Genomic DNA, 144179 nt, shown 5'->3' on the forward strand with positions numbered 1-144179 from the left:
TTTTTCATTGAAATATGGTTTTTGTCAGTTGCTCTTTTAATGCATACTATATACATTATGTATGAAAAATAGAAAGGGGGGGGAGGGAGAACATCAGTTATATATATTATATATATCAGTTATATATAACACTATGTTAAGCACAAAACAATGCAAAAATAAACATCTGTGGCGAGCACGATGCACGTCACAGCCTGAGAAAAAAAAGGAGGCGGGGGAAAGAACAACACACACAGGAATGCAAATATGGGTACTAGCAACCACAGATAAATCTTTTTCTGGCTCTCCTCACAATGTACAGGGTGTTCTATTAATGGACAGACAAACTCATAGGGTTGTTAGTAGACATCAAGAGGAACAAAAATTGCGATGGAACATCGTGTCGCAAATCACGTTGAGAGGGTGAAAATCCCGACAAACGCATGCAGATTCGACGTCACGCGTGAACGATAAAAAAAAAACAAACAATAACACCTACAAAAAAATTTATTTGATTAATTATTACAAGTGGCGGCCGCTGACGTCATTGAACAATCTACAACGACGTAAAAACGGTTCCCGGACGCGCTCGAAGATACGAGGTATGGTTTTGATGTCTTCCGCAGCACGTGATCCTACCCCGACAGACCAGTCACGACCCAGGCTCTGTCCCTCCAGGGATATAAGCCTTTTACCCTTGCGGGTTGGGTCGCGCTGGGGAGTGTGATCCTACCCCAGCGCAAGCATTTCGCGACGCTGCTTACGTCATATATATGGTGAGCGAACCCACGAACGCATTCAGCGATCAACTGATATCCACCTTCCGTCTCCTCTGGACTCGGAGTCTGGGTGCGTTTTCTTGATTTTCACACTCTCCACGTGGTTTACGACACCATGTTCCATTGCAATTTTTGTTCCTGTTGAGATGCCTACTAACAACCCTCTGAGTTTGTCGGTCCATTAATTACTATAGAACGCACACTCATTTTCAATATTTCCCAGAAGGCACATTTTTACTGATAAATTCCCCCCCCCCCTATTGGTAGGTTATGAACAAAAGTAACAAAGTAATGTACCATTTTTTTTCATGGTCCATTTTTCGCAAAGTGAAAATATTCAATCACTTTAAGACTCGTCTAAGAGTCTAAGAATCTTAAAGTGATTGAAAATGCTTCCCTGTATGCAGAGTTTTTTTGCTGAGCAGAGAAAAATTCTCTATATTATATATAACCCCCCCCCCCTCCCCACAACCTAAAAAGCCTAGAGCCAAGCCAGGCTCCCTGGACCACCACATGATTCACAATGATTAGCATCATGATCATTTCTGTTGAAGAATATGTCAGAATTCTTGTACGGGAGGTTTTCTTCTGCGTGGCGATAGTTATAATCAATCCTCTTTTGATTCGTTTTTGTTTTTTTTTTCGGAGATTTTTTTAATCACTAGAGCACGGGTTTCCAACTGAGGTTCCGTGATAGTTTTTTTTTTTGAGGGGTTCCGCATGATCAAACACCACGGAACCCTCACAAATCCCGGATCCCAGAGAGCTTTCTTGCTGATATTCACAAAGCTCTTTCTTTCGTAAAGATCTTTGTTTTGAATATTAACGAGATAGTATAGCGTTTAAAAAGTCCAGACCACTTGGATGACTAACCTAGAGAATGTGCAAGCGTGTGAGGGACCAAAAGAATGATCTGATGAGCGAGGGACGAAAACAGTGGCAGAGCACAGAGTTCTTCAACCTTTTTCTAGTCGCGAGCACTGCCTGTTCCTATCATAAAAACATGAGCACTCCCTGGAAAGAGGATGATTTCAATCCTTGAATGTAATTTGTACAAGGGGTTTAATTCGAAAATTGATCAAGTGCTTGCGAGCACGAAATCGGAAACGATCATCGAGCACTCTGGTTGTTTCAAGGAGCACCGTGGTGCTTGCGAGCAACGAGTTGAATATGCCTGACCTATAGGATGTGAAAGCATGTGAGCAACCGAAAGATAGTCACACAGACATATTTACGGTATGAGAGAGAGGGGGCGGGGCTAGTCCGGGGCGGTTAATTTATGGAGTGAAAAGTCAAGAAAATTCGACTAGAACGGATGAATGAATTGCGGCAAAGTTTGTATAGCCGCCCACAGGCCAAAAAACGATAAATCCGCATCCGGGGGTGTACAAAGCTCTCATCGGAGGGCCTAAAATTACGTGGTCCGTGTCAATTGCTCAAATTTAGTGGAAAAATGAAGCTGAAATTAGGGGGAAAATGCTGCTATAAGCTGAATAAAATTCATTTCGGTGAAACCAAGGATCCTTTTTATTTTCCAGAAAGCGGGCACAAATATTATACACTATTTTTCAAATAGATCCATTGTTAACCACGTCCCGCACAAGTGTTTGGCAAGAAATTTGAATTATCTCTATTTGACGAATCGGCGATAAATCTGGTAACCTTTTCCTAATCTAACCGCACGTAAGAAAAAGGAAGATGGGGGAATATTGAAGGAAAAAGTATGATAGATATATGGTGAGTAAGAGTTTCTTTTTCCTTTAGAGTCTTCTCCCCCCCCCCCCCCCGCTCTTGTATGTATAGAAAGATACATTATATATGTAGGACAAAAATCGATTAACAGGAGTATAGAAATAAAGGAAAAAGCAATTTCCGTGGATAGGGTTACTATAACATAATTTATTTGTCCCCAGTCAATTTCAATAATACTATACAAATTAGAATTTACAATCAAATTACATATTTTACAATATTTGAAAGAAAATGCAAAGATAAAGAAAAAATTATACTTAAATGGACACGGTAGAAAACAGTTAATTCATAACGTGATGAAGAAAGCTGGGACAGGTAAGAGAGCAGTAGCTAAAAGCTAGTAAAATGCTCTCGACCCTATGACGACATCACTGTTCTTGTGATAAACACATAAATCTTATTTCTTTTGACCTGAAAGAAAGCTAAAGAGAACGCAGTATACCCCGGCCTAATAGGTGTAAATATATTTATTAATTAGATTAAAAAGTGAATTATGGCAACCCAAAAGCCGATACAATAGAATTTCATACGACGGATTTTTTTGTTTCACGTTAATTCAATGATAAGTTTTTAATAATACAGAAGGAAGAGAGAGAAAACTAGACAAAAATAAAATTAACACAAATCGAATCTAATAATGTATCTGCATAACCAAATCGAGTTATTGTTTGCATTCAAATTTACCTGTCGATTTGTTCATTATTTGATACAGAAATTCGATATCACATTAAATTAATTTGTTATTGTGACATTGAAAAGCTTCACGATGGTGAAGAGAGAGAAAAGAAACCACAGAGAACTTCCTTGAATTTTTATTCCACTGATGTTTAGACGTAATATTACGTCCGTGAGCGTAAAGAGGTTAAACTGCTCTGGGGAGTTGCGTATAATGGTTGATTAGAGTGGGGGGGGGGGGTGCGCCGCGGGTGGGAAAAGTTTGAAAACCCCTGCTATGAATCGCAATATAATCTACACCATACCCCCCACAAGGGTGGGGCTGACAGAACCCCAGCCCGGGAACCTGAGCCCGAGTGGCAAGATGCTCGTCTTCCACTATGAAGGTCACAATCAAGGTTTATGGGTTCGAATCCAGGCATAGAACGTCGGAAGCAAGTTTCTTTACCTACCGAGCCTGGGGCGACCACCGATGGATGGAGTCTTCATTCCCCACCCAACTCCACTGGTTGGAAATTGCCGTATGGCGATATATATATGACTGGAGTTGGTGTGCGGTAAAGTAGCAAGGTTAATAACAGCATAACCAAGAATGGTTCTTGCCTTTTTTTTTTCACAGTATAAATTCACTAATGAAAGTCCCATGAAAAGTCTGTCTTAGGGGCTCGTCAAAGATCCTAGCCTATGGGGGCCCCACTGCAATAGTATGTGGAGCCCATGAGCTACACACAGTCGTCAAGAAAAAGGCAACATAACTGCATATTACACGCCACACACAAAAAATAACTAAATGAAAAATGGATACAAATTAGTATACAAATAATTTAATTATTTTTATTTCGTCTAATAATAATAAATAATCACGAAAGAATAATCAATAATTGAATTTCAGTCCGTAAAAAGGCACGTGATATTTGTTCCGATACTAATCTCTCATCATCAATAAATAATCTCATGTAATACAAAGTCTGTAATTTCAAAACATAAACATGCGAGAGGGATAACATTAATTATCAACAAATGATAATATGAATCAACCAATGGTAAACGTCGAAACATTATGCGAAAATTATGAAATAATCAACTAAATACATGTTCGAGATTCAATGTGAGAAACTTGTCTTTGACCTTTTACAACAAGTTTTTAGAAAATACGACCATAAGCCGATGATGATGATAACAATAATTGTATCAGTATCAAATGTATAATAAAATAAATATTCTAACTATAATTAATTAAACCATATCCAGTCCATTGGAAGAAGGAATGTCTCTTGCAAAGGAAATCGTCTCGCTATTGGTCATCTTCCTCTCATTGGTGGCCGACATTGTACATGCTGCAAATAGAAAATAATAAGCGGTTATATACGTAATTATAATTGAAACATATCATATGCATATCGTGAAAAAATTTAGTGAAAAAAAATACCGTTTTCCTACTGTCACGGCACCTAATTGGACCACGTGTGCAAAATAACCTGGTCTAACGATAGCCACTACCAGAACTTGCGAACGTTCGACTTAGACATTTCGATTTACAAATCAAAAAGATTTGGCACCCCTGGGGAAATTTTTGGTGAGGAATTGGCGAGATTTCGCACACCTAGGGAATTTTAGATCAGCTAGCCTTGGCGATATTTTGGCACTTTTGGGAATTTTGAATTAGAGTTGGCTAGATTCAGCATTCTTGGGGTTTAGATTAGAGTTGGTTCAATTTGGCACTCTTGGCGAATTTTCAATTACAGTTGGCGAGATTTGGCAATTTTATTTTTTAATGAATTTTTAGTTTGGCCTTGATAAGATTTGGCTCTCTTGTGGAATTTTAGATCAGGCCTTGAGATATTTGACTTTTTTTTTCACCTGACCTGTCTCGCTCCTTTCTGTTTCTGATCCCGAATCGTCGATTTGGATCCGAATTGACGAGATTTCGACTTACGGACAACATTCGAAATAGTTATTAAGTCGGGCCAGAGAGACCTCCTATTTTAGCAACACCGCCCTCTGGATCAGAGTTCTCTAAACATTTCACCCCATTTCCCCAAATGTTTTTTTTCCCCCATCGCCGTCCAACTCAAGCCAACACATAGGATCCTATATTATGCCCCCTTCACCCCCAGCGGGCGACATTTCCCACTTTGGGGAAAAACTAGTCTGGATGGATAAATATTCTGTACACCGAGCTTTTCACAGTCGAATGCCACTCCCAAAGCAAGTTTATGACAGCGGTGAAGTGGATTTCCGCCCCCCCCCCTACAGGAAATCTTACGAAGTATTGATATGTGACGATTATATGCCTAAATACTTTCAATTATGCTGTGATATTTACTTATTATCACAATTTGTCACAGTGTTGGATTTTGCAAACGGCAAACACTAATAAGATGAAGCAGTACATTTTCTGAATAAAATTTCTGGGCCCTTGGGCACCGCACAACAGCATCATATGCACGCAGGCAGTGATTTTTCTGGACCTCCCCCCGCCCCCATATCAATTTACATATTGTCCAAGTTCTGTAAATAAATCAGGCGATTATGAGGCCCATAATAGCTAAAAAAAAAGTACACTGGGCAGTGACACAGGTCCGGACCATCACTTACATAACCAGCCCACACGAAAGCATCTGAAATAACAGATGACCACCCGGGACGCTGAGAGTAAAAAATTGGCTGATCTCACAGCCCAAGGCTTTTTTTAAAGAGGTACATAGGCTAGGGCGATACAACAGGCAGGGCCTCTCTATAATGAATTTATAGCGTGAAAAAACAAAAATAACGATTATCGTCCCGGGTTGGAGCCCTGTCAGCTCCACCCCTGTGAATAGCCACAACAATAGGGACTCTTGTCTGCAGTGAATTCTTACTAGTAGGCACATTTATATTATCGTCACTCTTTCATTTGATAAACATTGTGTTACGTGTCAACCATCATCCCCCCCCCCATAGGGCTGAGGCTGAAATGAAAAGGCTTCAGCACGGGGTCCTGAGACGATTCTAATCAATTTTTTTCCACACTATGAATTTAGGGGGTCATTCAAGTATTACGTCAGCATCGAGGGGGGGAGGGGGTTTGAAGGTTACTTACGTCATCAACCACCCCTTTTTAAAGATATGAAATATTCTAAGCTGCTGAGGAAATTTTGCTGACAGGGAAAGGGGTCAGTGTTCAGTGTTTTGCCGACTTCTGCTGACAAGGGGGGGGGGAAGGGGGTCAAAAATGGCTGAAAATCTGCTGACGTAATACTTGAATGGCCCCTTAATGTGGGGGGGGCGGCGCTACAGGATGTTTTGACCAGTGTCAACCAAGTGTGTGCAACCTTTTGGGGAGTGCGGACAATTTCATTGGTTTGGAAACGTGTTGCTGGCCACTTGAGTTATCTGGAAATACGCCGCGACTCACTCACGTGTCTGAGAGTGTGTCGCAAGCTACTTTGAGTCGCCTGGAAATATACTGCGAGCCACTCGGGTTATCTGAAAGCGTGCCGTGGGCAGAGCTTGAGTGATCTGGAAATGTGTAGAAGGCAATTTAAGTGATTTGTAAAATGTGCCAAGAGCCACTTAAATTATCTATAAAAAAATGCAGCAGGTCGGTGAAGTAAACTGTAAGTGTGTCGTTGGTCACTGGGGTGATCTGGAAATATGCCAGCTAGCTACTTAAGTAATCCGATGATGCGCCACTCACCACTTAAGTGAAATGGAAATGTGCCTTTCACTCAAGTGATTTGGAAATGTGCTTGGGGTCGCTTAAGTGACCCGGAAACGCACTGCGAGCCGCTGAAGTAGTCTGGAAATGCACCACTGGCAACTTAATAAATCTGATAACCTTTCGTGGGCCACTTAAGTGATTTGGTTATTTATCGCGGGCCACATCAGATAAGTACGAGGGCTCACATTTGGCCAGCGGACAATGGGTTGAGCATGTATAGAGCAAAGGTTATCACAGATTGGTTACCGCTGGATGAAAAGCTCTATATCAAGGGGGCTCCTAATCAGGGGTCCACGGGACTGTTGAACAATGAGAAGGACCGAAATTTAGAGATAAGGCGATCTCTAATTGGTTGGCGCAGGAAAAAGAAAAAGATTCCATACGAGGGATTTTTTTAACCAGGAATCCATGGACCCCTTGAGAGGTCCGTGAGCTTGGATAAGAAAATAATTAACATTGTTTTTACATCATTATAGATGCTGATACTTTCGCGGCTCCTAGGGGGTGTCGACATTAATGATTCAATGCTTTGAAGTTAGGGAGACAAAATAGAGATTCACTGGCGCAGGGATTCTGTGACTATTATCTTATTGTCACAAATGGTTTAAGGGTTAAGAACCCCGTATCGATTCAATAACCAACGGCATATGTGCTGCAGGTACCAAAACGGCATTGATGTTGAAGGATCGAACACAAGCCGCTTCACATCCCAAGGAGATAACGAAGCGTTCCCGGAAGATGGGTGTATCCGGAATTTTATTAGATGAGTAGATATTCATATTAATTTGTATAACAGAGTACCAAGAAGCGTGGCTATAGGCGTATAAATATACAGAATAATTGTGATGGATCGTGGTCTAAGAACTGAATTTATATTGTAGCCAGTCCTTAGCTCGTCAGGACTCGGTAAATGAATTTCCGTTGGCAGCGGTCTGTCCGCGTACGTTGGATGTCACAAGTTGGAGTCGTGTAGGCCGTACAGCGAAGAATCGACGCCACGTCTGCGTTACATGCGAGTCCTTGTCCAAGTCACTCAATGCTCGGTCATCCAGGTGTTTTAGCTCGATCTAGATAAGGCATCTTCAACTTGTTGCTCGCGAGAACCAGGGTGCTCCCCGAAGCATCAAGAGTGCTCGATGCTCGTGTCAGATTTCGAATTCACGAGCACTTGAGATCTCACGTCCCAATCAAATAACTTGTACAAAAATTGCATTTAAGGATTAAAATCATCCTGACTTCATGGATACGTACGTCAATCTTGCCGCAGAGGGTTGCTCTTCTTTTGATGATGGGTACAGACAGTGCTCGCGACCGTGGAAAGCTTGAAGACCTCCGATCTAGACGCACGTTGCTGTTCTGTGACCACAACTGCATCTTTATTCTCCTGGGCAAATAGGAGAATTTCATCACAACCGAAGCTACATCTCTGCGCGGCTATACTTGACGATAGGTGACATTGATCCACCACGTTCACATGGTTGTTGCTGTGCCCATTGGAGTTCACCATACTGTTTTTGTGGATTTCCGATTCTTCCAACGTGAACGCAAGTTGTAGAGACTCGTTGGTATCAGCTTTACTGGTCCGGAAGGCTGAAATTCATCCATCAATTACAGAGGACGATGGTGTTATATGTCAATGGAAGTTGACGGATGACACCTCAGCTCCCGATGCGCGACTTTAAAAGAGTCCAGCGACACCTCGGCAAGGCAAGAACATAAGGGAGGGAAAACGACGAAGCGAATTATCAAAAACGACAGCATCATTAATATCTAATAACAATTAAACAGCAAAAAAGATGTCGTTATCCCTTTATAAAAAAAAAAATTCCACGTATAGCCTCGAACCTATGAAATTCCGCGGACACAAAAGTGTTTTTTCTTGAAGAAACGAGAACTTGCCAGCCACAGCACGTTCGGTATCATGGAATATGCAGAGTTTTAAGCAGATTTAAAAAAACGAACCGATCTTCGTATGGGAAGCACGTAAAAGGTGCAAGGATTTATTCCCAAGAAAACTGGGGATTTTCCCTCTTTTCGTGTAAGTGCAAAAGTGTTTCCTTAAATAAATCTCGTGGGGGGGGGGGGGTTCTGGTAACGATCACCTGAACAATCAGATCCGCCTGCGTTTGCTTTAAAACAAAAAAGTTTAGCAGAAAGCGGGGGCGTTGCGAGAGATATCCGATAACGTCGTCCTCTGTAAGGGGGGGGAAAATGTCTGCAACGACTGCTGAAAAACTGCACTGGCTCGTTCAATAATTTTACGTAAAACACTGGGCACATCGGAGATTGGGGGGGGGGGGGGTTGCGCCAACTGTCTTTAGTAAGATTAGGATTCCTGGAAATGGTCCCGATTTTCGGAGGAGAAAACATTCGTGTATTTTGTTTTTGTGTGTGTGTGTGGATATTCTTCGGAACTTCCAAGAATTTAACAAGCTGGAGCGAGCGGCAGGGTGATGCCTTAAGAAGGGCCGGAGCTAGAGAGGGAGCAGGGGGAAGCAACTGCCCAGAGCGGCAGTTTTAGGTGGGAACAAAGAACACCGTTACGAAATTATCGAATTTTAAGGGGGGGGGGGGCAAAATTCCTAGTTACGGCCCTGCCTTAAGTCCCATCGCTGCAAATTACTGACGAACAGTTGATATACTAGAGGCATACTTCCAATTGCATTGATTTCATAATGATGTGTTTCTCCAACATGAAAAGGGGTTACTGAGTCTCAGGGGAAAGTTGAAAAAAACATTAATCGGGACTGCTTTTCTTTGTGGGGTGGGGGACTTACTCTTCGCTCCACAGAAATTTTTCTTCCGTCTAGTAAGCCCCCTGGTCTTTACATAAGAGTAGATGAGAGGGCTCAGATGAGACCAGGAAGCCCAAAATTAATGTATAGTCATGTTTTTACTTCTCACGCTGTACATACAGGGTGTTCTTTCAGACAGAGGTCTTTCCCTCAAGTCCGTTCGCTGCAAATCACTTTTGAACAGGTGATCCTAGAGGCATGCTTCCAATTAGAAAAAAGTATCCAAACAACGTGTAGAACTCAGATACGTCATTCATACTGAAAGGGGTTGTGCAGTTATTGAAATAAAATAAAAATAAACTTTTTATAAGGACACCCTGTACTCAAAGACAAATAAAAAGCTGTTGCCCTGTCTCTCCTGAGCACAAAAAAGAAATAAATAAAATACAAAAATTCCACATTTCCATCCACAAGTGCAATATTCACTGATATAGTATTTGAATTCGAAAAGTTGAGAAAGAAGCGCTGCCCGTTAGTTTATGCTGTTCTTTCCCAATTTTTCCTCCATTCTTTTGAAACCGAATATCTCGGCGAATATTGCACTCAGAAACGTGGAACTTCTGTTGGCGTCAGGAGAAAAAGGGCAACAACTTTCAATTTTGTCTTTGAGGACAGTGACCAAATATGAAACGTTATTTCAATAACTGCATACAACCCCCCTTGCAATGTGAATGACATCCGAGTTCTACACGTTATTTGGATATTTTTTTCGAATTGGAAGTATGTCTCTAGGATCACCGGTTCGAAATAAATTCATAAAACCGTTGCGAATTTCTCATTTTGAATCCTGGAAATCGGTGGCAACATCTGTTGAGCACATATAGCATGTGAGCTTAGTGTTTCATGTTTCACCGACAAAGTATTCCGACACAAACTTCACAAAAGGTAATTGTCACGATGGCAATAGATCTCGCAGGTTGTGGACAGTCGGAGAAAAGATCCAAAAACGCTGTAGCAATGCCTTCTCTCGTGCCAACATTTTTTTTTTTTCGCCGCTTTCTTCAGTCCAGGGACCTCCGGAACTGTCTTGAGAACCACACAAGACCTCCTTGCACGAGGTCGAGTAAAATAGGTCAACTTTATTAACGGATGTTGGAGCTATGGATACCATATCCAACAGCAATGCCTTTAGCTAAATTTCTCACTAACCTCTCCATAGTGAATTTACATTGATAAAATAAAAAATGGTAAGGATCCATTCCGTGCTGGAGCCCTGTCAGCTCCACTCTTATGGGGACCATGGTTAGAGGAATTCCATTAACAGTTGATAAGTACCCAGCCTTTCCCAACTTGAAAGTGCCTACTCACACATACTTGCTCTCGAAAATTATAGCACAAAATCTGATTATCACAACTATGCCCTTGTGGCCCCTGGGTAGAGCGCCCCCCCCCCCCAAGTCTGACACAATTTATGTTAATTTCTGTGCAAAATAAGAGCCATCACAGATCGTGCATTAATGAGCCAAGAGTCACATGGGGGGGGGGGGCTAAAAAAGGAAGAATTATACTTGGTCAAAATCAGTTCGACCCGCCTTCCCTGGGCAAACATGAATTCGTAAAGCCTCTTTTAACGTCCACGAGAAATTGTAAAAGAGTATTGTGACATGCTAATTATGTATGAATTTTTACGACAATTATCCAGAGCATGTCCAAGAGTCTAGGCTGTTCTCAAAAAAGGCAGCAGGGCCTGTCTTAAAAAAACATGCGCCTCGGACAAAGTGGTTTTCTGAAGCCTTTACCTGGCTATAAATGCTTGCATACCAATTTAAGCGCTCACTATCGAAAATTTCAACCAGGTTTTATTTTCTTGAGGTTTCCGGGTCATGCGTCAAGACAGCATTATAAGTAACTACCAACTTGTAGTCCTTATTGCCTATATTAAATTGCTTAACAACGACTGAACGGAGTTGCAATCAGAAGTCTCTATTGCACATTTTCACTCGATTATATAATGAGTTGAATGTCAATCCATTTGCGTAAATGAGTTATGCCAGAGATCAGCCATCCCGCTTCACACGATTCAAGTCCCCAGCAGTCTCGCAAGGGTGCCCGGGATAGTTCAGGGAAACAACGATCGACATCGGATCAATTTACAACGGTGTACTAAAATTATCTGTCGAAAGAATAGAGGACAGACATTCACATAAAAGGGCAATATATCGCATTCAATTAGTTTCGGATGCGATTGCAAATGATACGGCTCGTTACTCCCTCTTCTCCATAAGCCGCAAGGTATCGCATTTAATGGTTCTCCGAGTACATAATTCAATTAGAAACGAGATCCTTCCGCAATAACACGCTTAATTGGTCAGGATATCATCTGAAGTTTCCGATGAATCCTCGAGGGTGAGATAAAGCCATTATAATTAGCGGATTGTTAGTTAGCTGAAGATTATTGAGAACGACATCTTTTTGCACCATACCCAGCAGTGTTTCCTAAAGTGAGCGATGGAATGGTTCGGGGGCGATAGAAGCTACAAGTATAGCATAGGATTCTATGGGTTTGCTTAAGGCCGAAGTTTTGTGAAAGCTCTTTGATAAAACTTAAAAAATACAACCACAATTAAGATCATCGGTTACTATTTGAGCAAATGCAACCGATAAGTTTATTGGTAGCATTTGTCAAGTCTTATAAAATAATTTTATAAAACTTTTATAGTGTAATACCGGCCTTGGTTGGTGGAGGGACGATTCAAAAAAATTCTGGAGGCGGCGGCGATGGAACAAAAAATTTGGGAAACTATGATATACAGGGTGCATAGGCAAGTCCTTTCATCCTGTAGTAACTCGCAAACCGTTGATTCTGAAAGCATGTTTCCCAATTCGTAAAAGTATTCAAATAACGTGTAGACCACAACAAATATATGTCATTCATATTGGAAAATGTTGGGAAGTCATAAAAACAAAACCTATTTAATCGGTTTTTGCCATCCTGTGCTAAAAAAAACCCAATTACAGAGAATGTTATTGCCCTGTCTTTCCAGAGTCCAACAAACGAAAATTCCATATTTTCAAACACAATATTAGCTGAGATATTTGATTTCAAAAATCGGTGAAAATGAGAGTAAGTTCATAAACTAACGGACAAGCTCATTATTCTGTTCCACCACCCCCATGCTTTTCAGAGATTTTTTTTTTTAAATTCAAATATCTCAGCGAAATTCACTTGGAAACATGAAATTTTCTTTGCTGGCCTCAGTAGAGGCAGTGAAACCAGGATGACCACATTATAAAGGTGTTTTTTTAATTTTAATGACTATACAAGCCCTTGGAATATGAATGTCGTTATCTCCGAGGTCTACACGTCATTTTGATACTTTCTCCAACTGGAAGTATGGTTCTAGGATCAACGATTCGCGAGTCATTCCAAGATAAAAGGGACTTTTCTATGTGCACCTCCCCCCCGTACATCGTCATCGTATCATTTTCTTCATCTTTTTTTCCTAACGTTACGATTAATTTGAGTAACTTTTCAATTCAAAAAAGTTAAATCAATTGTAAAAAGGAAATTTAAAATTATTTTAACGTGTTAAATTAGAAATGTTAATGGCGAGAACAAAAAAGCAATCAAACATCTCGCTCCATACTGCTTCCCGGGAATTATTTCAGCAGGAAACTGGTTTTGTTCGGTTATTACCAATAATTATTTTTTACCGTTCCGTACTTGTAATTTGCGAAACTGGGGAGGGCCCCCCCCCACCTTTAATTTTGAGGGGTCCCTAAACTTACTCGTTTTATATTTCAAACGCTTATGTTCCATGGATAAAAAGGGAAATCTTGGCGCTCCCCAGCAATGTAACCCACCGGCCTACGACTTCTGTATTTTTCAAAACGTGGTATCCCACCACGAACCAATGAAGTTAGGGAGGCATGTTTTGGTGCACGTACGTCGGCAGTTCCTAGTGCGAAATTATTTTTTTTTTCCTGCCGGCACAACGCCGATGAGTGAGGAAATGCAAGTGAGCCCCGTTGCATTTTCGTTTTTGACAAAATGACAGGAAAAACTTGAACGTAACTGCATTAACTGTGATGGTGCTGCCGATTGCGACGCAGAACCTCTTGGTGATGGTTGTGCCGTGCGGTGAGTACTGGTGATGAACCACGCCACTGGAGAGAGAGAGAAGACTACCAGCATGACTTTGCATCTCCCGAAGACCAGATCGCGAGTCAAATTGGAAAAAATGAACGGGTCCACACACACACACACACACACACACAATGCTTTCTTTCAAACCGAGCACAACTCAGGTCTATCGCCATGTACAATTTACTACCTAGTGAGTTGTGCCGAAAGTGTAAGTGTGTGTACCCAACAGCCTGAGTGCGATCTAGTGTTGTGTCTGATTTTTCAGTGCTGCCAGAAGTGAAGGAAAAGATGATTGAGTATTGTACCATTTGTAGGCCTGCTGCTCTGTGGCGAGACTTTTGTAACAAGAGAAATCGGCTCGCATTCGCGCCTCGAAGTTGGGAACCACAGAAAACTAACTTCAGCCGACCACCACTATGGGGGCCGAGTCCAACGCTAATGCTCCCCTCGTCTGCAAGTTCTGTGATCATGATTCGATGACCCTGCATCACCAGAGTCCTCACTTACTCAATTACGATCTGCTTTCTTGATTTTGATGGCCTACCAGATCATGTATCACTCTCCATTGATGTGCAGGCAACTTTGAAGCAGTTGTGCCACTCCTTCATCGGTGCAGTACCCATTTCTTCATCTCCGAAAGTCCATAGTGTGTGGATCCTTTTGAACAGACCACGTTGAGGCCAGATTTCTGAACTTTCATACTCACGGCACCTACATCAAAATGCCGCCTTATATTGAATGGGAATCAGTCTTTTTACTAAGTTCCACATAATTTTATCACGAAAAAATATATATCTCGCGGCAGACCGTTTAATAGAGCCGTCTTAAGAGGGATCATGGGGATCCTAGACAAGCGATATTCAGGTGATTCCTATCTGGCTAGCCGGTTTACACCCCCCGGGGCGGGATCTATAAATTAAGACGGGAGTGACTGCTTTAGGTTGAACCCTTAAATCAGGATTTTCGAAATTTGTTCATGGCACTCTTGCTTGAAGGATTTCAAACATCTTGTTACGTTTTAGTGGTAAGAAATCACTGCCATACAAAGATTCGTAAAGTGGGGATCTCTCTCTGTCTTAATTACCCACTTGAAATTAAGGAAAGACTTTATATGGCTGTTACGCTGAGGTGAACTCGAAAAATAAAGTCTACTGGCCTCCACCGGGAACCGAACCCAACTCCTCTTGCAAACCGGGCAAGCGCACTATGTGTATACGCCATAGGAGACACAGCCATTCCTTCCTTATTGTGCGTTACGCCACATTGCGTAAATAACGAAGGATTGGTCGCTTCTCTTGTGGTGTATATGGATAGCACGCTTGCCCGGATTGCGAGAGGATTGGGTTCGATTCCCGACGGAGACTAGTAGACTTTTCTTTCCGAGTTTGCCTCAGCGTAATATCTAGAAAATAGTCTTTCTTTCATACATTGGGCTGAGAAATACCAATTGAAATACATATACTCATTGCATAAAAAAGGGGGGAAAAATTCAGGACTGTTTCTACTGCATTGGGTGGTCATAGACGATCATCTACGCGCGCCAGGTCAGTGTGGAGCACTTACTCCTAAAAAATTGAATGGGACATCCTGGAACTGTCACAAAACTGAGAAAATCGTCATGACTTTCTTTGTGGGCAAAGAAATTAGTAAGATTAGAGAAGCAGGAACGTTCTGAAAAGGACATTATTTTGCCACTCGGTCATTTTATGCACAAGAGGGCAAATAAGAGCAGAACCGACAGTTAAAAGCAGACTCGGAACAACGGCTTCTCACTTGAATTCGAACCCAGGTTTACAGAAATCGGTTCAAATGGCTTTTTCCCTCCACAAAAAAAGCCACGATCAAGAAAGAGGAGTGTTAAAAAACCACCGTGTAAATAGACCAATAATTTTGTTCCATCTTCGTCGACAGATGGCGCCTGTAGACGAAAACGGAGAAGCATAAGTTATTGCGTGAATTTTTAGTTTGAGGGAGAAAATAGGCTAATTATGGAGGTGAAATGAAATAAAAAAAATCATATGAATATGATTGCTATTAACTACTCAATGAGATTTTCAGCCAATCGTTCAGGAGCGAAATCCCTTTTCACAAATTAGCTCACTGCTTTTCAAAAAGTTAAGCAAACGATGCAAATAACGAAGGTGCTCGTCATTTTTATTGGATGAAAACGTGATGGCAACATGCAAATATTAAATGACGCGACTTATTACGAATCACTGCGAAAAAATTGTTAGTCAAGTCAGGCCATTATGTAAAAACATTTCATAATCTTGTGAACTATGCTGTTTGCAATAGATACATATGAAAATTTTTCCATGTTGCTATCTTGCCGGGATGTTATATCCATCGTCCCTAAAACCTGCTATAAGGCCCATAGGCTGGCCTCTCAGGAGAGAATTTCTAGCGTGAAAAATCAAAAACACCGAGAATCGTCTCGCCCCCCCCCCCTCGGGCTGGAGCATTATCAGCTCCATTCTTGTGAGGGAACATGATCTTGACAACACAAACAACGTCAAAACACTTTCATGTCCTAATACCACAAGTTTGTCTCCCTTTGAGCATTAAAGCCAGATGAGTACATTTAAAGTGATATCCATAGTATGTGATTTGGAGAAAAGTGTTGAATATCCACTTCAAAAAAAAATGGTTCATTATTTACTCTGAATTAAGACAACTAAAGTTTTAGGGTCTTCTATAGAAAAAGAACACTGCCAGTGGTTCTTAAACAGAGACTCGTGGACCGAATCCCTGTAGAAGTTTTAAGGGGTCTGTCAGCTTGGAGGGGAAAAACGATAAAACATTATTTTTGCATTGTTACATGCTGAATATTTGAGTATTATCATTGAACATTGAAGGACCAGACACACTGCTTCTCATCGCAAAGCATTCCCAAATCCCAAAAGATGGGTGTGTCTCTGGAATTTTATTAAATAAGTATATGTATTTTTTGCATGTACATTTGTACAACAGAGTAACAAAAACCCGCCTATAGGATCATAAATCAACAAAATAATTATGATGAATCGTAATGTAAGAATCAAAGTCTGAATTAATATTACAGCATACTTAGCTCGTCTGAACTTGCAATCAAAAGTTTCAAAGGTGGCAATCTATCCCAGCCATCCAATGAGTTGAGTAATATCAATTTATGTTCTCTGCTGGTGAATTTATACTCTGTACTAGTGATTCTCAACTGGGGGAGGGGGCATACAACTCGATTGCTGCCCCGGAATATTCTAAGGGTGGGAATCAAGTAAAATGGGAGCCGCTGCAGGTGATTTAAAGAGGTTGCAGAGAAATTTTGAACAAAAAAACCATTCAGGTGAAATATGACTGAGAAAAAGTGTGACTAGTTTTAGAATCCTGTGGTTCCCAACTTCAAGGCGCAAATGCGAGCCGATCTCCCCGTTAAAAAGTCTCGCCACAGAGAGCAACAGTCCTACAAACAGTACAAATATTCAGTCACTACACATCACTCACCTCACTTCTGAGATATAGATGGCAGCACTGAAAAATCATACACAACACTAGATACGCACTCAGACTGATAGGTACACGCACTTACACTTCCGGCACAACTCACTAGGTAGTAAATTGCCTATGGCGATAGACCTGAGTTGTGCTCAGTTTGAAAAAAAAAAAAAAAAGTTTTAGAATCCAATAGAACTACCTACTACCCAAAAGAATGAGGCTGATGGATATCTAGCTACGGGGTCTGAAGATCCAAACATATCTATAAACCTTCTCGTGTACTACAAATTCAATCGGATATCAATTTATCAAGTTGAAAGGGCCTCAATCCTGAATGTGACAGCAAAAGTGGGATGAAAGAAAGGTTCACAAATACTCCTCTGTACTGCATGAAATGAAAGTTTTTGCCATAAGCAATAACTAAATTAATAAACAAATCAGCCCTATGAAATCATACAGTATATACCTTTACTCTCTCACCTTAAAAAGTGTTTTTATGGAGAGTTAGAATTTTGAAGCACAGAAAAATCTAATATTTGGTTCGTGAAATAGTCTCATAGTCTCCACGCTGTTTGCACGCACTTGTCTCGAAAACAGTGTCTAACCTATTTTGATTACATGACAAAATAAATTATTTTAAAAATAATTATTGATATGTTATTGATTGGTGTGCTACTTTAGAAAACTTTATCATTGGTGGGGGGTGAAATAAGATATTTCGGGGATAAATAACAGTACAAAAAGTATGTGGGATAAGGAGAAATAAGCATAGCAAACACGTGATAGAAATGTTTGAGGATGAGACAAGGATGATGTTTTTTTATCCATTGAATCAAGATTTTTTTTGTTTTCACCATTACTAAACAAAACTTAAATATGCAAAAAATGTAGGTGTTTAAACAGAGTGTACTAAAAAAAACTTCATCTTGGTACAAGGACTTTGATAACCAAATTATTTACCATTAGAACATTCACTTTTCATGCATACTACCATCAGAATCAATGTTGTGAGCCCGATTTCTATGTAGCAAAAAAAGTAAGAGAACCCACTGAAAATTTACATTTTTAATACCTGTCGTTCGACAAAAAACATAACATTATGAATTCCAAGAGGTTTTCTTTCGCATCTGCAGATACCATGTCAAACATTAAATAATTCTGGTTTATATCACACATACTCTGGAATATTTTAAAGCGAAGAGTGGAGGAGGAAATTTTAAAAAAAAAGCACAAAAGTATCAGTCAATCCCTCCACATATAGGTATCTTGCATTTCAAAACACTTTTGTTCAGAATACGAATGATGGTGATCATGGTGATCGACATATTTCCTGAAAACGTTAGAAGCATGAAAAACATACATATTAGTTGTGCCATCAGCAAAATAATAATAAAAGAGAAAAAGTAGCGCCTATCGAATGACATGAGCTGCATGAATGCACCTTATGTCCAATAAAAATGTACATAATTTCATCTTCAGATTCAAAGTATTCATATTAACCCTTCAATGACTCAGCATTTGAGAAAATCCTCATTTTCGTACAAATTCATAGCTGGAGTCATTCCGATAAATTCACAAGAAACATAAATTTCATCTATGACTCTTGCAGATAACATTGATGGTTACTCCTAATCAGATTTGTGAAGATGTGTATAGCAACCATAAACAAACTACAGGCTCATTTCTCAAATTTCAACAACAGCCGAATAGCACAGAAATATCTTAGACTTTCTGGGATTTTCAAAGCTGAAAACATGAAGATTAAGCAAAACATCAGTTTGGAGAACAGAATTTAAATTCAAGGCATGTCGGCTGCTGATGCTTAACATGTTGGTGATACAATGATAAATAAAAATTTCCCAAAAAATAATTTTAAAGACAATTATGACTCTTCAAACTTAAAATGCAATATATAATGAATTTAGTTATATCTGCCAAAGAGAGGAGAAAAAAATTAAAAATATATAAAAACTATTGGCTACCAAATATAAAATAATATTAGCACTGCTGCACAGATTGAAAAAAAAAAAAACCCTGATGATAAATAAGAATTATATAAAAATGCATAATAAAAATTTTTGAAGCTCCAATCGAGCCTATTTTTCACGACACATGAACACTTTTTTTTTCATTATATCAGGCATACGTTTCAAATGCAAGAATCTGGAAGCAATGCAAATAAAGGCTGAAGCTCTAAAACTTAAAACCTATCTGCTGTGACAGCCAATAATACGAAAAATATATAACATCTTTGAACCCATAAAAATGCACATAATTATATGGTTAAATAACCAAAAAAATTCAAATAGCAGATCGAATATGCATACCATTTATGTATAAATCAGTTATAATTCCAAGAATTTCTGAAACCAAATTTTTGATAGTACAAGCAAACTGAAGATTTTGGGCTCTCGATATATTATGATAAAAATTGTCTACAATTCACCACATCACAAGTTTCAATTTCAAATTCATACTTTGAATTCACTTTTACCACAAAAATTTACAGTTGTGAATACAAAGAATTACACACCATTCACATTTCATGCATTTATAGGACAAACATATTTATTTGAATTAAACCAAAAAAGTAAACATGTCAACCCCTACGTTTTTCTTCAGCATTTGTAATCAAGCAAACATAAGCCTACCTCTATTCGACAACACAATACTACAGTGATGCTCATTTTTCAAACTCAGACTTGAGCAAGTTCGGGACCAGGACTGGTGTAAAAACATGTTGGTTCATAAAATCGATTGGCAACTATAGACGGATGAGCATTGCCTGATGATTAATTGAAGGGAAGGGAGGGAAACCATTAATGATGACAGTGGAAAAGAGATGAACATATGAACAGTAGCTTATGATATCAAAGATGAGATAGGTCAATATGAAGGTTTCCATAGATAGCTACTATTCCAAGTGCTATGAACTAAAACTATTTTAAATCTAATTCACACAATAAATCAAATTATGATCTTCCACATTCAATAAGGATTGTCCTTACAGAAGCTCACAAACCATTCAAATATATTTATACTTCAAAACAATATATACATATAAACACTAATAAACAACTGAATAATAAACATCTCATCTTCAATCAGTAAATCCTGTTAAAGTATCACGGAGGTGAATGCATATAATATCCTACTAACACACATGATAATCAGAGAAAAAAACTTGGCTATTTTGAACAATACAGTCACCATGCAATTTTAAAGAATTTGATGTGACCGCTGTTTTAAGTTGGATTATAATTCTTATGGCACCCTTTGAAATGACTTCACGATTGATATATTTTTATTAAATGAAAGTTTTGACAACCTCATACTTGTATTTTTTAGCATAGATAATTCTTGCATTATATTTGAAAAACTCAAAATACAGAGAATATCATATAGATGATAGAAGAGAAGATTATGAAGAAATGAATGATTGAGAATCACCAAATGCATTTGACTAAAATTTTAAAAATTTATTTTAAAACAGAACTACGTCCACATTTGAAAATGAATAAAATATACACTATCTACCAATAAGTATTTGGACACCTATGCAAATGACGATATCTGCGGTCCTGAGATACGTCACGCCCTCCGCCGGTATATATCGAGTAGGAAACAACATCAGCATTAGTCGCAAGCAAGATGCCGCGCAGTTCGGAGCTCTCTGATTTCGAGAAAGGTATAATTATCGGGTATCACAAAAATGACCGATCCTTAAGGGACATATCTAGCGAGCTGAAGTACCCAAAATTGACAGTGGCCTATGTGATTAAGAAGTGGAAGGTGAGCTGTGATTGTCGGAATTTGCCCCGAGTCGGCAGACCAATGAAACTGGGAGATAGAGACCGACGGGTGCTGTCCAGAGAAATTCGGAAGAACCGCACCCAACCGATGGCCCTCATCCGTGAGGAGTTTCAACGGGCATCCGGGAGTATTGTTTCAATGAATACCATCCGTAAGGAAGCACATCTGATTGGTTTTCATGGTAGTGCTGCTGCCCATAGCCTTTGATCACAAAGTCCAACCGCGTTGCTCGGTTAATGTGGTGCAAAGCACATCGAAATTGGACTGTAGATCAGTGGAAACGGGTTCTTTGGAGCGACGAATCAAGGTTCACCTTCTACCGTTCGGATGGCAGGGTCTGGCGTCTGCCTGGAGAACGTCTCCTGCCAGAATGCATTGTGCCAACAGTCAAGTTCGGCAGAGGTGGAATTATGGTCTGGGGGTGTTTCTCCTGGTATGGACTGGGACCCTTGGTCCCCATTCATGGTAAGCTGAACGCCGATGCCTACTGCACTATTTTGGATGACAATGTGCTTCCTACGTTGTAGCAGTTTTACGGGGTGGACCCCTGTTACTTCCAGGACGAAAATGCCAGCTGTCATATGGTGCCAATGGGGTTCATCGAATGGACTGGCCTGCCCAGAGCCCAGACCTGAACCCTATCGAGAACCTCTGGAACGAGTTGGATCGCCGAATTAAGGGGTGCCCTACCCGTCCAAAATCGGTGAAGGAACTGACATGTCTTCTCCAAGCCGAGTGGAAGAAAATACCACTAGCCGTCACACAAGGACTTGTGGAAAGTATGCCCCGGAGGGTTCACGCTGTAATTGCCTCTCGTGGAGGCTCTACCAACTATTGATTTTGAATAAAGTTAGTTTTTCTTTTCTATCACAAGTGTCCAAATACTTATTGGTAGATAGTGTATGCTTATCGCAGTTTAAAAAAATTAGGCATAAACACATGATTTCCTCAATTGTGATGAGCACACACCCTGGTGCATTTTCAAGTATGAACATAGTTATGAGCTTATGACCGTTGCAAGACTCATGATACAACACATATGCAAGGACTGATTCAAAAAACCTGAAAGTTTGAGGACCAACCTCACTATTCAGAACAAGTCAATAGAAGGTTCAGTGTGAGTTTGTTCAAGAAATAATCACACTTTCACATTCTACACACCATTTTCAGCGATACACTATTTTCTCAAATTCATGTTGCCGGTTATTTTTGAGAGACTGCGTGGACATGGCAGCTTTTGAGGTACCAAAAACTCAAAGTTAATTATGACAAGTCACCGAGTATGTTGGACTGCCTTTTTTATTTGGATCACAATATCTTCTAATGCAAGATTTTCCTGCAGCAATGAATCTTTTGCAGAAAATTCTGGATCTTTTTCTATTAACTGGAGAAATGCCTGGCAACATTGATTCAATCCATCATTGGTTACATTGACATACACTGCATTTCAACTTTTACAGCATGTAAAAACATCAACTGCACATTGAATTTATTTATATAAACAAAGAAAATACCTGCTATATTTTTATTGGCAAAAATTGCTTCTCTATTCCACAAAATTTCGGGATGGCCTACATCAGGGGTGCACAAACCTCCAGCCTGCACAAAGGTATCAGTCCACACAATATGACAAAATCACCAGTGTGTGACCCCTGAATGAGCAGTATCCAACTCGCATATCTGGCTTGCAGGATGAAAACGCTGTGCACCCCGGGACTGCACATCATTGTAATTAGAACATACAACCGGGTTTGATAAAACACACACACACAAAAAAAAGCTACGCACCAGAACAGTTTTTTTAAGAGCCAAAAAAACTGTTACCTGAGAATAGATTCCGAATAATGTTCCTTTTGACTTTTCTAGGGAACAGTGACCCTCTTCCACATTGGCAAATATGCTAATATAAATTGCAAACATTTTGTGCCATTCTCTGACTGCAATTTAGTAACTACACAAAGAAAATTTTAGGTGTCTATACCAATTTTTTACTCACTGTGGCTCCTGGGATTTATCAATCTCTGACATACAATATGTATGTACTCCATCCTGAAGTATGACAGGAAGCGCCTACAGGCTTCTGTAATATTGCCAGTGATATCAAAAAATGCATGTAAAAGAAAAGATTATTCATATCTCTAAATCAAATCTAACCATATTCAGCTAGATTGTTGATAACTTAATAGTGGTGATTATGAGTCTTTTATCCAGTTGATAAAATTGTCATAACTCGAAAGCATTACAACTGTATTTCAATCTGTTTCACCAATATGTTTGAGGCTATACAAACATCAATAACATCATTCCACTTGCATAGCAGGGATTGACACAAATCTCGGTGCATCATGGAAACTAAGGAATTTTATTGCCACCTCAAACCTCCTGTGTGTGTGGTTACTAAATTATAGTCTGAGGACAACGCAAAAAAGATTTTCCAAATTTAATTCATGTCTACCAGCATGAAAAGCTGCCTCTAAGCCCTATAAAATTCTGGGGGGGGGGGGGGGAAGAATATAATTTTTCACCATCCTCACAAAAAAATTAAAAAAAAAAAAATTTGGCACCCATATAAAACTATTTTAATTCCTGGTGTACAGCATATAGAGGTTTGAGGGAAACTTGAGGATTGAAGCCAGTGTTCTTCAAACCTTTTTTACACCAGCAGACCAGCGGTAAAAACAGTTGAATAATTTTATGAACCAGCAGAAATGGGATAAATAATACCCACAGCTTCTAATGGCTAAGGCAAATAAAAACCAATATAGAGAAGGTATTTTATGTATTAAATCAGAAAATATGAAGTGACTACATGAATTGAGCGAAATCTTCGTGGAATGAACAGGAAATCAAGAAGTGCAGTTGAAGATCACTGATATAAAAGAGGCTGTAGGCCTGTTCGTTAACATTTTGATTTTGTGATCACCTCAAATTTCTAATTTAAAATTTTATGATGGTGAGTAAAAAATATAATGCATATCAAATAATAATTATATATATGTATATAAACTGTTTATTATGTATATCTCCGAGATTGGTACTATGAAACCTAAGGCAAACACTCTACGAGAAGGAAATCGGTCTTGAACAGAATCAAAAGGTAGTCCTGTCTATAATTAGTGTTTTGATGTGCACTGTATAAAATAGGAAGTTATTCTGGTCCACTGACGTTCCGCTTCATATAGGTTATACTGTATGTCAAATGCAATACCAATACAAGAAAGAAACTTATAATAACTCTGATCATTTTCCCAATACACAGGAAAGAAATAGAAACAAGCGATAGTGAGTTATTTCTAAATCCATACTTAAAAAAATATGGATGGAAAAAAATTAATAAAAAATTTTTTAAAAATGAGACAAAGGAGTCTTCATTCAGTTCTAACAAGCATTACATACTAAAATTTCAAATACAGTAGAACCTCTCTCTGATCCCACCCTCTATTACATGGATCTTTCTATAATCTAAAAGATAAGAAAGGTTCTACTGTATTTACTAAGATATTTCAGTATTTTACATTACATAAATGACAAATAAAGCTATACTGAAAACTAGATAATTATTGCATATAAACTCGCACATTCTCATGAAGAAAAACAAAAAAAAAACTAAAAAAAGACTTCATGTATACCTTCCAGTAATTCTGACAGGTGGTATGCCAGTCGGTGCTTCCATGTGAGGTGGTGGAGGGCGAGGACCTCTATCATGTGGTCTATTATATGGCATATTATATGGCTGCATATTAGAGTTACCACTTCCATCGTACGAGTGTCCTCCATACCCCTGATCGTATTCTTCTTGGTAATCGGAATAAGGCTCATCATCGTATTCATGGTATTCTGCCTCTCGCTGGTTTCTGAATGGAGGCATCGGCCTGCCCATAGGTGGACCTCTCGGCGGACCTTCCCGATAATAACCACCTCTTCCAGCAGGCATGCCAGCTCTAGGTCCGGATGAATGGTCCATCCCGCCTTGTCCTTCCTGGTGGTAAGGTTCTGGTTCTGCCCTCGGAGGCATGTAGTGTCTTGGTCCAGGCATTCTGGGCGGTGGGCCCATATGATGCGGGTGATTCATGCCAGCGGGTACAGCTGGTGGTCCTCGAGGCATTTCCATTCTGGGATTGGGAGGCATTGTCATCATATTGGGGACAACTGGCATGGGAGGTAGAGGAGGGTGCTGTGAAGCAGGAGGAGGAGGAAGAGGTGGCATACCCATATTTGGCATCACCATGCCAGACGGCTGCTGTGGTGGATACTGAGGGGCAACAGCAGGAGCAGGGGGAGGCGGAGGCACAGAATGCATTTGTGGTGGTGGAGGAGGATTAACATATGTTGGTTGATGACCAACTGGGGGTGGTGGTGGTGCAGAACTTTGGGAATATATATCAGAGTATTGAGAAGGCATAGGTTGAGTTTGCTGAGGCTGACTCATCTGGGACTGAACAGGTGCAGGCATAGCAGCAGGTGGTGGTGGTGGCTGGCTAGTCATAAAGCTAGCACTTTGCATATACTGAGGTGCAGATGACATGAAACTGCTTCCGTCATTGGGAAAATAAGTTGCGCCAGGATCTGGTAGAGTAAATCCTTGTTGTGTGGTGCCATAAGCCATGTACTGGCTGGGGGCCGATACTGGAGCAACTGAACTACTTAGATGGCTTGATGCCGATGTTTGAGATAAAGCTGTACTCACTGTCTCTATAGATGGCAGAGCCGATGTTTTGTATTGACCAACAGTTTCAATTGGCCTGCCAGATTGAATAGGTTTCGGAGAATCTAATGTAGAATTTCTCCCTTCAGAACTGGCTCCAGATCTGCTAGGACTGGGGGACAGAGACCGAGCGCCGCTTTTTGCTTGAGACATAGATGTTCTGCTGCCAGCTTTGGCTTCAGCCGACTCTTTCTTTGAAGATACCTTCCTTTTTAGTTCTCCTGGTTCAAGGCGGGGAATTGGTTGTCCAACTGTTGTGGTTATTGGTGCTGTTTCTTTGGGTTTCGCTGGAGAAGCTGTTGTAGTGACTGCAGCTGGTGGCGGAGGAGGTGGTGCAACAGATGGCTGTAATAAGCATAATAATTAAAGTAATATATAAATAAAGTAATGTTACTATTTAAATACATGAATATGTATAAATCCCCTCTCAATAATGATGGTGTAAAAATGCTATTATTACACTGACTACAGATTATGTTTCATACACATAAATCAAAAGTAATATACCCGAATAAACTTAATAAACTTTCTTTCAGACCAAAACAAGTGATCACAAAAATAAAACTCACTGGCTGAGTTTGTTGTGGTATTCTACGAATATTTGATTTGGTTGGAGGAGTAGCTGGCGGCGAATCTTGTGGAGTATCAGCTGGTGTTGAATAAAGGTCCAGAACTTGATGGCATATGTCTGAAACATTATTTATAACATTAGAAACTCAATAAGTGTGTATATATAAGCACATACAGTATTTTGGGTGATTTCTTTAGACCAAATCAGAGACAGTAATTAGCTGTGTATATTTTGAATCTACGATTATTCCATCATGATATATAAGGAACACAAGCAAGTATTATTAGATAAATATTGCCTTTAAAACTTCTGTGCTATACCCAAGCAAACACATATACCACAAGTCACATACTAATATGGATGAATACAATTATTGTTACTCACTAAAATAAGTAGATACTGACTCTGTATAAATCCCTTACTTTCATTGCAAACTACTTTATGAGGAAAAAGTCCAAAATTAAATCCCCATAGACAATTTGATTATCAGAACTATTACATACATATAATCTGAAAGCACTACATTATCTATGTTAACTTGCTGGTTTGCCATAATAGACCATTGTGAAACATTAAAATTTCTCCAGCTTGCTGTATCAGTGATGGATGTTGACAAGTGTCCCAATTACTTTTTTACGTCATTTTTGGATGACCACTTTTGAACTACCCGAACCACGCGAACTTCCACCACCAACCATACATACTTCTTCATATTAAAGCACTGTATACCAATATTGTGTTATAAGTTTAATAATAAGTTTCAGCTCTTTGAACACTTTACAACCACAAAAAATCCATCTGTTGCTCTTTGTTCCTCTTTAGTACTGCAGCGATCACACTTTACACTGAAGCAGCAGCAAGAAAAATTATGCTATCAAGATCACACTTCAATAATGCAGCCACAAATAGTATCGACTCCAAACATGAATACACAGAAGGTAATTTGACAAACAAAAATAAGCGTGGCAAAAATACTTCTATAGTTTCTTATTTTCCTCTATAAATAACACAGAAAGATGTTCTGAAACAAACTTTCCATACAAATACATGTATAAATATGCTTTGGAATTCAAATAATTTTTCATTACCTGAAACCAGAATATAACTTTCACCAACCACACTAATCAAAAATTCCTATTAAGAACAATTTCACCAATATTGGTTTCCATTACATCTATATCAAAACAGGTAGAGAAGATGAATAGATATAGAAAGATCATGTATAAAAAAAATCAGGTTTTTTTAAAATTTAAATCAGATTTTATTTTTAAAATAAATTTTTTTCGTTTAAATAAACTGACTGTTTATTAATTAAAACAAATCTTGTTAATCATTAATAATGCATATTTTCATATCATCCACCCATTTTTTTCACTTTCTCTCAAATTTAATTAAGCAATTAATGAATAAACTGCAAACGAACTGCTAGCAAGAAAATATTAACACACACACACACCAAGAATCTGTGTTTATGCAATATAAAAGGTCGTTCAGCTTAAATTAACTTCATGGATTAACATTTTTCTTGTGGAAAAAAAAGTGTTTTTATTCACGAGGAACCCCCCCCCCCCCCTTCAACCAATCTTCAAAGTGAGTGCCTGATGGCAACACTGTATCGCAGATGGTGCAGGTTTCAAGCTTTACTCATATACAACCAAAGAGTCATTCAGCATTCAACTAAATGAAAAACATATATTGACAAGATTGTTTCTTGCACAATTGATGGCTGTATTTATTGTGTCTCTGACTTGCATGATGTTGCTTAATATTTTTACGAACTTTCGACGATAGATGGCGCGATTTGTTCGATAGAAATATCGATTCAGAAATATTGATGATACTGGTTTCGGTCTAAGCGCAGACACATGCGATTGGCGGAGAACTGGCAGGGCGTGTAGAGAAAAATCTAGAAAGTCCCGCCCCCTCCATACGGTAGCGCCGCCGACTAGGAAACTGTGAAAAAGAACATTAGGTTGCAAAACAAGAAGCAGTTCGACGGACAAACACAGATTTATTTACAGAACAACAATTTACACGTATTTACAGGCTAATCAGAGAGCTAACAACTTTCTCGCAAAGTTTAAACACAACTGACTGAATCTCCTTGTGCCTGTCTAGCCTCTCTTAGTCTGCCATCTTGTGAGCACCACGGTATTTATAACCCGGATAGAAACTTCGAGAAAAAGAACATTCCACAAAATTCCATTTCACAGTTTCCTAGTCGGCGGCGCTACCGTATGGAGGGGTGGGACTTTCTAGATTTTTCTCTACACGCCCTGCCAGTTCTCCGCCAATCGCATGTGTCTGCGCTTAGACCGAAACCAGTATCATCGATATTTCTATCGAACAAATCGTGCCATCTATCGTCGAAAGTTCGTAACAATATAATTTACACATTTGTATTATCATTTCTCAGATTTGATGCGTTTTGGTAAAAAAACAAGCAAACTTTTTTTTTACTTTTAATATTAAAATTTCAAGTCCAGTGATACTTATGTTGTGTAACATCTATAACTAATGAAAATCAGCAAATTAGATCATAGAATTCAAGAATTTATACAAAAACTCTTTTCCCCATCAGGGAACCCCCTATGCTCCATTGTAATGCATTGAAAATACTCAGAATGCAGATATATCTAACAAGGAAAGGATCCCAAGTTTTCGTCTTCAAAAACTATGAAAATATTTAAGTACACTCATTTCACACAGAAACACATTTAAAAAAATTAGCAGTGGAAGGCAATTATTAAAGCCAAAATATAAAGCCTCACCTCTCCTGCTTCTTAGTGACATCTGTTCAAAATTTTCTTTCCACTTTCTTCACACACTCTAGTGCTTCATTTTCTTCCCTTTTGTATGCTGAACTTGATCATGTGTTGTTTGAATGTCACTCTAGTTACAGGATTTTAAAATTCATTCTTGCTTCTACTGCCGTTCAAAATATTAACATTTACAATTCTTTTTTTGAGTGACCCAAGAGATTTTTTTGATATTTCTGCACATATGTAAATGAGTAGAATCAGTGGTAATTTTTTCAAAACTTTTTGAAGACGTCACCTTGGGACCCTTTCCTTGTAAGTTTAGCTCCCTATATTTTTCTGCAATTTTTCCCATCAACAAAATCTATAGAAAGAACAGCTATTTTTCTGCACTGTATCTACGTTTTGGATTCAAGTCTATAATTGTCAGAACTCTTCTATACTTCTTTCAATCACAAACTTTACCACATATCAATAACATGCATACCATACTAGGTTACTTTTATTTCAATATCATTGAAGTTATATAAAGGTAAAATAAAATTTTAAATTTTGTGATTTAAATTGGTGTAAGTTTATCAGAATAATTAAGTTGTCACCTTCAAGAAGCTCAGTGGTCATGCCTTCCACATACATGTCCCACCAATAACCATGCTTGCTTGTTCGTCCAACCCAATCTATGACTTCAAACCTGCTCAGTTTGCCAGCAAGGTACATCAAAGCAATAGCGATAATCTCAGGTTCCCATTGAAGACACAAGGTAGTGCACAAGCTGAAAAGTCAGAACATAATAAATATTTAAAAATAAATCTACATGCTTTTTTTTTCAATAAATATTTTTTCAAACAGAATTTAATTTCCTCAGGCACTGTTGCTGCAAACTTACTAGCTTTTGATTCATATATAGCATTTGCATCATATATATCATTGATTCCCAACGTGGGTGTTAATGCCCCCTGGGGGGACGATGGAATGTTCCAGAGGGGCGATAGAAGCTACGGGTATAACAGGATCCTATGGGTTAAATTGTGTTGGGAAGGATGGGAGGAAAAAATTTCTGAAGAAGGGGCGATGGGACAAAAAGGTTGGGGAAACGCTGATATATATCATAACATGCATGCACGAAAATATATCCTACCTGTCATTAATGAATGTCCAAGCCATTTGCACCATATTCTGAAGCTTTGTTTTATCACCTGAAAATATAGTTCAAGAAAGTGATATATCATTTGTAGAATGGTAAAGTAAACAAATAAAATGGGAGAGGCATATCAGTTTGCTAGTATCCAGTAACCCCCAAGGTAAAAAAAAAAAAACAAAAAAAAAAACACACACACACCTTTTGGAATAAATTGAAAAAATTTAATGAATTTGGTGAGACAATAATTTTCATCTTATTTGATATATTAATGGAAACCTGCTGGTGCCTATCTTAGGTAGCCCATCAGTGTGAGAATTTCTATCTCTGTAGAGGAGACCCGCTGGTGCCTGGCGATAGGAGGCCCACTAGCGTGAGAACTTCTTTTGTTGCTCCTGGATGATACCCGCTGTTGCCTGGCGCTTGGTGGCCCATCAGCGTGAGAATTTCTATATCTTTCTGGGCGATACCCGCTGGTGCCTGGCACTAGGTAGCCCACCAGCGTGAGAATTTCTATATCCTTCTAGAGGAAACCCGCTGGTGCCTGGCGCTAGGAAGGCCCACCAGCGTGAGAATTTCTATATTTTTCTTGAGGATACCCGTTGGTGCCTGGCACTAGGAGGCCCACCAGCGTGAGAATTTCTTTGGCTCTCAGGGAATACCCGCTGGTGCCTGGCACTAGGAGGCCCACCAGTGTGAGAATTTCTTTGGCTCTCAAGGAATACCCGCTGGTGCCTGGCGCTAAGGCCCACCAGCGTGAGAATTAAAGCTTTCCAAATTCTCTGTTGTACATTTTTGATTTTGAATATTTGCCATGCTACTGTTAAGACCATGTTCCACCAAGGACTGTTGTCGCGAGACATTGATCTAAAGCATGGATAAGTTAATATATGTATTTTTTTTTTGGATATGGGGATCGGGTTGCGCTATGGCGGCTGCAGCGTTGTTGGTGCGAGAGGCGGGAGCGTTGTGGGAGATTGGGAGGGACGTCTGGCTCTCGGAAAGGCTGTGATGTTGAGGCTCATTTTTCCGCTATAGCTCACCCAATTGGGTAAACGGCAGAAAATCACTTCATTGTGGTAGGCCTGAGCTATAGTCGGTTTCAGATAAAGATAAAGTATCCAGTAACCCGAAAAGATATCTTTTTGAAATTTCAAAAATAATTCAATCAAGTTTCTTATACATATTTTTTGAAATCTTTTAATTCCAAAATAAAAAATATATATATTAATAAATGTATTATGTATAACTGTGAATCAAGAAATAAAAGTCAACAATATAATGAACAAACATGATACCAAAATGAAAAGCACAGTAAAGCGCATCATTTCTGGATAAGTTTCTCTGGCATGAAAGACATGCAAAAAATGAATTTCTGTTGAATGCATGAACACCAGAACTGTCTCATCAAACTTATCTTAATTCCAAGATCTCTGTTGGATGCAACAACTCCCACAGAAAAAAATTCTTAAAATAATCTTTACCTGAAAATATATGCACTGCAAATAATTTCCATATAACTTACCTTCTGGTGGAATTAATTTGATTTTTAATCAAATTAATTCCATTTTTACTCTATCCCAGTGGTACTGACAAGTCTTTACTCAAACAGCCTCATACTTCACTGCTTTGTTTAAAGCACCCATTATAAGCATTATACTAAGAATATGTCCCCTCCAATAATATCTGTGCCATCCTTAATACATCACTAGAGATACGGAATCTTCGCAAATAAAAAAATGAAATTTCATACAAAAAAGGTTTGAAATTGGAAATTTTGCTTTTTTTCTCAAAAATAATAACTTCAAATGAAAAATTTTGCATGGCCTCACTAAAAATAAGACATACTTTTTATTATTAAAGACATAAATATACTTTTTTCAAGTATAATTACGTTTACCACTAGATTTTGTTACCACAAAAATTTGTTGGTTTACCACTAGAAGTAGCTGTCTGTAAACATGGTTGCCCCCCCCCCCCATACCATGTCAAGTTTTTAAAAAATATTTTTTGGAAAGGGCTTCCAGCTTTAAATTTGAGTACAAATATAATGTAGGGTATACATGCTTCCTCATGCTTAACTTAAGATTTTAAAAATTGCACTTAAACCCTTTGTCCACACTCTAGACCCCTCATATATAATTACAGATCTCTCAATAAACAATACAACAAACACACGTGTGCCTGATTCTATTAGGTAATTTTTACAAACAATTTGTCCAACAGTGTCAAAATCGATGTCGCTCATCAACCAATGCGTTCTACTACCAAAGATTGATATCTTACCTTTCAAACACTTGGCATATTTCAATAAATAACCATATGGGTGGTCAACTTGCAAATCAAACTTGATTGTTTGCAACAAAATCCTTTCCAAAGTCATAACTTCTTCCTATGGTACAATAAAAAATGTTTGGTAAGACAATTGAGATATGCACATTTGTATCAACAATATGTCAAACAGCTAATAAATTAATCTCATACATGCAATGGATACGTAACCTAAATATAAAAGAAAGATACAGAACTCTCACTTAAAAAATTAGAAAAAGTATGACAGGCTGTACCCCATCCCCAAAAAAAACAAAACAAAAAAACAATCATAGCATTATGAAAACTAATTTTTTTTTTAATTTTAAAATTAAATTTTTTTATAGCACTATTTCAGTATCCTATAAGATTGACTCAAGCCAAAGCAAAATGACATAAATGACTTGGTAAAAACACAATTCTGGACCAAAACAGTGTACTAGCAACTACGGATAATTATTTTTTGTCTCTTCTTACACAATGTATATTACATTATATTTAGGAGTCTTACAAAGTACCGAGAGTCTGTCAACACTTTTCAACACAGCAAATTATAACGAAATTTAAGTATTTAAGAATGCCACACCTTCAAGATGACTTTGAAAAACACAGTATAAAATTTGTAAATTGCAAGGTCCAATGTAAATAAGTAAAGGTAAACAAGATGGTTTTACTACGCTATCCATCCCTTTTAAAGAGATTTGTTTTTATTTTACTATTCAATGCCAGCGTCATCATTTTGATAAATGAAGCACTTTCATTTCTAGCTCTTTGCAAAACTTTGTAAACATTCTTTATGCCTCTGCGTGTCCTAAAAATACAGAAGACAGATATTGGGTAGCATCAGAATCACGAAACCTAGAATAGGCCTATGTATCCAACTGCTTTGTTAAACTGTTGCTTCACCTATGCACACCTATTTGCACGATGGTTTATTCGTAGCCATCGTGTAAATTAAAATTGAAATTTTTGAAAATGTTTGTCCTCGTGCGAACGAAACGTCGAAAGACAAAAACTGTACTTCATGTCGGCCAAAAAACCCAATAACTTTTAAATTTAATTCTAATTTGGAATCAACAGTTAGACCATTTCTAAACTTCCATTAACAATTTTCACATTGACTTATTTACTGGAAGATAATAATCATTTGATCATTTTTGTCACTCCAGCCATTTTGTGCACATGAAGGCCAATTAGACTGAAACCTACAGTTTATTGCTTATTCTGAACAGCAGTGTCCAACTTGATATTTTTCCTTTCATATGTGTCTGACAGAAAGCTTGATGTGCTAACCACTCATTGGGGGGGAGGGGGTCCCACAGTAGCAATGAATTGTCATCTTATCACTGTTTATGTTGAACCTCCATGACTGAAAAAATTCTGACAAGTAAAAATCATTTATCACACTTATGACACTTCTCAACATCCTTTCGTGCAGTAGGCAAATATCTTATCCACCTGGGTTACTGTGGACATCTGTCTGATGACAATCTACTAAAAGGTCAAGGTGATTTTACAAAGCTATTAAAAATGATAACAGCTAGCTATGTCCTTGTGCAAGACTGTCAGTCAATTGTAAATTGTCAAGCTGATTGTAAATTCTCCAGAGGAATGTTTAGGAGGTGCATGTAGGGTTAAGAAGAAATTAATTAAGAAAACTACGCAGCAGCCAAAAAATTAGGTTTAACCCAGTTGCTTCTTGAATTCAAGTAAATACAGTATGTTCATGACTAATAATGGATCATAGGGGAAAAAGGCTATAAACCAGAGTTCTTTAACAGACGGTCTATGAACCATGTTTTCTGCCAATTCATGTAGCCGCTACATAATTGTATATCAGAAAAATAAATAAGAAATCTATATTGATTTCTATTTGCCTTTAGCTGTCAGCAAGAGTCTACAAATTATTCATCCCTTTTCTGCTTGTCTATGATATCGTTCAACTATTTCACTCATTCACAGGGGTGTAACTCTGCTATACACAACTTTCAGGAAAATTACAGTAGAGTTCAATAAAGTAAAATTTTCTCTAATCAATAAAATATTCATGAACATGAAAGTTTTGATAATTGAAAGACCTCTGACCTTTGGGTCATCTCCAAACTGGGCAAATTGGGAATCAGTCAAGTAACTTTTGACAACTTTGATGAGATCCTTGCATTTCTTTGGGGTCTCCTCGACTTTTCCAGAGAGGAAAAGACAACAACAGGCTGTAAGCTTCATTGAAAATAAATGAAACCGTAATTATACATAATTGTATGATAAAAATTGAGAATCATGAAATATAATGGAAAACAAATTAATATTACAAGATACTCACAAATCTTGGGAATTGTTTAAAGGAATGGAACATGTAGAACCTGTGGAAATACACGACTGCAGTAGCCATGGTATCATATCGTCTTTTGGTAATATCAAGGGAAAAACTAGCAATAATTAATACAAAAACTTCATGTTTTAAATTTAGGGATTTTCCCCAAACATAAATTATGTATATAATAGGATCCAGGTGAGGAGATTGTGGCCATTGAAAATGCTTGCCAAATCAGTTTTTAAATAATGAACAATTTCAGGAATTGCGATGCTTAACAAGTATGAAAATTGTTTTTCGGGTTCAAAGACCGTCGTCTGTTTCAGTTAGTTCTCAACGTTTCCCCAACACTAGTGGTTGGCATCATCAGAAGAATTGATAACTGGATCAAAGTCTTGATCCAGTTTATTAAAACCCAAAAAACAATTTTCATCAAATGATGGCCGCGAAGTTTATAACAAAGTCAAAGGAAAAACTGCAAAAGTATTTGTTATAGGCTACACAAACTTTGTTATATCCATACATCCTATATAAGCATAGATAAACAATATGAAATTCACAGTAAATGGTAAAACCTCATTATAAGTTATGTAAAAATTTGAAATCTGTGTTTGTTATAGCGAGTCTGACTGTACAAATATTTGATGTGCTTAATGATTGTTAACTGACGCAACATGCAGCTATTCAAGATTTCCTGCAAAATGTTAACATGAATGTAAAATGAACAAGAAAAAAAAAGTAATCAAATATTTAGGAGATTGATTATTCAATCCCTCATAGCTTTTTTATGCTCATTTCTCCACTCTTGCGAAAACTAATGTGCTAGTTACAAGTGGGTCCTAATGTATCACATCAGTAATGTAGCTGCACATGTGGTTAGGGAGCGGCAGTCTGGTGGTTAAGGAGCTAGCCTCTGACTGCAGGTCTGGGTTGGAATCCCTGTTTGGGCATGGATGTCTACTATCACTAACAAATTCCCTGAACAGATCTTACAAATCTCTTGGGAATACATAGGAATCATATTAAAAAATAAATTAAAATTATATATATATATACACACACACAAACATATATACACACATTATTTTGAGATGAGAGTAAATACATTTATGGAAAATATACAAGGCACATGCAAGTTCAGGAACAAAAACATATTAACAGAGAATGTAGAAAAGGATACAGTCCCATTTTGGTACCAATGCTGATGATGCAGCGAGCACCTTCTCTTCTATATCTGCTCTCACGTTCGATGTCAATGCCATCTAAAATAGAAGGTGACCTCCTGAGTTCTGCTTTATCATAGAACCAGATAGGAGCCATCTGAACAACCATAGCAGAAATCTGCACGCTCTACGAAACAGAAATATTGTCAATGAAATCCGAGATCATTTTGAAAATTAAAAATTAATCACCAAGTCATATGGATAAAAATACAGAAGAGAACCTAAATTATCAAAACCTCCTTTATATGAAACTCTCCGAACATGATAACAAAATTACCATCCAAAGTTTCAGCTCTTTTCTCACTGATGAAAATGAAGATGTTAATTACGATCAAGAAATTTTGTAAGTGCAAATAAGTATCATTGCTTTTTGAAGTGTTTCTTCAAAAAGAATTATTTAGGCCAAGGAGTGAAAATTTGAAAAAAAAAGGAAGACAAATAGGAATATCATTGACAAAAAATAGGAGGGGAAAAAAATGGAATTCCCAAATTACCGTGGCATTTAAAAATGTTGTGCCATTGAGAGATTCACACCTGATATATTTTAATTACAGCATTATATATCTACATTTCAAGAAACTCAAATTATAACAAATTTAAAAATCTTTCATTTCCATGGAATGTGGGATCGAAAACAATGTAAATAGCAAAACTAAAAAGAAATTAATGAAATTTCTATTGTTACTTGATCTCATGATCCATTTTCCACCAGTGCTTTTTCGAAGAAAAAAAAATCTGTCTAGGTGCCATAGAAATGTAGCACATCCATGCTTAACCCATTGCCCGTGGGGAAAATGTGGCCCTAGAGTCATCTGTTGTGGCCCAAATTTTCAAACCTAATTTTGTAAAAATGAACTAAGCGACACTTCCAGATCTTTCAAGAGACCACATGGCACAGTTTCAGGTCATTCAAGTGGCTCGCGTCGCATTTACAGATTACCCAAGTCACCTGAGCTGCTGCTACACTACACTTAAGTGGGCTGTGACACATACCTAGATCACTTGAGTGACCTGCGCAACACTGTCCACCAACACTTAAGTGATTCACGGTAGAGTTCCAGACCACTCAAGTGACCTGTGGCACATTCACTGATCAGTAAATGTATCTCCATCAGTAAATTTATCTCCACATATTTACAGGTCACTGCAGCACAGTTTCAGAGCACTCAATCGACCCATGAAACATTTAAAGATCACTCATGTAACCTGCGCCACAGTTCCACATTCTTTAAGTGTGCTGCACATTCCCAGATCATTCAGCTGACCCGCGGAAAATTTACAGATCACCGCGGCACAGTTCCAGAGTATTCAATTGACACAGACATATTTACAGGTTAGCTTAAGTGACCCGCGACACATTTAAAAATCAATGAAATAGCCCACACTCTACTAAATGTTGTTGAACACCCTTGATGTAACACCTCCTGGAGTTGCATTACACCCGAACAATACAACGATTAGAATGGCTTGCATATGTTCATGTCTCCTTTTTTTCAAAGACAATGGCAGTCGTCAATAGCATAACCACGAATCAGATCCTTAAAACACACATGCTAACCAATGATCCTCAGAGTTATCTCTGTGGTCAGGAAAAACAAAACCACAGAAGTGGCCCACAAATGATCATTTCAAGATCATTTGAGCTGCCAACAGCATATATCCAGATCCAAAAAGCCTCATTGAAGAAAACCTGGGCAGCGCCGGGTATTATAGCTAGTAAAATAATAAAGAGCATTAAGAAAATCTGATATCCTTTCAACACATAATCTGCTAATTATATGCGGAGGGGGGGGGGAAATGCTATAATTTTTCTATTTTCAGCAATATTTTTGTCAGTGATGTTTTGACGGGATATCAAATTTTTGATATTTGACACATTATGTAGAGAGAAACGATGTCACTCTCTGCTGTTCATACGAAGTACGAAAGCCTGGATAACCAAGCGGAGATCGAGATGTAGTTCGGAAAGAAATGAGACATCATGACTAGGGATATGTAAATTTCGCAAATAAAAAAAATCAAAATTCAGCAAAAAAAATTGATTATAAGCAATGTACCCATCATTCTCTGGCCCACGGAACCAGTGACCTTTATTTTTATATGCTAATGCTGACGTATTACACGGCATGATAAATCCCCAGCTCCAGGTTGCTATAGTGACTAAAAAATTGTATTGGCGCTTAAACTTTTCTATGTGTGATGTCTGACTTGCTGTCTAAGGACAACGCAAAATTTTAGTTTTCGGAACTTATGTTAGCATTTCCATCAACATGGAAAAAGTCACCAAAGCCCAGAAAAGAATAGGCCCTGAAAATATTATTTTGGCAGTTTTTTTGCTTAAAAAATGTTTTCTTCGCTCCTGGGTAATTTTGCTGGAGCGTGTGAATTTGTTTATATATTTTTTTTCGATTTGTCAAAAATCCTGACTTATTGATCTAATTTGATGATCATCAACCGAACACAAGATATAAACGCACATTTCTCTGTAAGTTCAGAGATTGAAAAACTGTGCTGTTGCTTTTGCATTGCAATATCCTGTTTTGCAGTGTGATTCATTAATTTTTCATGATTATCACAGTTTCACATATACAAGGATCAAAGGATACAAAAATACTTTTTGCGCTCTACTATTTATATTTATTTATTCATTCAATATTGCTTGGTCGAGACCTATACAAGGGAATGCGGTGAAGTTTGACAGAGACGATTGAAGTTACAAAGGAAATCAGAAACTGTTGTACAATCAATAACGTTTGATGGGAGGTTGTTCCAGTCAGTTATTGTTCGAGGAAAGAAACTAAATTTGAAACAATCTGTGGATGCAAAGATAGGTTTCAATTTTTTTGAATGGTTAATTCTTTTTGAAAAATATGAAGCTGGAATTAGAAAATTCGAGGTGTCAATATGAAAATGGCTGTGGAGAATTTTAAAAAGGAAAGATAGTCGAGAGATATATCTACGGGTAAAAAGCAGTTGCATATTGAGTTGGCACTTGAGTTCAGTGACGGAGGCAGAGGATGACCAACAGTTAAGAATGAAGCTGTTGGATTTATTTTGAATAAATTCTAATTTGCCTATGTTTGAGAGAGTATGGGGGGGGGGGGGTCCTAGATTTCAGGCATATGAAAGTACAGGAAGGATTTAGGTTTGGAAGCAGATGTCTGAGGTGACGGGTGCAGTTTTAAAATTATGTAAATTCCACCAAGGCATGAATGTATACAAGGTGTTTGTACGGTTAAGTAGTAGTGGTTTACATAATTCAGCTAATTTACGCAAAAAAATATGTATAAATATCCAAAAGTCTTAATAAATCAAGGTCTGCAGTAGCTATAAAGCTACATAAAGCTCAAACTATCTCAACACAGAGAAAGGTGTTATTTTTCCTGTCTACAGTGCATAAAATGTATATCAAAGAAAGAAATAAATTATAGTTATATTAGAAAATTAAGTCAAAATAATAAATTATTTAGTTTATAATTTATTTAGTTAAATTTTTTAACTATAGAATGTATAAAATTATTTAATATATTTCCAACTTGACAGCAAGATTTACATTTGATTATAGTTAATAGGATATTTTAAATCCTTTTTCACATTTTTTCAGATTTTGCAAATATCAAATTTTTGCAAACATCCTATCCAGGGTTGTTTGGTTTAAACCAAGTGGTTTTTCTTAAAAAATCAAATGAAAAAAGTGGCCTAAATATAATTTTTTTCCATGAAAAATATCATACTAGTTTATTATTAGCCAAAATTTTTCATTTTTACCACATTTTATATTCTCGGGCTACATTCTGATGGTATATCTTTAAATGACATAAGATGGTATAAGTGGTTTTTTTTTTTCAAAAAGTCTCATAAAAGTGGCCTGAATATATGTATTTTTTTCATATGAAATATCTTAGTTATTTAAAGTTATATACAGAAGCCAAAATTTCTCCTTCTTACCGCATTTTCTAACCTTTGGATTCTGATGCTCTATATATCTTAAGCAAATTCATGAATAAGGATTGCATCGCACATCTAAATGTAGAGGTATTATCTCACAGGATTTCTTTTTCCCTTCACAAAGAAGCAGCAACAGTAGATACCATTATGCTAGGGGCAAGTGGTCCTATAATCGACACCAGCTGTCCTTAAAAAACAGACTAGTGTACTAGTAATTACATTACCTCAGACATTTTAATTTTATTTCCTATAAGAAGTAGCACATTTCCTACTGTATAGCTCCCAGTCTTAATATTCAATAGTTGTTTTTTTATAGTTTCACCGTTAAGCCCAGTTAATCAATGTTCAACTGTAACAAATTTATGAAAAATAATCAGTTATATACAAAGTGACTGTAATTAAAGTTTTGATTCCAAAACTATACAATATATACAACTACTGGTCAGAATGACTTGAAAATTTGCATTGATACTCCTGAAGCAATGAAAATTTGGCAAAAAAAAAAGTGCAAGTAGTTCAAAATGTGCAAGTAGATGTGATGCTGTACTTGGCCAGTAGTATAATCTATTTTGTGCAACCACATCATTTCAGCACTTCCACAGCATCAGTGTGTGAATAGAACAACTTCTATCAAGATACACATTGCAATACCAGCAAAGCAGCTGCTGAAGACCCATTTTGACAATAACAGGATGCATCTTAACCCTTGCAACTTCTGGCTGTTGAAGGGGGAGGGCACCTCAAAATGTTGTGATGCGATTGGTGAATTGCAGTCTCCAGCGCATCCCCTATATGTTAGAAGTTCCTCAGGAATATTAACGTGCGGGCACGTTTGGTTTAATAAAGATGAACAGCAAGCACATCCACATCATAACCACGGCATACTCTAATCTGTTGTTGAACAAGAATTTTTGAGCTTTCACCTCATAGCCTGAACATGGTGGACAACATATTTAACATTTCTTGAGTAAGTCATAGTTATTTGTTCAATTACTTCGTTTTTTGTGATGTTTCCATGAATTATGAATCATGCAATGTTATGATTAAGTTATCATTTTGCCATGGCTATCATTTCCATTGTGCAAGTAAATTTCCCACGTGTTAGATGATTGTCATTAATTTTACATTTTTAAGTACTTTTACCATTCTTGACTACAAATATCAGCCATTTACAACTGAAAATATAAAAAAATTTTCAAATGAAAATATCAACCCATTTAGGACGGAAAATATCAGGCTAATTTTGACTGAAAATATCAGCCCATATACAACTGAAAGTCATTCTGACAAAGAGAGAAAATATCAGCCCATTCTTGATTGAAAATATCAAACCATCTTCAACTGAAATTATTGGCCCAATTTTGACTGAAAATCAGGGTTGGTAAAAGAAAACGGTTTATTGGTTTAAACCAGGTTTTTTTTTTTTGGTTTAACCCGGTTTTTTGGTTTAAATAGCATTAAAAACAATAAAATTTCTGAAAAATCATTTAAACTCCCAATAATTAAAATAAAATATTTATTAATGCAATTAACACTATTCCCATATTTAATTAATAAATATTGAATAATTTTAATTAGAAATATTTCTTACATTCTAATAAAAACCAACCAACCAGGCTCCCACTCAAAAAATTGTAAAAAGTAAGAGAAAACAGGAATAAAAAGTAGGACGGGGAGAGCACCCCCTTTAGCCAACACAATCATAGCACATAATTAAATCCCTAGATTTTTTTTTTTTAATTTTGAAATTAATATTTTTTTCATATCACTACTTCAGTATCCTGTAAGACTGACCCGAGCCAAAGCAAAATAATACAAATGACTTGGTTACAAGAAAATTTTTTGTCCAAAACAGGGTACTTGAACTTGAAATACCAAACAGATACCCACATTAATATTCCATCAATCTATCCACCCCACCTGACCAAACATGAGAACACTTTTTCGAAGTATATGGGGGGTAAAAAAAAAAATATATATATATATATAATCACAAAATACTGTAAAAATTAAACATCTGTGGTAAGGGGCTGTTGTCCCGTGGTACAATTCCAGAGCATTTAAGCGGCTCGTGGCACATTTTCAGATCACTTAAATGACCCGGGACACGGTTCCAACACTTAAGCCGTGACAATTTAGAGATCCCTTGAGTGACGTGACATAGTTTGAAAGCACTTAAGTGGTCCCCGGTGCGGTTCTACATCACTCAAGTTACCCGCGGCACATTCTCAGACTATTTAAGTGATCCGCGGCATATAATTACGGATCACTTGAGTGATGCGTGGCACAGTTCCAGAGCACTTGAAGGATCCGCGAAACATTTAGAGATCACTAAAGTGGCTCTGTAGGGCACTTATCAATGGGGGAGGGAATGTTACTTCAAGTGCTCATAAACTATCGAAAGTTTTTCTCGTTTTTGGCGCACCGAGTAAGATGCCATTAAAAATATTTCATATTTTCATTAAGGGCGGTTGATGACGTAAGCATTATACAAATCCCCCTTCCCCCCCCCCCCCCTCGTCATCAAAAGTCAGCAAATCGGAAACCCCTTCCCCCTATCGATGTTGACGTAATACTTGAATGGCCCCTAAGCACAATGCACAAAAAAGGGGGGAACAAATATGGAGCACTAAAAATTCTAATAGGGGTATTAGAAACCACAGATAAATCTTTTTTGGCTCTCCTCACAATATACAGGGTGTTCTGTTAATGGACCGACAAACTCAGAGGGGTTGTTAGTAGGCATCAAGAGGAAGAAAAATTGCAATGGAACATGGTGTCGCAAACCACGTTGAGTGGGTGAAAATCGCGAAAAACGCATGCAGGCTCTGAGTCCAGAAAAGACGAAAAGTGGATATCAGTTGTTCGCTGAATGTGTTCGTGGGTTCGCTCACCATATCTGGCGTAAGCTGCATCGCGAAACACATGCGCTGGGGAAGGATCACGCGCTGCGGACGACGTAAATAAGCGCTATTGCAGTAGTAAGCACGTGTAACAGTTAGTTGTCTGTTTCAATGAGTATCCTCTACGTTCGGCGGATCTCAATCTGCGTGACTTTTTCCTATGGGATCATCTTAAATCAAACGTTTAAGCGACGCTTGGGACACACCGGAGGATCTCACAGCGCGGACTGTCGTCGCTGAGGCAGTCATCAAAAGCATACCTGGTATCTTCGAGCTCGCGTCCCGGAATCGTTTTTTACGTCGTTGTAGACTGTGCAATGACGTCAGCGGCCACCACTTCCACAACAACTGTTGTAATAATTAATCAAATAAATCTTTGTGTAGTTATTATTGCACTTTTTTGTCGTTCCAGCGTGACGTCGAAACCTGCATGCGTTTTTCGAAATTTTCACCCTCTCAACGTGGTTTGCGACACCATGTTCTATTGCAATTTTTGTTTTTCTTGGTGTCTACTAACAACACTGAGTTTGTCGGTCCAATTTCAGAACACCTGCATAAAGTCGCGCTCCCGCGAGAGCACGCCGACGCCGATTTACATATCGTGTAGGGCCGACCGGTTCCACGCGAACAGAGAAAACATTCCAACATGGGGTTTCTGGCGCCACTTGAACCGAACTGGAACATTTTGCGTCGACAGAAACGTGTTACATAATCAAGCTACGCGTTTGTGTTTTCCTACCGTGGCGCATCAGCTCACGGCGGCTATATAGCATACGGTCAGAGCAGCATCAGCTACTCTGTCGTCTGCATGTTCCGGTTGAAAGGGAAGTGAAAGAAAACAACAAAAATTAAGAGAAGATCGGTGAAACGCGTGGCGCACGCACGACGCATTTGAATCCTCCATTAGCAGTCGGCCAATCACACCCGACGTAAAACGCTGGCGTGAGGCTTGTGTTGCGCTCTGTAGGAAAACAGTCGAACCTGTTTTCTTATTGGTGAATGGGCGCCGTATCGCGCTGGGAGATTCACTTTGCACGCGGCAGAGAAACATCTTAGGAAAACCCGGCTTAAAAATAATTGGGGGGGGGGGGGGGGGTAGGGGGGGGGGAGCATGCTTTCAATCATCCAGGGTTATTGGCTAAAGCTTTTTCCCTGTGCTTTGCACTTTTTTTAAGGACGTCACTTACGGAGTAAAAAAAAACCAAGGTGGCGAAAACATGTATTTTTTTTTTCAAGGACTCCAATTTTAAGGACTTTTTTTCAAGGACCGTACGAACGATTGGTTAATATCACGATATGATGCATGGTTATTTATGATGGTTTCAAGCTTAATAAATTCATCAAAAGCACCATCACATTCAGAATCATTTATGCAAAATATATATTTCTGTAGATATAGCTTGAGTTGGGAATAATTAATAATATTGTTCTTAAAAACACTGAATTTACAAAATAAATATTAGAATATAATTTACATAGAATTGGGTAATGACAAAGCCTCCTAGAAGTAGTATCTAGGAGGGTTTGGTAATGATCACTCAAATCCGTTTTCCAGACTACAGATTTAAAGAACAAAAGCCATGAAGAGAATATCTTATAAAAATTTAATCAATGCATGATTTAGAGCAGAGGTCTTCAACTTTTTTCTAGTCGCGAGCACTGCGTGTACCCATCATTAAAAGAAGAGCACCCTTATGGCAAATTTGACATACCGTATTTTCCCGTGTATAATCCGCGGTGGTGCATAAACCGCATGCGAAATTTGAAGAAAGGAAAAAAAAAACACCCACGTATAATCCCCAGCGGCGCACAGTGGTCGTCAATATAGCGAATTTAGGAGGAAAAAAATGTTTTCTCGAAAACTAATGAATATTTTTGAAAAATTCTTTTTGCTTCACATCAAAAATAGGCATCCACACAGGCCGAGAAGTATAATTTAATAATAATAACGTTTGGTAATTTTAAAACTACTTTGGCATGATTACTACGTTTTCTACATTTTTGCAATTCTTTCCATTTCAATGAAATAATTACTTATTTCTAATTAATCTTTCCATCTTTTACTGATGTTTCCTACTTTTCTGATTGACTGCCTCCAAAATAATAATGCATCACTCATATTTATTACGAATAATATTTAAAAAATAATAGTAATACCACAGCACATTCTAAACAAAATATTGCCGTGAAAACTGGGGGGAACACTTAATTGAAGTTTAATATGTAAAAAATCAAGATTTTCACTCAAAAAATAATAAATTATTCTTTTATAACACAAAACATTAAAAATAAACAGTGCAAATAAACAAAATCTATGATTTGGGGGCTTGATCGCCGATTGAACATTTTAAATCGGAATGAAATTTTTCATAAAAAACAACCAAACTCCGCTGATTATTAAATACTTACAAATTTATACTCGCAATTCTACAAACACTTAAAAATATGCATTATTTCATTCTCGGAATTAATTTACGTTTATGTACAGTAATTTTGCATATAAGTTAAAAATTTACCTAAAACGCACCCACCTTATGCCTAGTGTCAATCACTAAGACTCTGAGGATCTGCTTTTTTCTCCCTTTTCTGTCTCGCTAAATTTCAGCAAAGTCAAAACCTCTTTTGGCAATGCTCCCTTTTTTGGGGCAGTTTTTTGTGGGCAGTTCTCTTATAGACGATACTAGATGATCTGATGATGTAAGAAGATAGTTCATCATATCTTCAGTAGTTGTTTGACGTGAAATTTTTCTTGATCTATATTCTCTGGCTTGCTTATAGTCTTTATGTCTGGCTTCTTGTGCTTCCTCCGTCAACTGACCAACGGGAAGTAGCAAATGTTGTCTGCACCAAGAACCAAAACTTTGTGAACAGTAACTGGCACGTAAAACCAACTGTAAAGTTGCACAAAAATCTTTGCAGTAGTGTTTGCAAACTCTCTAAATTTTTCGACATCTATTTCATGTTAGAGGCCGTACGTTGGCCGGATGATGTAAGACTGGCTTGTGCTGCATAGCACAACTCGCTGGTTCTATGTTCTTCCAAGAGATTTTTTATTTTTACCTTCTTGGTCCTCGGGCCACTATCTTCGAAATTCTTTTGAGGTCTGCTCCGATCTTTCTGGACTATTTTGGATGGAATAGCTATTTTCCCTTGTAATCATGCTGAATTTTTGTCGAGGAAACTTGTTACGTGTGACGTAACACGATGAAACGTGTCAAGGTCTTGTTACTAGATCTCCACTTTTTTGATAAGAAACTGATGAAACATTTGATTTTCAAACGAAACTTACTACCCTTGACTTCCAGGCTATGTTCAAATTTAGACTTTTCATCAATATATTGGATTAACAGGTCTGCAGACTTTTTAAAAGGCAAGCTCAACCCACCATTAGCGCAAAAACAACTCTAGACGAGTCACGCATAAGGCCATTTCAAAAATTTCTTACGTAAAAAGGGGCGGCTGGGGGCGGTTACGCATAATGCAAAACGTTCACGAACCTGTAGAACATCAGAAAAAACATTTCACGATTGAACAGAGTTAAACTTTTTTTATAACTCACTTTTTGTGCTCAAAACTACTCAAAAATAAGCCAAACTTCAAGGACGAATTACGAAAATTATTTCCTCTACTCGGACCTTGGAAAATATCGAACCGAAAAGGACAAAACTAAAAATGAATAGCAAAAAGAATTTCATAGTTCCACTCAAATGCAACCGAGGGAAGTTAAGCTTTTCATCACATTTCGGCGAAAGCCCCATCTGAGTCAGTCATTACCCTTCTTTGACCCCCCGGAACCCCGCCGATGTAAACAAATATCACCTCAAGATGCACCAGACATTTCTCTACACACCCATATGGTTTTTTTCCCCGACGCAAAAACTTCATTTTTTATTTTTTTCCAGCTAATTTTCCGATTTGGACCACTGTGGGGCGTATTATAGATTAAAAAATTTATTTAAAAATTAAATGAAAACTTCCCTTGTGTTTCAATAATAAATCCATTGGTACTCTAATTAATGAAATTTATTAACGAAACCATAGCATTATTTACACACAAAACAAAATTTACAGTTCAATCAAAAACCTTCAAATTCAGACTCATCAGAATACTCATCAGGCTGATAACATAATTTTCTGCGGTTTGTCAGCAAAGGTAGATAATCCACTTTTTTTAACAGTTAATCTGAGGATTATACGCAGGAAAATACGGTACTAGTGCATAGAATGAGGATGATTTGAATCCTTCAATAAAATTTGTACAAGATGTTTACTTGAGGTGTTGATCAAGTGCTCGCAAGCACGAAATCGGACACGAGCATCGAGCACTATCGGTACTTCAGGGAGCACTGTGTTTCTCGCGAGCAACGGATTGAGGATGCCTGACAGAGGAAGATCTAGTGATTTGAAATATGATAGGTAGAGAAACCATTGCTTGACAGAGGATCGAGATATTCATAATGGTTAGTATTAATTTGATCCAGTTCATTTATGTTAGCTTCACGTCCTTTGTGAATTTCCTAACAATCTCATCGATACTCCGATCAAGTTTATCGATAAAAAGTAGAAAAAGTATGGGCCCAAGGACACTTCCTTGAGGGACTCTACTTTTGACACCTGTTCAATCACAAAATTCTCCATTCACCATAAACCAGAATGACCTATCTCTACACCCCAATTCTATAAATTCAGCAAGTCAATCTCAATCTCATGTAAAAAAAATGCTTCAAGGGTTTACCATATTAGACCCGATTGAATATTGAATACCTTCTGGAAATCAAGATAAAAATCAACATTTTTACCATTACCCTAAGCCTTAGTCATATGGTCATAGAAGCAAAGGAGGTTAGTTACACATAGCTTTCCTGTCCTAAGCCCATTATGTTATTCTCGTCTATCCACTTCACCAATTGCTTTTTGATAATAATTTCCAGAATTCTTGAGAGGGAGCTCGTCAAACTCACTGAACCTTAATTTGACACAGTTCCTTTATTACCCTTTTTAAATATCGGAATCACATTGGCAAGCTTCCAATCCCCTGGGACAATACCCTCAGCAACACTAATTCTGTAAATCTAAATCTATGCAACTAGCCCCAACACTTCATTCGCACATTCCCTAAGGGTTCTATGATAAATAACACCTGGTCCTGGTGATTTGCTTGCACATACATTGTTTAGAAGTTTTAATAAATCCATATTTTCGACCAGAATATTTTTGAGGGTTTCATCACCCCATGATACATCCCTTTACTTTGGATAACACCTTCTTTATTAAAAACTGTTGCGAAAAAGAAAAAGTAATTGAAAGCACTACACATGCCTACATTGCTCTCTACCCTAGATCCTTCTATTTGGGGGGGGGGGGAGCAGGACATCTGTCCTCTCTTCTTATATCCATAGTTGACATAATTGAAAAATGATTTTAGGTCAGCGCGAATATTATCTTCCAGCCTATATATTCAACTTTCTTTTCACTTTCCCTATATAATCTCCCTCTTTAACCCTTCTATTTTCAGTAAATGTTAATACTAAGTCACTTGTTCCAAATTTGTACTCTATAAATGCCTTTTTCTTTTCAAGATAAAGATTAAGCTTTTATCAGTGAACCAGGGGTGTAGGACAAACAAATACACTTTTTACAAACAAAGGGCATGATGTCATGCAAGATAGAGGTTAGTTGCCTAATTAAATTCTTTCCATTTTCGTACCACACCAACAGATTCCAAGTGGTCTTCAGAAACTTCTCCTAACCCCTCTCTCAAAGATTAAAGTTTGGTGGTTCTTCGAAAACAAGGAACCATTCTTCTGTTATCAACTTGACTCAAAGAAAAGTCACACAGAAAAATAATGGCATGATGATCACTAGAAGAAAACTTCCTCCATTAAACCATGTTCAACAAGATCCTAGGAGCTAGTGAGAATTAAATCCAAATAGAAATGCCCCTAGTGGCTTCTGATACAAAAAATTACAAAGCACCAACTAGAGATGGGACGAATACTCGGCTGCTATTCAGTATTCAGCCTATTCTGCCCTTTTGCCGAATGTTCGGCTCGGCCGAATAATGGCTAGGTATTCGGCCAAATATCTGTTGATCTAAAGCCCAACAAACTATTTTAATAAAATCATATTAATTGGAATTTTTCACATAAATGAACAATTTACTGATTATATTTTATTGTGTGGTGCATACCTATCCTTTCTGTTAAAGAGGTTATGTCAGGGAGAACTTCTAGGCAGGGTTGAGTTTTTGACATGACAAGTGTCAAAAACTGGTTTAAACTGTCAAAAAATGGTTTAAACCGTCAAAAACTGTCAAAAACTGTCAAAAACTTAAATGAATGCCTTTTGATAATGTTTTGAACATAATAGGTGTACAACATGATGAAAAACTTACTTTTTGGCATATTACAATGTTTTATTTTTAAACATTAATTTATTACAATAATTAAAACAAAATATTAATTATAATTTGCACTTTTGAATTTTTCAACATATCTAGTCTAGAGCATATAAAATATAATTTTATGGTTTATTTATCTAAGCTACTCATTACCTGTGTTCAATTTGTTAAGTGGATTAGAGCTGCTTATTCAAAATATGTATGATAGGGCATCAGGGTTAGGTTTTTGACCCCAGAAACTAACTCGGTATTAAAACGATCAAAATCTTACTGTCAATGATGTCAAATAGTTTTTGTTAACTTGATAGATATGTTAAATAACAAAATACTTACTTTTATTTAGATTAAAGGGTTTTATATTCAGAATTATAATTACTGAGGAAAAATATATATTTTGATATTTTAAATTTCCTGATCTGCCCAAAATTTTATTCCATATAAAATTTCTGATGCAGCATCTGTTAATGCACTAACTAAACTCATTTATTTTCGCCTGAAAATTTCTTAGATCAGTGTGTATAAATTCACACAGCTTTAAAGAGTATTCTCAACCAAAGCAGAGCTGACAAGACTTGATACCCAAAGCATTTGTTTTGCACGTTTGAATACAGCTTCAATTGGAAAACCATTGCATTATAAATACTAGTAAATGTACCATATCATAGTGCAAAAGTAAGAATAAACCAAGTTTGACATATACAAGCTAGCATTGCCAAATTAAATGACATTTTAGTCCTACAATTTAATATTTTGATCGCTAGATATATTTCAATGTTATGTGCAATAAGAGTATTGTTTTAAGTATCAGTGGTTATCTAGATAATTTAATAATAACAGAAATCAACATTACATACATGATGTAATAAACTTTTTTAAACACTTATCTGTTGTAAAAAGAGTACAGCAGATAGTTTATATCAATGCATATATATAAGCAGTTGAAGAAATTTTGGAAGGTCAAGAATCATCTTGAATCAAAGAATGTCAAATCGTTCCACAGTTTTTCATTCAATGTTCATGTTATGCTTTATTCAAATTTTATAAGAAAAAAAAAACATATATTGTCCAAAATGATTCTGTCGGGAGTAGAAAATTATTTTAGAATCTTATTAAATATTTATTCTTTGTATAACATAGTCACTTTAAACATTACATGCAATTAACGTGTGCATTTTCAATGGGAATTTTTATATCGAAAAGCAATATTTGAGGTTTTTGATAGTTTTTGACAAAGGTTTTTGACGGAGGGTTTTTGACGTGACAGTTTAAACTGCGGTTTAAACCGTCAAAAACTGCCATGTGTCAAAAACCTGCCAACCCTGCTTCTAGGATAAGTAAAACATGAAACTGAAAATAGAATCCTACTGCAATAATGTGGAAGTGAGCATGAATTACACAAATTCACTAACTGAAGGCTGTACCTAGACAAGAAACGTGTTGAAGTACTGTAAGTAGCAAAGAACATCTAGAGAGGAAAAATAAGTCGTAAATTTTGTGATGTATTAATACTTGAGAAAATAATGGTTGACATTTTCTTAATTAGATGTAAAATTGTAACAAGTGTTTAGAAAAAAAAAGTTGATTCTGTAAGTACAGTTATACCTAACAAACGCCACAGCTTACGAATTTTTCAAATAAGATTTTTTTCTTACAAATACAGATTCAGCTAATGAACATTTTCTATGATATGAATGCATACACTATCATAAAATAGCCGCATCGTGTGCGTGAGCTGAATTTTTACACCAATCATCAGAATTACTGTCACTATAGCCCGATTAACTCATGTCCACCTTAAAATCCTTTTTCAAATGTGCCTACACTTCTTTTTCTGAAATTCTTTGAACCATTTCATATAAAATGAAAGATAAAGCCAAAATAGAAAAACGCATTGAAAAAAAAGCTAGCCTATGTTTACAGAGTATGCATTCTTTCAGTGCAAGACTCTTAGCATTAAACTGAACAGTCTAGACATTCTAGGAGCTTAGCAGCTTTTCCATCTGCATGTATCAGACACAGAAATGAGCTGGCTAAATCACAAATAAATTAGGACACTCATGAACTCGACTGGGTTGTATACTCACATTGATCTCTAGCAGATAGGTTCTCCCAATCGATACCCAGGTAATTGAAATCTCCTAATATGACAACCGTCTTATGCAGGCCTGTCATTTGGGGGAGGATTAGCTGGGTGATTACCCCCAGCCTTAAAAAATGCAATAGAAATGAACAGACAAGGTGAAATATTAAAAAAAAAAACGTCAACGAATAAGGCGAATACCAGGAAATGGTAATTTTCTGTTATTTGCCTTATTCATTGATTTTTTTTAGTATTATCAGGCAAAGTCATTTACTCTTCCGTAAGGTGAAATATATATATACATATACTGAGTATATATTCCTTGCCAGAAAAAAAAAAAGAGGGGGAGAAAAATTAAGAAGCAATCCTGCCTGGGGAGAAAAGAAAGAGTTGAAGTAAAGGTGCCCAGGAGATAACCTTTTGGCATATGGCTTAATTACATATTTAACCAAAGGGTCTTCAATAGATGAAATCAAAGAAAACTTGAACGTGGCATATTTAATCAGAGGGTCCTCCTTGGATGAAATTGAACAAAATGTGAAAGAGCTAGCAGATGACTTGGGCATCGAGTTACTGCCAGAAATTGGAATCTTCCAGATTGCGAGAAGGATGGAGGAGAAAATAGAGGAAAATGGGTACAATGAAGAAATATGTCGAGAAATGATGAACCGAATTGCCAACTCAAGGAGAGCGAAAAAAGAACAGGATTAATGGGAGTGGCGCAGAAGTGCTGAAATGTAACACGAGGTGAAACTAATAAGGATCAGAGCTGGAGTGAGAAGAGAAAAACAGATTATGCCAGGTTTATAAAAACCGAGCATAACAAAGAAGTGGAAGAAGAAAACTATTGCCAGAGAGAAATCAAGAGTTACAGAAGACCATATAAGTTTTGTAGAGCAAGAAATAGAGCCAAAGGTAAATGAGCAGCACTCAGACTGATTTTGCTCAAATTAAAGAAGGAAACACAACGGATGGTACCTTCAGTGCTGACAACACATGTTGTGGCGTCTGCAGCAACAGCAGATATAAGTGCCAGTGTGCTTAGAATGGTTAACGGGAATCATGCACAGAAGGTTAAGAAAGCAGTGATCAACTCGGGAAGGCAGATTCCAATGTTGAAATTGAACTCGGTCAACATCAACAAGGAGGAGAATGGAAGGAAAGTCGAGCTCAAGCCATCAGTTGGTGAAAGTGAAAAGGCACCCCTAAAAGTTGGCGAGTTTAGGATTGACAATGGTAGGCACAGAGATGTCTTGATCAAATGCATGGTATCAATGAAATTGGCGACACATGAAGACCTTTCAGAGAATGCTCAAGCTTCGGGTTCAATCCCTGAACCAATTCAAGATGACAAGGCAGAGGACATCGACAGTCCAATGAAACCTCTTGGGATCTCCAGTGAGTCAGATTCGCCAAGCGTCAGACAAAATAGATTTGGTTGAAGAAAGAAGACGAAACATCAGAAGAAGTGAGCAGACTAATGAAGACACCTCGAGAGATCAAAATCAGTGGCATAATTATGACACTGGAAGGGGAATTTTGGAGCGAAGAACCAAAACAAGGCAAGAAAACCTCCTACGAGTGTGAAATAAAACTGAAGCTACAACACTGTGTACCAATACAAAGATTGATGGGACGAACAGCGATTTGGCTGAATACCAAATATTCGGCTGATGTTTTGGCTGAATACTGACTATTCACCAGCCGAATATCATTTTTCTTAGAATTCATTGAAATTATAAATAAAATTGGTGTTTTTAATTGAAAATAAAATTATTGGTAATTTTAAATGATATTGCATTTCAATTATGCAATTTATTATTTAAATAAACATTAAAAACTGTGGTAATTGAAAGATTTTTATCGTTATGATACTGGCAATAAAATGTAACAATGATATATAGTCGAACTTGGTTAATTGGTCACTTGAAAAAGCTCAATTCATCCAAAATTTGAATTATCCAATTAATACATCTTTGACCTGTAAAAAAGCTACAAATTTCAACTTAATCAACATTCACAAGGGGGGATAATAGTTATCAGTTATTAAAATTTTATCATCAGTTACGAAACTGCTTCCCAAATTTTAATTATTTATAATTATAATAATTGATCTTAGCTACTGTTCTGAAATCAACATCACTGAAGAATTTCTTGACCATGCTTAAAGCCTTATTTAACGTAAACAATTCATGATCATCGGTTACGAAACTGTTTTCTAAATTTCACTTGTTATTTTTATGCTTATCAATGAAATACATTTTTAGTAACGTATTGCAATTTGTACTTTGACTATAAAAAGATTCAGATTTTGAATGGTGCACCTTGATCCATAGGTTGAACAACACAATTGTTATCAAGTGGTACATATTCTCGATGCACTCCAACTGAACAATATCAAAATAGGCATCAAATCATCATAGAAAAAATAGAAAAAAACAAAATATTCAAAACTTTAGTTTTGAAAATTTGTTGTTTAACAACTTGGTCAAATAAAACAGTCTGTGTGACTTAGAATTTTTCCAAACTAAATTTACTGATACGAAAATCAACTTTTTCCCTCCAACTTCGAATTATCCAAAACTTTTGAATTGAACAAGAAATTTTAACATTAAATTTTAAATTAGACGGAAAACTTACGGGGAGTTTGTAAAAATTTGAATTATCTTAAAATTTGAATTAATCAAGCTCTATCGTATTGTAATATTACTTAAAAAGAATCAATTTTTTCAATACTTGTCACAATTTTACATCTAATCAAAAAAATATCAACTATTATTTACTCTCAATTAGAAATGTATCATACAATCTATGACTTATTTTCTTATTTTTCCTCTTTAAATGTTCTTTGCCTCTTACCTCTTTCAGTAACTTAATATGTCTCTTGTCTAGGTACATCCTTCAGTTAATGAACTTGTGCAATTCATGCTCATTTCCACTTTATTGCAGTAGGATTTTATTCTTAGTTTCATGTGTTTTCTTTATCCTAGGCATAGGCTCTCTTACAGAAAAGCATGCAAAATAAAATCAGCAAATTTTTAATTTATGCAAAAAATTCCAATTAATGTTTTTTTAAAATTGGTTTGTTGCGTTTGGATTTACACAAACATTCAGCAGAATACCTAAGCATCATTTGACCAAACCGAATATTTGGCAAAAGGGCTGAATAGGCCGAATACAGAATATTCATCCCATCTCTAATGGGGAGGCAAGTCAAATGATCGTCGGCCTGGAAACAGTCCCGAAAATATAGAATACAAGTCACGGTGGACTCTTGAAGCCGCATCAGGCCACAATCATGCTTACTATGGATAAGTGTTCAACAACAATGCCTGTGAAGAACGAGTGGATCAAAAGATCTTGCACTACTTGGAACTGCTCACATAGATTTTCCAAAAATCTGTGGAAAAGAGGATGCCGGAATTATAGCAAAACAGTTTGCGATAATTCCAAATGTGAAAATGAGGAGGGTTACATTTCATTTAATTTTTCCCCCCGAAAAATCATGCCCTTCCCTCTCAGCTTTCAATCTTCAAAATGAAAGCTACCTCTTTACTGTTTGTTTTTCTAAATATGGTTTCTAATATTCTTTCATACACACACTGATAACATAAATAACATGCTGTAAAAATTTTTAACTTCATCATGACAATTTTTAACTGATCGATTTCATTCAACAAGTATAATCAAGTTAATATGTTGCAGAATTAAAATCAAAAGCTGTGATGCAACATTTAAATTTGCCAAAACTTTTGAATTGGAACTGGGAAAAAAAATAATCTCATCTCAAGATTTTTAGTGATACTTTATTCATTTAAGTGGTTTCATAATCCTCTGAAATTGATTTTTCAAACATGACTTAAAAAAAAACATTTCTTGCAATTGAAAATCAAATACAAGAAATTTCAAGTCAATCAGGTTAATTTGTCTTTTCAAAGTAAAGTAAAAACTAATGAATTATAATGTAAATGTGAACAAGAAAAAACACTTTGAACACGATTTTCTCAAACTGCAGTTTTTGAGCTCACCTGTAAAGATAAACTATTCCACCAAAAATTTTAAAATTTTGTAGGAATATTTATATAGTACGTGTTGGTAAAATGAGCCTCAAACTTCTATATCTGATCATTCATTAGAATTTTATGTATTTTTAAATTTTTAAAAAAATGTATAAATTCCAAAAATCAAAATTCAACCCAAAAAAAAACTTTTCATGGGTTAATTTCTAAATCTGGGGTTCATTTTACTAACACACATAGAGAGTAAACATTTCTGCAAAATTTCAAACTTTTTGGTGGTCATCATTGCAATCTGAGAAAATTGTAACAGCTTAAAATTTTAAAAGTGCACACACACACGAGAGAGGAAAAAAAATGTTTTTGCTTTCCTCAATTTCTCTTAGGGTTGCACCATTTATATATATATATAGTTTTAAAACACCAAGTTATACATTTGGTGTGCGTTCAGTGAATTTGGCAGGATTTTGAAGTGGCATCATCAATTTTCAATTTTCAAAGCATAACAACTTATTAATTATGGGTTAAATCAAAAAAAACTCAAAGCACTTTTCCATATCAAGTTCTTCACAAGGAATCATGTGTATAATTATTGGGAGATTGATAGTTACAACGCGTATAAAGAATACAACACACCCCTAAAAAGTATTACGATACGAAATACAATTTATACTTATTAGCTAACCATCTTATTTACTAACAGTAAAACAATTAGGCCCAGAGCAAAATAATAAAAATTACTGAGAATACCAGGGAAAAAGTCTAGCCTGTTTGCTAACGCTAACACCCAAAAACCACCAAAAAACACAAAAATGGGGGAAAACAAAGAACCAGATATTCTCTTGTATATGAGCAAGTGGGAAAAAAAATTGATTATCGACAAAGAAATAATGGAAGAAACCTGGTGAAAATACAATGAAAATGAAATGAGAGCGAGAAAATAATTTTAATCAATTTTAATTCATTAAAATTAAAAATTACTTAAAAATTTAAATTTATTTACTTATGGAGTGACACTAATAAGACACTGAGATACAGTAATTCATAACAAATGTGTGAAATCATGTAATGGAGCCTCTCTGAAATGCTAGTGGGACCATGATCACCATGATGGGGTATAAGGCCAAACTCGTTATAGCACCAAAGTTTGTTTGGAGGGATGGTGGTGTTACAAAGAGAGTTTCACACTGTATTTGTATGTCTCCCATACTACAGAGAGGCAAAGAAAAAAGCAAGAAGGGTAAAACATTTATACATCACGGAAGAGATGGGAAACAAATTTGAGCTGGTTTGATCATTTTTGTCGCACCACAGTCATTTTCTGCACGTGAGAGCTAATCAGACTGGCACCTACAATTTATTACAGATTCCGAATGGCAGGATTGTTTTATACTCAGAGAGGTTGGTGTGCTAACCCCTTGATGTGGGACACCCTGCCGTAACAAAATTTGAGCTCGTATTGGTTTTGTTTTCAACAATGGGAAAAAGGGCCTCTACTCCTTTGACCCTCTTCATCCATTTACTTAGAAAATACAAAATTATTTTTCCCATCCAGACAGAAGTTTTTATAATGACTATTCTACTTGTTGAACCCTCAAAAAAAAAAAAAAAAAAATTAAAAATATAATTTAAAAAATGGTCCACATACACCCCAAAAATAACCTTAAAAACGATACAATTTCTGCTTTGGCCAAATCATTAATTGCAATCTGCGACATTTGTAATATATTTGGCAATACATATATCAATGATTTGCTGCTCAATTAAAATCAATCATACAAATTTTCTCAATAGGATTAGGTAAAAAAGTAGGAAAAGTGGGACAAATTGAGAAAGTAGGACAAAAGTAGGATATTCTACCAAAAAATAAGAAAAGTAGAACAAGTTTGTAGGACAAAAAGCCCTGCAGATTTTTTTTAAATATGATTTTTTTTGATAAAAATTAACCGGCCCCTATTTTTTAATTAAAACAAATCTTGTTAATCACTAGGAATGCAAATGTTCATATCACCTAACTGCTTTTCTCTACTCATTAATGAATAAACTACAAACACCAAAAATCTGTGTTTATGTAACATGAAAGGTCATTGAGCCCAAATTAACTTCATAGATTAACACTGTTTTTATAGAGAAAAGTCTTTTATTCATGAGCCCCCCCCCCCCCCCATTAAAGTGAATGAGTGGTGGCAACTCAGTATCACACACATATCGTGCAGACATCTCAACTTACTCTATGCACAACCAAAGCGCCATTCAGCATCAACTAAATAAAACAAATTCTATCAACAAGATTGTTCCTTGCACAATTAATGGATGTGTTTCCGACTTGCATGATATTGGTTAATAGTTTACACACATTCTTATTCTTTCACAGATGTAATGGGTTTTTGTAAAAAAATAAGGAAACTCAAAATTTTAATATAAAAAAAGCAGTCAAAAGCCCAATGATATTTATGTTGGTACAACATCTATTATTTTGAATCAGCAATTAAGGCATAGAATTCAAGAGGCTTTATACAAAAAAAATCCTGTTTTTAATCAGGGGAACCTTTAGTAACATTGTAATGCATTGAAAATAGTGAAGTTTAGCTAAGTGCTTAGTTCAACTCCCTATATTTTTCTGTAATTTTTTTCCATGCACAAAATCTAAAACTAGAGCAGTTTTGTTTCTGCACTGTTTATCTAGGGATTAAGTTCACGTCTTTATTTACCCCCAAAAAAAAGATTATCTCTACTTCTTTTAATCACAAACTTTATCACATATCAGTAACATGCAAACCATACAAGGTTAGATTTACTTCAATATCATTGAATTTATGTAAAGAAAAAACCAAATTTAAATCAATGACTTTTTTAAAAAAAATCAAGTGATTTAAATTAGGATTTTAATCATGATTTAAATCAGCGTACCCTGTTCCCGGTATCATGTTACATGGATTTTTCCATGGTGGCCTACGTCTCCTGAGATGGACCAGCTTATCTACCCTAAAGAGAAACAGAGTGGGGTTTATGGTTGGCTTAGTGGTGGTATCATGTTACATAAACACAGATTTTTGGTGTTTGTATTTTTTGCTTGTAGTTTATTCATTAATGCTCAATTAAATTTAACTCCAACACGGCAGATATCACTAAAATTCCTTTAAAATGCCAAATCTTTTTTTAATGAAGTAGGCCTAGGCTTTCATCCAATTTTCAGCAGGTGGGGGAGGAGAAAATGTGGTGTTCCAATGAGAAATCAGATAAACAAAATATCTCAGCTTGTCAGCGGTAAAATATGAAGGTTTTTCTTAATATAAGACCTTGCTGGTAAAAGGGTTAAATAATGTGAGACATTTTGTCATGAATACCAAACTTTCTCTCAGTAGGGGATCTGAAAGAAAATGAAGAGATTGTTGATAAAGTTTTTTTTCTCTCTCTCCCAGGGAAGCTGAAAGAAATAATCTTCTATGGACAAAAAGTGAAGACCAACTACCACAATATGAATTAATCCACTTTAATTTTCTTCCTTCAGATTTTTCCTGACTTTTTCCCAAATATTAAGAATTTCCCCTGACATGATAAATATTTCACATTTTCCGATTACCTGACATTCCATTGGGGACTATGTAACATTTTTTTGGAAGATAGATGGTGCCTGTACACAAACATTTAATTATCGAATGGAATAGAATGTCACTACATGGCAGGGTTACGTTTTTGCCATAGACGAAAAAACCGTCCCAGCAAAAATTGGTTTCTTTGCAAAGTAGCAAAAATTGATTTTTCTCTTATTTATGGATGTGAGGAATTACGAAAAATTTGTTTATTTTTTTTAAATGCAAATAAAGTAGTTTGAACACAAACACACACTTCTCTCTGAACTTTACTGTAAGAATTAGTATATTTTTTGAGTTGGAGAATTTTTGCCATTGCTGGAAAAAACTGCAGTAAACAATGTCCTGGCAATAAGGGGTTTGGGGCCATTCAAATATTACATCAGCACACTTTTTAGCCATTTTTAACCGCCTCCCCCCCCCCCCATGTCAGCAATGAATGAATGCCGGGGCTCTGCCACTGAACTTATCCCATTGTTGAGATCTCTTCCAGCCCAGCTTCTTGGCAGAGACTAGAACAAAGTGAGTGCACCTAACAGTCTGAGTGTGTAGCTAGTGTTTGTCTGATATTTCAGTGCTGCCATCTATACTTCAAATTGTGAGTGAAGTGTAATGAGTGAATATTTGTAACTTTGTAGTCCTGTTGCTCTCTCTGGCGAGACTTTTTGAACGGGGAGATTGGCTTGCATTTGTGCCTTAAAGTTGGGAGCCACAGAAAACCAACTTCAGCCAGCTACCACTGCGATGTCTGTAGGGTTCGAACACAGTGTAACATGACTTCCTCCGGGTCATGTTTCCTTAATTAATGTCAAGAGTGTACTTACCTTTAGAGTTCTTAATCTCTTGGGTCTCCCGGGAGACATGTCACCTAGTCTCATTGGAGGTTGTTTTCCTTCGTATGTTCTAAGCTTTATGTTAACATAGTATTTCGTTTGCCGGCGGATGGCCGCGGACCTCCGTTGGTAAACTTTCCCAATTGTCGTTGGTCGTGTTGGGTGAACCTGGCCAGTTCGCCTGACATGTTGCCAAACGGTAATTTAATGTTTATACTAATATTTCAAAATTATATGCAAATTATACCAATGTTCTTATTGTTGTGACGTAATATTTTTCATGATGTGACGGAATATTTCCGCGGTCCAAGTGGACCAAAATACCTGTTCCCCACTAGCGTATATATACAAGTTGTGGTTATTGAACAATCGCATCACATCTCGTTGCATTTCTCTTCACCTCACTCGTTTAACAAGTTCGGTGTTCCGATGTTATAGCACAGTGGTGCTAATCTTCTGGTCAGGTCTAATGTAACGTGACCTCATCTAGCCTTAGGCTTGGAATCGTATCCTATCATGAGTATCTAATTTTATATTTGTGTCTCGGCAGGTCCGAACTTTTAATAGTAGCTTTACATAAGAGCAATGGCTTGGTTCTTCTAATGCTAACCGGGTAATGTCGGAAAGGTCTCTACCCAGGGTTCCTGGTCTAGTTGGTATCGCCAACTATGTGAAATGGATGTGTCGATAACGGCTGTTCTCAACATCTGCCGCATCGCCGCCTGATTCCTGATCTCCTGCAGCTCTAGCTCTTCGGCACCCGCTGGATTGACATCCGACGATCGTCTCTTCTACAGATTCACATCTGTTGGTTCGCCAGACTCTTGGTTCCGATGTTGTGCTAATTCGAAACAGTGCACCTTGAAATCGGAAACACAACTCCCAGCCGGCTTCACCGATCTCGGGGCCAGTGAGAATCGAGACCTCTGACAGGTCTCGTCTCAGCGGACATCCACATCAAAACCGGACTTAGTGTCTCTCCTATAACTACATGCCGAAGTTCCGGACCTTCCCCAGATAAGTGCAATATATGAAAAAGTCTCTGTGATACGTTTATATTTTTAATTTAATGTTAAACTAAATTTTTTTAATATCGTTGGAAAATTTCTGAATTAATATTGTAACTGTGTTTAGTTTTAATAATTGAATAAATGTCTTGATTTGAACTCTGTTCTCGTTTTATTTCCTTGTGCTGTCAAAAAACTTGAGGGTAAAAAATAGAATTCGGGAAGTAACATTAAAACGTTACAACAGATCCTCGCAATGAGAGTCCGTCACTATGGGGCCATTCAAGTATTGCATAAGCAGATTTTTAACCCCCTTGTCAGCAAAATTTTGTCAGCAGCTTAAAATATTTCATATCTTAAAAAAGGTGACGTAAGCAACCTTCAAACCCCCTCCTCCCCCTTGTCATCAAAAGTCAGCAAATCCGAACCTCCCCCCCCCCTCCCTCAATGCTGATGTGATACTTGAATGACTAAGGATATATGCTGATTAAATTTTATCAATCAAAGAATAAACATAAATTAGGTTTTTACAAAAATATTCAAAACATCTATAATACCCAACCATTCACACAATTATGTTTACAATGAATGTAGCGAATTTTGGCCAAAGCAAACCAATTCTTTCTACAATAGAGAAAGCACAGTAATACCCTGAAAATATGTGATACGGGATTGGCGACAACTGTAAGTAGGGGCTACAATTTTCCATAGAAATATAAATAGAATCAAAAGCAACGACATCGCCGGATGCACATGCACCCAATAATGTCACTCAAGTTTCGATATCTTTTCCAGTCTAGGCACCAGGACTGATGCCCTGATCCGTAAAAAAAATTCCATACCTCCAGCAGTTTACAATGAAAATAGAAGACATTGGTATCATTTGTAAGATATTCCAAAGACAATGATATAATTTCATTGCACAAAAAATGTATTCACATCAGAACATGCAGTCGTCATCCAATTTTTTTTAATCATGAAAATTGCATTCAAAATATTGAAGATGTAATTTTAAAAAAAACAACAAAAAACTGAAAAAGTCATATAGACCCAGACCTGCCAACCTTGAAAATGCAAAAGTCCTGTAATTTTCTAATAAAAATCCTGCATTTTCCCCGCAAAAATCCTGTAAACAAACCATAATTTCCTATGCATAATCCATGGAGTACGTCAGAATAAAGAAAAATTAAATGTAAAATTTGCAAAATTTGTACATTTTTTATAAGTTTTTATAACAAATTTTTAAAAAAATAATAAAAATCTGTGACCATGGGTTTATTTTGGTATTTTGTTGGGTGATTTGAAATGGAATGACCCAGGCACGTTGTTTATGTTCACAGGTTTGACCATTCTTCAAAATTTCACCACTATCCAGAAAAAAATATCACCTTCACACGAAGCTCGTAACATCACTTGAATGTCGCTGAAGAAATTACTTCACCTGTAGCCATTGGGTATAGCAGGCCGACACATGCAATATCTCTACCTTCTTTTTTTGCCACATATCCAATGACTATAGGTGAAATAACTTCAGTGATGTCACGAACTTCGCGGGGAGGGCTTCTGCTATATATAGGCTTCTGCTATGAAAGCACAGCTGACACAGACACAGCTGACCCTAGAATCAGCATTGCACATCATTGTTGCAAGCGCCTTCAATAATGCTCCAGCGAAATTAAAGTTTGAATATCGATGATTCTTGTAGAAAAAACTACATTCAAAGATCTATATACCCGAAGAACAATTTTGATTATTTAATATGAATTTCAATTATTTAACCCAAAAAAAAATTTATTTTTTTATTTTTCCTTCGATTTTTTTCTTTCTTCATCAAACCCGGAAAAATGTGTAATTAAAATCCAGAAACCCTGTAAATGCAGAGAGATGCTGCTGTACTCTGGGTTCTGGGACCCAAGGTATTAAAAAAATCTGGTCCCTTTAGAGTGAAAGTGGGTCCCTCTCAGAAAATCTTGAAAAAAAAAAAGTATGTTTTCCCTCTTTCCCCCATAATATTCAGGTCTGAATTTTTCTAGACTTTTTTCCAGCACGCCCCAGGTCTTTGATCACTGCTTATTGAGACCTACTTCATTGAGACCGAGCGGAGGGCCATGTTCTGGGTAGGAGGAGAAAGTATCTCTGTGAATCAAATAAATAATTTATAAAAACACGTTCTATCCAAAGGTTCATTTACTTTCAGAGAGATAAGAGTTTTTAAGATTTTTTTTTAACGATCTTGGAAACATTTTTATGCTTTGAACAGGCATTCCAAATCCTTTACGATTTTTCAAAAAATATGCATTCGCAATATTGTAGGAACAAGGCAAATTTACACCATATAGACGCTGCTTTAAATGCTGGCAGATGGCCGCAAAAGTACCATCATAATTTACGGTATGTAATCGGAGGGGAGAAAATCCGCAGGAAGGGGGAGAGGGAATAGAAACTCCAAAACTCCATATAAGACACTCTTAAATTTTAGTGAAATCACAAGGAGCAAAGTAATAAATATCAAAAATTTCAAGCTGTTTTATGACGGCAAAAAAATAACTTTATACGACATATTGGAAATTTGTAAGAATATTTCGCCTCCATTTCTTTCTGCCATGTGTATTATGCTGAGATCACACTATAAAAGTTTGATAAAAAATCCTTTACAAAACTTGAAAAAAAAAAGCAACAACCACTAAGCATATCAGTTATATTCGAAAGTAACCAATAGGCTTATTAATTAGGTTAGATTCTTTTTTTTTTTCCAAGTTTTGTAGAAAATCTGTTATAGTGTTATCCCGGCCCAAGTAAAAGATCATTTTGAAAACATTATTAAAGAACTTTGAAAAACTATTCAGCAACTCAATTAATCGATGAATAAAGTCTTGTAAAAAACCAACTGCTTTTCTGAAAACTCTTTGTTGATTTTTTTTAAACGCATTGATACTTGTCGGAGGACAAAGTGGCACCATAACTGACGTTATGGTAGGTTTTCTTGGTAGCAGGTTTTTCTGCACTGCGTGAACCGAATAGGACTATTTCGCGTCAGCAGAAACGTGCAACTTAAGGCCTGTTTACATGCGTTAAGTGATTAAGTAGATTTTAAGTTAACGGTTATTCAAAAAGTGTCTACAAGATGTGATCAAGTATAGATGCTCATTGGATAATTTTTATGGAAACCAATTTTTTATATATCTGGCATTCAAAGAGCTCATAGCTTCCGCAACAATGGATCAAGATGATCCAGTAGAACTTATGAATGTTGTGATCTCTCTCTGAGCCATTATATAGTTTAATGGAAGTTAAAGTAGAGATTAATTATGAATTATATAAGCTGAAAAGATTATGAGAGAAGATTCTTGGCGTTTGTAAGAAATTCTAAGATTTTCATTAAACATAAAAATTTAAATTTTAAATTCTACAGTTCAACAAACTTTCATCGCAAAGATATTCTTCAACAAACTTGAAGCTTTTGTCCTTTGGCCACTTCGCCATCACTTATTTCTGCGTAATTCTAGCTGAATGGCAGAAGACGACGGCACATAAACAGGTTTATGCTTGAGATCAAAATAACCCCCCCCCCCCCTCCGAGAGAGCCAAAAGACCCCTCCAAGAGTGACAGGCCACACCCATTTGTCATAGGTCTACTTAACTGAAAAAATACAAGTCTTAATTTCACTAAATTACTTAATCACTTAACAACTACACCCATGTAAATGGTCCTTAATCATCTGCATACATTTTAAAGTACTTTACAACTTAAAATTTAGTTAACTATTTAATCACTTAACGCGTGTAAATGGGCCTTTAATCATGCTACTCATCTGTTTTCCTGGTGTGGCACATCATCTGTTCTGTCATCTGCATATCTATATATTTATGCACAATAGAATAGAGGGAGACAAAAAGGAAGGGCAAGAAAACAACAAAAGTGAAGAGAGGAGCGGAGCACAACACATTTGATTCCCCCAGAAGCAGTCGACCAGCCACACCAGACAAAGCACTAGCATGCTGCACTTTATAGGAAAACAGTCGTAGCGATTTCTCTATCAGGTGAGTGAAAAGCATGAAGCACTGGGAGATTCATGTTGCATTCATCACAGAATACTTGCTCCTAGGAAAACACAGCTTTAAGGGTTAATGGCTAGCACCTGGCCACACTGTGTATGACGTTGACACCGGTATTAAGCCGGGTTTTCCTAGAAGCAAGATTTTTCTGCATCGTGTGAACTGAATAGGGCCCCCCCCCCCCTTGGTGTCAAGAAACATGTGACTTTATCACGTTACGCGTTTATGTTCTCCTTGTATGGTGTATCAGTTGAAAACACAACAAAAATGACAAGAAAATCGGTAAAACATGTGGCGCACGACGCGTTTGACTACGGCAGAGACAGTCGGCTAATCTCACGCCTGATATAAACCATCGGGTGTGAGGTGTATTGCGCTGTGTAGGAAAACATACTGCTTTAAACCTAGTTTTCTTAGGAGCGGGTATTTCTGTGTCACGTGCAATAAGACAACTATGACTGTTTTCCAGCAGAGTGCAACAAGCCTCACGTTAGAGCTTTAAATCGAACATGATCCCCAAAGCAGAATGTGCCAAAATCTGCGACATCCGTCACAGAACAATTAGCGCTACTGCAGAACAATTTGGAAGAATTTTAAGAAAAAGTGCAAAAAAGCACTATTACATGTTTGGGGATTTTTACCGCAGAACATTTCCAGTCAGTTGAAGGCTCGTCGCAGAACAGTGCTAAACATTCTGCTTTGGGGAACATGATTAGCCGACTGCTTCTAGAGGAGTCAAATGCATTGTATGCCGTGCATTTCGACGATCTTCTCATTTTTGTTACCTTTTCTTTCTTTTCTCTTCAAACTAGAGCACGCAAACACCAGAATAGTTGATGCTAGGGCCATATGCTATATAATTGCCCATTGGCATACTCAAAGAGGTGAGGGGTTTAGGGTTCTAACTCCCCCACCCCCTGAACCAAGATTAGTGTTATTTTGCAAGAAAAACCATAAACCCCTCCCCAGAAGGAAAAAAAATCTGAAAACCACTCTCGAGAAAATTCTGCATACGATTATGTAGCATGGGCGGGGATACGGGGGGGGGCGTGGCAATGCCCCCGCCCCCCGTATCTCCACCCAATGTCAAAGGTGAAGTTGCCTGATCTAATGTATATATGCATATATGAATTGACATCATCATGTTCCCCCCCCCCCCCCAGACTTCCAAGTCTATCTCCGCCTATGCTATGTAGCCGCCCTAAGCTAGGAAAACACATGCGCGTATCATGATTATGTAACACGTTTCTGCCAACGCGAAATGGTCCAATTCGGTTCTCGCGGCGCACAAAACCTACTCCTAGGGATACCCGGCTTTACCCATTGATAAGTGGACGGCGTGTCGCGCTGGCCGATTCACGTTACACGAGACGCAAAAAAAATCTGCTCCTAGGGAAACACGGCTTTATTAATGATTATTAGAATCAAAAATAACTCAAATAATTCACTCACCTGTGAATAATTTGCACGGCCACACTCGAGCTTGAAAACGTCGGAGACGGAGCGGACATCAACGCACAAACAATGACCGCTTATCTACGTTCTTCCTTCGGCGACATATCGACGCGCCTCATTGCGCATCAAATTGTTCAGTTACGAGTGACGCGAAAAACGAACAATAAAGACAATCATGCACTAATTTCTCTACCAATACAATCAACGATTTAAACGTGGGAGAGCCCATACAAAAAAAAAAGCACATAGAAAATGTTTCAACCTCGACACGTCTTTGACTGAACATTTACGGCAAGATAGAAAGCGTCGTTGTTGTTGTTAGATTTGAAATAAAAAACAAACTGCATGAATACGTCTTTCCTTCTAATTGTTTTTGAAATAAAATTTTCATTATAAGAATTGAGAAGATAATTTTTGATTCTTGAAATTTTAATTGGGTGAGTTTGTGGTCTCATACATCCTTTTTGTACTGCCATCTAGTTTAATAAATAAAGATTGTTTATGCGGTGACAAATCAGATGAAAGTAGCTGATGTTTTCATTCAGTTTATTTCCCTACGAACAACTTCCAAAAAAATTAACTGCTCAAGGAGTTCACCTATTTTTTCGGCATACAAGGAGATGTCCAAAACAATGAATTCTCGAAGAAGCGGACGACAAGTAAGTTTATGCTGTTTTATACATACTGTTCGGTGCGTGCTGCCATCTATTTTCAAAATTGTCATCAAAGAATGCATGGTCTAACATGAAACGCAAACACGCTAGCACGTTTCGAAACAGCCGCCCTGCAAATGGCATTAAAACGACATTCCTGTTGAAATTTGTCGGGAGAAAAAAAACACCAATGCATGTCAATGTAACCTGAGGAAGAAGAAGATACTGTATGCAAACCTGCGTCACAGTGGATAAAAGGCGCCTGTGAAGTTACTCCAGCGTGCAACCGTTCCAACAGTTATAACGTTCGGGATAACTTCACAGGGCTTTCGCGTCCGCGCCTTTTATTCACTGCGACGCAGATTTGCATACGGTTTCTTCTTCTTGACCAGATTACATTGGCATGCATGGTGTTCTTTTTCGCCCGATAAATTTCAACAGGAAGGCCGTTTTATCGTTTGTGGAGTGGCCGTTTCGACACGCGCTAGCGCGTTTGCGTTTCATGTTAGACCCGTGCATTCTTTGTGGCAATTGTTTGCATTGGTGTGTACTATCACCTCTTTCCCATCTTTTCTGAATCACCCTGTATAAAGGAATTGTAATTCCATCCAGGAATGCCCATCCTGCCACGTGGTGGCACATTGCTATGACAAACAGTCATCTAGTAATGTCTGTGATTTGCTTACAATAGGAGCGTAACATTAGGGGAGAAGAGCGTAACGATTGGATGGAAGTATGAAATTTTTGCTATACATTCATATCTTAGTATTTAGTACTTTTCTTTCTTTACTTTTTGTAATTTAATCTTATTCTTCTTCCACCCACTTTGTTGGACAATTTTCCGGTTTTGGCCTTGTATTTGGATAATATACAGTATGTATCAAAATATTATTTGAACTTTCAAAATTTTTCAAAAAAATTAAAATTAATCAAATCAATCAAAAAGTAATTACTCTACTTTCGAAAGATCAACTGAAAATAGAAAATGAATTTATTTTTTATTGAAAAATTGAAAGAACAAGAAAAAGGCGCCTTCCTCAATTTCGCTCCATCTTTGACAAAAAACTCGCTACTACACTGGTCGCACCAAAAGATAGATACTTTATTTGAAAGAAAAGAAAATATTTGTAAGTTGTATAGTGCGAAAGAAGTAAAAAAAGGTTTCCCAAATGTTTTTATCTTTTGATATTCCACTGCCCCCCCCCCACCCCCATCTCTCTATTATTGAATGTCTTCCACTTGATTCTTACAGCTTCTTTCCCTCAGGGAAAGATATTGTCTATTTAGGAAAACTGCTAGATGATTGATGCACAGGTCTAGAACTACAACTTTTTTGAAGGAAGAAACTTGATTTTGCCGCCCACTGTAGTACATCTAGGGAAACAGGTGGTCCCTGCTGTGGGTGGAAGATGCATGACTCGTGTCAACACTCTTCGTGATCGGCTATATGGATTTGTAAAACCACTACTATCCCATGAACATGACAAGAAATAAATAATAAAAAAAGGACCTAAAACCAAAACTTCTGCACCCATAAAGAGCCTCTCACAATGGTAATGTAATATTTGGTGCCCTCTCTGGTCCGGTTACAGCCAGAACCGCTTGCCCACCCCCACTAGTTGCGGCCCTTCCCACAAGAGTAGGCAGGACGGCAAAGACTGCAACTAGATGCTTAGGCAGCCGAGCAAGGATTCATTTTGGCGACCACCCCCTCTGATCCGACGCACGCTTCACAAGACACGCTGCTCCCGGAGCCGCAACTAGAGGGGAGCAGACACGGGACGATAATTATCATATTTTTGTGTATTTTCCCACATTATAAACTTACTCTAGCGGAGGGGCGATGAAAGGTTTGGCCTGGAGGCGTACCAGAGATCTCAGCCTAGGAGCCATGCGGTAGGATATGGATCCATGGGTTTTTTGTAAGTTCATTGCAAAGTAAAGAATATCCGGTAAACAAAATCTGCTTCAGCAAGCAGGGTCGCTGCATCACAGTGGCTCTGCTTCTGCCTGCTTGTGACGGTGGAGGGGGGGGGGGGGGGCTGATGCACCAGCATACGTTAGGAATAGGGGTGACTCGAGAAGATATCTGTACTTGTGCGGAACCTATATTTGGTGTCCCCTGGTGACGTGTTTTTTTTTCGACAAAGCTTCTCACTTTTTCAACTCGAATTTCGCACTCCTCTTAGAGCAGTGCCCAAGTGTGGATCCAGCCGTGGAGCGATCTCCCAAGAGCCGAATAATATGAAAGAAATTTGCCTGTCCCGCGAAATACGGATGATCCTATGCACCTACACAGGAAGTCGTTTCTCCGACACATCGCCCTGGATCCGCCTGTCTTCACTCCATTCGAAGCTGAAGATTGTCTGCCATGGCTTTATTCGCACCTGAAGATGCCTGTACCTCCGCTCCATTCGGAGTTGAATATTTCTGCCTCCACTCATTTCAGAGCTGAATATTTCTTTCTCCACTTATTTCGGAGCTGAATATTTCTGACTCCCTCATTTAGCCAGTCAACTGTCCAATTAATTTCTCTGAGCGTTACCCGCAGTGCCCACTTTTTTTTTGAAGATGCGTGTGCTTTTTCCCATTTTTTCCCTTTTCTTGCAAGTTTGAAATATTAAAATATTTTTTATAGCATATTTTTTAATAGCTCGAATGTGTCAAGACATAATATGACACCCCAAAAGTGGGGAGGGGTGGTCATAATGTCCTGTGACTAAAAGAAATGCTGTTGATGGATTTATGTGGAATCATAGTAGTTGAACCATTGCTAAAAGATATGAGTAATAAAACAGATGCATCTTCGCAAGGGAGTTGGAAATTGAAACAAAAACGATGGGGATGCAGCTTTGCAAAGCATGACAAAGATAATAGCGATAATAATCTCAGACCTTGAAATATAATTGTCAACTCCATCTAGTGATGAGATAATAAAGTAGAAGGACGGCTGTACAGAGATGGCAGCACATGTATGACAAATTATTTCGTCATATCTGTGAAAAAGACCGAAAAGTCTGTGTGTGTCGGCAAATGCCGTCGTAGGCAACACCATTAAGTATATCAGCGACTTCAAATGCCGTCTTAACCACTTGACTGGTGAAAGAGACCGAAAAAAGTCTGCGCGTCGGCAAATGCCGTCGTAGGCACCAACATTACGTATGGCAGCGACGGCAAACCACTTGACTGGTTAGCAGTTTAAGATGTCTGTCTCAGATTCTTTCCCAGCTGAATATTTCTGCCTCTGCTTCATTTGTAGCTGAAGATATTCATTTCTGCTCCATTCGTAACTGAATATATTCATCCATTCGCAACAGCTGAAGATGTCTGCCTTTGCTCAGGAACGGATCCAGGAGTGGGGGCGATAGGTAAGAACCGAATAATATTGGAAAATTTTCCTGTCCTGTAAAATACGGGACGATCCAACGAGCTTACACAATGCGCTTCTCCCGACACATCCGCACCTGGCGGTGCCCCATACAACCACGTAGGTCGCACGGCCAAAGAACCGTCCCTAGTTAAGAACACCGATTATGGTTTATTTTCTGAATTGTTTCCAACTCTGCTTCAACATTACAAGAGGGTGCCAAAATGCTTGCCTGACACAGCTGACCAAACCTCTAGTTGTGGCTCCCGGGTCCACGATGGTCTTAAGGTGGTTTTGATGTACAAATGGGTAGGGGCAGAAAAGAGAAAAGAATCTCTGCCCGTGTGGGATCTATTTTTGGTGCCTCGATAACGTTTCTCAGCTCAACAATTTGTTTTTAGCTTCCAACTCGGATTTGGAACTCTTTCCTAGATAGGTGCGCCATGTGACTGCACAGGCCGCGCTTAGTTTCTTATAATTTTTAGTTTTTTCATACAAAAATTCTTTATCAAGGGACCAGTGAAAAATCTGGCCTCTAAGGCCCCCTACAAAGATCCCAGCCTAGCGACTCCTGTTGCAGGACGTGGGTGCGATATATGCATCCAGTCTTCCCGACTAGGCCAGCACGTCCTATAGATATTGTATGTAGGAAGTAGAGTCCCGTTTATATACCGGGTGACTCGAAACGTTACGCCGTCCGCCAATAGCAGTTTTTTTTCCTTTTTTTTTGCTTCGTATCATTTGCAGCGAATTCACAATTGCGCTAGCAATTTTCACGGAATTAAAAAATTAATTTAATACTCTAGAATACTTAAGACATTTATTTTTAAAAATATTGTTGGTGCTGCTACCTACTTTCAAAATCAGAAGTTAGTTTCTCCTTTTAATTCTTTTTTATTAGTGCTGTGGTGATGACGAAGCTCAGGTATTCATCAAAACTAAATTCTTCATTCAGCTTTGCTGCTTATAAACAAAGCTTATAAACTGACCTGAAAGATCAAACTTCCAGTTCACTAATTTTTTTAAGACCCAGGGAGACATCCAAGACAAAGGAACACAAGAAGAGGACAGGTAAGATCGTAAAAAGTGAATTTTTCCACACTCCACTTTATAGTAATGTGCTGCCATCTAATCTCAAATTTAGAAGCGACTCATGTGGTGATGAAGTTTAAATTAAAAAAACTATATTTTTTTTAAGCATAAGGAAACGTCCAAAACAAAGAACCTCTTAATGAGCAGACGACAGATGATTTCTTCGGTTCCCTACAAGCTAAGCTCACAAACAGAACTGGAAGTTCGAACTGCCAGTTCGGTTATTTTTTAAGGACACAAGGAGAAGTCCAAAACAAGTAACCTGGAGAGAAGCAGACAACAGAGATTCTGAGGCTCAAACTGACCATATTTCCTTGGAAGGAGTACGGCAGAATACGGGACATTGCCAATTATCCACAAAAATGACGCCAAAAGTAAACAAAGTTGCCAAATGTTGGAGAACTGCATAAAAAAATCAAAATGGCGGGAAATAAAGCATTACTTAATAAAGCATCCGGTAAATACAGGACGTATGGTCACTTTACTGAGGCTTGCATCGAGCTTATATTACTGGAGGAAGCATCCAGCCAATACGCGTTAGGATTCAGAGGAGCAGATCTGATGGATTTTAAGGAAATGTTAAAAATGAAGTATTTCTGAAGAAGCAGAGGACACGTTAGTTTAGGCTACTTCATTCATACTGTCGGTGCTGCTATCTAGTTGCATAACTAAAGACGACTCATGTGGTGATGAATGAATTCAGGTCAAAGTAGCTGAATTTTTTGTTCAGTTCGATTCCCTGAGGACTGAACTGGATTAAAATGTTCAGTTATTATTTCGGCAGGTGTGTTTCCACTCTTCGATCCATACGCACGTTGAAAATAAAAGTCAGGATGACCAAAACTAATGTACGGGAAATACGAAAATGTCCGGAAAACACTACGTGATGTATGGCCAATACTTTAATACATATCCATCACGCAGCTATAAAGTTATTAGGCCAAAAGCTCAGTATAATTAGACAAAAATCGTGTATTTGTTTACATTTTGAATTTGAAGAGGCATATGTGGAAATAATGCATTCACTGTGTTATTACATCAATCGTCTGGGAAACAAAAAATCTTACTTTTGGAAAGAAATCTCTAGGACCATCAGGACAACATCGTTTAAAGTAATTTTATTCATTATTAAATTAATTCTCGAATCAACTTTCGAAAGTAAGAGAAGCCTCCCTGTTAATTACGTCTTAGGAGGCAAGTGCGGATTGAGATGGGTGTGATCATCCCTCCCATGAGCCCGAATAATGTGGGGTAAATTTGTCACAATAAGTCACTTCTCCGACACATCGCCCTGGATTTGCCTGCCTCCGTGCCATTCGAAGTTGGAAAATGTCTGCCTTCATTCCATCCGCAGTTGAAGATGCCTGTCTTTGCACCATTTGCAACTGGAGATACCTGTTTCTGATCCAATCCCAGCAGAAAATATCTGCTTCCACTCCATTCACAGCTGGGGATGTCTCCTTTCGTTCCATTTGCAGCTGGAGATGCCTGCCTTTGCACCATTTGCAGCTGAAGATATATGCCTCCATTTCTGTTCTCCACACTGTTCTAATCTGAAGATTCCTGCCCCGCTCCATTTGCAGCTGAAGATGTCTGTCTTCACTCTGGATTCAGGGAGGGCGGGACGATCACCCCTCCAAAAGGCAGAATAATCTGGAAAATTTTCTGTCCCATTAGGTACTGGATCATTAAACAAACTTACATAATTGCTCCTTTCCGACACATCTTCCTGGATCCATACCTGGGGGCCCTAGGAGTAGAGTAGCACCACTGGGTCCCAAGCACCTATGAGCCCAGCACAATTATAGTGCACTTGTATATAAGGTCATATCAAGGGTCCAACCCACTTAGGGACCCACAGAATAGGTGTAAAACTTGTGATTTGGTGGCAATAATCATTTTGTCCTTTGCTTGAGAATGACTTGAAATTTATTAAATTACGTATGTGACTGAGAACTCTTAACACAAATGCCTTGAACATCATAGAGCATGTCTGGGATGTTGCTTAATGGTAAAATGGCATCTGTCCACCGATCCTTTTTGTAATAATCATCATTCGCTTCATTAACTTTTGCCTGACTGTTCTGATGCAAATCACGTTATCATTTAAACTTGCTTATGCTGTATTTTTCTAGTTGCTGAACTACTTCCGTTTATGAAAAACTTCAATATTTAATTTTTTTTTTTTTTTACTATGATTTGTTTCATCAGAGTGAAGGAACGACCTCAAGTTTCATTCCAAAAATCGAGGAGTTCGACAAGCCACAATTTCCTGGTTCGCAGTCCAAGTGGACGGAAAAGTTGGAATTTGTGAGACCAGATATTTATGATGGAATTCCTGTATATCGTGTCTTGAATAGAGATGGACATGTGATCGATCCGGATCATGATCCTAAGGTACTGTACATTAATTTTATTTGAATAGTTATTTCCCCTCTCACATAATCTTCAAAGCTAATTGACACATTCGCAGATCATTTCTTCATTTTACTCTTTATATTCTTTTCTCAGCTTGGGAAAGATATGATACTGAAATTTTACAAGAACATGACCCTGCTAAATACCATGGATCGCATCCTCTATGAATCTCAGCGCCAAGGTCGAATATCATTCTACATGACAAGTTTCGGCGAAGAAGGAACTCATTTCGGCAGTGCTGCTGCTCTCGATCCCAGTGATTTGATTTATGGACAATATCGAGAAGCAGGTAATGTTACTGATAAAAAGTCTAGATCATCTTTATTTGTTTATGTTTCTGGTAATGTGCCGAACAGGTGCAAAACACATTTCTCACAAGTCTGAAAAATTCAATTTTTCATTCAGGGGTTTTGATGTGGCGAGGATTCACATTGAACCAGTTCATAAATCAGTGTTACGGCAACAAGAACGACATCGGCAAAGGAAGGCAAATGCCTGTTCATTATGGTTCGAGGGATCTCAATTTTGTAAGCATATCATCTCCGTTAGCAACACAGATGTCGCAAGGTAAATTATGTCATTTTGTGGTACAAATTAGATAAGTTTACTAGAGCTCTTGGAAATGAAGTCTGTATTTATCATATTCACTTCTTATCGATTTCTAGCTGTGGGAAGTGCATATGCTTTCAAGAGAGCACAGAATAACCTTTGTGTTATATGCTACTTTGGCGAAGGTGCTTCGAGTGAAGGGGATGCACACGCAGCTTTCAATTTTTCTGCCACACTGAGTTGCCCGATCATATTTTTCTGGTAAGGATACATAATGTAAATAGCAGTATCAATAACTTTTAATGATATTGCTCTCCAGAACTATGTTTTTCCCCATTGTTGTGCTATGCTAGAAATTTTTGTTGTTGTTGCTATAATTGTATTGATAATTAGTTGTAGAAATAGGGAGAGAGAGAAAGAGATTACCCCTATCATATGAGACTCTGCTACGTAACATGACCTTAGACATTTTTATTATTTTCTTTTAGGTAAAGAGTTTGAGCATTAAGAATCGCTCGTCAATGACTGAGCTTTCATGTTTTGCTTCTTCTTCCAGAAAAGAACCATCCCACAATACATAATGACATGTTGTAGCCACATCTCATCGGTTTATGGCAATAAATTATATATTCCTCACAACCATTACTAATTCAACTTTAAGCACTGTTTGCCGAATGTAGTCCTCCAACAGCAAGATCCCAAAATTTTGTCTGCAACATTTCATCCCCAGCCCATTTCATCTCCGGTAAATCTCACACCTGACACAGGGGTCTTGCTGTTGGAGGACTACATTTGGCAAACAGTGCTTAAAGTTGAATTAGTAATGGTTGTGAGGAATATATATGTAGACATTATAGCACAAGGAAACATCACTACACACAACAATATTTGATACAACAATAAATCCCTCTAAAACAATATTTTGTCAAATCTTGCTTGGAATAGCTTATAGTCTAAAGTTAAACTCCTCTCGATACAACAATATCTGTACTATTTTTTTCCATCATGCTCAAAATCACCTTCAATACATTTTTACACTCATCACTTTTTTTTTTTGTTCTCAGTCAGCCCAATGACGTTACTTTTGTTTGAGTTATACTGAAACTTGTAAACATGAAATTTTATGATTATTTCCAAGAAATATATATGATTTTCAAAACAGGATTTGTATTAAAAGCCACTTGATGAGCATGTTTTGATTGTAAAATTGCTTTAATTTCAAATTATATATTTTAGTCGGAACAATGGTTATGCAATATCAACACCTACACATGAGCAATACAAAGGTGATGGAGTCGGTAAGTTTTTGTTTTATGAATGCCATCTCAAGAAAAAATAGGTTTCTCATTTGAATTATGAGAAACTATGAAATATTTTTGACTTTATTGGTGCAATTATTGTGAGATTACAAAGCGATAACTTCTGTAGATTGAATCTCATTAAGACAAACTCGATGCAAATTAAACATCTTTTCACTTTGGATTAGTTTTAGAAAATGATAGTGCAGTTGGACCTCGTTAATGTGAAACTCAAGGTTCTGCTGAAATTTTTCACATTAACTGATAAGCATGACAGAAAAAGAATTTTTGACATTATATTTGTATAATCCGAAATTTAATAGTATAAATTTATACAAAAAACTACCCTCGGTTTCGCCCGTATAGATTTGGTAATCTGAAAATTCCCTCTTAAACCCCCCCCCCCCTTCAGGAGTATAATTGTGTAAAATCCCTTCTTAGCAAGTCTCTACATTATAAAATAAAATTACTGACCAAATTTCATGTTTATAGCTTCAGTGACTCTCCACATAACCTTTGAACTCCCTTATGGATCGAATTTCAAAAAACCCCTTAGTGAGTCTTTAGCGTCATAAAATAAAATTACTCACATAATTTCATGTTTATAGCTTCGGCGGTTTTGGCTTGGTGATGATGAATCCACCAGTCAGGGCATGCATTTTATATGTATAGATAATGTATAAAAAATAACATGATCACACTGACTTGATCATAATGTTCTCTTTTGAAATGCTCTTTTTTTTCACAAATTTTAAAACAAAAAATTTACATACAAGTAGCATTCAATTGTTAGCGATTCCGTATTTCACTGCTGAGATTTGTGATTTTTTTTTAAAATAACTGTCATTAATTTCATTCCATTTTTGCTTAACCTCAAGCAATAAATACTAACTGCTTCTTGTGACTTGTGGTGAATGGACAAACATCTAATGTTCCACAGCACATGCTCAGTGTAGTAGCATGAAAGGCAAAGATGGATGAGGTAGCAAATTTTAAACAATTACAGCATTTAATGACGGGAAACATACATTCACCCAGCCCTCACCTTCCCAAAATTTTTCTGCAAAGCATATTTTTTTACTCAGGTTGAAAAATTCTTCTACATTAAGTAATCTTCCATTTAAAAGGTTATTTAATCATATTTTTTAACATTATATCGCCATAGAGAGATGGATTTGAGAATTATTTTCACATTAACCAGAGTTTCATGGTAAGCGGATTCACATTAACGAGGTTCTACTATAATAACTTTGTTTAATACTGACATTTAAATGCTGATACCATGGGGGTGTTCCGCCCCCCAGCATCAAAGGTGGAGTTGACTGATCTAATGCATACGTGCATATATGAATTGACATCATCATCATCATCGTGCCTCCTCCCATCAATAATGACTGTAGTCCCCTAGACTTTCAAGTCTACATCTGCCTATGGCTGATACCCATTTAAGACGAAGGGAATATCACACCTCATATGGAACCGGAGTTTTATCTTCAAAATTGTGTGTTTATGCGATGAAATTTGAAGGGATAGGCTTGATAGCTTGATATGGGTTTAATTAGGTGTGAAGGGTTAGGCCTATTTGTTTAGTAACTACCCTGTTTCAAGTCTATTTCAATAATCAAATCACTTCTTTGTCATCTATTATGAAATATTTTCAGCTTTTCTTTGACTTCATCTTCGCATGGTAGAATGATATATTTCATGTATTGAAAATTTTTTTTCTTTTTATTATGCATTCTGAGTAATATCCAATAAAAATTTCAGCTGCCAGAGGACCTGCGTATGGGATACCATCGATTAGAGTAGATGGCAATGATATTCTTGCTGTTTACAATGTCACGAAAGCAGCTCGTCGATTAGTTGTTGAAGAAAATAAGCCAGCATTGATTGAAGCAATGACATACAGGTGATCCTTCAGCGTGTAGTTTATTCCTGTATTTTGAATAGCTATTGTCTTAATTATTCTTTGTGTAAATCTGAAAGTAACTCTTCTGATGTATAAGATAAGTTTTTTTAATGTCATATACGACACATTATTCTTGGTTTTATGTAGTTCCCAACTTCAAGGTGCAAATACGAGCCAATCTCCCCATTAAAAAGTCTTGCCACAAAGAGCAACAAGCCTACAATGGTACAATTATTCAATTATTACACTTCACGCATAGTTAGAGAGACTGATGGGAGATGGTAATACTATGTATAACAAGCATTACACAGAAACAAACGTCACGGAAGGTTCACAACACTTACATGCACATTACAACATGTACCAATTTGTTAGATGTTCCGCAGAGGAATGTGGATGAGGTGCATGTGTGGTTTAGTAGTAGTTGTAGCATATTATTCTGTTAATACAAATACAACGCCACAACAGGCAAAATGCCCAATGGGGTGGCTGAGATTCAGGCAGGGCAGAACTGGCTGAAGTTGAACCTGTGCAAAAGGTGATCCATGAAGGCTTCGCTTCCGCTGTCATAGGAAAAGCTACAGATAGTGCACTAGTTTCTGGAGCAGTGAGTTTTAATTTGTTACTTAGATGGATCCTGTTTACTTATCCCATTGACATCGTAGATCCCCAGAATCTTAGTATGGGTATTCCCCTGGACATCAAATACAAGACCTCACTGATCCTCTAGGGCAGCATTTCTTAACCTATGGTTCGTGACAATGTTACAGCTGGTCTGCAGGCAGGCTTCATTTCCATTGAATGAGACTTTATTCAACTGCAAAACTGATATTAAGTAATTTCCTCTTGAGTTTGATTAACAAAACTAGACCCTTATATTTTGAGTGACCTTATTTCATCAAGAAATGTATGGAAAATTGCCATCCTATACACGGAATATTGCTAATTGTATCCAAAACATGAAATTCTCAATTAAATTCCTAATTATTGATGAAAATAAGGGCTATTGCAAATAAAAGTTGAAAAATGTATTTGACAAAAAAACTTCAAAACCTGGTGATCACATTTCATTGAAGAAAAACACAGAAAATTTGGACTTTGAATATGGCAAGAGGATATATACACGGACAATACCAGTTCTCATCAAAAACATGCATCAGATGTATAATGGGGCAAATATTCAAAAATATTCAATCATCACACTTCACTGTTGAAATATAGATGGCGGAACTGAAAAATCAGGCACAACACTATATATATACACACTCAAACCATTGGGTGCAAACCCACTTCTGACACAACTCACTTAGTAGTAAATTGCCCATGGTGATGGACCGGAGTTGTGCTCGGTTGAAAGAAAGAAAAGTCCTGAATAATATGCCATTTCTTTGCACATCTCTCCCATCTATAAACTATCGTATTTTAATATGTATAAAGGAATACCTTTTTGCCAAAAAATTGGGTTCCAAACATAAAAGGGGTTCTTTATACATAAATAGCATTATAGATATATCTTTTCAACTTTTTCCCAAAGCCCCAAAAAGGAGGTTCTTTATACATGTGGAAATATGGTAATTGTTTGTAGTCCATTCAAGTTTGCAAAACTGAGCATAACAGAGTCAGGGCCATTTTTGTCCAGAGAATGTAATTTTTCTGCCCCTGCACTGTGAAAATCAATGATTTTATAACAGCATTCCTCTCCTAAAAAATACTGCATGGGGGACAATTGTTCTCTTCCAGAACCCAGTATATTGAATAAATATATTGTGCAGAGCTACTTGATTGGAGTGCCTATCTCTGGTTCCATAAATTTGGGTTCCAATACCAGTAAGAGGTGTGTGGAAGTATAGCTGTTCAGAATCTATCCTATCTCTGGAGAACCAATTAATCTTCACTTGTGAAAAAATAATTGTTAAGCGATAGAAGCAAATTATTTCCTTTTTGTGGCTCTTCTTAGCTTTTTCTCACTCTTAAAAAGTGTTACATTTGCGATATGTTTTTTTTTCTTTTTAGGATTGGTCATCATAGTACATCGGATGATAGTAGCGCTTACCGTTCTGTTGATGAGGTTAGGTTCTGGCATCAACAAGATCATCCGATAGCTCGTCTTAGAAAGTATATGGAAAACCAAGGATGGTGGGACGATGATAAAGAAAAGAATTGGAAAGAAGAAACCAAAAAACAAGTATATTAGAAAATTTTGTTTTCAGTTTGCTCAATAAACATCAAATTGTCATAAGTTGTGAATGTTTCATAATAGGTTTTACTTAGTATCGTACAAGATATGCGAATAAATGCAAGATAATTCAAGCTCTCTGTTGCATGTACTTGAAGTTTCGATGCTTGATCATTTCCAATTTTTTTACCTAGGTAATGCAAGCAGTTGTAAGTGCGGAGAAGCTAAAGAAGCCATCGATTAACGAAATGCTGATGGATGTATATGATGTGATGCCTCCGCACCTAGAGGAGCAGTTGGAGGCAATAAAACAACATGTGGAACAGTATCACGAACATTATCCCATTGATAACTTTGAGAAGCATTGAATCAGGAGGGAATTTATCTATTCAGAAGATTTGAATCTTCATTTTTGTTAAGTTTTTGTGAAGAAAATTGTTTATATGGATTCATTTTGTTATAAAAGACAGGTGGTCATTATTTCAAACATTTTTATTAATTGTTTTATGGGATTCGTAGCCTAATCTTAGAGATTCCATTGGCAACTTTTCCCATAATAATTCAACAAATTTTTCCCACATCACTGGATACATTCTGTATTCTGTTAGTGTACAGATAGTGTTTCCAGATATGGGAACCATTTTGATAATATATCATCCCCCTCATGCCAGAAGCATTAATGTGTAATATCCTTAGGGGAAAAAATATGAGAAATGACATTTTAATGTTTACTTTACCCATTTTATTCTATGGAAGTTATTTTCCTAAAATGTATTGTAACGTGTTTCAGTAGAGATACACATTCATTTTTCACGCGAAACCTAGATAGCAAATTTAGGTATCCAATCAGCTGATAAAATAAATGAAAATTTGCACATTGATGCTTCTAGCATGAGGAGGGACGATAAATAAAACAAATTATTTTCTAGATTATTCATTGGCGAGATACATAAGTGTGGCATCTTGAAATAAACCTCAACTTAGAGGATTATGGAGGGCTTTCTATTGGTTCAAATTTGGATAATAGATAGTTCAGATGAGATATGTTTGTCATTTATTAAAGAAAAAATAACATAAAAATCTTTTGATATGCTGTACTGCTGCTCAAAAAAAAATCTGGTTTTTTGGTACTCCTTCTTCAGTTTTCTATATTGAATTTCTATTCGTAGGTTTAAGGAGAACCAACTATAGCCCTCTCACATCTGAAAACCAGCATTAATCAGCATATTCTAAGGATTAATAAAAGGCTCAAATGTATGTGGGCTGTATAAAATCTATCTACCAAAAAGGGGCATATTGAACATTGCTGGAATACATATATGGAAAACTGGCTTTATGAAGAGATATTTGATGTTTAGGAAAGGAAAATTTATCTCTGTCCTCACTGGGACTTGAACCCCAGTCTCTTGTATGCTAGAGCAGTGCTCTACTACTAAACTGTGAAATCTAATAGAATATTTCCCCCTTAGAGCTTATATCAGGCCCGTCATTTGTGCGGTCAGGGGGGCCATTGCCCGGCCCCCCCCCCCGGCTTTTGAAAATACACTAATAAAAATGGTATATTGGAAAAAGTTGAAATGGCTCCATGCGATTGGCGGCGGTAACATTCCGCTAATAGAGAGAGAGAGAGCGACAGCTTTTTTCCAGCCCAACATATCAAGGAAATAAGATATTTTCTGGATATTATGCTGAAGTGAACCCAGCAAGAGAAAATTCATCTTGTCTCGGCCGGGACAAGATGACTGATACAGTGCTGGTGCTGCCATCTGTCTTCCATGTTTTGAAATGAAAATGAAAAGTGCTTGAATTTTATTTATGTGCGAACTTGACAAATCAAAGGAAAATGTAGGTGCCAGCTAAATTATTAGGAACGAAGAATATTTCTTTCGGAGAAAAAAGGTACAAAGTACGAATTCTTTTCTGGGATACATCATCCTTCTTTTTATGTTGGTAGATATGCTGACATGAAACTCAAATATTGTAATCACTGAAGGAAAAGTTTATATGTATAATGTATATAAGCATCAATATCAATTTTTCAGTTGCCATGGCCATCATGGATTTGCCAATACCTATTTCAAGGTTTGCCTGCTCTCTGTGGAGAGACTTTTTTTTGAATGAGAAACGCTCACTATTTTCGCAGCTCAAAGTTGGAAAACTACAGAATAGCACATCACCTGAAGCATGTTGCTTGTATTCAGTGTCATTTAGACCAGTGAAAAGCCCTTCAAAATTCTCGGAGTTCCCAAGTGCGGATCTAGCCGTGGAGCGATCTCCCAAGAGCCGAATAATATGGGAGAAATTTGTCTGTCCCGTGAAATACGGATGTTCCAATGCACCTACACAGGAAGTCGTTTCTCTGACATATCGCCCTGGATCCGCCTGCTTTCACTCCATTCGCAGCTAAAGATCTCTGCCTCGGCTTTATTCGCACCTGAAGATGCCTGTACCTCCGCCCCATTCGGAGCTGAATATTTCTACTTCCACTCATTTCGGAGCTGAATATTTCTGCCTCCACTCATTTTGCAGTTTAATAATGTCTGTCTCAGCTTCTTTCCGAGCTGAATATTTCTGCCCCTGCTCCATTCGTAGCTGAAGATATTCATCTCTACTCCATTCGCAGCAGCTGAAGATGCCTTTGCTCAGGAACGGATCCAGTAGTGGGGGCGATAGGTAAGAACCGAATAAGATTGGAAAATTTTCCTGTCCCGTAAAATACGGGATGATCCAATGAGCTTACACAATTCGCTTCTCCCGACACATCGACCTGGATCAGCACCTCCTAGAGATAGAAGACCTCTGCACTGATTGCCATAAACGTCATTCAGACTACCTCTAGCATGTTTGGCACATTTTGAAACACAGCATCCTATTTTGTTTCTTCTTATTTTGGCATAGAATATTCCTGATTGACTCACAAATATCGCACAGTGATTCGATGTGGGCCATAGTCAATTCTGAGACTCGCAAATTCTGAGCTCGATCATTTCTTTTCCTCACCACGATTACACTGGCACGAGCAGGGAATTTTTTTCCCCTGATCTGAGGGAAGATGGACTACTTACTGACGTCACAAACAGAGTGCGGAATCCTTCTATCCCTAGGAAGTTCTGCCTGGATCCGCACCTGGCGATGTCCCATACAGCCGCGCAGGTCGCACGGCCAAAAAACCGTCGCTAGTTAAGAACACTGATTATGGTTTATTTTCTGAATTGTTTCCAACTCTGCTTCAACATTACAAAAGGGTGACCAAACGTCTTGTTGTGGCCCTTTCTAATGTTGGTCCCTCTGTATACGATTTGTGGCCCCTTCTAATACGATGATCTTACGGTGGCCTTGATGATGTACAAATGGGGGGTATGGGCATGGCCCCACATCCTGGAGCAGCGCCCCTAGGATAGGGTCTTTGGTGGGCCCCCAGACCAGACTTATTACGGGCCTCTTTATAGTGAATTTATGGCATAAAAAACAAAAATATTATGAGTATCGTCCCAGTCCTTAGGGGTAGAAACCCTGTCAGCCTCCCTCATGGGTAGGGCAGAAAATAGAAAGGAATATATATATATATATATCTGCCCGTGCGGGATCTATTTTTGGTCCCCACGGTAACGTTTCTCAGCTCAACAAATTTTCTTTTACCTTCCAACTCGGATTTGGCACCCTTTCCTAGAGAGGTGCCCCATGTGGCTGCACAGGTCGCACGGCCTCTGTGGGGGCTGAAAGGCTTCAGCTTAGTTTCTTATAATATAATTTATGTTTTTTTTCCATACTATAAATTTTCTATCGATGGACCAGTGAAAAATCTAGCCTCTATAAGGCCCCAACAAAGATCCCAGCCTAGCGACCCTTGCTGTAGGACGTGGGTGCGATAAATGCATCCAGTCTTCCCGCTACGCCAGTACGTCCTATAGATATTGTATCTAGGAAGTAGTGAGCCCCGTCTATACCGGGTCACTCGAAACGTTACGCCGTCCGCCAATTGCTGTTTTTTTTTGCCTTGTTGCATTTGCAGCGAATCACAATTGCACTGACAATTTCAAGGGAATTAAAATTAATATAATACTCTAGAGTACTTTAAGACATTCATTTTTAAAAATATTGTGAATATTGTTGGTGCTGCTATCTACTTTTAAAATCAAAAGTGCGTTATGTGTAGGATGGCCATATTTCCTCGAGAGAAATACGGAAAATTGAGATTCCAAATACGGGAAAATACGGGACATCGGCAATTATCGCCAAAAATGACGCCAAATCCAGACAAAGTTGCCAAATATTGTTGAAATTACGGAAAAATCACAAGGGTGGGAAATGAAGCATAACTGTGAATTGCAGTGGATTAAAATGAATTCCACGAAAAACAAAACGTTCTCCAAGACAAATGTGGGAGATTAATATTCTCATTTATAATTGTAATTATCACAATATAATTTATGAGTTGAAAAATAATTTCAATCTTTGACTTCAATAAAGATTAAAAATTCAAGTAGACTTCGTGTAAAATACGGGAAAAACCGGGACACTTCTGCTAAAAAGTGAGGACGGCAAAAAATACGGAAAATACCGGGACTGTCCCGGGAAATACGGCACGTATGGTCACTTTAGTTATGTGGTGATGACGAAGTTCATGTATAAAAAACTAAATTCTTCATTAAGCTTTGCTCCTTATAAACAAAGTCGGTTTATAAAACCGACCTGAAAGATCAAACTTCCAGTGCAGTAATTTTTTATGACCCAAGGAGACATCCAAAACGAAGGACCTCCACACATGCAGACGACAGGTAAGATTGTAAAAAGTTATAAATTTTTCCACATTCCGCTTTATAGTAACGTGCTGCCATCTAATCTCAAATTTAGAAGTGACTCATGTGGTGATAATGAAGTTCAAAGTAAAAAAAACTATATTCTTTATCCCACTCAGCTCCTTATAAACAAAGCTCATAAACTGAACTGGGAATTCAAACTAAAAGTTCGGTTATTTTCTTTGAGCATAAGGAGTCATCCAAAACAAAGCACCTTTTAATGAGCAGACGACAGACAGTTTGTTCGGTTCCCTAGAAGATAAGCTCACAAACAGAACTGGAAGTTGGAACTGCCAGTTCGGTTATTTTTTAAGGACACAAGGAGAAATCCAAAACAAGTAACTTGGAGAAAAACAGACGACAGAGGTTCTGAATAAGCTGACCATATTTTTTGGAAAGAAATACGGAATTTTGAGATTCAAATACGGAAAAATACAGGACATCACCAATTTTTGCCAAAAATGACGCCAAAACCGAACAAAGTTGCCAAATATTGTTAAAATTACGGGAAATGAAGTGTTACTGCGAATTGCAGTGGATTAAGTAAATTTCTCGAAAAAAACGTTCACTAAGACAAATGTGGGAGATTAATATTCTCATTTATAGTTGTAATTATCATAATATAATTTATTAGTTGAAAAATAATTTCAATCTTTGACTTCAATAAAGAATAAAAATTCGTGTAAAATACGGGAAAAATCGGGACACTTTTGCCAAAAAGTCGGGACGGCAGCGACATCAAATGCAAGGAAATCACTGGGTGAAAAAAAAGTTCTCGCCTGGCGATTCGCCCATTGATTCTGAAAATTTCCTTCATTAATTCTGGAGTTTTCGTTCATTATTTCTTGAATTTTTTTTCATTAATTCTGGAAAATTATTTCCTTTATTAATTATTATTTCTTTCATTACTTCTGGAATAATTGCTTTTATCAATTCTGGATTTGTTTCTTTCATTGATGCTGTAATTATTTCTTTCATTGATGCTGTAATTATTTCTTTCATTGATGCTGTAATTATTTCTTTCATTGATTCTGAAATTATATCTCATTTATTTTGGAATTATCTTTCATTAATTTTGGAATTATCTTTCATTAATTTTGGAATTATCTTTCATTAATTTTGGAATTATCTTTCATTAATTTTATCATAATCTGTTTCATTAATGCTGAAATTACCTCTTTCATTAATTTTTGAATTATTACTTTTATCGATGCTGAAATTATCTCTAACATAAATTTCTAGAATATTTTCTTTCATTAATTCTGAAAATATCTCATCGATACTGAAATTATTTCTTTCATTTATTGTTTTAAGTTCCTGTGGATGCCAGAAAATAACGAGGGATTGTGTTTGTTTTCACCGAGTCATGTGATGTTCCGACGAAAGATGTTGGGGGACACCGTTCTCAGCCTAATTTATTAGAGGAGAAATAAGGCTAAATATTTCTTCTCAATGTTCTCAGCACTGCCAAGGCGGAGACCGCTGGCGTCATACTCTCTCCAGTAATATAAGCTCCATGGAGGCTTGATTTATATACTGTTGGTGCTGCCATTTAATCTCGAAATTTCAGGCAACTCATGCAATGATGAAAGAGAGAGAGTTCTTTGTTTTCTAACACAAAATTTTTTTGAGACGAAAATTTCGGTAACAAAATTCGCAAATTTGCAATAATCGATTTTATGTACAAAAAATAATTATTTCTTTCCACAAAAAAATTCGGGCAATACGGATGATTGAACAAATAAGTGAAAATACGGATTATGTGGTCTTCAGATATTGTTACCAGATTCAAAACTGAAAAAGGAGGACGCCTGGTGCGAACCTTAGGCAGTGCGGTCTTAACGCATGCTTCCTCCATCCCGGGCCGTGCCACGACCACCTAGATAACTAGGTTATATAGGAGGTCGTGGCCGTGCACGAAGGGCCTCAAGAGAGGAGGTGTCTCAAAAAAACGAGACGTAGTTGAATTTTTCAGGTAGGGCCTTCAAAAAATCCCTCGGCTCGAGGGTCCGCAAAGCTGCATTAAGAGTCCGCAAAGCTGCATTAAGAGTCCGCAAAGCTGCAAGCGGCTTTGAGGGTCCGTGATGCTCTTAAGACGATCCTGCCTGTCAGCCCGATGCTTGGGGGGGCATAGAATTCTAGTACTTGATTCCTTTACTTCTATTAATTCACATTAATTAAACAAAAACAGAAATGAAAAATTCGAGAAATGATCAAAGTTATCGAATCGCAACGTATATTTCATAAAGAGGTGAAGCGCTTTTAAAAGTATGACAAAAGTTTATGTCTGTTCAATACGGTTCGAGCCACGATGAAGTGTCAGCAGGTAGACCATGATAATAATTATTAATAATTTATGAATTTTGTAAAATTAATTTTTAAATGCAATTCCCTCTCAATGGATCGTGTTTGATTACGGTCCAGACTATCAACGCTTTCCTGAAATAATGAAAAAAAAAAATGAATGTAATATAATGCGTTCTTTGTGAGAAAAAAAAAATTTCCCTTTCAAGATTTACGTTTGTAACTCGAAAAGTTTGTAAGTGGGGGAGCAACTACGTAAATATTTTTTTAGAGGGGGCCGCAAAAATTGTTTTTGCATTGAGCCGCGAAATTCTAAGCCCGAACCTGTCTCCGGTTTTTGAATTTTAATATCTCAGGGAATAAACAGTTAAAAACATGCGATTTGTTTTCAGAAGAGAAGGAGCAACAGCTGTCTAATTAGAAGTTAGAGGGCGGGGATCGTTTAAAAATTTACATTTTTTATTTTGTGTACACTGTATTTCCATCTTCAAAACTCGTACAGGGTGATTTCTGGTCACATTTTGAGAATTTTGAAAATTAGAACCATACCATACCATTAGCTTGAAACTTTATACTAACATATATAGAATAACACATAAAATCAAAACTATGTGCAAAATATTTGAAATAAATGAATGGTTAAAAAAGTATTTTTAATGATATTTCTATTAGAGCATAGTTTTTCCCCCATGTTAAAAGGTACGAGACCTCTTTAACTCTTGGAATTCATTCTTAACTTAGTCTATATGTTTCTGTTTAATTGCCACAATAACCAAATCATCACAGAATTAACAATCTGTCATGAACTAATTAAATGCAAAATATAAAACCAAATCAACATTGCATCGAGATGAAAAAAAAAAGCTTTATTTATGAAAAATAACAAATTGAATATAATAGTGAATAGTTGCGGAATGTATTTTTTATTCAGCGTGTATAATATATTTTCAATACTGTATTTATAATTATAAAATGCAGCTTTAAAAAAAGGAGCAAAATAATTTTCATTAAAAAAAACTAATGTAAATATTTTATGTGACAGGTGTAATTCACATATAATTGTACTGCGCTCTGGTATCCAAATTGTTTACCTATGCTCTACAATGTTGGAAAAATAATAAGAGAATACCACAGTTTGTGTACTAAGTAATCAAAACATCAATTTCCGAAAGAAAAAATATTTAGCTATAATATACAAATATTTGCTTCATTTATTGCTAAATGTTTTCCTTGTTAAATTGAAATGCGTATCAAGCACCATGTTAATTACATAGAGTGAAATACATACATCTGATACATGTAGGGATGAGGAAATTCTATTTACATATCTGTGAATACTGGAGTGAGCTCCATTTTTCACTGGAAACCTTTTTTTTGGTACAAATTACTGAAAGACATTTTTTTGGCTGAGAACAATAATTGTGTGTGTACTGAGCCATTACCGATACTAAGTTTTTTAGCAATCTGTTTAATGCCAGTTTTTTTAGCAATTACACTTTCAGCACAACTCAATTGGTAGTAAATTGCCCATGGCGATAGACTGGAGTTGTGCTCATTTGAAAGTATAAGTTATGTATCCTAGCATCCAAGTGACATGGTGGTAAGATGCTCATCTACTACTTGAAGGTTGCTGCCATCAGGTCCCAGATCAGAGTCTGGGGGTAAATATAGATAACAAGATAATTTTACTAACGAGTTTGAGGCAACCACTGATAGATGGCACCTTCATTTATAACCCAACTAATTAACAGCAATAAACTGTAATATAGTGATATAGCCGGAGTTGGTGTGTTTTGGAAAAGTTGATGACAGCCTGCTCATATGTAGAACAAGACGAGACAGAGTAATTTTACATTTTAGTGCACAATATAATACCAAAACACATGATCACGTCAACACACCTCCTTCCCCACCAAGGACCCCTCACAAGTATGCCAACACCAATCAGCGGAGCACTAGATCTTAAAGAAGTAACTGTGTACAGGTGGGAAATTCTATTATGTAGAATTTCACTGCTGTGATTAATGACAATGATACAATTCTTGCTGTTGAACAGTTTGGTGAATGAGAAATCAGGGCGGCAACTTAATGTTTGGTCAGCTGGGGCAAGCACACATTTTGGCATGCGCCCTCTTGTAGGAGAGGTTAAAGGGTGAGATTTGCGCCCGCTCCTCCCTAGTTGCGGCCCTGTGAGAAATGAACATCAATAATTTGCCAGCAAATGCAATTATTTGGAGGGAGGATGAATTTAGATGAAATTAAATATTCAGTACCAACAGTGTTCAATAGATGGCACAACAAACAAATTGAGTCAGCCCATGAATCTCTTGTACAGATGACATGTACATTATGGAAAGCATGATTATTTGATTATTATAGAATTGTCAGTAAAGGCGAGTATACATTAGCGCCAATGTTTATCCATTTGTGGGTACACAAATTTCCTTTGTGTTCATTAAAAAAACTATTCCCAGTGGGTTCGGTTCAAACAGCTCAAGAATCGTTCACAACATCTTACAAATTACAGAACAACCAATTGCGAATGCTTACATAATTCTCGTGCTAATGTATACAAGCCTTAAAAGCGTTTGATAAGTGTTGATGAAATTTATGTGCATAATTTCAGTATAATAGGTAAATTGGTGCCAGAGATGCTTAGAATGGTAACATGGGTACTGATCCTAACAAGGTAACATACAATAGTTCAATTTCAAAGTAATACTTTGCAGAAAAAACCAGACATTTTTGTTATTGTGGAATAAGACTAATGATGTGAATTCAGAACTGTTTCAATCATATCAAAAATTTTTGCAATTAAATCTCTTATGATAATCAAGAGCATTCACAATGGCATTAACATAAACAGAAACATAAACCGTATCACAATCACCATTGATACTAATTCAATGAAAATAATATGTTCAACGCAGCAACCTTTATATATAATATATGAATTGGTTGTTTGACTGTTGTAATAATCATAATCAATGACATTATTTACATCACGCTTGGATGACTAAAACATACAAATCAATAGGTACTGGAATGCACAATATCAATAGCTACATATTGCACTAAAGACCGTTTTGAAATTTGTGACACAAATTTTGCATTAATTAAAAAAAATGAACTAATTTATGCCCTAACATCATATTTTCAACTCTTTACATAAAAATTTTCATTTGCGAATTTATCACTATATACATTTGAATACATACCGTAGCTGTCATCTGTAAATTTTTGTGGATAATATTGAAGTTTTGCAGTAAACGATACAATAGCATTTCCCCTAAAGTTAAGTAGGTTTCCAAAAATTAAAAATAGCTTTGGCATAATCATAAACGGGGAAGGGGGGGGGGGTATAGTCTGCAAAATAGAATTGATAGACTACGATGACTTGACCCGCAACAAATATCTGTTTCTCCATGACCCTAGGTAAAGGTAACCATTGTGTTCTTGGACTTCCGAAAGGCAGCAAATTTTTCCAGTGGGCGACTGAAGAGTCTGTATGATCTTCCCCTCATCGTTGAACTCTGCGATCATAGTGTGCTGGGTCATGATGTCTGCTGCAACACGACCACTCAGGAGCTGAAGACAAAAACTTGGATCAATTATAATATATTTATAAATTCCATAACTTTTTGAAAAAAGAAATGGTTGAATTATAGACAAAAAAAAACTGGAGATTTGTTTCCTATAAGGACCATACTACCTAAGAGGATTTACAGAAAATTCACTGCCAAGGGATACACCAAAAAAAGAATTCATCAAAGGGGAAAAATCACAGGCAACAGTTCAAGATGGATCAAGTGACTGAGCTGGTCAAATGAGTTAGTGAGTGAGACCATGGTCCCCACAAGGGTGGGCTGGCATGGTTCTAGACCTAGGACGAATCTCATAATTTTTTTCATGCTATAAATTACGTATAGAGGGGTCCCATCCTGGGGTCCTTCTCCAAGATGTGGGGGCTGTGGGCACGAGAGTCAGAAAACAATGTATAAGTAAATGAACGATTAAGTGAGTGTGTTAGCAAGAAAGTGAGTACGCAAGTGTAGGATTGAGTGAGTATTGAATGAGCAAGAAAGTGAGTAAGTGTAGGATTGAGTGAGTATTGAATGAGCAAGAAAGTGAGTAAGTGTAGGATTGAGTGAGTATTGAATGAGCAAGAAAGTGAGTAAGTGTGAGAGCGAATAAACAGCGAGCACATGGGCGAGTATTGAATGAGCTATAAAGTGTGGGAACGAATAAGTGAGTAGGCAAGTGAATGACTTGCACACTTTGTTGGCCATCTGCTCACTTACCCACTCTCTCACCAACTCAGTTACTTGACCTATCTATGACAAACTGTTGTCAGTGAATTTTTCAGAGTATCTATTGTGTGCATGTGTGCTTTTTTGACAGCATACAACCATCTCAATGTACCACCTTATTGAAATGAATTATTTTCTTCCTACCTTCAAAGGATGGATTTATGTGAAAAGTGATTAGAGCCAATAGTCAGTTGTGTCTTGGCAAGTACAACCTCTAGCTTCAATGTGTTGAGTGTATACCTTACAATATTGTTGCTCAAAATGGCTAAAATCTGCTGCTTATTATGGCAAATAATAATTGAGACAGCATAAGAGTACTGTGTGGTAGTGAAGACAAAAAACTCTTGATCTACGGCACATGAAGCCATAGATCATGATTATGAAGCAAAATCATTACCTCGAAAGCAAAATCTTTGGCTTTTGGAGAAGGAATCAATCGTAAAACCACACTAGCAGGAAAGGCAAGAAAATGATGGAAGATCAGAACAGCTTTCCGTAGCAGTGGATAATGACTAAGCTTGTCGTATGTCGTAGGAGTTGTGGATGCTCGCACATTAGCGACTGCGACCCAGTAATTACCCCGTTTGTTGCGGCTGATGTTATCCAGCTCGCCGGGAAGCAATAACGGAAGCTTCCTCAACTGACCTGCCTCTGGTCCTCTGATATAATACCTGTAATAAGAAATATATTAGAAGAGAATGACATTAGCACATGAGAAAATTGTATTTTTAATGCTACTCAAATATTCAATACAAGCAGCAACACTATTTCTCATCTATTTATGAGATTTTGTAATTAAAATTCTAAAAAGGCTACTTGAATAGTTAGAGTATCTCAACCCTTTAGGGACATGATCTCATGATGTGAGGCTTGATGCTTTCAACAGAAAGACAACAGGCTAATAAAACATAGAATGTATTTAGTTTTTACACATACACTTCAGGTCAACCTAATTGTTCCTATCAGATTGAGATGAATGCCTCAAGCATCAAAGGTATGGGATTGATTGGTAAACATAAAGATAGTGGGAAAACAACCTTACGGTTTCTGTTTTTTGTAACACTTTGAGACAGCACAAATTATGTACCATAAACTATCTGACACAGAGATTGATTTATAGCCAGTCTCACCCTGATGACATTCTCTCAAAAGAGCACTTGAATGACCTTTTATACTTGAGCCAACGTCATTTCCATCACTATTTGATGATGACCTTAGTTAGCTGTCCAATCACTTGCTGGTGATTAGCCATGTGGAAGGGAAAACACTGGAAATTTTTCTCTTACATATAATGCAGAGGTATGTGTCTGACTATTTGCACATTTAATGATTAATGGCAGGATACAAATATAAATATTTTTTATTATTACACAACTTAGAACGATATAATTGTAGGAAGCTTGATCATAATGAATAAATGAATACATACATAAATGAATGTATGTTTATTTTTTTACCATTACTTATGTGAAATAATGTTTTAGAAAATGATATATACGAAAGTTTTCAAAAGGGTGGGTCCAAAAGGGGTTTCAACGGAATCAGTGGATGTATTACAGAATAAAGCAAGTGACTACGACATGTTGCAGAGAGTACTCAACTGCATAGTGTCAATTAAAGAAAACCTATGCTTACCTATGTATCACATGCTCATTTCCTTCAGCTAAAAGAAGTGATTTCCCATCATGTGCCAGTTCCAGTCCATTGGGAAATGAGAATCCTTTCTTCAGTACCGTCACTGTGTCTTTCTTAATGTCATATTTCAAAAGCCTAAACATAGCATAAAAAATAAAATATCATTAAGCATCAGATTAACCTTGGTTTTGCCATCTAATTAACAAAATAATATTCATTGGTCACATTTCTGAAAATAAAACCTGCCAATACACCAGAGTTTCTCACCATTTTTTGACTTAAAGAACCTGTTTGAATAAATTCCTATATGGGGGGGTGGCTGGGGGTAGAGCTCAGTTAACATTTCATATTACTGGTTGAAAATTTTGATAACAGTACATTGCACTACACACAAGTACCATTCAGATGTTTTTCCCTACCACTCAGCTGCAAAAAAAAAAAAAAAACCCGGGAGAATGTGGGTTTTCAAATAATTGTATTTTAACAGATGCTAGTAAATCTATTAAATTTATATTTCATACGATTTTCAAATATGGTGCTAAAAATATTAGTTGATTAATCAACAACAACAAAAAGTATTATGAATAAAGACGAAGATTACCAGAGAAAGAAATGAGATCTAGATAGCAAAACAAAAGCAATGGTGTAAAAAGCTGCTTACCGACCAGTGGTCTCATGCTCAAAGATGCTAATCAAGACCATGCTGATGTTCCATTTTGCAGATGACTGCGTCATGTATATGACTTGCTCTTCGTCATCGATTGCCAAGCAATTGAGGAAAGTTAAAGGCTGCCCATCAACCCTCCTTGAAGATTTCAGCAACTGCTCCTTGTTTCCTGAAAATGCATCAAAAATGCATTGGCACAATAGAAACATTAAGTAGAAACATTATAAGTTTTTACATTAATAAAGAGTAGTTTATTTATTATTTTTTTAAAAAGCTGAATTTTTGAAGCTAGTAAAAAAAAAAGGTAATTTTCTATCATAACCATCCACTTGGCACATTTTCTTTTCTCGACGACCACTTTTTAGATCAATTGGAACCTTTTTTTGTCTTGGTGAATTTGCACTGTCAGTTTGATTCAACTTCTTTCCTGGCAAGTTTCCTAAGAGTCAGTTTGACTCTCTTATGCAACCACATTTTCATTTACTCTTCAGTTAAAACCATACGGTTCCCCCCCCCCCCCCCCAACAACATAACTTATCTCAGTTGCAATGTTGAAGATATTTCCTGATTCAACTGAACTTTATTGATGTGAAGATGAAGTGTCAGCCAAAAGTGTATTATCTTTGATAGTTTTCATTTCAGTGGTACTGGTTTATATTCTGAGATATTCCAATAAATTCTGTTAAATATTTTTATATCATAATGTTCTTGTTAAATATCGTGCCAACAAGCTTAGTATCATGCCGAAGGCATATGGGAAGAATCAGCTGTAATTTTCGGCTACAACTGCAGATGAGAAAAATGATTTCTATGGGATCACATAGCTCTTGTCGTATCTGCACAGGTGCGTTATGGTTATTTACTTTCTTTCCGTGCTATTCACTCAATTTTTCCCCTCCTGTCCATCTGCCTCTTTCTCCTTCCCTCCCTCCCTGTGTGAACATGGATATTAAGCAGGACTGTTATTTCAACTTTTTCTGGGAGGGGGGCAAAGAACTCACTCAATGTGTGTATATACATATACCATTTCTAGTGTATTTTCAAGCCGGGACGGGGGACAGACATGAATACTGACATTTGATAATTACCGTTCATGGGATGTGATATGATATTTAGCAAATCAATTAAATATAACAATTCATTAATTTATAACAAGAACACCTTCTCCAAGTTTATGTCAGATGTCTCAATAAGTATGAACTATAATAAATCAAATTTTCTCAAAAAATTCGGTTTTAAATATTTCTTCAAGATTATTTAATGAACACACTCGTCTGCATGGAGTATAGTCACAAACTGAGTAGTGCAGCATTAGAATTGAAAAATAAAAGTAACTGCTTCCACGGATCAGTGAATTTGAGAACCTACTGGTCTGCAGACATCATGACTGGTCAGAGAGAGATAAACGAAATCTGTTCTAAATAATACAAATTAATTTTCCGAAATATTAACATTTAGAAAAGTGATATATCACCAAAGGAGTGCAAAAAGCCGTAAAAAAATCCACTGGGAATTGGTGATTCTCCCATAGGAGATTCTTCAATGTATCACTGCGGGAAGGGACATGCAGATTTTTTTTACTACCGGTACCACAGACCACCACAATTTTTTTCTCGGTGGTCCGATTGCTTAATCACTGGTCTCGGACTAGTGGACCACCCATGATTTCGAACGCTGTAGCGTGTAGAAGTTGCTTTCAGTGGACAACGTCAAACGCAATATCGGCTGTTGCTGCTCGCGTAGCTTGCCTCATGTTTTTGTTTCTAGCGGACGGCTGGCCTCAAACGCAATGCACCATAAATTCTATAACCATAGACTTACCTGTTTTAACATCCACAGAAAACAAACCGAGGTAAGCATCAGCTACATAGAGCTTTCCGGATTTTGAAAATCTCATGCCCAAAGGACGACCACATATATTTTCTTGATATTGACCCTCTGCAAATATATATATAAGGATATTTGATACCAACTTCTCATGAAATAATATTGATAAGAACACTTGAAATACTACTTATCAAATGTTAATGAGCAATCATAACTATTAAAAAATATATATAAGCCTATGTTCTGCATTTTTTCTGAACAAGATCCAATAAACATATCAACATATTGAAACAGTGCACAGCACAGCTGTAATGTATGGACCATTTGGGCATGGAGAAGTGGTGGTGGTGGGGGAATCTCTGGTCCATAGGAGTCACATGATAATGAGATCTGGTGCTACGATTTCTGAAACTTAACATTTGAATACATGCTTCCAGTCAGGCTGGTGAACATTGCTTTGCTGTGGGAGACCCTGATGCTGTTGAGATGACCCTGGTGTACAGATAAACTCTTAAGTTTAGGAAATAATTATGAATATGTTCTGTTTTTTCTCACTGCAAATATTTTTTTATTCCGTTACAAGTCATTTGCAGAATTTTAATGCATCACATTCTCCACCTCCGAACTAACAAATTTTTGAACTGATCCTTTTTTACTTGAAAATTCATCTCATCTTAACTAGTCTCTCATACAAACACAACAAACATAAAGGCTACAACAGACAAATTGCCTAACAAAGTGGCTGAAAATAGATCTCCATAAAAATATGGATGTCAAATTTTACCAAAATACAGCAACACAATATAAAGCATATATCACAAAAGAAAAAAACTAATAATGAATACTATATAATACACTGCCCATAAAAAGGATTATGGTTGTCAAACCAGGAAAGAAATTTAAAATAATTTAATGAAAAATATTAGACCAGGGATTCTCCAAACTGTGTGCTGCGGTGTTCCACCAACATTTGGTATTTTGCAAAGAGATTTTTTTTGTTAAACTGCTCTGAGGAGCCGTAAATAAGCACCGATTCAGAGAAAGGGTGCAGAAAGCTTGAGAACCTCCTGTATTAGGCAATATAATAACCAATTTTTTAAAATAGCATACCACACTTATCTCCAATTCTGCATATTTCATCTACACCTCGGTCAGTGATTTTAACGATCCGACCATCCCCCAATCCAGTGTATAGCTCGCCTTGAAAGGAGAAAAAAACTCTCATATTCAATCAAATGAGTTCCAGTAGCAAAAACTTTGATTTCAGTATTGAAAATTTAAATTCACAATTTGCATTTTTCAATACACTCACCATCAAAAATAGCCATTGACTCGGGCCAATAAATCTCATCCTCCAAAAGTCTTTCTGCGGAATCCAGTTTTTCATTGACAGCTACTGGCCCATCAAGAGTTAGCAGCAAATTAGGACTGGAAAGAAACGTAAAACATTTTGATTATATGATTTCCCTCCTTCTTAAACACAGCTACTCTATGACTTATGAACATATCTCACTCATTAACCCTAGCCTCCCCATGATACTTTCATGCTGGTACCTTTGGGTGTAAAGGACTGCTCCAGCAATAAGGCTTTTCTTTCTTTCAAGCCGAGCTCAACTCAGGTCTATCACCATCCATGGGCGATTTACTACTTAGTGAGTTGTGCCGGAAGCGTAACTGTGTGTGTACCTGACAATCCGAGTGCTTATGTAGTGTTGTGTTTGATTTTTCAGTGCCGCCAACTATATTTCAGAAGTGAAGCGAGTGATGCGTTATGACTGAATTATATTTGTACTGTTTGTAGGTCTGTTGCTCTCTGTGGTGAGACTTTTTAAAGGGGAGATCAGCTCGCATTCGCGCCTTGAAGTTGGGAACCACAGAAAACCAACTTCAGCGGACCACCACTGTGGCAATGGTGGGGTTCGAACCCGGGGCCTCGTGACGCGAGTCCGTCACTATGACCACTACAGCGGCCAGTAATAAGGCAAAGGAACAACAGGGAAATAAACGAAATGTTAAGTAACAGCAAATTAAATAATATGTCAACACTTATTCGTTAAGAAGGAAAATGGTTGTTCTGTTTCTTGCCCATAATACATTAAAACTCCTTTGATCCAACCTAATTGGGACCAGGGTTGATCTTTTAAATATGGCTGTTTTTTATAACTGTAATAATAGTACAACTCCCTATAATGGGGTTAATAGTCACAGACCAAATAATTCTATTTAACAAAGACCGAAACTACTGCGCTGAAATAAAAATGACTTTTTAATGCCTTTGCTTCAGCCAATGAACGTTACAAAACACCGAACAGGCGTACAAAAGAAATATGTTGCTTCGATATCGCATTGAAGATGAGAATTGGTCCCTTTCCATTCTCCAAAAAAATTAAAAATAAATAAATCGGTGAAAAATGTCATTCATTTGCTTGCAGAAACATGGGAAAACGTGACGGAAACCTTGCTAAAGAAAACCTCGGAAAAAGTATGACCAAGAATTGATTTTGCTGATAATCGAGAAATAACAAAGGAATCCGCCAAAATCCTCTGGTTTTTAAAATAATTCTCTGGTTACAAGTAAACGAAGAAAACGATGTGGATGAAATGCTATCATTAGACTGTAACAACCATCACACACACAAAATTTTATGGATGTAGAAATCTTCTCTGTAGTTTCAACTGGCAATGACTCATCATCATATGATGGATAAATTAGTGGTTCTCAAAGTGTATGCCATTTCTCCTAGAGACATCGCCAACCTTTGCAAGGGATTTGTGGTTGAGCTATGAACACTGACGAGTACCTATTTAGTGCTTTGAAGTGGTTCTTCTATAGACTATTTTGGGATGTCATAGATAAACGCTGTCATAGCAAGGGAGCAACGGATAGTAAAAGTATGAAAATATCTAGGCTAGATTATGACACTCCACCAAAGACTCATTTAGAACCTGTGGTTACTTTCAAAACTGCCTTTCCACACATGGAGCAGAAGGATGATGTGACCCCCTGCAGACTTCATATTTCTGAGATGATAGCTACGAACTGCATCGTCTGCTAGGTATATGTCGCTTTAAATAAAACGGAAATTTAAAAAATTTTTTTTTTTTGAAGGAAAATATGTGATTCATTATTTTCAGATATGATCATGCATTTGTTGCCCATAACACAGTCAAATTCTGTTATAACAAACTCCAAGAGACCGGAGAAATCACTTTGTAGTAATGCAATTTCGTTATAAAGGAATTACAGATTTTCACATTGTTCCTAAGTAAGCTTACCGTGGGGGATTAGAAAAGTTTTCTTTAAAATGAGATTTTTTTGCTATAATGGTATTCGTTAAAATGGGATTCGACTGTGTGTAAATTTGTTTATTTTCTGTTGTTGATTCTTCAACTTTCTTGCTCACATTGTGTTTTCTTTTTCTTCAAAGAGTCCTCGCATTAAGCGGGGATTTGGATTAGCTGGGTTCTAGTGTAATAATTTCTCATTGATTTTTATTACCTGTATGATACTGGATCCAACTTTTGGAAATATGGCGAATACAGATAGAAAAACATCACACCCAAAAGGACAATGAAATATTTCATCATCTTTTCTGCTTAATCTGAAATGACAACTAAACAAACAAAAAAAAAAACTTTATCAGAAACAAACCACATTTACAAAAAAGGCATTTTTTCAAAACATTTTTTTCACTGACATGAAATTTATCATCGAGTGACACTAGGGTTCCTTCTGGTTTTCCATCCACTGTTTCAATAACAGTAAACAGACAGGAAAAAAAAAAAAAACTTTGTAGCCAAATCAAAGGCTTGACAAATCAAAAAAGAATTTAGGAGCCAGTTAAATTTCGGAACAGATGCAATATAATCCAGATTGCCAAGGCCGACATAAAGAGACACAATGGGCTACAGTATATTCTCTAGATCTCTCTCTGGCTTCTAGAATAATTGATTCCAGGTGGTGCTAGTACCGTTGGCTGATTAAAATGACATATTTCTTTGCGTAATATTTGAAATAGTGCCATTTTGTAGTCTAAATGTGTTATCATCTCTTCACTAGGGTTATTATTTTTGCCAGGTTGTATTGTTCCTATATATTTCTTCTTATTTTTCGATACTTCTGCCGTTTTTTGTCATGCCTTCTGCTTTTAGTGGGATCAAGAAGTATCGGACGTTATTTCTAATGACCTAGATTTGAAATTTTCCTTAAGTAAAAAATACATTACATAAAATGAGGTGGCAACATATTATTGATTATTATTGAGTTTTATTTTGTTATACTGAGAATATTTATTCATACTATTATTTCTAATGTTATTGTTAGTTTCCACTTTTATGTTTTCTATGCTGGCGATTGTTTTTCCAACACCTGTAGCGTCGGTTTGATGACTTTCATTAGGCTGTCAGACACGTTTGGCATAGAAAAAAATGACGTCGAAAATTGCCAATCCCTGGATTGCTGTTCGTAAATTTCTTAGACACCCGAGTGGCGCAGTAAGACGCTCGTCTACCACTATAAAGGTTGCCGTCAGGTTGAGGGTTCTATCCTAGTGGGGAGGGATATAAATTACAAGTTCTTTCCCTACCTTTTATTTCGCACCAAGCAATTGGCACTTTTGCGAACAATAAAAGTTTAATGAACAAAATACGTGATTAAATTATACAGTTGATAAAGGGTTACAAAAACTAGCAAATATCAGTGCATATGTAAGGGTAGCCACTTTGGGAAATAAAAACAAAGTTCTCACATTGGTGCCAACTACGCTAGGGCCACACACTAGTGTGATGGGGAGAGGGGTTGATCACATCCTAGCCAGTGACCAGGATGAAAAAAAATTGGATTTTGACTCTTTTTATGATCCAAGGACCTCCGAGCATAGGCAGAGATAGACATGAAAGTCTGAAGGGGGGCACAATGATGTTGTCAAATCATACAGACGCTTATACATTAGATCAGTAGGCTGCCGGGGAAGTGGGGTGCACTGCCACCCATACCTCCAGAGATCATGTTGCACCAACTAGGAAATATGTTAAGTTAGTCTGTAAATATATGTTTGAAGTTTTAGGCCTCTAAAATTAAGAAGCCTTGGGCAAATGCCCCAATTATCCATCTAGAAATCCAAGCCCTGAATTTGAGGATAAACAAAATTGGGATCATGACAAGCATTTCGTAAATTCATGCACAGTATAGAGGGGATAAAAATTGGTATTAATAAACGAATCAGTTAAATTAAACTATATACATGCATGGCTATATAAAATATATAATTTTTTTAAAATCTCAAATTACCAAATTAAGAGGAAATTTCCCTGTACTGAGTGAGTCCTGTCTGTACCTATATTTCTTGAGGAAATGGACTGAGGAGATTTCGAGATCTTCCTATTGCCGTAACTCAAGGAAAAAACACAGCGTAACCGGTTTCTTCCATTAATGAGATCTCATCAGATCAAAGGTCGTAAACAAAACAATGAAAAAATTGTTTATGCTACTTTTTATACTCAGCTACCGTTTTTTTGAAATCAACCCTTCCCCTTCAAGAAGCAATAAGCCAATCAAAAGATGTGTATTGGACAAAAATACATATTTTTCGGTAAGAAAATGATTTTGATTTGACAATTTTTCAGCTGTTTGCAGGGCTGCGAATCAGAATGCCTTGGAAACAAATTTACTATTATTTCACTAAAAAATTTCTTTTTGTTTTTTTTCGATTTTCTGATTCGAACTCAATTTTGTTTACTTACATCTGACACACTCTTGGTCCATCAGTTCTTTTGCATATATTAAGCGAATCAAAATTTGAGTTTTATACCCAACACTTTCCTTTAAATAAGACAAGCATATTCATTCGTCAAAGTTTTCGAGCTACTAATTTTTATAAAGTAGCAGAAAAAAATTTGGATTTGCATAGTTCGGAGATGAATTTGACGATTGATTTTATTTGCAATTTATCTCAAAAATATGAAATTTGTCTTCATTTCTAAATATTCACAATTATTTTTAAATTGGATGTGTGGATGTATTCTGCTGTTTATTACTCCTCATCCAGTGAGCTTGTAGCTGAACGGAATCAACCAAAAAAATGGCGGAAAATAGTTTCAGTTTGAAAGACGTTTTACTTCATGTTCACGCGTTTATAGATTCGGTGAGCTTATTAACTCGATTTATTTTGGATCTTGCTGTTGATCATAAGATATTCCAAGTTAAATCTGTGTTTATTTTATTCTCTTAAATGTGTAAAACTATTGATAATGTACTTGGTATTGTTTACAAGGGCCATCTTAACACGTATAGGCTCTTGGACTCTGAAAGTATGTCACGTAAAAAGATCTATTGACATATTTAACATTGCTTACGAGGGCCATCTTAACACATAAGTTCCGGGACTCTGAAAGTAAGTCACGTAAAAAAATCTATCTACTTGTCATTATTTATAAGGGTCATCTTAACACATATAGGCTCCTGGACTCTGAAAGTATGGCATGCAAAAAAGATTTATTGACATAAGAACAGCTATAGTATAATCCTTTTGGGATTTTGTTTGGTTAATTCCATGTATACGGTATACATTTTTGTCGCCAAATTTTTGGCTGCTCTAAAACAGTGATATGTCGCCAACATAATCCTTTTAGGTCCTGAAACGTAGATGGTGCCACTGTACCTGCTTTTCTATACCAACTTATTGTTACCATTTTGTTTTGTACCTCTAGTGCTTAAGTTTTTTTCCCGCGTTATGGCTGATCACGTCAATTTAATGTTTATACACTGTTTACAATTTTTTGGATGTTCCGGCAGTAACCCTAGCCCATAGCAGATTCTGATATCCATTTATAGCTTAAAGCAAAATTCGGGTATATCTAATAAAGGAAACAAATATTTTGTTGCTATATTTTTGTCAAATATTTGGTTTTTTGAATATGTTTGTTATGTATTGTCTTTCATTGTTTCTTGTTTTAGTTACAGAAATGTAAAGCTGTTGACTCCTTCAATTTCTCATACACATTATCTGCAAATGAAGAATTCCAGTCGACCAAAGATGTTGAAGCTTCATTTAAGTCTTTGCTAGACAATTTGTCTTTAGTGAAAGTATGACATTTACACTTTTTGTTTGTAACAATAGTTGAGCATGTACAACCTAATACAGTGAAACCTCACTACAAAAATAATTGACATACAGTAAAACTTCGATTAACCATCACTCGTTTAACCGTCAGTGTTTGCTATCTGCCATCGTCTAAAACAAAAGAAGGAAAAAACAGCCCCAGGTTTTATAAGATCCAAAAAGATTGGATCACTGCTATACGATGTGCAAATGCTTGTAATTGATAAATTCAAAAAACCCACGTTCTTTCAAAAATTTAAGTATGAACGTATTGCCTGTGAACTATTATGCTAAAAAAAGTGCTTGGATGGACCAAACAGTTTTTTTCGGAATGGACCGTTATAGCGAAAATCTTGTTTTAACAAACACTTTTCTGATCCCCAGGTAAGTTTACATAACAACAATGCAAAAACCTGGAATTCCTTTATAATGAAATTTCATTGTAACGAAGTGATTTCTCCAGTCTCTTGGAGTTCGTTATAATGGGATTTGACTGTGTATATATATTATGCATCAGTGGTTCAAAACCCAAAATCAAAACATCAATGATTGTCACACTTTTGGCACCCACGATATGATTGCCCCTAGTGACAGTTCCTGAAACCTTCAGCAATGATAGTAGTGATCTATCAATAAAAGAAAAGATGTTATTATTATTATTTCTGTTTAAAAAGAAACAAGGTTGTATAGTCGGCAAGTGATCCTTTTCTTTAATGTTGACCAGATTTCGGTCAGACCAAATCCAGGACATCATTACAAAATAGCATAAATTCTTTTGCTAATTATTTGCCTGTTACATATATTCCTGAGTTTAAGGGAACATAGTTTTTTTTTGTAAACATATTTTTCTATCCCTTTTGTCGCTGATTAAACTTCATTATTATCAGGAAGAATATGTAAGACACCCACACTCCATCCCCAGGTTAAAAGCAGGATCCATTCCGTTCATAGTCAATCAGGCCAATTCAAATAAAAATACAATTGCTGCAACAGGCAAAATGCCCAATGCTGAAAGGCTGAAAAAATTCGCCCATAAAAATATTGATGTCAAATATAACTAAAATATGAAATATAAAACCAAATATCACAGAACAAATTTTTAAGAAACTGGTCCTGTTCAGAACAAAATGATAAAAAAAATTCTATGAGATATCTCTGTTCCATGGCTATCAATGGAATGGGTGAAAAGACCAATTAGATTAGGTCTCTTGTTTTAGCACAGCCTTCTGGGTCTATACAGTCACCTCCCCCGTATTCGCAGAGGTTACGTTCCGGGGGTAGCCAGGAATACGGGAAATTAGTGAATAACTGATACCATAGGTTTTTTTCTATATCTCATTTAATAAACATAAGAAGGGAAGAGTGACACAGAGGTATAACGGAATGTAGAAGAGGATGCAGTGATTCTTGGCATTGTTTTCTGAAAGAACATTGTGATAGCGTTCAATCCTGAATGATAGGCTACTTTAAAAGTTTCTCAGAGCAGGGCAAATGCCCGAAATGGGCAAAAAACTGTCTACTTCTAAACCACACATGTACCTCATCCATATTCCTCTGCGGAACTTCTAATGAATTGGTACATGTTGGAATGTGTGTGTCCATGTTGTGAACTTAACGTGAAGCTTGTTTCTGTGTGATACATGTTATAGTGCTGCCATCTATCACATATTTTTCGAACTGTGAGTGAAGTGTAATGTTTGATGATTTCATCATTGTAGGCCTGTTGCTCTTTGCGGCGAGACTTTTTAATGGGGAGATCGGCTTGTGTTCGCACCTCAAAGTTTGGAACCACAGAAAACCAACTTCAGCCGACCACCGCAGTGGCCAAAAAACTGTGCAACAATGGTTCCTGGGCCTCAACAATCACTTTCAGAATGTTTACTTTGGCTACTGGGGTTCCCTGAAAGGTTAGAGCACCAACCTCTCTGTGAGTATAAAAAAGGCTGCCATTCGGAATCAGCAAGAAATTGTAGTTCCGGGGGGGGGGGGGTCTAATTAGCCCTTGTGTGCAGAAAATTACTATGGTGCGATAAAAATGATCAAATGTATCATGTGAAATAGTTTATTCCTTTATAATGGTTTGTCACTTTTTTGATCCTCCCAGTAGTTGAAGAAAAAAAACCCGGGCAACGCTGGGTATTATAGCTAGTTCACTTATAATGCTCATGAGACATCGGTTATGTTCACACGAGCAAATGGACAAAGCAGTATTTGTTGAACCGAGACAACATAATTGCATGCTGTGATTTTTAGAAAGACAGTCAGTCAGCTGCTGTTGAAAACTTAGAATTTTAGTGAGCAACAAATCTTCCCTACATGATTCAGTAATGCAACTTGGACATCTGATGATATCAACTGCTGACATTGGGTGGAAACAATCGGAAAATAAGAATTCATTTTATTTAAAACATTTTCAAAATTTAGTTTGAAATGTATTTTACATGCTATTTCTAATGCTTATATCCGATTTTGTGCATAAATAATTTTGTTTGAATTATTTTGTTAGTTTTCAAAAAGTGAAGCGTTTGCAGATTCATTAGTGGAAATAACGACTGAGCCTCATGATTTGGAAGAGGAGGATGAACTTACCTCGGCAAAGAATTTTGATCTTGTTCAAATCCAGGTCGATCGTGATGAGGTATTACAATTTCTTACAGAACCACTTAAATTTTCAATTAGTTTTTATTGAAACAAGCTTATTGTTTAAAACATGAGCACACAAAAATCACATTTTACTACCACTACCGAACCTTACATGCGCCTAGTAAACATTCCTCTGGGGAACTTCTCTAACAATTTAGTGCACGTCAAAAAGTGTTGTGTGTGGGGGCCTAAACATTTTTATGATGCCTGAGATATGACCCTTTTCGCATTTGAGAAGTGCTGCCAGCTGTCTTTCATACCAAAAATAAAAGTAGCTGGTGTTTGAATTTTTGTGTAAGCATCAGGGATGGAAAAATGTCTGAGGCCAGTGGTGTATTTATGGGAAAGGGTTTGCTTAGTGGGCTATAACCCAGGGTGGCAAGTTCAGAGGGGATGCAAATTTGAGAATGAGTGACCAAGAAAATTAGTAAAAAGGGAGAAAGGCGACAAAATTTGTACAGTGAAACCTGTCTAAGACAGACACTGTATGAGACGGAAACTTGTTTCAAATGGGATCAAAATATAGTCTGTTCAATGATTAGTACTTTTATTTGCACCTTTATGAAATGGAAATCTGTCTAAAACGGAATATTATTTCAGTCTGTTGACATTCTGCTTCAAACAGGTTTCACTGCATAACCCTCAATAAATCTTCCTCTGCCAACCAGGGGTGTACGCAGGATCAACCTTTGGAGGGTGCACAAACATTTTCTACCTGAACATTTTTGAGTCACCTCTCTTCAAAAAACACCTAGATTAACAGAAAGTGGTTAATAAAGCATATAAAGGGTATTTAATTGTTTTTGAAGGAAATATTACATTTCTGTTCAAAATTTTTGACGGCTTCAGGGGTGGAAGACTAGGTCAGTGAGTGACAGAAAGAGTTGCCTACAGAGCTTACAAGCACATAAGTGAGAAAAGGGTGACTTAAAGCGTGATCACAAGCATGTGAATGACCAAAGAAGTACAGAGTGAGGAACCAGGTCAATGAGCGAGCTAGAGTGTGTGCAAGCATACAAGTGACCAAAACAGTGCAAGCATGTGAGTGACCAAAACAGTGGGCATGCATGTGAATGACTAAAATAAGGAACTGATCAAAGGTGTACTTGCAGGAGTGTGGGGGGGGGGGGCGGCAAGTAGTCTATAGCACGGTGGTGAATTCAAGGAAAGAGTAGCCAAGAAAATTAGACTAGAATGGGAACAGGGCGGCACAGTTTATGTAGCCTACAGGTGGCACCTCTGCCTTTATGAGCCATAAATGTACCTCTGCCTGAAACATGTAAAAATTTTGACCAGGCATGCATTTTTTTTAACCTCACAGCCAATGCTGGCATATAAAATATTGACACAAAGTGCATTATTTTAAGTCAGGCAAGTAAGTTTTTGAAGATTTGCTCAGCCATGGTAAGTATCATGCTGAAGGTATGCTTGTTCTTTACGGGAGACTCAGCTCTCATTTGGGGTAGTTATGCTGTATTGCATGTAAATCGAGTTGATTTGAATGTTTTGTCCCGTGTCTCATTAACATATCTATCAACCCTGTCACAATTTTAATGTTCTAACATTGTCTCATTTCACATTCACACACACATATATATGCGTGTGTGTGCATATATTATTTTGTTACAATATACCATTAGGGATATTTCTTATAGATTGATCGCAGAATAGCTTCGTTTGTCGATCGCAAGAGGAAAGAGGTGAATGAGTGGAACACCAAAGAATTCTGTAATAATCATGTCATTGACGATGAACATCCATTGATAGGTAAGAACCCAAGTATTTTTCAACATTGGTATCACAAGTCTAATAAACCATGATCTTTTCTGATCAGAGCTTCTTAGGGAAGAGCCATATGGCTCCTTGTGTGATACTGGGGTATTCTTAGATGGGCCACAGGTACAGAGCAGGAGTCTTTAACCTTTCAGACACAACGGCCCAAATTGAAACTTCCCACGATTACCATGGGTCATCAACTTATGTAATTTTTTGTTGTTGTTAGGAACCATCAAATCGATTCTGACTCCCGATGACTCTATAGATCATGACTCTCCAAGCTGGTCTGTCATTCACAGCATGTCTCAGTTGCACTAGCTTCATTCCGGTGCTTTTCAACACCTCTATCCATCTGGTGCTACACAACGGCCCAAATTGAAACTTCCCACGATTACCATGGGTCATCAACTTATGTAATTTTTTGTTGTTGTTAGGAACCATCAAATCGATTCTGACTCCCGATGACTCTATAGATCATGACTCTCCAAGCTGGTCTGTCATTCACAGCATGTCTCAGTTGCACTAGCTTCATTCCGGTGCTTTTCAACACCTCTATCCATCTGGTGCTCGGTCTGCCTCTTCCTCTCTTCCAAGCATTAAATTATATTTTTTAGTGAACCTTCTGTATGCATTATATGACCAAACAGAACATAACATAATTTATTTGTCCCCAGTCAATTACGATAATACTATACAAATTAGAATTTACAATTAAATGACATATATTACAATATTTGAAAAAAAAAACTGCAGAGAAAGGAAAAAAGTTTAAATGAATACGGTCGAACAGTTAATTCATAATGGGATGAAGAAAGCTGGGACAGGGAAGAGAGCAGTAGCTAAAAGCTAGTAAAATGCTCTCAACCCTATGCCATCTCTGTTCTTGTGATATACGTATATCTTATTTCTTTAGACCTGGAAGAAAGATAAAAAGAACGAAGTATATCGGCCCAACAGGTGTAAATATATTTATTAATTAAATTAGAGAGTGAATTATGGCAACCAAAAACTGATATAAGAGAATTTCGTGCTATGGTTTTTTTTCACTTTAATTCAATGGCAAATTTTTAATAATATAGAAGGGAAAGGAAAAAGCTAGACAAAAATTAAAATAAATAGAATATACACTTGATGTTAACTATCCACATAACCAAATCAAATTATTGTTAACACTTAAATTTACCTGTTGAATTATTTATTTGATATAGAAAATTTTATATCAGGTTAAATTAAATTTTTTATTGCATAATATTTGTTTAAATTTCATTTGTCTTCCCATTCATTAATTTGTTAATGTGACATTGCTATTGCAGTACTTTACTAACCACAGTTAATGAAACAGAAGGAAAGTTGCTTTTGCCAACAAAGGAGTTTATCTGAGTATCTGTGAAAAGTTCACAGTTGGTTGTAAAATTAGTTCAGAAGAACAAATCAGCGAAAAGAATAATTTTTTAAGAAAGACCAAGCAAGTCACTTCACAAAGCTCGTTAACGTGGGGGAAGATTAAAATGCATGGATAAAGTAGGGGTACTGATAAGGACACGAATGGAAGACCCCATAACGATTAGAAAATCCAGTAATTGAAAGTAAGATAGTTTCTGTTTAGTGACTGTTGTTTCTAGAGAATAGTCTGATAACCAATTTATTAGTCCTTTTAGCTGTCCATGGAATTCTAGGCATTCTCCTCCAGCGCCAAAGTTCAAAGGAATCAATTATTTTTTTATCTGTTTTCCATAGTGTCCAGCTCTCACATCCATACATTAAGACAGGAAAGACCAACTCATTCATAATACTAATTTTTGTTTTCATTGAGATATCTTTGTCATTATTATATTAAAGCTTTTTCATAATGTTTTACCCAGAACTACTCGTCTTTTTATTTCTTCTGTGCATGTTCCCTCTTTTACAATTCTTGATCCTAGGAAATCAAATCTGTTCTCAATCTCAAAACTTTTACCATCTAGTTGAAAACTGAATATCTGCTGTAGTCATGATCTTCGTTGTTTTTTTGTATTTAGATAGAGTCCAAGCTTATCACTTTCTGTTTTTACGTTTGACATAATGTTCTTCAGGCCCTCTTTAGATTCTGCCATCAGAGTTCTGTCATCAGCATATCTAAGTTGTTGATCACTCTACCTCAAATTTTAACACCTGCTTCCAATTCCTTTAAATTTGATGCTCTCATTATATATTTTCCATATAGAGTAAATAAGCTTGGAGAAAGAATGTATCCTTGCCAAACTCCTTTTTCAATTCCAAACCATTCAGCTAAGCCATAGTTTGTTCTTGCACTTGCCTCTTGGTTAATATATAGATTTCTGATCAAGCAGACAAGGTCATTAGTCACTCCCATTGTTCCAAGAACATCCCAAAGATGGCCTTTGTATAATCGATTAAACAATAATATAACTTCTTTTGCTGCCTCCATTATTCATCTTATATTGGCAATTTGGTCTCTAGTTCCCTTATTTTTTTTGAAACCTGCTTGCTCTACTGCCTGTTCTCTTTCTGTAATGGTTTCGAGTTTTTTCTTAACAATTTTTAGTAGAATCTTGCTGGTATGGGATATTAGAGAGATTGTTCTATAATTGGAGCATTCTCTAAGATCACCTTTTTTGTGAATGGGTGGGAATATAGATCTTTTCTAATCTTTAGGCCACTCTATTTTCTCCCAGATTTGTTGACATAGTGATGGTAGTGCATCGATAATATTTTCATCGGCCTTTTTCAGAAGCTCTGTTAGAATATCGTCAATACCTGGAGCTTTGCAATTCTTTAGTTGATTTGTTGCCCATCTGACTTTGTCCTTTGTAACTGGTGGTGATTTATTTATGCATTGCTATGTATTATCTTTCCATCTGATTTCTTATAAAAATTTTCAGTGTATTCTTTCCATCTGTATACTATGCCTCTTTCAGAGTTCAAGACATTTCCATTCTTGTCTTTTATGATACCAAAACATGGATGTAATTTAGTGACATCTTAATATAAGAGGCCAATGGGGCCCCAAGTTAAACCGGAACAAAAATAATTGAAGACTTCTGTTTATTCTGAAATTATCTTTTTTCTTTATTAATTATCTATTTCAATTATTGTTTTTAAATAATTTTTTTACTTAATTCTGAAAAAAAAAGTTTTTGGTTGATTACTTATTAAATTGATTAATTTTGATTTGAATTCACTTACTTTAATTATTTATTTCAGTGATTCTGAAATTATTTTCTTCTCAATCTGTCGCAAAATCATTTCTTTCAATGATTATGCAAGTACTCTTTGATGGAGTGTGAAATGATTTTTCCATCAGAAATTACAAAATAATTATCTTTCATTGAGTTATAAATTATTATTTTTTCACTAAATCTGAAATTATTTGCTTCAAAAATCATAAAATTATTTTTTTCAATAGTTCTGAAATTTCATCAATTTCTTCTAGAATTATTTCTTTCATTAATTCTGGAATTATTTCTTTCATTAATTCTGAAATTATTTCTTTCATTAATTCTGAAATTATTTCTTTCATTAATTCTGAAATTATTTCTTTCATTAATTCTGGAATTATTTCTTTCATTAATTCTGAAATTATTTCTTTCATTAATTCTGGAATTATTTCTTTCATTAATTCTAGAATTAATAATTTTTGAATGTTTCAATTACTTTCTGAAAATTATCAGCGAGAGTGATTTCTGAAAAAAAAGCTCAGCATCAAATATGGCCTGCTGGTCATGCTTTGAAGACCCCTGATATATAGTGAAAAGTGATCTATGACACATGAATAAGAGGACCACAGTAGAAAAATACAGATATGTGAATTAATAAAGCATTTAACACTAGAACTACCGAGCGATAATTTTTACCCCCACTTGGAAATTTTGTTTTTATCCAGATTTTAAATACACTGAATGCATTTTTTAGGAAATAAAAATATTTTTCTCTTCTGAAAATAGAGCATATATAGAATCACCCATGCTTCGTTACATTTCAAACGCAAGCAAACATGCAGTGTCTTTCAAAAAAGTGATTTTTTTTTGCCAATTTCTAAAAGGCGGTAGAATGCATTCAAATAATCTATGTCTACATGCATATGACACACTTCTCATTTTATGAGTAGAAATGTGTAGTCTCAAATGTGTGAATCCATGTTGGAAAAAAGAAGGTGTCTGAATGGGTTAAAAAGATTAAGAAACTCTGCTAATGATCATAAAAAGTTTAATGATAATTGAATTTTGTGTTCATTTTTCTTCCTTTTCCTTTTTATTCCGTGTTCAAAAGTGTATATTATCATTTTTTCAGAAGAAATTGATTCCTGTGCAAGGGTTGATGCTGTATACGTGTGTCAAGCTGGACAAAAAAATAGAATCAAAAGTATGTATAATGTAATTTGTGGATAAATCTTCTGTTTTTATGGGGAAAAAAGTATAGTGAAAACCTGTGTGAAAATGCAGCATTAAGAGACAAAGGATGTTCTGTTCCAGACAGATTTTGGTTTTATAAAGGTACTCATGAAGCAATCATTGATGGGACTATCTTTTGATTCCATTTAAGACAGGTTTTTGTCTCTTATAGTGTCTGTCCTAGACTGCTTCCTTAGATCAATGTTTCTCAATGTATAGTCTGCGGATTGGAGGTGGTCTGCAGAAATACTTGATCCTTTAATTTTAAGTAAACAAAAAAATTGTTTAGAGGTAGACAGCTTTTTCTCAGCCCAATATATCAAAGGAACAGATATTTTTTGGATTTTTATGCTGAGGTGAACTCGGAAAGAAAACTCATCTGGTCTCTGCCGGGACTTGAACCCTGTCCCTCTTGCATACTGGGCAAGCATTCTACCATCTACACCACTGGAGACACGACCCTGCTTTCCTTATTTCATGTACTGTGCCGTGAGGTTCTTTTTCCGAGTTCACCTCAGCATAAAATCCAGAAAATATCTTTTTCTTTTATATATTAGGCAGAAAAATTTTGTGATAACTTGAAAAGTATCATAGATGAATATTTATAGTCATAATTATTACTGTAAATACAATTTAACCCTTTAAGCAGCAATTAGAAATCACTGAACCCCTTCAAAATGCCATTTTTAAAAAAAATTAAGTAGGCTTCCTTCCAACTTTGAGCAGGTGCAAACTGCTGCTGTGGTGGTCCGCTGGTCATAGCGATGAACTCACGACCCGGGTTCGAACCCACCATCACAATCACTCAAGTTGGTTTTATGTGGTTCTCAACTACGGGCCAATCTCTCTGTCAAAAAGTCCTGAAACAAGCATTACACGGAAACACACTCCACGTTAGGTTCACAACATGTACATGCACATTCCAACATGTACCAATTCGTCAGAAATTCCGCAGAAGAATGTGGATGAGGTGCATGTGAGGTTTAGTAGCAGGTTCAAACTAAGGGATAAGGGGGAAGAGTTTTCCATCAAGAAATCATTTTTACAAAATTATATGGGCTTATCAATGCTAAAGAGGCTTTTACGGAGGCAAGATATCTCATCATTGGGGCATTTAAAGGGTTGAACACACTTTTTTGTATAAAAAATTCGGTACGATAAAAAATTCAGGAATGTCCTGGGAAATACAGGTCATATGGTCACTCTACTCAGGCTGTAAGTTAGTGGTCTGTGAAATTGTTTCAAATATTTTGTGGCCCTTAAGTTCAAGTAGGTAGAGAAACAACTTTTTAGATGACTCGAGGATTTCCAATGAGGGAAAATTTTCATTATCTTAATGCCAATTAAATCTTTCTCATGTTACAATTTTATTTATTTTATTAGTGAAATTATAAAAACTCTGGGGCGCTGCTAATATGTCACATTCAGTAGATTTATTAATTCAGTAGCAAGGTAGTTTATTGAAACTTGTACTTATTTTCCACATTAATACTGCTCTGGAACTCTAATTTTATTTTTTGAATTCCAATCTAACCATTCTGCAAATGTTGAGATAGGTCCTTGTTCTGTCCCCAGGCACTCTGGAAAGCATCTTGACACAAAAAAGGCACTGTGAATCCCAAGAAATTTTAGAATCACTGGGGCCAGACTTAGTCAGGGGCAAAGGGTGCGGCCGCGCCAGGGCATTGAATTTTAGGGGTCCTCAAAACAGAAATAAAAAAAAACTTAGATCACATTTTGACTTATCACATCTGAAAGCCTGTCCAAGACAGGGAACCCCTGATGTTAAGACATTGTTTGTCAAAATTTTTCCTTTGACCCATACTCTTCCAACTTTAGACATGGTGCGGGCCACACCTGACATTTAAATAAAGCCTGTGAAAAACTATACTAATCATATGTTGTCAAAGAGTTCAGTGGACAATGTATTGAGGTCCCTCCTGCTTTAACCACTTATTCAAAATTACACAGAGAAAGGCAAAATGAATGCTTGCCCCGGGTTGAAAGAGTATCTAATTGTGATCTACAAAAATGAAATTTCAGCCTTTTGTAGATAATCTGTTTTGAAGCCATGACAGCTCTTCCCCCATGGTTTCCTGTATACTGATATTGTAAAGCAGTGGTCCTCAACCTTTGTGGAAGCAAGCACATCTGCAATTTTTTCGTTGGGCAGCGGGCACAATGTTGAATGACTTTTTTATTCCCATGAAATAGTTTGATAGTTATTCTTGGGAGCCAATGTAAACCTGAAAAAAAAAAAAACCACTGAGGGATTGGTAAAACCTGTTTCAGAGGACTGCAGGGCAGTTTTGCACCGGGGCACAAAATACTTAGGCCCGTTCTGGATATTATACAGATTTATTTTTTATTTTGACATGACAAGTGCCAAAAGCTGGTTTAAACTGTCAAAAATGGTCCAAAACCTAAATGAATGCTTTTTGATAATGTTTTGAACACAATAGGCATATAACATGATGAAAAACTTACTTTTTTGCATATTATATAATATTTTATTTCTAAACATTAATTTATTACAATAATTAAAACAAAACATTAATTATAATTTGCAATTTTGAATTTTTCAACATAAGAGGGACAGTGGCAAAAAATGGAAAAAACCAGGCAAAAATTGGTAAAAGTTATTCTTCTTAATCGTGACATACCAAGCTTGGTTTTTCAATTACAAAGTATTCTTTTCAATGTAAAAATTTCAAAAACATATAAAACTTTTAAAATTACATGGTATAAAAATGAATATTCAGCAAACAAAAATATGAAAACATTCAAATGAAATATGCATCATCCAGATTTTTTATAAAAAAATTGATAAGTATAAGGCTTTATAATTATTTATTCATAAAATTTGAAACAGATAAATCTAATTCTTATTTTATGGATTTTTGCCACTGGCAAAAATGTGACGAAAACTATTTTTGCTGGGGCGGTTTTTTCCCATTGTGGAAAAAACTTGCCAACCCTGTCAGAAACTAAATCAGTGTTAAAACAGTTAAAAACTTAGTCAATGTTGTCATAGTTTTTTAACTTGATAGATATGTTAAATAACAAAACATTTACCTTTATGTAGATTAAAGATTTTTATATTCGGGATTATAATTACTGAGAAAAAAATTTATTTCAATATTTTAAATTTTCTGATCTGCCCAAAATTTTATTCAATATAAAAATTCTCATGCAGCTTCTGTTAATACACTAATTAAACTCATTTATTTTCTTCTAAAAATTTCTTAGCTCAGGGTGTATAAATTCACAGAGAGTTAAAGAGTATTTTCAATCAAAGCAGAGCTTGATTGCCCAAAGCACTTGTTTTCACGTTTAAATATAACTTCAATTGGAAAACCATTGCATTATAAATGCTAGTAAATATGCCATATCATAGTGCAAAAGTAAGAATAACTAATTTTGACTGAGGATAAGTTACAGGAGTTTCATCATATACAAGCTAGCATTGCCAAATCGAATATCACATTGAATTTAGTATTTTGATTGTTAGATATATTTAAATGTTATGCACAATAAGAGTATTGTTTTAAGTATTAGTGATTATCTAGATAAATTAGTTATAACAGAAATCAACATTACATATATGATGTAATGAACTTTTTTAAACACTTATCTGTTGTAAAAAGTGTACAGCAGATGGTTTATATCAATGGACGTATATAACCAGTTGAAGAAATTTCGGAAGGTCAAGAACCATCTTGAATCAGAGAATGTCAAATCATTCCATAGTTTTCCCTTCAGTGTTTATGCTATTCTTTGTGTAACATAGTCACTTTGAACATTACATGCAATTAACGTGTGCATTTCCAATGGGAATTTTTATATTGAAAAGCAATATTTGAGATTTTTGACGTGATAGTTGAAACTGCGATTCAAACCGTCAAAAACCTGCCAACTCTGCTTTTTATTATTAAGTTTGGTTTGAAATGAAAATTCATCTCATTAGTTTTGTGTATAGCTGCTGCTGCTTTACCACCCCATCACTATGTAGTGGTGGTTATTTGTGGAACGATCACACAGGAAAGAAATGAAATGGCAACTTGACCGCATTGACCAAATTAATTTGATTCTAGGAATTTTTTTGATAGGATGTTTCCTATTGTTGAATTCTATTTCTCCAACCCTTTGTTGCAGAAAGTTTTTCTTTCTCTGTTTAAGTTTTTAAGGAACAACAACTTGTTTAAGTCAGGAACAACAATGTGTAAATAATATTCAATGTGTATAAATAATAAGTGTTGAGAGAGTATCTCTCAGAATTTACTGTAGTTGTTTCCTCCTTTTTTTGCTGCTTTTTCAGTAGAATGTTGGTAAAAATTCAATTCCTTGGGGTAACTGGGGTTTATATTTTACATTAGCTGCTGTTTATAGACATATTGGGTGGGTTTTTTGAAGCAACTAATTCTATGTACATTCGAACTTCCACTTGATTGGTAAATTTGGAATTATTAATTAATAAATTGAGAGAGTTGAAGGTAGTTGTAGGGTGGCTCTCTCAGTCCAAATGCTAGTTGATTTGTTGAATCGGAAAACTTTCTTGCTTTCATTTCGTTTGACGATGAGGTTATACTTGACCAATGAGCAGGAAATGAATTGTATGAAGGGGATTTGGTGTGGGCTGGCTTACATTCCGATCCTTACCAGCGACTAATTATTGTTTGGAGTAGTCTGTGCATACGTGGTTGTAATAGTTCAGTTGTATGTAAGATCATGTTTTAACTTTGAGGAGTAAATCTGGTATGGTTTTGCGAATTTGAGGTGGGCGCGGGATGGCTATTCGTTTTAACCCTCTATCAAGTGTTGTTTGGTTGCGACTCAGATTCAAATTAGAGGTGCGGATGAGGGTTGGTTATTTGGATCTGACCCTGAACGGCATCTTCTCATGTTAATGCAGATGTTATACACCTGTTTAAAGTTTTGAGGAGGGCATTTAGTTTTCATTTTAAAGTTTAGCACTCATTTTAAAGTTTATTGTAAGGGGTTGTTTGTCCGATGTAAAGTTTTTGCTCGCATATACAGTGGAACCTAGATAACTCTACATCTCGTGGAGATATAAAACATGTCTACTTAACCCTTTAAGTGGCAATAAAGAAATCACTAAACCTCATTTCAAAGTGGCATATCTTTTTTAATGAAGTAGGATTTCTTCCGATTCTCAGCAGGTGTATAGGAAAATTTTTTCCATTGAGAAATCAACTGTACAAAATATCTGGGCTTGTCAGGGATAAAAGACGCTTTTATGAAGGTGAGATGCCGCCAGGTCATCAATGCCGCTTAAAGGGTTAAGCAGATGTCAAATTACTAATGTTTTGTTTCATTTCAATTTTAACAATGTTTAAAAACCGTTCATGTATATGTGCCTGTGTATTTTTGAACAATTGCATTATATTCCATAATCTACAAATTTATAAAATATTTTGATCTACAATTTTCTATGAAAAGTTTTCATATTGAGATTAATCCCAAATTAGAAAGGTATAATTAGGTATAATTTGTCCTAACTTCAAATTCAAAATGTGAGGGTGTTTTTTTTCCTTATTATGTTCATACAAAATATTCATGTTTCAGTCTCCAAAGTTGAAAATACTTGGGGTCCCCAGATCCAGAGACCGGAATTAGATGACTCTCGGGTCAATATCAAAAAAGAACCGCAGGAATATTCTAGATTGACTGGCTCAAGCAACAGTGATGACATCGAAGAGAGGCTTAAGAATATTGAATCACATTTGAGAATGAAAAATGGTAAGCAATATATGTATGTTACAGTAAATGATAAATTGGATATTATGCGTAATCATCAGCCCTAGTGGAATTTCTATGTGAAGTCATAGAAATTCCACTAGGGATGGGATTTCTATGACTTCACATATTTTTTTATCATTGTGCATATTTCATTATATTTTTATGCGATAGAGCATTTTTTTCATAATTTTTAGTAATTTTTGAGGCATTCTTCATGATTTTCAGAATTTAAGGCATATTGTCATATTTTAGAGCATTATTTTCCCCCATATTTCAGCAGAACAATTGAGAAGAATTCCCCCTCCACATCTCAATCTTCACCATTTTCCTTTCCTACAGTTTTTTGTAGCAATAATTGACAATTTTACTTACCTTTGGCAACATTTTGAATAATGACTGGCAATTCTTCCGTAATTTAACATATTTATGTCAATGGACTATGAGTGAAGTGTAATGATTGAATAATTGTACCAATGTAGGCCTGTTGCTTGCCCACATGCATGCTCACCCTTGCATACCGGACAAGTAAGAGGGCCTAGGTTCTTCTCCTAGCAAAGACAAGATGACTTTTCTTTCCGAGTTCACCTCAGCATAATATCCAGAAAATACCTGTTTCCTTACCATTAAGGTTAACCTCTGAACAATTTTTATATTCCACGGCCAGTTTTTGAAATTAAAAATTAATTTGGGGGCAAATGAAAGGACAGGGGTTTGATTCCCCACAAGGGCAGTTGAATCTTCTCTCTTTACTAAATATATCTTCGCATCAGCCAGCTGTTAAAAACCTTCATATGGATAGCCAAGAGTGACATCATCCTCAGACATCTCGCATTCTAGTCAGCAATTGTATTGAGATTTCACCATCTTTACTGCACATAGTTTTATCTTTAACAATTATGAGAGATTTGTAAATTTTGCAAATAAAAAATCAAAATTTTGCAAATAAAAAATCAAAATTTTGCAAGAAAAAGAAATTGTTTTTTAATTACGGTATGTTTTTTTAAAAAATTTAAATTAATAGCTGCCCTTGAAAAGTTAAGTACCAACATTTTTTTAATATATATTTGAGATCTACTACTTCTTATTTGTACTGGGGAATTTCTAATGAATTTATTGCATACAGGAACATGGTGAGTATGCATGTGCATGGCCCTGGCATATTGTATTGCCATAGTTATTCATGTTTCGGGTTATACTGGTGATGTTTGACGTCTGCATGTAATAACCAAAAGTCATCACTAGGTGTTTTTCAGTTTAGTTATGACATTTATAGTCACCAGTTATCATGGTGTTTAATAGTCATCACGGGTTAATCACTAGACATAGCTGTCTTTTAACATGATCCTTCCCCACCCCTATCTCATGTCATATCTTAAAAAATATATTTTTTGGAAAAATCTTCCAGTAATAAATAACGAAGAATGATGAATTCTTTGTTATTTATTACTTATGAATTGAATAGAAATAAGCAAAGAATGATGTAGGTGTTGTTGCGGCTTCATATGGCCAAAATATCTGTATGGCGGTAGGCCTCATTTGTTGAGTTGGATGTTATGTGTAGAGTCAATTTATTTGAACAGTTATCTGCTGCTGTCATTAGCATAATATTGTACTCTTCTTCAATTCACCATTCTCATTTGTCAGAATTTTTTTGTCTTTTTTCAAAAATGCCCTCACTTAGGTGCTCAAAATACTTCAAGATTGTTAACTTGCATTAACAAAACATGTGCAAATGGATAGTTTAATCATTCCAAATTGCCAATTAGCTCCATAATTTTCATACAGAACGTAGAAGCAAAAGTCAACTGAAATCAAATTTATGACCTGCAACTTGGTTTTAAAAACAATGATTACCTAAACCAGGTACATATTTTGCAATACAATCGCATGCAACAAGCTGATCTAGTTTATGCAAGAGAATATTGGCTTTTAAAAGCACATATTAGGATGCAAAATTATGACCAATTTCCACTTTTAGAACAGAAAATACACAGAAAAGTAGTATATAAGAAAAGCAATTTGTTGTTTTATTTATATAAATTCACAAATTTTTGCTTTATTCATCTAAATTTGCAAATTTTGCATTTATCACATTTATTTTACAAATTTAATATTTATCACATTTATTTTGCAAATTTAATATTTATCTGATCTATTTTGTAAATACAAAATTTACGTATCTCTAATAATTACGTTATAGTAATAATAATAATTTAATAAATTTTATATTTTTCTCAGAGAACTCATTCAAACGTAGCATATATTCAAGACTGAAAGCATTAGAAGATCGAATTCTGTTTCTTGAAGGAGTGTCTCCGGATTATTTCTGTCCAAGGGTATGTAATAAAGAATAGGTCAGGTCACGTATAAATGAATTACCTATAATACACAAACATTTTTAGTGACAGTTTGATGTGATAAACTTCTTAGTAAGAAGGATAAACGCAAAACTGAGTCTAAACAAATTAAAATTTTCGTGACACAATTTCTTTCTTCATTATTCTGCATGAGTTTAATTTCTTAAAGAAATAAAACTCACGCTGTCAATGAGAAATTGAGCAAGAAACTACCATATGTACTTGTATATAACCGCTTCAGTCCCTGCGTTGCTTGTGTGCGTGTGTAGTCAACCTTTTGTGAAGTTTGTTTCTGTGTAATGTTTATTTGTATTGTGCTTCCATCTACCATCATTTTTTCTAATTATGCATGAAGTGTTATGATTGGATAGTATACCGTTGTAGGCTTGTTTCTCTCTGCTGCTGTAGGAGACACTAGATAGCACATCACTTCAAAAAAAGTCTTCCTGGCGAAATGAAATACTCACAGAGACCTCAAAACTAGTTCTAGATATAAACATTTTATATTAACTCATTCATACTTATCTGTCGGCAGAAACTAGTTTTAGGCAGTACCACACTTAAAAATGATCGTAAAATTCAAAGTTTGCTTCAGGACTGAGGAGTATATTGCTTGAGGACCTTGACGTTGAGAACCAATTGGGTTTTTCTCCTATGAGATATGAAACCCTTCCCTTGGAGGTGGATGAATATGATAGAGAAAGAACTTGAAAGAAAATCACTGGAGGATCATCCAAAATGTGATAGTAAATTTACAATGAAAATTTATCGTATGATCTGCAAAGATTTTCCTCTTCTCACTTTTTCTGCCCACAATTTTCAGCTTATACATGGGTATATACCAGGGCTTGACTGATTAAGGTCATTGTGGCAACTAAAAAATTGATATTTCCGCCTAAAAGCTTTTAGTGTAATTTTAAGTTAGAGTCGGAGAGGGGATAACGCAAAATTTTTGTCCTGTAAATTTTTCAGCTCATGCACCAAAACAAGGAGGGGTGAATAAGCTTCAGAAGTAGATTTTTTTTTTGTTATTTGATCTTTTCCTTTTAAAAAAATGCTTGGCTCCTAAAAAACTTGGATGCTACAGATTTTTTTTCTTTTGATTTGACGCTTGTATATACATTATATATATTTTTTATAATCCTCTATATCAGGGGGTCTTCAACCTTCCAGACACAGTGGGCGAAATTGAAACTTCCCATATGAAGCCCTCGGGCCACCAACTCGTAATTTAGTGACATCTTAATACAAGGGGCCAATGGGGCCCTGGGTCAGATAGGGTCTAAAATAATTGAAGATTTTTATTTATTCTATTAATTATCAATTTTGATTAATTCTGAATTTTTTCCCCTCTAATTCTGGAAAAGTTTTTTTTCAATTACTGATTAAATTCTGAGATTAATTTTACTCGGAAATCACTTTAAATGATTCTGAAATGAAACTTCTTTTAATAATAATGCAGCTATTCTTTTATTGATTATGAAATAATTTTTCTTATTGATTTATGTTTTTTTCTTTACTTATTTTTGAATTATTTCTCTTATTGATTTATAAGTTATTATTTTTTCACTAATTCTGGAATTATTTGTTCCAAAAATTTTGAAATTATTTCTTTCAGTAATTCTGAATTTTCATCAGTTCTGGAATTATTTCTTTTATTAATTCTAGAAAATTTCTTTCATTTATTCTAGAAAATTTCTTTCATTTATTCTAGAAAATTTCTTTCAATTTATCCTGCAATTATTTTTCTCATCAATTCCAAACTTATTTCTCTCATCGATTTCAAAATTATTTCTTTCATTAATTCTAGAATTCCAAACGTGACCTGAGGGCCACGCATTGAAAACCCCTGCTCTATATCATGATAAATTGAATTTTATATGATTTAGATGAGGTCTTTTTCTATTTCTTTTCCCTATAGAGTGACATGATTGGCGATGCTTATGAATGTGAAAATAAAGAAAAAGAGAAAGCCCTAATGGTGATTTTTTTTCTCTGTTGTTTATTTTATTTTTCTCAAATTACCCTCAGTATATACCATGCTTAAAATTGATTCTTGATTGTTGTTAAACAAATTATTATTGTTATAGATTTAAATAACCCACTGGTGCATACTGATTTTTTTGTGCCATTTGCGGTTTTCATGCTATGTATGTTTGATAAATGAATTATTTACATAAACTTCAGTTGTAATTGCTTTGTGTAGAGAAGACAATAACTAGTGGGTATAACAGGTAAATTGACATTCAGCTTCTCTTTTCTACACTGCTCGTATCACCACTGTCAAACAATCTGAGGGTGTTGCATTATCTATTGTAGTTTCAGTGTGATTAGAGCTCACAGAGAGGAAGGATAGCAAGTTTGATTTCCTGCCACACGGGAAATTATTATTTTTTTTCATTTAAAGTTTTTTTAATCTGCAAGGCCCATGAATATTTTAAGGCATTTTCAACAGTTGTAATGGGTAGAGTGGTCAATAACAATTGTACATTCAAGTGGTGGAATGCTTCACAGGGTTGGTAAAAAAACCGGTTTATATATGTTTTCCACCGTGTTCTGGCTATGAGGTCAAAGCATAAAAATTCTTGTTCAACAACAGATCAGAGTATGTCATGATGTGGATGCGCTCGCAATTCACCCTTATTAAACCAAACACGCCCCCACGTTAATATTCCTGAGGAACTTCTAACATATAGGGGATGCGCCGAAGCTTGCAATTCACCAAAGTTTGCAATTCGACCACTGTTCATAACATTTTGAGGTACCCCCCACAGCTAGAAGTTCCAAGGGTCAAGTGAACTGACGGCTGGCCAGGTGTCATTCATCCTGTTATTGTCAAAATAGTTCTTGAGCAGCTGTGTTGCTGGTATGGCAATGTGCATCTTGATAGAAGTTGTTCTATACACACATGATGCTGTTGAAGTGCCGAAATGATTTGGTTGCACAAAATAGATTATACTGCTGGCCAAGTACAGCATCATCTACTTGCACATTTTGCACTTTTTTTCTTTTCTTTTGCCAAAGAAATTTCCATTGCTTCAGGAGTATCCATGCAAATTTTCAAGTCATTCTGACCCGTACTTATTATAAGTTTAGGAATCAAAACGTCAATTATAATAACCCTGTTTATAGCTTATTATTTTTCATACATCTGTTACTACTATTATACAGTAGAACTCTGATTAAATGGGCCTAATAGTGAAAGTATATTAAAAAAAAACTATATTGAATAGTAAGACTGGGAGATATACAGGAGATGTGCTAATTCGTATGGGAAAGCAAATGAAAATGTCTGTGAGGTAATGTAACTACTATTACACTAGTCGTTGTCCTTTAGGGACAGCTGGTGTCTAATTGGATTATAGGACCACCTGCCCCTAGCATGATGGTGTCACTACTGTTGCTGCTTCTTTGTGAAGGGAAAAAGAAACCATGTGAGATAATATACCACTACATTTAGATGTGTGATGCAGTCCTTATTCACATGAATTTGCTAAAGATATAGAGCATTAGAATGTAGCCAAAGGTTAGCAAATGTGGTAAGAATGAGACATTTTGGCTAATAATGAACCAATATGATATTACAAGATTCATAGAATGACTGGTTATTTGTGGAGATGAAGATTACAAGGAAGAAAATTCATCACTGCCCCACGGGGACTCGAACCCCAGTAGACGAGTGGAGCACTCGTCCGGCAAGCGAGAGACCGGGGTTCGAGTCCCCGTGGGGGCAGTGATGAATTTTCTTCCTTGTAATCTTCATCTCTACAAATAACCAGTCATTCGATGATTCTTGTATTGATAAGTGGAGAGGACGTTTCTATATGCAATATGATATTTTTCAAGGAAAAAATATTTAGGCCACTTTTTTTTTATTTTTTGAAAAAAAACAGAACTGGTTTTTTTTAAAAACCACTTGGTTAAAACCAAAGTGGTTTAAATGAAACAACCCTGATGCTTCATAAAACTTTTGTGGAACAGTGAGACAGCCCTCATGTAAAGTCATGTTGGCATATAAAACTTGTCATATGCCAACTCACAGATTTTGTATTACAGCTGCAAAATTGTGTGGAAATTACAACCACCAGTTCAAGTCGGCGATCGACCTACTTTCTTTGTGGACAGGAAGCTGTGAAGTGAATGATGACTTTGTAGCGATACTATTGTATAGCAACCAATAGCCCAACAGATGGCGTTAGTCATCCATGATTGTTGCTGTGAATGCTGCGAGTGTATACTTATATATGTATATGTGTACTGCGAAGAGAGAGAGTCGAGATTTCGGAATGTCCGGATGTGTTCATACTCGACTGCGATGTAAATAGTTAAGTTTAACCAATATCAATTTTAATAGTAACAAATTTATATAATAAAGTATATTAAGTCAACATGTACAATATAGTGAATCCTTACACTATAACTTCCTTCTTCTTGTCGTTGTTTTGTAACTTTCCTTTTTACATTTGTTTTCTACTTACAAATATTGAGTACTTATCGTGCGTATACTTTATTTCATTGAAATAGAGGTTTTGCAGTTACTAACTTACATTTATTCTTCAGATCCCATTAACTATCCTGCTATGCCAACTTGTCCCGCATGTGTGGTAAGTTGGCATAGTTGGAACAATTTTCATTGAATTGAGCGTACAATTTTAAGTGATATTTTCATCATTAATTTGCAGCCAAGTAGTACCGTCATCCACAGCATTGGTCACACTTGCTGTAAGTATTACGGGGAAAAAATGAAAACTAAAAACTATGTCAATTAGCCCTGGTCTTCCCTACATACATATTTATATTTTGATGCTATGTATGATTTCCTTGCATATCTGTAGTGTCATGGGTCCAAGTACCTAAACTGATATTGATTTTGGTTATTATTGTGATATTTTCAGAGCTGCAGTATGGCAGAGTTGCAGTTACAGACCCAACAGCTCAAAGAATTGATTTTAAGGAAAAGAAAGAGAACATCTGAGACACTTGTGAAAACAAAATGAGTGTTTTGCCATGTTGTTAGTGGTTTTTTTTATTCAGGTGCCATAGTATTCCTATTTTCAAATTAACATTCATTGTATTTTATATTTGTAAATAAATAAATTTGTACTTGTGAATCATTTGTATTTGATAATAATGTGAAGAAATGACAAAAGATAGGTCTATAAGGCATATTTAGTCTATTCGTGGATACAAATCTGCTAAAACGGAAATAATTTTTGTCCAAGTGCAAGTTTTTGTTCTTTGGATGGAAGGGAAGTTATGTTGTTCTGATTCCCCCTTTTGTTAGGCAAACTCTTTCACTTCTTGCACAAATGATGAATTCTTCTCTATCTGAACTGGTTATGGGGGTCGGGCTTGAAAGGAAGCGGATTTGCTATTCAAAATTTAGTAAAAGCTTGTTTAGCATTTCATTTATTATGGAAATGGTGACTTTTGTTAGAAAACACACCTATTTCTTGGTAAAAGATTGATAATTTTGGGAGAGAATAATATGCGAGGGAAACTGAATAATTGTTTACAAATTAGCAATACCCTGTTTTGTCTACTGCAGAGATTTTCATTGAGTGTAGAGATACAAATACAAAATACAACGCCACAAGCAAATTGCCCAACGAGGTGGCTGACTTAAGAACATCATGGATCCCCGAGCCCCTACCTACTACTGCTACACCACACATGCACCCCCCCTGCGGAACCCCCCAACGAATCGGTAAATGCGGGAATGTGCGTGTACGTGTAGTGCAACCTGACGTATAGTTTGTTTCTGTGTAATGCTTGTTATGTGTAGTGCTGTCATCTGCCCCCAGTTTTACGAACTATGAGTGAAGTGTTATGGTTGAATGATTTACCGTTGTAGGACTGTTGCTCTCTGTGGCGAGACTTTTTAACGGGGAGATGGGCTCGCATTTGCGCCTTGAAGTTGGGAACCACAGAAAACCAACTTCAGCCGACCACCACTGTGGGGTTCGAACCCGGATCTTCGCATCACGAGTCCGGCACTATAACCACTCGACCACCACAGCGGCTACCAGCCGCTTGATTGGCTACCAGCAACAAAGAACACATATTGAATTTGAACATGAAAGTGGAGTTCGAAGTTTCCAAGTTGCTATTAGGAGGTATAAAAAAGCAAAATTTAAATATTAGATATGCAGAAACTTTTTTTCACGAACATTGGTTGTTGATCCCATTATCACTGATTTTTTAAAAGGTATGCAATTTCTTAATTTTTATTTTAAATGCAGGGAAACCTTGCTACAACGATATCCTTTACTTCGATAAATCTCTCTATAACGGCATTTTTAGGAGATTTTTGAAATCTCTATAAAACAAAATTTTTTTATACTTAGCCGAAAATCATTTTGAATTTTAATTTTAACTTCGTCACTTGTTTTCCTTCTTCTGAAGGCATCTGATAACATCAGTATTTTGCTCTAAAAAATCACAGAAAGCTAAAGGAAGTTATTAGTATTGGTACTTTCTGTGTGTAAGACATGAAAGTGCAATGAGGTAAACTTCTGTACAGGGGCAAAGCATCGACGTGAATTTGTATAATAAAATAATAAATTACAATTTTTTGTACATACATAAAAGTGTATTTTTTGATGGTATTATCAATGTCGATGTAGAAAAGATGACAACAACAGCGTAAATTTGATCACGCGTGAGGATAATTTTGCTTCTCAATGTAATGATAATCCCTCTACAACGATATTTTTCTTGATCCGCACAATATCGTTGTATCGAAGTTTCACTGTATTAAGAAATTTCATTTTTGACAAAAGTAATTGTTCATTCTATTGCTATTCAGGAGAATGTTTTATATGAAAGTTTAACTCTTAGCGCATTAAATATGAAATTTCAAGTGTGTAGTTATTTCAAACAGCAAACATGAAAAAAATGCAGAATAATATAATATATGCCGGTCTTTTTGTTTAACACTCATTAGTTTATAGAAGTTCGAATGATCTTGAAATTCAAGTTTCTCAAATGAGAAATATCGCTGCATATATTTTTATGTGCACCTCTATAAAACGGAAACCTGTCTAAAACGGAAAATAATTTCAGTCTCTTGACCTTCCGTTTTATATAGGTTTCATTGTATAAAACTAACGGCCGTATTATTCGCCACACAGTTTAAACTACAATCGCAGGCGAAAGGATTGAAGATCGAAACGGATTGGTTAAATTTAGAATTTTAACCAATCCGTGTCGATCGCTAGTCTTTTAACCTGCGATTGTAGTTTAAACTGTTGGTGAATACGGCCGTTTAGCCTATCAAAACGGTTATTCGTCGGCCAAGAATCAAACTCGGCTCGCTCGCTCGCGAGCATTCTACCACTGAGCATTGTGAGGAAAAGAAATGATCGGGCTCAGAATTAGCGATTTCTATGCCCACATCCAATCAGTATGCGGTATTTGGGAGCCAATCAGGAAGATTCTACGCCAAAATAAATAAGAAACGAAATAGGATGCAGTGTTTCAAAATGTGGCAAACTTTCTACGTAGTCAGAATGATGTTTATGGCAAACAGTGAAGCCATCTCTAGGAGGTGCTGCTTCAATATACACACACCACACACATGACCCCCCCTTTATCATTGCCGACATTGCTATTCGCCATGTTCGGGACTTGTACCGGCTTCACACAACACATTCCGGTATGTCCAACACAGCGGCTGGCCAATCAACTGTATACATCCCGATTAGCAAAGAGTAAAGCAGGACAATCCGAAGTACCGTAGGAGCTACCTGTATAAGAAGTATTCCGTAGGCTTCTCAGAAATGCATCGGCCACCTAAAATCCCGAACGGCCATGGCGTCACGCATAAGCTGCAGCTGTTCCTAATTCAACCAAGGTCGTTGGTAATGAACGATGTGTATATGCCGTATAACGAACATGCTCAGTAGGATTATTGAGCTCCTATTGAATGCTATTGGGCACGTATGTGTCACTGTCATGGCCCCCACATGGGGGGGGGGGGGGGCTGACAGGGCTCCAGCCCTGGGGCCCGGGAGTCAGGGGGCCCGTGGAAAGATCTTTCGATTTTTTTCCCTTTGATATATATATATATGCCCCATAGGAAAATAGACAGGACTCTTTAATATCAATCACATCAATTTGTACTCGTATGGACGGATATCTTGAACTACGTACCTTAAATCTCATTGAAATTTTTTTTAACTATACACATGTACAAGTAAACAAAAAAAACGAAAAGAAAACCCCGGAAACGAAGAAAAGAACATTGTACAAGGCCCCCCCCCCGGCTCTCATGGCAGTCGTTCTCCTAGGAAGGAAGAAAAGTGTCCTCAGGGCTATAGCCACTAGAATAAGGGAGGCCACTAGAATAATCCTTATCTAGTCGTCGAGCGTGTGTAGGGACCTACAGGGCTACCGCGCGACCCCTGCTGTTCCAGTTCGTAGAAGGCCATAATGTCTCGATAGAATGGAAATTGGAGTAAACAGACGTCGTATTCCATAGTGAAATTGCCTCTGGGTGCCGATAAAGCACATGAACCCCCCTCCCCCCCAACATCCTGGAACAGGGGCCCGTGGACTGCGCTCTTCAGCGGACCCCCTCTACAGTGAATTAATATTGTGGAAAAAAGACAAAAAATGAGAAGAATGGTCCAGGCCCCACTCTCGTGGGTGGGTTACGATACTGAGACAGCTTTACTGCAAGCTTTTGTATACAGTGGATCCCGCATTATTTTTTCCTTCTTGGGTCCTGCGACTCTCTGGTGCCAACTTTTATTACTGATACTCATCGAGATTTCTCGTTTAAAGCGTTTTCCCGCAAAAAGTATTGTACGAAATAGCTGTAATGACGTGTGTACGTGATTTCGCTCACGGCCCCTCTAGTAACCCCCTCCCTCTCCCAGTCCGAACAAATCAAGGGGTTTTTTTCCTTGCTTCTGAAAAAAAAAGGCTACATTCCGCATCGGCCTTTTTTATTCCCTGTACTGTCTTGAGGACACATCTCCCCTCAAAACTTCTATTCACGGACGATATTGTTGAACAGAAAAATATTTACGGTTCGCGTCTGCAAAAATCCAGTTGTTCGAAATCTTTTAGTAAAATAGTTGAACGAGTTTGCGTACATAAAGGATTAATTTTTTTTCCCACGTGGATGAATCCTACGGTTCTAGCCCAAAAGAACGGTAAGCAAAACTAAAAATTTGAATTTTTGTTAAATTTTTATTTTGAGCATTATGAGTTAACTGTAATGAATCTATGTCAGAAGAGTTTGGCCCTGCATCGAGGCTAGTTGCGATGTTTGTTGAATTGTGTTTCATAAAGTTTAAAAACGATTATTTTTAATAGGGCATATCTACAAATTACAGAGTAACCTCATTCATATGTCACTCAGTTATACAACTTTCATGTTTATACGACGTTTAACTTGGGGAAGCAATTGGTAACAATACATTTTAATGTTAAAATATTTCATTCATTTATTTAACGTAAAACCTCAATTATTCGACGTTTTCACTTCGACTAAAACTCGGAAACTTTTGAAAAAAGAAAAACGTAATTTATATCCATCAAATGCGCACAAAATTTTTGTATGCAGTGAAAAAGCGTTGCTGCAACAGTTCTAGCATATTGTCACCGCAAAAGACATAAATTTTAGGGTGATTGCTGACGTATACGAAAATTGCCAGTGAGATGGCTGATGATCATTTAGAGTGGACTTAGATGATTTGTTTATTGCCTCTTTCTGAGAATACGCAGATGTGGAGAGTCCCGAAGAAATGGGTTTCAATTGTTTTGACGGCCATATGACCTTTCAGAATTTTTTCCCTCCCTATGTTTTCAACGTTATCCAGAGAGGGTGAGAAAGTCTACTGTAAGCATTTGGGGGGTACAGGTCTGCCGAAAATAGGTACACATGCACAGCAAGTTCTTTCGATCATTTCCTGTAGAACTTTCTTTCGATGTGGTGCTTTGCTTGCTGACAGGGCCGTCTTAAGAGCATCATGGGCCTCCGGGCCAATCGATTTTTCAGAGGCCCAACCTAGAGAATTCTCGAAAATTTCAATTACTTCCCATTTTACTGAGGCCCCCCCCCTCTTCTCTTGAGGCCCCCGGGCCGTGCTCGGGTGGGTCCATGCGTTCAGACGGCACTGCTTGCTAACTGTGTCAAATTCGTCGTTCGTAATGTCGGAAAAACAAAAAAACGCTCTCTCTAAAAAAACTGGAAATTTTGGAAGAATTCAACAAGAATTTTAAATTGATAACGAAAGTTCATCTTGCAAACAGGCCCGTCATTTAGGGGCTTTAGGGTCATTAGGGCCCTGGCTTTTGAAAATACACTAAAAATGGTATATATATACATACATTGAGTACCCTTGTTTTCCCCTATAGTTAAAACGTTTTATAAAACGTTTTGACTCGGCCTCTTGAACGTCGTATAAACGACTGTAACAGAATTGTAAAGTTGCTCAGTTGAATAGATGAAGTGAACATAAATATTTGAATTATTTCAGTTCACACACACAATTTTTCAGGCCGGTGCTTCAACCAAGGCCAATGAAAATAGTTTTCAGTATTATTACTCTAACTTTTTAATTCACTAAATTTATTTATTCTTTTTGCACGCCTGTAGTGAATCGCCTGGCATAACGGAATCGCTTCGTTTTATCAAAAAAATCATTGCATGGAATAACTTCCCGTTAGAGCAGGGCGTCTCAAACTTTTTCCACCTGAGGCGCCCTTTTCCCCTATTCAATGCTTATCCGCGAGCTCCACCGGCTCTCCAGACCTGTTTAACAAAGAATATTTTCGAAAACCTCACACCATGACAAAGGTTGGAGGCGCACAGTTTGAGAACTCATGCGTTATAGGAATAATCTTTGATGTTCTAAATTGAAGTTAAACGTTTGGATAGAAATTTTGTTTTGTGTAAAACACGTTTCAAACTGGTTCGTCATGTATAAAGATTCTACAGTAGTTTCATTTGGTGTAGTATGAGTATACTTGCTTGCTTGGTGAACAACGAAACTATAGAGATGCGGTGGATATCTTATCTGAGAGAAACTAAGGATAAATTTGATACTGTGCATATATATCTATATATAATTGATTTTCTGTCTGTGTGTATGTTCTATATACAAATCCACAATTTTAAATCGATCGTCGCCAAAATTTGGATATATACCAAACAAGGCCCGGATTGAACGATAGGCTACTTCAAAAGTTCGTCAGAGAAGGGCAGATACCCGAAATGGACGAAAAATCGTCGGCAACAATGGTTTCTGGGCCTCAATAATCACTTTCGAAATGTTTACTTTGATTACCGTGGTTCCCTAGTAATGCGTTGTACACGTGCCTTTACAATGGCTTGTCACTTCTTTAATCCTGCCAGTATTATATATTTATTCCTTTGTAATGGTTTGTCACTTTTCCAATCCTCCCAATAAATGAAGAAAACACGGGCAGCGCCGGGTATTGTAGCTGTTATTGCTAATATTATGCATGATAAAATTGCAGTGAAATCTCGATATAACGATATTCTGTGGACGAAGAAAAATACCATAATAGAGGTATTATCGTTAATCGAGAGACTTTGACATTGAACACTAGCCATCAGGGCCGCAACTAAATGCTTGATCAGCTGAGGTAAGCACATATTTTGACATTCCCCCCCCCCCATCTAATTTTGAAGAAGAGGCTATGAAAGGTGAATTTTGCGCACTCTGCTAGTCCTGGGCAAGATACCTGCTTGTCCCCCCCCCCCCCCCCCCCCCAGTTGCGGCCCTGCCGACCATGGATCGCGATCACCATTGGCGTATACAAAGAAGGTTTAGGGTTCTAACCCCCCCCCCCCCCCAGAGCCGAGATTATAGGGAAAATTAATATAAAATTATTGCAGGAAAAAAGAACGTAACCCCCCACCCTCGTGAAAATGGCAATACGCCTATGGCAATCACAAGTTTCTATGAGAAAACCATATCGCCTAACCAATTCGTTCTTTTAACTGGCCCATAGGGGAGCTCTATTATAATTAAAATTAGTAAGTAACTAAGTAAACTAAGTTAAATTAAGTTAATTAATTACTAAGTAAGTTACTAAGTAAAATTATATACAAATCACATGATCATATCTCGAAATGTGATAATATTTATCACACACACACACACAATTATATTTTATTCTTTAGTTTAAATAGACAGTGAAACCTTGATATAACAATATTCTACGGACCAAAAAAAAAATATTGTGGTAGAGAGATTAAAGAGGTAACATTATCCTCACGAGTGATCAAATTTATGCTATTGTCATTTTTTCTATATGGGCATTGTTAATATTATCGAAAAATACGCTTTTATGTATTTATTCGTTACAAAAAATTGTAATTGATTAGTTTATTTATAAAATTCACTTAGATGTGTATTGTCCCTGTACAGAAGCTTACCGCATAGTGCTTTTGTGTGTCGTACATATATTGCAGCAATACAAATAACGTTAGCTTTCGGTGATCATTTAGTGAAAAATATTGTGGTAGCGATTTAAAAATTCTCCTAAGAATATCGGGTTATAGAGGCGTTTATCATAGTAGATGATGTCTTTGTACTGAGAGTTTAACATTAAGCCAGGCAATTCCAAACAAGATTTGAAAAAAAATATCATTGTAGATGTATTTATTATCGATTATCGTTGTAGCGATGTTTTGCTGCATATACAAATACCGTATCGTATGCAGGATTTCTCATGGGGGGGGGGGGGAGAAGGGCATTCAACATTTTTTTCTTCCCGAAAGGGGTTTCTTTTTTTTTTACTGAAAAAATACACCATAATCATTTCTCAAGGTTTGCACAAAATTTTTCGGAGGGGGGGGGGGTAGGGGGCCCGCGAAAAATCCTGGCCTGGGGGCCCGGCACTAGCATGTGGGGGCCATGGTCACTGTTGTTGTTGAAAAAAATTCAAAATATCAAATTAGACTTCATTACAACACTGTAGAGAAAGAGGTTTACACACGTCATCCAACTCCAATGACCCTGCCTAAATTACAGAACAGCTACAGCAAATGCCTGGCACATTTATTTCCTCATGCCTGTTTATGCCTCGTCTTGTAGGAGCCGTTATGAAGAAGACGCTAGTAAAAATATTTTTAGGAGCAAAAACAGTCGTTGTTTGATCGCTTTTTCGATTCTTAACCAAATTACTCAGTTCATGCACTCTTGCAGAAATTTCTAATTCTAGATATTAGAAAATTGCATTTGAGGCAATAAAGTGCATTTTTTCGGCAATAAATTTCATTTTTTAACCAAATTTAGCGATACCCCCGTATTTATCGCGTCCTGTAGGATCGCAATGCCTGACATTTTCCACGATGATGTATGTTGGACCAAGTATGAAGGTATAACTTTTATTTGAACCCAATATGGGAAAGAAACGTTGGCTCTGTCACAAGAAGCAACGTAAGCAACGGCCACCAGGGTGGATGTACCCGGTATCTCCGACAAAAAACAGGCGTGCCTGCGAAACATCGGTACCACCGTCGCGGTCCACCACATCGTTCTTCGGAACATATATTGAGAAACACTGGAATAGGTCATCGCTTGTCATTGCATTTTAATTTCCGTGCCCTAAGGTGAAACATCACTTCTCACCAACAAGATTTCTCCCAGATTTTACAATTTGCTGCAAAACATTCCACTGAAAACGAAGTTGTCATCTCCCATCTACAGTTGAGTGACAGACAGAGCAGCGTTACATACGGGATTTTCGCCGGAAGAGAAAGCACTCGAAATAAATAGAAGAAACACAATAGCATTGCAAAAGGAAAAAAGTAACTGGAGAAGGACAAACGTTGTCTCTTTCTCGGGATTTTATTTGAAATCCTGGAGGGGGAAAAAGAATCTCTTCTATGCAAATAATAAATAAATATAAAAACAACTTCTAGAAGCTCATTGTGCGGAAATAGTAAAAATATACCGAGATAGAAGGGAAAACACTCGTGGTACATACATATGGTGCTGCCGCTCCACTTGGCATTCTGTTGTGACCTGAAGCTATTTCGTCCCGACAACCACTTCAGAGTACTTCCCTTAATAACTTTCCGGGCTCCTTGAAGAGACGGAAGATTCCCCAAGTCCTGAGAATTTGAGGAGCTCTCCTCTGACTCGGCTCAACGAATCAATGGTATCCGTACAGTTGCCTCTTTCTCTATCTCTGTATTTGTTCCAATAAAAGACTGTGCCGCGTAAAGAGACAGGACCGGAAAAAAAATTTGTTCTTCTCTCATCTTTCCGGCTAATTGCCAATTAATTAATTTAATTACACTAGTGTGATATCGCTCGTAGTTCATCACGGGAAAAATTTTTCTGATACAACTGGTTAGTTATATTTTTTCTCGATAGGAGGACTCTTGTTGGATAATGAAACAGTGCACTAGGATCAGGTATGAATATCAAAAGTCATGAAGTGACCCTTGAATTAGGAATACCTACATTTTTTTTAAAGTGGGAGAACCAACTCTATCCTTGTGGTGCTGCTGATATCGGATTAATAAAAAATCAACTGTAGCTGTGCATGATTCAGGCAGGATCGTTGTTGTTGACTAGTGTACAGCAGTGGTTCTCAAATTTTCCTCCACAGTGGTTCACTCGCCCTAGCGATCATTTTCTCGCAACTGCTTTACCTTCATCATCATTTAATACTTGTTCTTTTTCCTGGCCATCATTTAGTAGTAGTCTCGCTTACCAAAAATTCATTAGCTGTCGTACTTAGCCATCGTTTACAAGCTGCCTTACTTAACCAACCAGCATTTAACAGCTACCTTTACTTGGCCATCGTTTACCTATAGGCTTATTTAGACATCGTATATCAATAGCCTTGCTTAGACACCGTATATCAATAGCCTCATCTGGCCATCGTTTACCAGCTGTCTAACGTGCTATCTCCTTTGGCCATCGTTTTCGAATTGCCGTACTTCAGCTGCCTTACTTAGACATCGTTTACAAGTTGCTTCATTTAACCAAAAATCGTTCACAAATGGCTTTAGCCCGAAAACGTTCTCTCACCTTTACGGCTAATTTCCAATCGATTAATTAATTTGATTACACGAGTGTATTATCGCACGTATTTCAGCCCGGGAAAAGTTTTCAGAAACAAATGATTAGCCATATTTTTTCTCGATAGGACTCTAGTTAGATAATGAAACAACGCACAGAATGTTATCAAATATGATTATCAAAAAGGCGGAATACGACTCTTTTTGAGAAACACTGCTGCGCCACGACATTTTTTTTCAAATCTTGTTTGGAATCGCCTATAGCAGCGTTTCTCAACCTGTGGTCCGCTGACCATAGGTGGTCCGTGACGATAACATAGGTAGTTCGCAAGCAGACTTGATAAAATTATTCACCAGTTGTTGATATTAGTAATATCCAATAAAATTATACAGGTTGGGCAAAAAGTCCGTAGAAGTTTTAGCAATGAATAAAAACCGGTTTGCATGGTTAGCATCGCTAGGCCACGGGAATATTTTTAAGGCGGAGAAAAAATAACAAAAACAGCCGATAGGTGGCGCTGGTACGAGTGACTTCGGTGGAAGTATGCAAATGAGACGGTTATAAGAACTTACGCTCCTAATCCACAATCAGTTGCCCGTTGTAAACCGTGTATGTGGACCTGCTGCACTCTGCCGTTGCTGGATTTGTGACTCGCCTGCAATGTGTTATTCCCCCTGGGGTGGTGGTCATGTGGAACACATATTGCTGTAATAAACGATTTGGAGGCATTCTCTTCGTTATTTGCGTGTCTTTTCTTTGAATTATGTACGTCAGCGCACCTATCGGCTGTTTTTTGAGTTTTTTTCCCCCTGTCTTAAAAAATTCCTGTGGGTGCTCTGAAGCTTTGTAAGAGTCTTGAGTAAGTCTTTGTAATAGTCTTGAGTAAGTCTTTGTAATAGTCTTGAGTAAGTCTTTGTAATAGTCTTGTGTAAGTCTTTGTAATAGTCTTGAGTAAATCTTTTAAGAGTCTTGAGTAAATCTTTTAAGAGTTTTAAGTAAGTCTTTGTAAGAGTCTTGAGTAAGTCTTTGTAAGAGAGTCTTGAGTAAGAATCTTTGTAAGAGTCCTGATTAAGTCTTTGTAAGAGTCCTGATTAAGTCTTTGTAAGAGTCCTGATTAAGTCTTTGTAAGAGTCCTGATTAAGTCTTTGTAAGAGTCCTGATTAAGTCTTTGTAAGAGTCCTGATTAAGTCTTTGTAAGAGTGTTTGTGAGAGCCTTGAGTAACCGTCTTTGTAAGAGTGTTTGTGAAAGCCTTGAGTAACCGTTTTTGTAAGAGGCATCGATTTCTGAATTAATTTCGGCTATCTGAGGGCGCTCGAGCACCCACAACAACCCCTGCTCCAATGCCATTGACTGATCGCACAGCAGTCTATTTTCTTATCACTTATTACACTGGTAAGTTATCGAGATAGAGCTCGACATAATGCACTAGTTTCAATTTCTCTCGGAAAATAAATGGGTAGAATCATTCTGTTTATAAATATAGTCCACGTCGTAAAACAAAATCAATGTAACATGCTTTTTGACTCATGCAAAATGGAGAACCATCGAAAGAATAATAATAGCGATTCATCCATGTTGAAGAAATAGCGAAAAAGGAGAAGTTCGGAAAAGCAGATACAGATGTAACATGTAAAGATTCCAACATGTTCCATTTATAACTGACTCGAGAAACATGGCTCGATCCCAAAACTGAACATAATCATGTTTTTCTTTTATTTATTTACTTTTCCCATAATGCATGTTACTCTCCGGGGAAAAAAGTTGATCGTTTCCGATTCTTTTTTTCCATGATTCGCATTTCAAGTCTCGTGAAATCTCGCATTTATCTATTCCGTCGAGATACGGGGAAATCTTTATAAGTAAAGATTTTGTGCCATCAGTACAATGAGAGCCTTTGCATAAGTTTGCCGTGTATTGGTCGGAAATACAGTTTAATAACTCAAAAAATATATCCACTTAGGTGGTTTGCCCACTTTTCTAGTAAATAAAAAATTGGTTGATTAGTTTGCCTACATATTTAATATCAAAAATTATAGTTTTTTACATTTAAATTTCGGTTGAGAAAGACGATTTTTACGCATGTTGTGCAAACAACACATGATTGATAAGAATACTAATATCCACTTAGGAAGTTTCATTTTAACTATCTTTGAAGACTTTAGATGAAAAATTATCATTTAGTTAAGGGGTTTTATCCACTAAACAAGGCATCCAATTTTTCTCGCATTAATGTGTGGAATTGAGATGGGACTAGAAAACATTATCCGCTAGACTGGTATCCACTTATAGAGGATCGAATTCACTTTACCTACCGTACACGACCGCGACCTATAGCCTTGGAGATAATTTACTAGCGTTTTACCTCTGAAAGCTAAAGGAAGTTTCGTATCGTCGAATATACTGTAACTGTGTATTTTTACAGGATCAATGCTGGGGTGTACAATATCCTAATCCTAACCAGATCATGGCCCACCGCTCTGTCTCGAAGAAGAGATTTTAGCAGTTGGTCGAAGAAGACCTGGAAAATGTGCGTGTATGTGTTGTGAACCTAACGTGAAGTTTTGTCGCTTGTTATAGTGTATGTGTGTGTGCTGCCATCTGCCATCAAATTTTCACACTATGAATGAAGTGTAATGATTGAATAATTTTATCGCAGTAGGCTTGTTGCTCTCTGTGGTGAGACTTTTTTAACGGGAAGATCGTCTCGCATTCGCTCCTCGAAGTTAAGAACCACAGACAACCAACTTCAGCCGAAAACCACTGTGGTGACGGTGGGGTTCGAACACGGGTCCTCGTGATGCGTCCTAGCTTCCAAATTAAAAGTTAGAAACTGACATGTGTTGAACATTTTCACTGAAATGGCAGCAGAATAATTCAGAACTGCTGTTGATAAATCTTTTTATCAGTAACTAATATCGAACTTAAGTGGGAAAATCCGTTTACCTTTTCTCCAAAAAATTTAAAAACGGAATCGGCGAACGTCCCGAAGTGGGACATTTCTTTGAAATATGGAGGAAACATATTCCGGAACGTCCCGTAAGACCGGACTGATATCAAGATTTATCGACGGCAGTTCTGAATTATTCTTCTACTATTTCAGTGAAAATGCTCGACAAATGAAAGTTTCTAACTTTTAATTAGGAAACTAGGACGCATCGCGAGGACCTGGGTTCAAACCCCACCATCACCATAGTGGTTTTCGGCAGAAGTTGGTTGTCTGTGGTTCTTAACTTCGAGGAGCGAATGCGAGACGATGTTCCCGTTAATAAAGTCTCACCAAAAAGAGCAACAAGCCTACAACGATACAAATATTCAATCATTGCACTTCATTAATAGTGTGAAAAAATTGATGGCAGATGGCAACACACACACACTCGTCCTGAGCATTCAGGTTTGAACCCCGTTGATGGCACAGTGGTGGTCGGCTGAAGTTGGTTTCCTACGGTCCGAATTAGACTATTTCGCGAGACTATTTCGAATTAGACTATAGAAACGAGTTACATAATCACGCTACGCGTTTGTGTTTTCCTAGCGAGGCGCGTCAGATCAGGGCGGCTATATAAAGTACATGGCTTTGGCATCAGCTTCTCTGTCGTCTGCATGCTCCGGTTTGAAGGGAAGGGAAAGAAAACACGCAAGAGTGAAAAGAATATCGGCAAAACCGCGGCGCACGACGCGTTTGACTCTTCCAGAAGCATTCCGCCAATCACGCCCGACGTAAAGCGCTGTCGTGAGGCGTATCGCGCTCTGTAGGAAAACCGTCATGCTGCTTTTCTTACTGGTGAGTGGATGGCGTGTCGCGCTGGGCGAATCACGTTGCGCGCGGCACAGGAAACCTGCTCCTACGGAAAACCCGGCTTAAAGGCTGTCTTGGTTCAAATCGGTTCTCTCTGTACGCCAAGGTATTCTTCACGCTTCAGTGAACTCCGTCAGTCTTCACGCTTGAGTGAGCTTCGCTTTTTGTGTTGGCCTTTGTTAAAAGATGTTCTTGAAAATTGTTGCTATAAATTTTGAAAGTAAATTAAATTTTTCAATTTAAAAAAAATTTGAATTTTTATTAAATTTAATATTTTGAACTAAAATATTTGATACAGAAAAAAATTCGAACGGAGTAGTGATGATCATTTAGCAATAAAGGGAGTAAAATTACTTTAAATTAATAATTTAATACAAAAGAAGTATTATTAATATAATAATAATAATTTATTACTACCGTAAATTACACTGCTGGCCACCGTAAATGCAACACCCTGAAGGAAGCATGCAAATAATATGAAATTTACAACATGCATTAGCGGAGGTGAGATATGCAAATGATTAGAATTTCATCGCAGACGCACATCACGCGCGCCTGTGGCGCCACTTCAAAGCGCTATTTAAGGCTTGGAGATTTCGACGATTTGAAGTACGGCAATTGTGTTTTTCTTGTGGTTTTATCAAAAAAACGATCAATTATGCCTCGTAGAAAACAGCGATCATCTTTTGATCAAGTATCCGAGTTCGACAGAGGAAGGATAGTGGCCTACCGAGATTGTGGATTATCTTTCAGGGAAATCGGTAGTCGTGTTGGACGAAACCAAACAACTGTAATGCGGATATGTGATAGTTGGATGCAGGAGGGTACGACGGACCGACGTGTTCGATCGCATCCACCTCAGTGCCCCACTTCACGTGATGACAGTCGTATTGTGCGTATGGCAGTGACGGATCGCTCAGCCACATCACGAACCATAGCACAGCACATTCAGTCTGTATCGCATCATCCAGTGTCTGCGCGTACCATTCGACGCCGTTTACAGCAGAGTGGTCTGTCCGCAAGACGTCCATTGCTTCGTCTACCCTTGACGCAGAACCACAGACGTCTCCGCCGCCAATGGTGCGATGAAAGAAGGATGTGGACGGCACAATGGAATGAAATTGTCTTTACTGACGAGTCACGCTTCTGTCTGCAACACCACGATGGTCGGATTCGAGTCTGGAGACAACGTAGAGAGAGGATGCTGAACAGCTGCGTTATGCACCGCCACACTGGTCCTGCACCGGGTATTATGGTATGGGGCGGTATTGGATATCACTCTCGCACTCCTCTAGTACGCATTGCTGGTACTTTAAAAAGCCAGCGCTACATCTCCGAGGTGTTGGAGCCAGTTGTCCTTCCTTACCTTCAGGGCTTGCCCACAGCCATATTTCAACAGGATAATGCGTGACCACACGTGGCACGCATTGTCCAAAGGTTCTTCGTCAATCGCCAGATTGAATTGCTTCCCTGGCCAGCTCGCTCTCCGGATCTTTCGCCGATAGAAAACATGTGGTCCATGGTTGCTCAACGATTGACCCAGATTACATCCCCAGCTGCCATACCAGATCAACTTTGGCAACGCGTGGAAGCTGCTTGGTCTGCTGTACCCCAAGAACACATCCAAAGTCTCTTTGAATCAATGCCGAGGCGTGTGGCAGCGGTGATCTCCAACAATGGCGGCTACTCTGGCTACTGATTTTGGCAGGAACCACACTTCACAGAAGTCTATAAATTTAATCATTTGATGCTTGGTCAACATGTTATCTACAAAATAAATATTGTTGCGATATCTCTTGTCTTTCTTGGTGTTGCAATTTGGGTGGCCAGCAGTGTATATGGCATTTTCTTCGGTTTAATTTCTATACCGCAGCAAGAGCAATATACCTGCAATCTATATACCATCTATACCTGCTAGCAATTAGCCATTCTTCTTCTGTTTACCTTCTTTTATAGCCATATATCATCGTCTTTTTTACTTTCTCGACAGAAGCTACTCATATGGGCTTTTTAAATAGGTGACAAATGCAGTAGTGACAAATAAAAAGATTGAGCATGCCTGCCTGTCAAGTTTGCAGTTACGTCTATAGCCACCTTAAGGGCATGGCTGACAGGGATCCAGCCCTGGGGCCCTGGATGATGCTAATCATTTTTTTACAACTATAAATTCATTTTAGAGTGACCCGTCGAAGATTCCAATCTGAGAGCCCGACTGCAAGATGTGGGGGCCATGCTTAAGGGCATCGGAAGAATAGTCCTCTCATGCTACAGCAGGGATCTCTCACCGGCTGTCCATTCTGAATTTACAGTGTGGAAGAAAAAAGAAAATTATAAGAATTCTCCTATAGGCTGGATTTTGTCAGCTCATCTTTCGTCTTCAGCTCGTCTGCCACTACGAAGGTTACCATCAAGGTCCATGGGTTCGAATCCGGGCATGGAACATTCGAAGCAAGTTCTTTACGTACCGAGCTTAGGGCGACCACCGATGTGATGGAGCCTTCATTTCCCACCCAACTCCACTGGTTGGAAATTACCGTATGGCGATATATGACCGGAGTTGGTGTGCGGTGTAGTAGCCCATCCTTCTGGGGGCCATGGGCGAAAATGTTTTCTTGATGCATGGAACTGCTTATTAAAAAAAGGCTGGAGTTTTCGATCCCTTCTGCGGAATAAAAAATATATTTTTTGTATTAAAACAATCTGCCGTAATGTAAGTGCTCGAGTAGCCGGGCCATCTTAAGAGCATCACGGGCGGGAAAGCCCATGATGCTCTGGGCCAGGTGATTTTTCTGAGGCCCTTCCACGTAAATTCTGGAAAATTTCAACCAGATCTTATTTTTGTGAATCTAATGCGACAATGCCTTAAGACGACACTGTCGAACAGCCGGTGTTCACGCAACAAAAACACTGCGATGACGACGTTATCGATAGCACTGCCATGGCGCTTTTAGTGAAATTTCTAGGAGGCCGAAATAGCGCTAAAGACGCCAAACGGGAAAGCGCCGTTGCTAATGCGCTATTCTCGATGGGCAGTGGCAGTTGCTTTAGGGGCCGTTCAAGTATTACGTCATCATCGATGGGATGGGGGGGGGATTTCCGATTTGCTGCCTTTAGATGACAATGGGGGAAGGGGGGGGGGTTTGGATAATGATTACGTCATCAACCACCCTTTATGGAAAGTATGAGTTAGGATTCAGAGGGGCAGAGCTGATGACGAAATTTTGCTGACAAGGAGAGGGGGGGGGGGAGGGGGTCAAAAATGGCTAAAAATTCGCTTACGTAATACTTTAACGGCCCCTTACCTAAAAGTAAATAATAGAATCGTCCGACGTGACGTAGCCAGTGTTCTTCTCGTGATCGGTGGACTACACTTCAGCACGTTTATGAAATCGTTCACCGATTTCAGTAATTAGGAACCTTCGATTTACGTAATTAGTAAATTTCATTAATAAAAACAATTAATTATATTCGGAAAAATAGAACTTGTAAAATAATTAATTATCCTCCAAAAATAATATTCCGCCAAGAAAAATGAAACCTTCGTGTATTGTATCGTCTGTTTACTTCCTTAAACACGTCAATTTAACATTGATCAAGACGCAAGACCCACAAAAAGAACTATTTTTCTACAAAAAAGAAATAAAAATAAGATTTTCATTTATAAAAATGGTTAACTTTCTTTTAGTTAGAAATATATAAAAAAGATAAATAATATAAATAAACGTTATAAAAAGGAACGAAGGAATCTAAAATTCTTCTAACGGGAAGTTGAGTGCCATTTTGCGTGATCATGGGCTATAAAAACCTTTTTCATATCCCCTATTTTTATTTTTTTTAACTTATTTTGGTGAAAATTCGGTGTCTTTGGAAAAGGGGAGATTTTGTTCAAAATATACTTTTATTTGCTTCGACGTGTTGCTGTTTCGTTGTTTTTTTCCGTAAATAATACATATTGTCAATGGCGTCTTGACTGGAGGGAGAAACGTGGCTCACGGCCCCGGGTCAAATGGGGTTCGATAATTATGTGGAAGACCTTCACAATTTCCTCAGCAGGTCTGAAATTATTTCTCAAATCCTGGACTCATTCCTTCAGTTCTGATATCATTTCTCTAATTCTTAAATCATTTCTTTAATTCTGAAATCATTTCTTTAATTCTGAAATCATTTCTTTAATTCTGAAATCATTTCTTTAATTCTGAAATCATTTCTTTAATTCTGAAATCATTTCTTTAATTCTGAAATCATTTCTTTAATTCTGAAATTATTTCTGCAGTTCTGAAGTTATTTCTTTAATATTGTGATTTTCAGTAATTCTAGAAATCATTTCTTTCATTCTGAGATTTTCAGTAAAAACCTGAAATTACCAATGTAATTCCGAATTTTCAGTAATTCCCAAATTATTTAATAAGGTACCTGATTCTGAATTTGGGACCGTTCAAGTATTACGTAAGCAAATTTTTAGCCATTTTTGACCCCTCCCCCTTGTCAGCAAACGCTGACCCACCTCTCACCTTGTCAGCAAAATTTTGTCATCAGCTCTGAATATTAACTCATATTTTCATAAAGGGTGGTTGATGACGTAAGCATTATTCAACCCCCCCCCCCTTGTCATCAAAAGTCAGCAAATCAGAAATCCCCCCCCCCATCGATGATGACGTAATACTTGAATGACCCCTTTTCAGTAATTCTCAAATTATTTCTCTAGTTCTGAACATATTTCTTTGATTCTGTGATATTCAGTAATTCCGAAATTGTTTCTTCAACTCTCAACTTTTTTTCAGTAACTCTGAAATTATTTATCAAATTCTGAATTTTTGGTAATTCTGAAATAATTAATTTCTTTAATTTTGTGAAATAATTTCTTTAATTTTAAATTTTCAGTAATTCTGATATTATTTCTTGAATTCTCAATTTTCAGTGACTGGAATTATTTATTAAATTCTTAAATTCCTAAATGAATTATGAAATTCTGATCTTTCATTAATTTCGACATCATCTCTTTCATTGTCTGTGAAATCATATTTTACACAAATTTTAAAAATCATTCTTCAATGCTAAAATTATTTCATTTTTAAATTCTGAATTTTCTTTCGTATTGATTTTTCATTAGTTCTGAAATTCTCATATAAATTGTCTGATTTTTTTTTTCGTAAATTTTAAAGTTGTCATTAATTCTGAAATTCTGCATTTTCATTAAACCTGAAATTATAAATTTCTTTTAAATCTGAAATTCTTAAATTTTCATTCATTCTGAAATTATTTTTCTTTAATTTTGAGATTATTTCTTTTCTGAATTCTGAATTTTTATTAATGGTAATTTCTCATTAGTTTTCTGAAATGCTCACATAAATTAGGAAATTTTGTTTTTCCATAAATTTTGAAATTCTGAATTTCCATAAAATCTAAAATTGTTTCTTTCTTTAATTTTGAAACCATTATTTTTATTTAAACGTGAAATTATTTCTTCATTTAATTATGAAATTATTTCTTCATTTAATTATGAAATTATTTCTTCATTTAATTATGAAATTATTTCTTCATTTAATTATGAAATTATTTCTTCATTTAATTATGAAATTATTTCTTCATTTAATTATGAAATTATTTCTTCATTTAATTATGAAATTATTTCTTCATTTAATTATGAAATTATTTCTTCATTTAATTATGAAATTATTTTTTTGTTTTGAAATTATTTTTTTTATTTTGAAATTATTTCTTTTTTTTTATTCAAAAATTATTTCTTATTCTGGATAATTATTAATTTATATTTTCATTATTTCTGATTTTTCATTCTTTTTATTTTTTTATAAATTAATAATTGCCATTACTTCTGATTATTTCATTAATTCTGAAACTATCACTTTCATTATTTGTGATACCTGTGTATACCTCTGTACCTGTGTTAGTTATGATAATTCTGAAACTATCACTTTCATAAATTCTGAAATTACTTCTTTTATAAATTC

The 144179-nt window shown here is 36.8% G+C and overlaps 4 protein-coding genes across 6 annotated transcripts; 2 read left to right on the forward strand and 2 right to left on the reverse strand.

The window, feature by feature from the left end:
• Window positions 1–3999: 3999 nt before the first annotated feature.
• Window positions 4000–66638, reverse strand: CycK (cyclin K). 2 transcript variants are annotated; one of them, XM_089240385.1, is made up of 10 exons: window positions 66360–66638; window positions 36029–36198; window positions 34858–34939; window positions 34623–34754; window positions 32514–32619; window positions 30228–30285; window positions 29689–29861; window positions 26329–26447; window positions 24684–26104; window positions 4000–4522 (listed from the first exon to the last, which is right to left on the reverse strand). In XM_089240385.1, the coding sequence occupies exons 2-10, from the start codon at window positions 36178–36180 to the stop codon at window positions 4498–4500; spliced, it is 2268 nt and encodes a 755-aa protein (XP_089096511.1). In that variant the 5' UTR covers window positions 36181–36198; window positions 66360–66638; the 3' UTR covers window positions 4000–4497. The 2 variants fall into 2 exon arrangements, with proteins under 2 accessions (XP_089096511.1, XP_089096510.1); XM_089240384.1 differs by lacking the exon at window positions 4000–4522 and adding an exon at window positions 18292–18571 and having other exon boundaries at window positions 66360–66632.
• A 5798-nt stretch (window positions 66639–72436) lies between these two features.
• Window positions 72437–80304, forward strand: BckdhA (Branched chain keto acid dehydrogenase E1 subunit alpha). Its single transcript, XM_089240386.1, has 9 exons — window positions 72437–72586; window positions 73686–73871; window positions 73986–74181; window positions 74298–74459; window positions 74558–74702; window positions 75678–75739; window positions 77507–77648; window positions 79662–79833; window positions 80019–80304. The coding sequence occupies exons 1-9, from the start codon at window positions 72491–72493 to the stop codon at window positions 80190–80192; spliced, it is 1335 nt and encodes a 444-aa protein (XP_089096512.1). The 5' UTR covers window positions 72437–72490; the 3' UTR covers window positions 80193–80304.
• A 7468-nt stretch (window positions 80305–87772) lies between these two features.
• On the reverse strand, window positions 87773–100902 carry LOC149079880 (adipocyte plasma membrane-associated protein-like). The gene is made up of 9 exons (XM_089240387.1): window positions 100657–100902; window positions 98866–98980; window positions 96679–96794; window positions 96477–96566; window positions 95361–95477; window positions 93534–93708; window positions 92873–93007; window positions 91635–91908; window positions 87773–90515 (listed from the first exon to the last, which is right to left on the reverse strand). The coding sequence occupies exons 2-9, from the start codon at window positions 98952–98954 to the stop codon at window positions 90315–90317; spliced, it is 1197 nt and encodes a 398-aa protein (XP_089096513.1). The 5' UTR covers window positions 98955–98980; window positions 100657–100902; the 3' UTR covers window positions 87773–90314.
• Window positions 100903–101413: 511 nt separating this feature from the next.
• On the forward strand, window positions 101414–124504 carry LOC149079881 (MAP3K12-binding inhibitory protein 1-like). Of its 2 annotated transcripts, none has more exons than XM_089240388.1 (9): window positions 101414–101509; window positions 102322–102450; window positions 104973–105104; window positions 106765–106876; window positions 111176–111247; window positions 116863–117036; window positions 119275–119372; window positions 121315–121374; window positions 124289–124504. In XM_089240388.1, exons 1-9 carry the CDS (start codon window positions 101447–101449, stop codon window positions 124388–124390), a joined length of 942 nt encoding a protein of 313 aa, XP_089096514.1. In that variant the 5' UTR covers window positions 101414–101446; the 3' UTR covers window positions 124391–124504. The 2 variants fall into 2 exon arrangements, with proteins under 2 accessions (XP_089096514.1, XP_089096515.1); XM_089240389.1 differs by having other exon boundaries at window positions 111179–111247.
• Window positions 124505–144179: the final 19675 nt, after the last annotated feature.

This window comes from Pholcus phalangioides, unplaced genomic scaffold (genome assembly GCF_987345545.1).
Source record: "Pholcus phalangioides strain wild (caught in Gottingen) unplaced genomic scaffold, Ppha-v1.0 ptg000012l_1, whole genome shotgun sequence".
NCBI classification, from domain to species: Eukaryota; Metazoa; Arthropoda; class Arachnida; order Araneae; family Pholcidae; genus Pholcus; species Pholcus phalangioides.

Bases quoted from the DNA above. Each gene is read 5' to 3' on its own strand.
- CycK (XM_089240384.1), bottom strand. From the start codon at position 36,180: ATGGTTGTTCAGATGGCTCCTATCTGGTTCTATGATAAAGCAGAACTC. The intron at 32,620-34,622 runs GTCAGAGGTCTT...ATTGTACCATAG, and splicing joins AGTTTGGAGATGACCCAAAG to GAAGAAGTTATGACTTTGGA. The intron at 26,448-29,688 runs GTGACAACTTAA...ATAATGTTTCAG, and splicing joins GACCACTGAGCTTCTTGAAG to ACATATGCCATCAAGTTCTG.
- BckdhA (XM_089240386.1), top strand. From the start codon at position 72,491: ATGCATTCACTGTGTTATTACATCAATCGTCTGGGAAACAAAAAATCT. The intron at 74,460-74,557 runs GTAAATTATGTC...ATCGATTTCTAG, and splicing joins AGCAACACAGATGTCGCAAG to CTGTGGGAAGTGCATATGCT. The intron at 77,649-79,661 runs GTGATCCTTCAG...TTTTCTTTTTAG, and splicing joins ATTGAAGCAATGACATACAG to GATTGGTCATCATAGTACAT.
- LOC149079880 (XM_089240387.1), bottom strand. From the start codon at position 98,954: ATGATGAAATATTTCATTGTCCTTTTGGGTGTGATGTTTTTCTATCTG. The intron at 96,795-98,865 runs GTAATAAAAATC...GTTTCTTTCCAG, and splicing joins TTGGATCCAGTATCATACAG to TCCTAATTTGCTGCTAACTC. The intron at 95,478-96,476 runs GTATGCTATTTT...ATATATTTGCAG, and splicing joins CAGAATTGGAGATAAGTGTG to AGGGTCAATATCAAGAAAAT.
- LOC149079881 (XM_089240388.1), top strand. From the start codon at position 101,447: ATGGCGGAAAATAGTTTCAGTTTGAAAGACGTTTTACTTCATGTTCAC. The intron at 106,877-111,175 runs GTAAGAACCCAA...TCATTTTTTCAG, and splicing joins CGATGAACATCCATTGATAG to AAGAAATTGATTCCTGTGCA. The intron at 119,373-121,314 runs GTATGTAATAAA...TTTTCCCTATAG, and splicing joins CGGATTATTTCTGTCCAAGG to AGTGACATGATTGGCGATGC.